Source organism: Lepisosteus platostomus, chromosome 5 (genome assembly GCF_059453375.1).
Source record: "Lepisosteus platostomus isolate fLepPlt1 chromosome 5, fLepPlt1.hap1, whole genome shotgun sequence".
NCBI lineage: Eukaryota > Metazoa > Chordata > Actinopteri > Semionotiformes > Lepisosteidae > Lepisosteus > Lepisosteus platostomus.
Window position 1 is genome coordinate 41477851 of NC_142615.1, and position 144179 is coordinate 41622029.

The following is a 144179-nucleotide window of genomic DNA, read 5'->3' on the forward strand; positions in this document are numbered from 1 at the left end:
GTATGTAAAGATTTTAAACTGAAAGATGCCCTCAAGCTTCATAGTCAGGGGAGGGCAGGCTTCACATGGTACAAGTCTAATGGGACCCAAGCCTCACGCATAGATTTTGTTTTGATACTTGATTTTACTTTCACGACCGCAGGCTTAACCCCTGACCATTGTTTCTCTCACCATTGTTTACTGTCATGTACTCTTTCTATTCCAACGGCTGTTACTGTGGGGAAGGGTGTGTGGAAGCTCGATATTTTGCTTTTGGAAGGTGAGGAAGTGACGCAGAGGTTCAGGGAAAGATATAAGGAATGGCAGTGTTTGTATGACCTGTTTGGCACAAGAGCACAGTGGCTGACCCTGCGCTCTGACCCCCAGCTTCTATCCCTGTCTGTGTGTCTCATGGAGTTAGAAAGGAGTTACAAGCTGTGCAAACTTCCAAATCTGTAACATCATTTCAAGGGTGTATGATAGATCAATCACAAGATCAAATGGCTGTTTATTTTTGTAAGATTGTAGTTCACTACTGTTCTTTTGACTCTTGAGCTTGCATTATACAGCCGTTGAGTGCATTTTGAATCTAAGAGATATCCAACTGATTCAATCTGTCTGATGAATGTTAAATGGGTTGTGACTTTTGGCAAAGTTTTTTGCAATATTATTTGTTTCATGAATACCATTCATCTCTATAACAACTTTCCTGTCCCCTGAACATATGTTTTAAATTGCTTGATCCCATTGGGTGCAACCTTTCCATTGTACTCATAATGTGTTTGCATTAGGAGTGTGTTAAATAAGCAGAAAAGAGCCCTTTTCTTCAACTGCTTCTGATCTTATACAGTGGTCAGAATCTGTCATCCAAAAGCTGATGAGTGAGGGGAAAAAAATTAGTACAGATGCACAATCCATAAAAAAACATTAAAGAGCATAAGGGTTTTCATCACATGGACTTGTTTGACTGTTGAGGATTAATGTTTTGGTAGCAGATCAATTAAAGGACAATAACCAGAAACACTGGTTCTCACACTGAACGCATTCTCCTTCAATCTTTTTTAACAACAGGTGAGTGGAGTTGCCATGGGCACCAGAATGGGACCCAGCTATGCCAATCTCTTTGTTGGCTGGGTAGAAGAGAGCTTTTTTGCTTCCTACACTGGCTATGTCCCTGACCTCTACAAGTGATATATTGATGACTGCGTCGGTGCTGCCATATGCTCCGACGATCAGCTTAAGTGCTTCCTGCACCATTTCACCAACTTCCACCCGTCCCTCAAATATACGGTTAACATATCTTCCAACACTCTTCCGTTTCTAGACATCAACTACCCCAGACTTTCCACTTCAGTTTATTACAAACCCATGGATTCACACAGCTATCTCTTGTATAACTCATTTCACCCCAAACATACTAAAAACTCTCTCCCTTTTTCACAGTTCCTTCGGCTACAATGACTATGCAGGGACGACACTGACTTTGAGAACCAAGCCCTCAAAATGTACTCCCTTTTGATCAACAGAGGATACCCCAGCAATGTTATTGACGGGGCCCTTGCCCGAGCCAAAAACACCCCTCGGACCATCAACCCAATCAGGAACTCCTGCAGTAACAACCGCATTCCTTTGGTGCTTCCCTACCACCCTAACACACTTCCTATCCCCAGGACTGTTAACGACAACTTTTCCATCCTACACGATGATCCCTCCATTGGGGCCCTCTTTTCTGACCGCCCCATCATCTCATATCGCCGATCACCTAATCTGCGCAACCTTCTTGTTCACAGCTCCCTTGACTGCCCTCAGCAACCATCCACACCAGGCACTTTCCCTTGCAACAGAGCTCACTGTATCACCTGCAAGTATACATCCAACACCACACTCATTCAAGGCCCCTCAGGACAATTCTGGATCACCCAGATGGCATCCTGTACCTCCAGCAACCTTATTTACTGTATCTCTTGTAGTAAATGCCCAGTTTCTCTCTACATTGGAGAAACATAAAGGAGACTTGGAGACCGCTTCAGAGAACATGTCAGGGCTGTGAAGATTAAAGATCTCTCCAAGCCCATTGTTTCTCATTTCACCTCTGATGGCCACGACCACTCTAATCTCTCCGTCTGTTTTCTCAAAAATGGTTTTCTAAACTCATACATTAGAAAGACTACCGAAACCAAACTTATCCTGCAGCTAGGATCACACCTCCCCCTTCTCTAAACGACAGACTGTTCTACTAAATTTTCTCCATTCATTGATAGTTTCATTTCACACCTCTCAACACCTATTCTGACTTCACATCTCTTGATCGGCCTCTCTTTCTGTCCCCTGCTCCTGCCTCTCACCCCTCCTCCCTCCCAGCCTTTGTTCTCCCACTATATTACCTTTGCCTACTGCCTTGTCTCTCTCACACCTGAAGAAGGCTCCACGGCTGAAACGTTTTCTCTCTTTTTTTCAGCATGGAATAAATCTATTACTTGATCCTTAACAACCGGAAACACTATCTTCGGTCTTTCCAGAGCTGTAAGTAGTCATTCCAAGTTTATTAACTTGTCTCTGTTTTGTATGTACTCTTCAATAGCCACTGATGTTATTTACAACAGCTATTTTTAAAAATAAATTTGCATTTTTTTGGACTTTTTAAAGAATTGGCACATTAGGTGGAGCGGTGGCTCTGTGGCTAAGGATCTGCAACTGTGCCTGGAAGGTTGCTGGTTTACATCCCACGGTCGGCAGAGGAGTCCTACTCCGTTGGGCTTCTGAACAAGGCCCTTAACCCCAACTGCTCCAGGGGTGCCGTATAAATGGCTGACCCTGCGCTCTGACCCCCAGCTTCACTCCCTGTCTGTGTGTTCATGGAGAGCAAGCTGAGGTATGCAAAATAGGAATTCCTAATGCAAGAAATTGTATATGGTCAATACAGTGATCATATCTTATTGGCAAATGGTAATCTCCAAGGAACACGTAATAGGTTTATTCCATGCTGAAAAAAGAAGAAAGAAAACACAATGTTTTGACCATGGAGCCTTCTTCAGTTATGATTTGATTTTTTACAATCATACCCACACAAACTTTGCAGTTTTTAAAAATCTTGCACACACAACCCAGAAATGTTGACTTTTTTAAAATTTTTGGTAAGTTTAAGAAACACATAGTTCTTTTCTAGTTTTGTTTACGTGGTGACTATCAGGAATCCTCAGTGAAAAGGTATGCAGATCCTGTGCAGATGCAGGAGCCAGTAGTTATTGAGACAGTCAAACAATCCAGAACGTCAGGTGAGGTCCAAGGTCGAGAGGCAAAAGGGAGTTCAGTAATCAGTAAGCGAGATTCAGAGTAAACGCGAGGTAGAGCTCTCAAAGAGAAGACTCAATACCGAGCAGCGGGAAGCGGGTTTGGATGGTTAAAAAAGTGCTGCAGAGCGTGTGCTGATGGATTAACACATGTTATTATTAACCCGCTGCTGGTACTGGTTAGTTCTTTTGTGAGTTGATCCCCGGTGGTTGTGACAGTGACAGAATGCTGTTTTGTGATTGATGCTATATCAAAATATAGGGCCCGTAAAATTAAGCACAGAAATAAAAACATTTAATGGACTTGTACATCTGTCGCACCCCTACACTATTAACATCCAGTGGGAGTTGAATTTCACTTATGTTTCCACTTCATTCAGCTGTGTTTTCTATTTTTCAGATTGTTGGCAATGCCACATGTTAAAGAAGGACAGAGGTGTAGGAGGCCAGAAGTGTGGTCAAGGGTTGGAGGAGTAGGGAATGTGATCAAAGAATTTCTGAAGTTTTCTGAGATAGAAAAAAGAAATAAGGTGGCATGACAATATGTGGTCAACACTGTCAAACAGAGTCCTTGGAGAGGATTGCTCCAGCAACAGGAAATGGTTATCAGTGATTTGGCATGAAGATAGATAAAAAGTAAGAACCCAAGTGCTTAGGGCGCAGAAGGGGGTGAGTATTGGTAGGGATTCCAAACCAGATGACAGTACACAATCTATAGTCAATATTTCAAGTCAATGTGAGGGATGTAGTTTGGAAGGCGACACAGAGCTCAGAAGTTCATTAGAAGATACAGACGATGCACAGGCAGCACAGACAGTGGTGACATGTTAGAGGGAGACAAAATCTGTGTAGAATCAGAAAAAAGCCTGAAGAACACAGTGAATATTCCCAGGGGGCAAGCTCGTCTGGGACGTCACCTCAGGATAAAAGGGGATTAAGAAAGATTATGTCTGTGCCTAAAACTTTCAAAGTATGTCTAAAGGCTGAACAATGGAGAAAATTACCACTTCTTAAAGGTACATCTAAACTAAGATAACCATGGACCCATATCTTATATAGCAAGTTCAGGAAGATAAATCCTTGCTGTCAATAGCCTTCAAATACCAATACATCAGGAAAGAGAATTCTAATGATTAAAGCAGTCTGTACTTTCAGTTCCTACCTTCAGTACCTTTTACATTACAGTTCCTGTAATGTAAAATACATAATGACAACAAGACACAAACCAATGGGCAATGATGACATCACAATTGATGTTGTAGGAGTAGGGCAAATACAACACAGTGAAAGGGAAACAAAATTTCGACAGGCACGCCAGCCTTATCGTTGAAAGATTGCCCGTGCCCTCACAAAAGGAATCAAAAATGTGTACTACAGGCAGCTGAGCAGAACTCCGCTTGCTGAAATTGCAGCAGGCAATTTATCTAGGGCTCACAAGCAAGTATTAAACACTTCAGCATTTACTATTCGAATACCACACTATGTCAAAACACTGCCGCTTCTTAAGTTAATAAGTAAGGGTTTTTGAGCACGCATTGTGTTGTTAATGCTTATATTAAAAAAGCATAAATTCACATAATGGAATTTGGACTGAACAAAGTAGTCCAGCCCCTTTACAACATTACATACCCACTGATTAAAGCTTAAAACTACAGAAGCAGGAGTAACAATAATGGCAACAACATGTTTGGAGTTCGGCATTTCATTTATTCTGCAGAAACATCGTACCGGAATGAACTGCCCGAGATAAAAGAGTAATTGCGGCTTCAGATCGTTTTTACAGAGCATTGCGTTGTTCTGTTCATGCTGACTACACGCTTTAAATTTGTCATTTACTGCAAGCGTTGCTTTTCCAGGTTTTTCTGAAATTCTTCGCATTTGAGCCAGCACTAAAATATTTCATTCCCGTCGCTGAATACATCGTGGAAACGGTATTTGCAACGGAATGCTGTCACACATGAAACCTCTTTGTTATTCGGTTCTGAAGTTTGAAAATGAAAATAAAACGGGGGTCACTTCATAGGCTTGAAAGAAGTCCAAGCAGCATAAAAACCCGCGTATTCTCACAAATTGCATTGTGCTGCACCTTTCTTCTGCTGCTTTTATAAATCAGCCTTAAACATTTGAATACATACAGGTACCTTACTGCTACTAATCACATTCACGTGTTTACAAAGCTTTTTTCTGTCCGTTATGTTCTTGCGAAGCAGTTTCTCCGTTTTCCTCGTACTGTGATTGTCAAGCGAACACAAGAAGACTGAAACAGTGTAAAGGCAGGTAAAAAAGACAGGGTAAAACGCCTAATTGTCGGGAGTGGGATTTGAACCCCTGTCTCTATTTGGAGAGCGAAACACAAAGCTTAAAAGACACGAAACTGTGAATTTGCTGTTTTAAACTGCTTGACTATCCTGAAAAAATGTGTGCTGATTGCACCAGTCGTATGCGATTTTCCGTAACTTTAGGACAATTGATACGAATGGACGAACACAATTTGTGGCGTTTAGCATGACATGGAAAACGGTACCGGAGCATTCGGGTCCGGACTACCAGACTCAGAAACAGTTTTTACCCCCGCACTATCAAACTATTAAACTCCCAGCCTCTCTCACTCTCTCCTCACCTCTCACCTATGATCTGAACCTCACAGTGCCTTCTTTCTTACCAAAAACCCAAACACACATTGAAAATCTACCTCTCCCATACATGTCAAAAGCTCACTCCCCTCATTTCTATCCCTTTATTTAATTCTTTTGATGCATGTTTTTGCACATAACCTGTTACCTTTTTATTGTTTTGCAAACTGCCTGTTGTTGTTTTATTCACATCGGCTGTTGTCTCTATCTTTCTTTTGTTATACAATTGTATTGTTGTTGTGTTTTATTTCTTTGTACTACTTATGTCCGAGAGCTAGCTAAATAGCATTTCGTTATACCATATACCTGCGTATGAGTATAATGACAATAAACTTGAACTTGAACTTGACATAGTCTTGCAGGCAGTATATTATTTTATCGTTTACTCGTTTAAAAAAACACGGTCTTCTCGTTTCTAAGTCAGATTTTTTGTGCTTTCGAACGTTACTTCCAACCTGGACTGACAGCTCACCAGATCTGTTTGTGATCAGACCATGGAGTCGGGGGCTGTACTAAGCGCACGTTCCTTCCCAATACTGAGGCGATCATTCGGAAGGTGGGTGTGAAGAGAGACAAGCTTTGTCGACTAAAAAGCAGGGCAGGATATGCACGAATACTAACCACTGGCAACAGTTATGTTCTCTTACTATTGAGACTCCTACATTGCGAGCTTTTTTGAAAACTTTGAGATAAGGACAGGTGGGGTTTGAAACCACGATCTTCAGTTTACGAGACCGACGCCTTACCACTTGGCCACTGCACCTTTGAGTAAATACGGGAATAATGTTGTTCAAATTATTTTTTTTCTGAATCTGGTTTACATTGCCTGGAGGTAGCAACAACAATAAAAGGGATACTTAACAAGGCAATACACTGTAGCAGTGCGACTCCAAAAGATGCTCCTGAAGAGGCTGGAGGTTTAAGCCAGCTCCTTAGAGCGCTTGGCCGCGTTACTCTCAACAGCGGCTCTTCAGCTCTTGTTGTTTGACCTAGTGGTTTTATAACGCGTGAAAACGACCGCAACTTCGTTTTCTGAGATGCTTTCTCTCACGTGGTGAAATCTCGACCTCTTTGGCATCTCTGGCTATAGTTCTTCTGTAGAGCAGGCTTTCACACCTATGCTTATAGTGCCCTTGAAGTCATTTTATTTTTACAGGAAGACTCATTCACTAATGATCTCTCCTGTTTTAGAAATGCTTCAAAAGGCGTGTTTGATTCAACGGACAAACAGTATACTAATTGTACAATGCAGATTTATGCGGCATTCGTACTGGATTTGAGTGGGATTCTAAAATACTTCTTGCAAAGGTATTCAGACTTTCTTGAACCTATAATAAAAACACAGACCTGAAACTCCCTAGCTTCCAATCTCTGATGTTGCTGTCCTTAAACTCGGACGTGATGTTCTGCAGACGTGTGCATAATGTCCTGTTTTCTTACAGTGTAGACATTTTGCTGTTCACGCTCCGCATTCATCTGCTTTGTGCGTTAGTCCGCACCTGTAACATGTAATGTCAGCCGTCCCCTGTTCTTCTATATCTCTAGCATGACTGCGCCCTGCTGCTCGGCTTTTGTTTGTAAAGTTTGAGCGAGCGCCCCGTTCAGTGTCACTTTGTCAAAGCATTCTTGATTCTGCTTGAGCTGCTTCATGAATTCTAGCGACTGTAAGAGCTCTTTTTAAAGTCAGCCCTTCCTCGTGCAGCAATTTATAGTCTCTTATGTGCACATTTTTCCACAAGTTGATCTCTTAACATGTCAGTTTCCAATACTCCAAAGTCACAAGATTTAGCCAGTTCTCTTAGTGCAGTCACAAAAGCATCAACAGATTCGTCCTGAGACTAACTTCTCTGCCTAAATTTATGCCGTTCCAAAACCACATTTCTCCGCGGTGTATAGTAAGCGTCTAAGGCAGCTACAGTCTGTTCATATGTACCTTTTTCTCCAGGGAGGTTGGCGAAAATCCGCTGCACGGGGACCCGATACAGTGCAGTAATGTAGCACGTCTCACGGCATCCTGAGCTTCTGTAGATCCACCGGCTCTTTAAAAAAATCTGTACGACTCCATCCATATATTGTATTCCGTATACAAATCCGGAGCTCCGAGGTTCAGTAGAAGCGGTGGAAAAAGCTGGGCCTAAGCAAAGCTTCTCGGCGCGGCGGCCATATCTTCCAATGTGCAAGCTAAACGAAAAGTCCGAAAATTCAGAAGTTCGTTTCTACCAGCAAGAGAACTAAAATCTGCAGTGTTCTGCTCGCTTTGAGTCCGTCAAGCACTCATCTCTCGTCGCCATAAATGTTGCGTATCTAAATGTAGAGACGTTTTTATATTATTTTAACTATTTTATTAACTACACAGATCACGCCCTTACACCATATATTCCCGCCTTCTACTCTCTCGTTCTGTTGTCTGGCGATGTCTACTCACTATACTACATTTAGCATGACTTCTTGTTGCAGTTGAGCTCAAAGCTGGAGATGATCTCCATATTCTACCGCACTAACTAGTCCGAAACGTAGTACACAGTACACACTTTTTAAGTGAAGTCAGGTTGTTAAAAAAATTAAACCAGCGCCCTGTCACAGAAACGTACCCCGGTCTCTCGCGCAACAAGCGGGGGTACTCAGCACTATACTAACGAGGAGCGCTTGTCTGCAGCTGAGCGTCAGCTCTGTTTACTGTCAGCAGTCATTGCCTCATTTCAAAAGACTTTCATCTGCTCTCAGCTTTTAAAGACAGTCTCAGCTCTTGATAAAGAAAAGCCATGCGTGGGAGACTCCCTCTCTGAAGAAGTTTGCCGTCACCCTGCGAGGGAGAAGAGCCATCAATCACCGAGGCAACCACTGAGACAGTTAACATTAAACACGTGAAATGCGAGATGTTGTGATTTTTTTCCCGCTTAAGGCTTCTATCGTTTCTACTCTAACGAGAAAGACCTTTATTAGAAGTGAGATTTTAACAAACGTCTCCAGGGTTAACTGCGACCTGAACGCAACGCCTAAGACCACCAGCCATCTTGCCTGTGGTACTTAGAGCAGCGCTCAATAAAAATGATCAGAACCCGAAAGCGCTTCTTATGCGGATCAGTATATTCCGATACCACTGGTTCTGCAGAAGAAATAAGAAAGGCCGAACTCAAAGCAGAAACGTGTTGCCATTACGGGTACTCTGTCTGCAGCTCCTTTAAGATCTACTCACACCGTGTTGCCATAAAGGCTACCTAGTTAAAAAAAAAAAACTTATCGTCACCTTTTTGAACGTGATTATTAGACACCCATTAAATCTCAACCGAGGTTTCTTGAGAGATCGTTCAGCGAGCGAGTAATAAAAACAACTTCGCTTCCAACCTCTGCTGTCACTGTAAACTCGGACGTGATGATGTGCAGTGTGCCTTTCCTCTTGTCGTATTCAAGAGTACTCACTGTGTGAGCTGTACTCTACTGTGATTTAATTTAGATGATTACGTGGAGTAGAGTGACAAGATCTACTTGAACACTTTCGGTTTGTGAAATGAAACACTAAATACACTACTGTAAATACAAGTAATGGACATTTAAAATAACCACAGTAAAGCTAGAAGAGTGAAAGATAAAAGACTATTTAGAATGACATTCACAATAGAATTAAAAACAGCACAGCTGCCCGAACAGGGACTTGAACCCTGGGCCCTCAGATTAAAAGTCTGATGCTCTACCGACTGAGCTATCTGGGCTCTGAAAGAAAGCCAACACTGTCGGGATCCTCGCAAGTCACATGTCTCTTGAGCCGAAGAGAAGTCATACCTGACCCGTCTGGATTGACCAGTGACAGACTTTATCCAGAAGCGACGGCACCACTCCCAGTAGAATGAGTGAGAAGTACAGCATGACATGGGTAGTTAAGGGGCTCCCACAATCCATCTTTCCTCATCTTTCTTTACTGATTTCTTTCAATAGCATTTGGACCTTTTTTCACTTTCAGATTTTTTTCTCATTTAATAAAATCTTTTAATCAACAACATTAAAAAGAAAACAAATGGAACGTTTTTTGGAACAATAATGAAAAAAATATTTCAATGCCTTGGTTGTATACATGTGCACACCCTTTATAAAGGGAGTTGCAACAGTGCTGAAATGTAAAGAGCATTTCTGTAGAGAAAACAGCATTTTTTCTGCCTTGATGTTAAGCTTAGGGAGCCTGTCTTTTAGAAATTCTATTTTATAACACCTTGCACAGCCTCCCGGCAGACTAACAAATATTTTTTTGGAGAAATTGGCTCACACACCGGAAGACACTAACGTTTATTTACGTTAGAGTATGTAAAACTCAGGCTTTAACAGATGTTCATGATGTTTCACACGGGGTGTTACCTGTTGTAGTGTTTCAAAAGATGTGTTAGCGGACCACAAATTATCTTGAAAAGATTTGGGTTTGTACTGGCTGGGATTCAAACCCGACTCAATTATTTGGAAGGCGCCTGTACCACCAACGCACTTCCGAGAAGCACCTGCAAATTATCACAATCCTCTCTCTCACCTTCAAAGTTGTGGAGACACAGACGTCCAATGAAACTAATTTTATTCACTCAAGGCTCCACTCTTTTGTTGTGATGTCATTTTAATTAATATTAGCTTTGATAAGGTGTCGTTTTTTGCCTCTTAAAGTTAAAGTCTGCTCCTTTCTTCCTGGTATAGAAATAACATGTTCCATCATTGTTTAAAAACACCACTAAAAGTAAATTATTCAGCTCTAACGCCTGTGTGCATTGACAAGACATCTCAAAAGGACTTATCAAATAAGAACACGATCCTTCCTGTTACCATTCCTGTGGTTGGGGCGTTGTTTCACCCTTTTATCACTCGAGTTGTACAGAACAAGTGTGCATCGGTCCATGAAAATAATCAGTAGTGCTGTTTTTCTATGCATAGTTTAATCAAGAGCACTTAAAAGATGCAAAAAGCTTTCAAATAAAACAGAATTGAAAGACAGTCGAGTAATGAGGCAGAAAAAAGCACTCCCCCGTCTGGGAATTAACCACCGTCGCACGTGTGACTGGATACAAAAATCATAGATTAATTTGTGCCCAGTCTCTTGAAGCTTCAATGCGATTATTTTTCCTTCCTTATTTCTTCATTCCCATGCATTTACTCTGTAGTAGAAGAAACGCGAAAGTGGGAAACTGCAGGCATTCTTCGTGAGTGGTGGATTGTGATCAGTGAGCATCTGGGTAAGTCTGTTCCCTTGCGTTTTCCATCGGGGATGTAGCTCAGCGATAGAGCGCATGCTTCGCATGTATGAGGTCCCTGGTTCAATCCCTGGCATCTCCAGGTGCTTTATATTACAGTACTCACATCGCAATCTTCTGTTGAGTGAGAACTCTTTGCTTGCGTTCAGAGAGAGCCAGGTTTACACAACTAAATGCAGGCACACTCGACGTGCTGCAGAATTGCGCTGCTGTTTTAAATGTACCTCATTTAGTTCTGTTAAATCCTAAATTATTTGAACTAATCATTTAGTTCAAATTCAGGAAATCCAGAGATTACTTCACACTTGCCGTGGCTGTTGCAGAAAACACCTCTAGGATTCAGCGAGCGAATCCTCCTTCTGAACTCCGCACTAAACTGAAAGCTTCACGAACTCCTCACTGCGTGTCCTGTACTGTTACGAGTGCTCTCGTGTAGATGTGAAGCACAGCCATAAACACACTTTGAACTTTGAACTCCGTTTGTTAATGAAAATGCAAAAGAGCATGACAAGTATTGATCGTATAAAATATCCATGGCACAACTCGAGAAAGTACTGAAGGACTACACATCGACTTTTGATGATTACAAGAGATTCAAGAAACACAACCGTCCGCACCTGGGTTTGGATCCTGAACGCTAGAGTTAAAAGAACATAAGCGACGTTTATGACCTATAAACTCTCTAAATTGTCTTATAGTTTATGAAATAAAACAATTTCTTAATAAATTCTAACTGTTGATAGACGATTTATTGAATTTTAACAAAATCACAATTACAAACTTTTTCGGTTAAACTGTTATTCACATATTCTAACGTAGATAAACGTTAGTGTCTTCCGGTGTGTGAGCCAATTTCTCCAACAAATATTTGTTAGTCTGCCGGGAGGCTGTGCAAGGTGTTATAAAATAGAATTTCCAAAAGACAGGCTCCCTAAGCTTAACATCAAGGCAGAAAAAATGCTGTTTTCTCTACAGAAATGCTCTTTACATTTCAGCACTGTTGCAACTCCCTTTATAAAGGGTGTGCACATGTATACAACCAAGGCATTGAAATATTTTTTTCATTATTGTTCCAAAAAACGTTCCATTTGTTTTCTTTTTAATGTTGTTGATTAAAAGATTTTATTAAATGAGAAAAAAATCTGAATGTGAAAAAAGGTCCAAATGCTATTGAAAGAAATCAGTAAAGAAAGATGAGGAAAGATGGATTGTGGGAGCCCCTTAACTACCCATGTCATGCTGTACTTCTCACTCATTCTACTGGGAGTGGTGCCGTCGCTTCATGATAAAGTCTGTCAGTGGTCATTCCAGACGGGTCAGGTATGACTGCTCTTCGGAACAAGAGACACGTGACTTGCGAGGATTTGAGGATCTTTTAGAGCCCGGATAGCTCAGTCGGTAGAGCATCAGACTTTTAGTCTGAGGGCCCAGGGTTCAAGTCCCTGTTTGGGTGGATGTGCTGTTCTTAAGTCTATTGTGAATGTCATTCTAAATAGTCTTTTATCTTTAACTGTTCTAGCTGTACTGTGGTTATTTTAAATGTCCATTACTTGTATTTACAATAGTGTATCTAGTGTTTCATTTCACAAACCGAAAGTGTTCAAGTAGATCTTGTCACTCTACTCCACGTAATCATCTAAATTAAATCACAGTAGAGTACAGAACACGCAGTGAGGAGCTCACACAGTGAGTACTCTTGAATACGACAAGAGGAAAGGCACACTGCAACTCTGCAGAACATCACGTCCGAGTTTACAGTGACAGCAGAGGTTGGAAGCGACGTAGTTTTCTTCGCTCGCTGAAGATCTCTCAAGAAACCTCGGTTGAGATTTAACGGGTGTCTAATAATCACGTTCAAAAAGGTGACGATAAGTTTTTTTTTTAACTAGGTAGCCTTAATGGCAACACGGTGTGAGTAGATCTTAAAGCAGCTGCAGAGTACCCGTAATGGCAACACAGTGCTTTGAGTTCGGCTTTTCTTATTTCTTCTGCAGAACCAGTGGAATCGGAATATACTGATCAGCATAAGAAGCGCTTTCAGGTTCTGATCATTTTTATTGAGCGCTGCTCTAAGTACCACAGGCAAGATGGCTGACCGGGGTAAAGTTAGCTCGAAGTTCGAAAACGATTTTGGCACGCCTGTAGCGCTTTCACGAAACCTCTTAGAATTGCGAGAATGCTTGTTTTGTGTATAAAATACATTGTGGATGCTTTCTCAGCCTTTACTTTTTCGTTTTTATGACATTTTTTTGACCAAGCACGAATATTCTTTTGTCCATATCTTCGCAATGGAAGCACAGAACGCCGTCAAACCAAATGCATTTTAAAGACCACGACTTGTGGATATTTCCACACTCTTTACATCAAACTATCAGTGAGCTAATTATCTTTTTTTAAACCTCCGGTTTTTCATCGATGCGTAATTACGCACGAACTGGAACCCGGGGGACTGCTGTGTGCACACGTTCACAACGCGAGAAATACTGTTCAAATCGCTTCGTGCGAAAAACCCGTATATGACCATAGGAAGCAGAACAGCGCAGTCTCCCATTACCCAGACTGTAAGCACGGGAATAAAGCTTTGTTTGACTTCTGAAACCCTTCCTTTACGCCCTGTTTTCATTCAGGTAAGGGTCAACTATATTGAAAATACTACTGACAGCAGGAAGATTAAAATATTCTTTACTCAGCATCTTATTAAAAACAGCTCCCATGATGTTCAAACCGATTTTTTACACAGAACACTGACACAGCTTTGCATTCTGAATCTCTTTTTCTCATGCTTTTATTTAATATGGCACAATGCACTGGGATAGGGGTATTCTGTTCACAAACCAATAGCATTTAAACCACAGCACCCACAATGCTGCAAGTGTTTTGCACACTAAGCAGGTCCTCTGACTTTTCCCAGCTTTATTTTGGGTTGTGGAACCTTTCTTTATATTTTTTAGGATTTTCTGAAGATAACACTACAGGTGGGATGGGTGGGTTGTCTTCATGGCTCAATAGCATTTCAAATACAGCACCCACACTGCTGAAACCAAGTGTTTTACACACCAGACAGGCCCCCAAACCTCATACAACCTTACTGTAGCTGTGGCCCCTTTCTTTAATTTTTTATGATTTTCTGAAGATTACACTACAGGTAATACACTGGGACGGGTGGGTCGTCTTCATGGCTCAATAGCATTTCAAATACAGCACCCACTCTGCTGAAACCAAGTGTTTTACACACCAGACAGGCCCCCAAACCTCATACAACCTTACTGTAGCTGTGGCCCCTTTCTTTAATTTTTTATGATTTTCTGAAGATTACACTACAGGTAATACACTGGGACGGGTGGGTCGTCTTCATGGCTCAATAGCATTTCAAATACAGCACCCACTCTGCTGAAACCAAGTGTTTTACACACCAGACAGGCCCCCAAACCTCATACAACCTTACTGTAGCTGTGGCCCCTTTCTTTAATTTTTTATGATTTTTTGATGATAACACTACAGGTAATACACTGGGATAGGTGGGTCGTCTTCATGGCTCAATAGCATTTCAAATACAGCACCCACACTGCTGAAACCAAGTGTTTTACACACCAGACAGGCCCCAGAACCTCGTACAACCTTGCTGTGGCTGTGGCCCCTTTCTTTATTTTTTTATGATTTTCTGAAGATAACACTACAGGTAACACAGTGCGATAGGTGGGTAGTCTTCATGGCTCAATAGCATTTCAAATACAACAACCACACTGCTGAAACCAAGTGTTTTACACACCACACAGGTCCCCTAACCTTATACAACCTTTCTGTGGTTGTGGCCCCATTATTTATTTTTTTAATAAGAATTTTAGTTTTTCAATATGGCACCATTAGACAGGCGGTACATGGGGATTGGGGGGTGCTATTCATGAGTCAATAGCTCTTCAAGCACAACAGCCACAGTGCTGCAACCAGGTGTTTTACACCAGACATTTCCCCTAACCTTATACAACCTTGTTTTGAGTTGTGGAACATTTCTTTATTTTTTAATGTTTTTTTTTACTGTAATCAAGTGTTGTGCTCACTAGGCAGGCCTCCTGACCTTTCACAGTCATGCTTTGTTGTGTGCAACTTTAATTATCTTTTTAGGATTTTTTGAACATGGCAACTTCCACCGAGACGGGTGGGGGGTGTGGGGGTGCTCTTCAATAGCTTTTTCATCTATACACACAAACGGATGTAACCAAGACACTCAGAACCTGTCACGCAGGGGCTGACTGCTGAGGATAGGGATCCAATGCGGTGCCCTTGGTAGGGTTGGCGCGAGACGCAGGCGTAGTCGGAGTAAACAGGCAGGGGCCCGAGTCCGGGAAGGCGTAGAAGTTGCGTCGGTAGGCAGAGGCGTAAATGAAGAGACAGGCTGGGGTCAGGATCCGAGAAAGCGTAAAACAGGCGAAGGTACAAAATCGAGTGGCTAAAGCAGTTGTCGGAAAAGCGGGGTCGAGGTCCAGGGGAGAAGTCATAGTAAGGCAAAGTTGAGTTAGTAGGTAAGCTCCGGGAGAGAATCTCAATCGTGAGCAATGACCGGGGGACAGATGAGGGTTTAAGTAGAGGACTGATTGACAAGTGCACGTTTGGTATGGGGAGAGCTCGAGGGAATGCGGGAGCGCTTGCCTGCGTGAGGGAGATTCATGACAGAACCTACAGAATCAACCTGAACTCATAGAAAAACAAGAATGCCCCCGAGACACCTGAATCCCCCTCCTGGACCACTCTGGTATCAACACCCCCAAACCCATCCATACCAGCTAACAAGATTCAGAATCGGTGCAACCCTCCAACCTGGACCAAGAGCAGGATGGGACAAGAACCTGCACCACACTACGTACACAGGTTTGTATTTTTGGCTGAAGATGAAAATGTCTAACATAGATTGTTTTGGTTCTAGCAAACAATAAAAATTGTTGTTAAAATCCAAACACACATAATGAGATCACTCTCTGTCAGTATGTGTAACATTCTGGGTCTGGGCTCCTCTGTATTTGGGCTAAAGAGAGTTCAACAACATTTATTAAATGCACTGACATCATAATCTGACAAGATCCATTGTTTAGGGGAGACTTGACCACCCACTGTCCCCCTGGTATCGTGAAGCTCATTGTCCTTTAGCTTTCCAAAACCAGAATCACTTGGGACTCCGGGGGGATCGGTGTATGCAAAATATGAATTCCTTATGCAAGAAATTGTATATGGTCAATATAGCGATCATATCTTATCAGCAGATGGTAATCTCCAAGGAACAAGTAATAGGTTTATTCCACGCTGAAAAATGATCAAATGATTGATGAACCCAAGTGATTTGAAAGAAATGTTAAACAACTCAAAGCGAGGTTGTATAAGGTTAGGGGAGCTGTCTGGTGTGTAAAACACCTGGTTGCAGCACTGTGGCTGTTGTGCTTGAAGAGCTATTGACTCGTGAAGAGCACGATGTACTATCCCCATGTACCGCCTGTCTAATGGTGCCATATTGAAAAACTCATAACAAAATAAAGAAAGGGGCCACAGCCACAGTAAGGTTGTATGAGGTTCGGGGGCCTGTCTGGTGTGTAAAACACTTGGTTTCAGCAGTGTGGGTGCTGTATTTGAAATGCTATTGAGCCATGAAGACGACCCACCTGTCCCAGTGTATTACCTGTAGTGTCATCTTCAGAAACTCATTACAAAATAAAGAAAGGAGCCACAGCCACAGTAAGGTTGTACGAGGTTCTGGGGCCTGTCTGGTGTGTAAAACACTTGGATTCAGCAGAGTGGGTGCTGTATTTGAAATGCTATTGAGCCATGAAGATGACCCACCTATCCCAGTGTATTACCTGTAGTGTTATCTTCAAAAAATCATAAAAAATTAAAGAAAGGGGCCACAGCCACAGCAAGGTTATATAAAGTTAGGGGGCCTGTCTGGTGTGTAAAACACTTGGTTTCAACAGTGTGGGTGCTGTATTTGAAATGCTATTGAGCCATGAAGACGACCCACCCGTCCCAGTGTATTACCTGTAGTGTTATCTTCAGAAACTCATTACAAAATAAAGAAAGGGGCCACAGCCACAGTAAGGTTGTATGAGGTTCGGGGGCCTGTCTGGTGTGTAAAACACTTGGTTTCAGCAGTGTGGGTGCTGTATTTGAAATGCTATTGAGCCATGAAGACAACCCACCCATCCCACCTGTAGTGTTATCTTCAGAAAATCATAAAAAAATAAAGGTTCCATAACCCAAAACAAAGCTGGGAATAGTCAGATGACCTGCTTAGTGTGCAAAACACTTACCTGCAGCATTGTGGGTGCTGTGGTTTAAATGCTATTGGTTTGTGAACAGAATATCCCTATCCCAGTGCATTGTGCCACATTAAATAAAAGCAAGAGAAAAAGAGATTCAGAACACAAAGCTGTGTCAGTGTTCTGTGTAAGAAATCGGTTTGAACATCATGGGAGCTGTTTTTAATAAGCTGCTGAGTAAAGAATATTTTAATCTTCCTGCTGTCAGTAGTATTGTGAATATAGTTGACCCTTACCTGAATGAAAACAGGACGTAAAGGAAGGGTTTCAGAAATCAAACAAAGCTTTCTTCCCGTGCTTACAGTCTGGGTAATTGGAGACTGCGCTGTTCTGCTTCCTATGGTCATATACGGGTTTTTCGCACGAAGCCGTATTGAACAGTATTTCTCGCTTTGTGAACGTGTGCACACAGCGGTCCCCCGGGTTCCAGTTCGTGCGTAATTACGCATCGATGAAAAACCGGAGGTTTAAAAAAAGATAATTAGCTCATCGATAGATTGATGTAAAGGCTGTGGAAATATCCACAAGTCGTGGTCTTTAAAATGCTTTTGGTTTGAAGGCGTTCTGTGCTTCCATTGCGGAGATATGGACAAAAGCATATTCGTGCTTGGTCAAAAAAATGTCATAAAAACGAAAAAGTAAAGGCTGAGAAATCATCCACAATGTATTTTATACACAAAGCAAGTGTTTTTGTAACTCTAAGAGATTTCGTGAAAGCGCTACAGGCGTGCCAAAATCGTTTTCGAACTTCAAGCTAACTTTACCCCGGTTTGGGACCGGGGTAAAGTTAGCTTGAAGTTAGAAAACGATTTTGGCACGCCTGTAGGACTTTCGCAAAATCTCTTAGAATTACAAAAACACATGCTTTGTGTATAAAATACATTGTGAGTGCTTTCTCAGCCTTCACTTCTTTCGTTTTTATGACGTTTTTTTGACCACACTCGAATATTCTTTTGTCCATATCTTCGCAATGGAAGCACAGAACGCCTTCAAACCAAATGCATTTTAAAGACCACGACTTGTGGATATTTCCACAGCCTCTACACCAAACTATCAGTGAGCTAATTATCTTTTTTTAAACGGTTTTTCATCTATGCGTAATTAGGCACAAACTGGAACCCGGGGACCGCTGTGTGCACACGTTCATAACCCGAGAAATACTGTTCAATACGGTCAATATGACCATAGGAAGCAGAAGAGCGCAGTCTCCAATTACCCAGACTGTAAGCACGGGAATAAAGCTTTGTTTGATTTCTGAAACCCCTCCTTTACGTCCTGTTTTCATTCAGGTAAGGGTCAACTATATTGACAATGCTACTGACAGCAGGAAGATTAAAATATTCTTTACTCAGCGGCTTATTAAAAACAGCTCCCATGATGTTCCAACCGATTTACACAGAACACTGACACAGCTTTGTGTTCTGAATCTCTTTTTCTCATGCTTTTATTTAATGTGGCACAATGCACTGGGGTAGGGGTATTCTGTTCACAAACCAATAGCATTTAAATCACAGCACCCACAATGCTGCATGTAAGTGTTTTGCACACTAAGCAGGTCCTCTCACTTTTCCCAGCTTTGTTTTGGGTTGTGGCCCCTTTATTTTTTTATGATTTTCTGAAGATAACACTAAAGGTAATACACTGGGATAGGTGGGTCTTTTTTATGGCTCAATAGCAATTCAAATACAACAGCCACACTGCTGAAACCAAGTGTTTTACACACCAGACAGTCCCCCGAACCTCATACAACCTTGCTGTTGCTGTGACCCCTTTATTTTTTATGATTTTCTGAAGATAACACTACAGGTAATACACTGGGATAGGTGGGGTCTTCTTCATGGCTTCATGATTTTTTGACTGTAATCAAGTGTTGTGCACACAAGGCAGGCCTCCTGACCTTTCACAGTCATGCTTTGTTGTGTGAAACTTTAATTCTCTTTTTAGGATTTTTTGAACATGGCAACTTCCACCGAGATGAATGGGGTGCTCTTCAATAGCTTTTTCATCTATACACACAAGCGTATATAACCAAGACGCTCAGAACCAACAGAATCAACCTGAAGTCATAGAAAATCAAGAATGCCCCCGAGACACCTGCACCCCCCTCCTGGACCACTCTGGTATCAACACCCCCAAACCAATCCATACCAGCTAACAAGACTCAGAATCGGTGCAACCCTCCAACTTGGACCAAGAGCAGGATGGGACAAGAACCTGCACCACACTACGCACCCCTCAGACCTCTGGTCAAGGGCTGGTGGAGTAGGGAATATGATCAACGAATTTCTGAGGTTTTCTAAACTCGAAACAAAAATTAGTTGGAATGACAATATGTGGTCAACACTGTCAAACAGAGTCCTTGGAGAGGATTCCCCCAGCAACAAGAAATGGTTATCAGTGATTTGGCATGAAGATAGAAAAAAAGTAAGAACCCAAGTGCTTAGGGTGCAGAAAGAGGAGAGTATTGGTAGGGATTCCAAACCAGATGGCAGTACACAATCTATAGTCAGTATTTCAAGTCAAAGTGAGGGACATAGTTTGGAAGGCAACACAGAGCTCAGAAGTTCATCAGAAGATACAGAAGATACATGGGCAGCACAGACAGTGGTGACATGTTAGAGGGAGAAAACAAATCTGTGTAGAATCAGAAAAAAAGCCTGAAGAGCACAGTGAATATTCCCAGGGGGCAAGCTCGTCTGGGACGTCACCTCAGGATAAAAGGGGATTAAGAAAGATTATGTCTGTGCCTAAAACTTTCAAAGTATGTCTAAAGGCTGAACAATGGAGAAAACTAGCACCTCTAAAAGGTACATCTAAACTAAGACGACCATGGACCCAGATGTTATATAGCGAGTTCAGGAAGATAAATCCTTGCTGCCCAATAGCCTTCAAATACCAATACATCAGGAAAGAGAACAGCAGAAAAAAAAAAACTTTCTGATGATAAAAGCAGTCTGTACCTTCAGGTCCTGCAATGTAAAATACATAATGACAACAAGACACAAACCAATGGGCAATGATGACATCACAATTGATGTTGTACAAGTAGGGCAAATACAGCACAGTAAAAGGGAAACAATTTCAACAAGCACATCAGCCTTATCGTAGAAAGATTGCCAGTGCCCTCACAAAAGGAATCAGCAATGTATACTACAGGAACCTGAGCAGAACTCCGCTTGCTGAAATTGCAGCAGGCAATTTATCTAAACCACTAACACAGAATGTGCTGAAAGTCATTTCATCAGAGTTCAGGAACAGTAAACGCATTCACTATGATCCAGTGATTGAATTACATATGGCACAAAAATATATGAAAGCATGCGACTTCAACACTGTCCATTTTTCAGGATATATACAGATTTTGCAATTAGACACATTTGCTGCCTATCTTTACACAGAACAGAGTATGCAAATTCTTATTGCCCATCTAAAGATGAAGGAGAAAGTCAGCCTTTACCTGGATGCGACAGGAGGGGTAGTCAGAAAAAATTCCATCGGAGAACAAAAGAATTTTGTACTACAGTCTTACGTTACCTGGAGGTGGAAAAGAAAGCCTCCATTACCAGTGTCTGAAATGTTGACAACTGACCACACCATTGTCAGTATAGAACGTTGGCTACGTAAATTCATGTTTGACATCTCAACATGTACTACCAAGAGAGTGCAGCATGTAGAAACTGACTACAGCTGGGCCCTGATTCACAGTGTTTTTTTGCCTTCAATGGGGACACCATCCATGCATACTTAAATCGTGCAATGAAAGTCTGCCAAGGCAAACTTAAGTACACAGAACTTCAGATGTTCACTGTTCTTCACCTTTCCTCTGCCCATGTCATAAAGGCTGTCTCTCAAGCAATTAGTAAAAAAACAACAGACAAAGGACTGTGAGACTTTGCAACATTTTCCTTTGCCATCCTGCAAAACAGCACAACTTTGAGTGTCGCCAGAAATGTTTTCAAACACATGTGTATTGTACTCTCAAGCAGGAGGTTCACAACTGAAGTCCAATCTAGTGTCTGCCTCCTTAACGCTTACATTACTCAAACAACCACACCAGACCAGATGGAAAAGGAAGCAGAAGTCAAAGACACAGATGAGGTACTATACCCAAAAATGAGAGGCAGACTGGGCTGCTCTCCTTTCGCTGTGGAGTTCAAAGGTATTTATGAAGCATATCAGTTCAAGGACATGATGACTATGGGACACAACACAATGTGAACCTTTATTTCTGTGAAGACATAATTAGATTTCTGTTGCAAAGATACATGGCATTATTTCCACTGTGGAGTGGAATTTTGTTGGGTGACCTGACAAGATATGCTTCAGACAGCAAAAAAAACATATCAATGTCAGAGGTAGCACAAACAAGAGCCACTAACTGTCATGTTGAGACCTGGTTTGGCATTGTCAAGCAATCAATACTTCAGCACAGGAGGAAACTGAGGCCAGCAGAGTTTATTACGATAATGAGAAAATCCCTCTAGGGTGGTACAGAGAACATATAATCCAAAATGATCTCCCCAAAAAGGTTTTGATGGCACCATTGATCACCACTAAAACACGTCATGAACATGCACTGGAACAATGGGCAAAGAGAGCACCAGGTGTAGGCAAAGAAACAAAAAATTAATTCTACAGCACACCACAGAAAATTCCAATCCCCCGAAAAATGAGAAAACAGGGAAAAAAAGTTAGCAATAGAAATATTGAAACAAGTGAAAAATCGCCAGATGACAGCAACGGCCTGCAAATTCAGCAGGGGAAAGCAGGAACCACAGAATGTAAAGAATGGCAGCACAAAGAAGAAGGGAAAGTGTCACCCAAGCAAGCTGCCGTGGGCATGGCTGAAGTGATCACACCACACTGTGATGCACGCCCCATCTCAAAACTTATAAAAGAGAAAACAGATTTCAGAAAGAAGGTAGGATTTGTATTTCAAATATTTCTCTGTGTGGAGATTCACTTCTTTTTCAGAGCTTATGAATGTCATCTTCTACTACTGTAGGTGTTCTTTGTCGTTTCTCTCCAACTTGTTATACTTGTTGACAGTGGTGTGTAATCTCAATTTTCGTTATGTTAGCTCCAGTGATCTCTTGTGTATGCTTTTGGCTTGGTAAATCTTTTTTAGGTTCACGCCCTTTGGAACATCAATCCGAGTGAATTAGTGGTTGCAGTTTTGCCATCCATGCACAGTGCAGACACATATATTCTCAGACACTCGGAGTTTGTGTCTCTGAAACCAGATGAGTGGCTCATAGGCGAGGTAAGATGAAAGTGTTTGATTGCATGCATTTGTTAAGGTTTCTGAGCTTATGTGTAATCAAACGTGTGTGAGTGCGTGAAATCACATCTTCTTCAATTGTGTTCGCTTTTTCCATAAGACCATTGAGTGTTACTTTCAAGTAGCGAAAGAATCCATGGACTTGGGGAAGAAGGTTTTCCTAATGAACAATAACACAACTGGTGTAATCATGAGTGGGAATAGAGAGCTCATGGCTAGACAACGTTTGTCACAGGTAAGGACATCAAACACAAATGTTGATGGATTACATTAGTGAGGGGCAAACATGGTTTTTCACTAACTGATGATTGTTTTATCAATAGAGAAACAAGGAGAGCTACAAGCAATCAAAACAGGTCACAACTGTGCCCATGGTGCTGCCTAAAGAAACTACCTTTATAGTCAGAAATCAAAATTCAAAGGTAGCACACCATCCCTGTGAGGCAGCCTGTTGAACTAATCTTGTCATTCTTTTCATTACAGGTCAACTTTGAAAACTATGAAGCCATTATTAGCTTTTTTAACACTGGTGTCCACTGGAAATTGTTGGTAAGTGTGGTGGAGGAAATCCAAAACAGCGTAGGTTTATAATTACACTTGGAACCATTACAGTTCAAGTGATTATCCTTGTTGCATCTAAAAAAATTACAAAGTCACAACGTATGTGTTCCTCTCCTGTTAAAAAAGGTGGACATTGAAAGTGAGTGTCCAAGGCAATGGTAACAGTGCACTTTTTCTAAATTATTATTGTGAATACTGCTGTGTAATGAACAGACAATCAAACAGGTCAAAGTGTCTTGTAGGAAAAAAAGTACTGTTAGGTCATTTCCTGACTGTCTTTGCCGAGGTTTGCAAAATATTAAATGTTAAATTACATAAATATAAATATTATATATATAAAATATTCAAATATTAAACACTTTTGTTTTCACAACATAAAACTCCTGAAACTGCCTGTGTGTCTGGCCCCACATTAAATGCAACTTCATGTCTGATGATGGGCCCTTTGTTTCTTGCAGTATCTGTGTGCTCCATCCCAGAAAGTCTTTGTGGTCGACCCTATGGGGAGTGACGAGATGGCAGACTCCACTGCAGCGGCAAAAAGGTTCAGGTAAGAAATCAAGCATTGGTTTCGTGGTGAAAATCTGCACGGGCTCACATGCATTTCACATTCAAATTCAGCATGACAAATATGTCCTCATTTATCAATAACCTATTATTTTGATTCACAGGGACTTTCAAGATGCGAAGGAACGTCCTAGGAAAAGAAGACTGGTTGAATATCATCTGGCACCCAAGCGTGATTGGTCACACCAAGCAAGCAGATGCCTCAAGCTGTGGGGTCTTTGTGATGCAGGTCAGCATAACCTTTCCATGCAGAAATTTTGGACTGTCTCAAAACTATTGTATGAGAGATTTTTAGGGAAATAATAATTGTGACAAACCTTCGTCTGTTAGATGGGCGCAGACATCGTGAACAATTTCCTGGATATTCCAACATACATCGAAATAAACAGCAGTGCCAAAGAAATAAGAAAGTTGTGGGAAGACCTGTCAATCAGAATTCTTGAAGCTTCAGGTATTGTACCATTTGATCCTCATTGCCTACGTTTATTGGTGTATATTGTTTTCCTGAAGCATGTTCTCTCTCTGTAACAAGTCTGGATAAAAAAGATTCTCAATTTATTTATATGCAGAACTCATTTGGGTATTCTTTTTGTACTACATAACACAGTGATGAAAAGTTAATTAAATCACATTTCACACAGTTAAAATTCAATGACACTTTGGCCTTTGTCGTGGTTGACACAACCATTGTCTGGGAAAAGTGTGGGTCTAAATTGCCCATAAGGCAGCAAGCTGGTTGAACATAGCTGTGTTATCATGTGCCCCCTTAAAATCATAGCAACACACGCTGACGCAAAAAAGGGTAACAGGTGTTGACAGGAGTATTCTGAGACATGACAATGTGCGGTTTAAGAAGCAGTAGAACACCTAATCAGGAAAGTGCATACGAAAAGGTCTCTATCAAACTGTCTTCAATTATGCAACAATGATCTGTAGATAACATTGGAAAAATCAGTCTATTTGGCATGTGTATTATAGCTCCTCTCCAGGACATGTGCCTGATGTGTGGAGAAACACCGGTGCGGCAGACAAACTGGGTAAGTGAACATCATCTCTATCTCTATGTGTAATGTACACACATACTAACAAAACATGCCAGTGAAATGTGATAGCTGAACTGATATAAGGTTTACTGTCCGTGTAGATTCAGTGTGACAGTTGTGAAAACTGGTTCCATGAATTGTGCATCTCAAAAGAAGAGTATGAAAGCGCAAAGAATGAAGTATCATGGATATATACATTTTGCCAACCCCAGTTTGGTGAGTATGCTCTGCATGCAAACTATCACTATGAAAGGGTTTTTTAAGCAGGACATGTAGTTTTAGATTCAGCAGAAACATAGGATGACATATTTCAGTGGACGTTATAATTGTTTGTTATTGTTAAGAAGTTTGGATTGCAGGCTTGTCTTCTGGCATTAATGGTTCTATAAATTAGGGATAACTTTTAAAAAAACACACCAAAGAAGGCACACATAAAAGATTACTGATAATCTGTGCAATTTATTACATGACACAGGCATCTCAAAGATAGAATTACTGTGTCAGATTAATGATTAGACATGGATGCATCAAATCACTTACTAGGTTTCTTTCCAATAGAATAGAAACAAAGACACGACCATGAACACCTAAAAGAGCTTGCCATTTAGCACAGAAACAATATCATGTCTTGCTGTAAAAACACAAAGTAAGAAAAAAGGAGTTTGATTAGGAGAGATCTGGCAAATTGTGCAAATACCTAGATCTTGATCTGTGACCCATTTATACTCCTTGGATCCTTTGCAGTTCATAACCCTTCTAACGGTTTTATATTTCAGGCACTGTTGATGAGTGAGCATCCACCCCCTACTCCCAAGAATTACATAATAGACATGTTGGAAACTCAACAAGACTGTCAACGTGTTCTCAGCAGAATTCACCTCCAAAAGACACATAAGTACAAGTTTCAATATCCCCCCAAAATTTATCTTGGGTAAGAGTAAACTTTCATACACTTTGCCAAAAAATAATGAAAAACACTAGAAACCATTTATTATCTATTGCCAGAAACCAAACAAAGTCTGTATGAAAACAGTAAAAAAGTTAATCATGTTAACACACTGTTAACATCACTGTAGTAGTGCAAAGAAATGTAAATCGACAGTATGTCAATATGAAATGATTTCCAGATACAATTGTATCCATCCTAGAAAGATAGATTAATCAAGAAATTCCACTCTGTTGTGAGAAAGATAAAAGAAAACTGGCTTCTATCAAATAGAAGTGTATCTAGGGTGATTTCTTATTATTAGGTTTCCAAAACAGTACCCTATCTACCTTCAGACAGGGCACAGTGCTAAAAGGATTCTAACCGGAACAATAAAACACAATCGCATCATCGAAGTCCGAACCCCACCGGCTTTCAATATCGTACCATGTACATCTCCAGGAGTGGAGACTCATCAAAAAGAACAGCCTAGACACCAAAGTGATACCAAAGTGACTTTTCTTACACTAAGTTTAAGGTAGTTGTAGGATGCTGTCTAGATCGATTAACAGATTACGTTAACAATAGCAAGCAGGTAGCAGAGCTAGCTGTTCTGCTTCCTATGGTCATATTGAGCATTTAGGCACACAGCCCCTAAATTGTGGAAATATATGTCAGACCTTTTTAAGGATGCCCCATACCTACAAGTATATTTAACAATGCTGTAGTCTTCTACATCGTCTCTGTAGTCTTCTTTATCCCAAGTGATCTAATTCTTTTGGAGGTGCAGAAACATAGATATCAAGTGGGTAAGTAGAAAACCACGTTGCAATTGTTTTTTCTGTCTAACCCATTTTTTTTTCTCCACACCATTCCTGCCACTATTCTCTCTTCGGTGCCTTTGGTTGATATTGAGCTCCGTCCCCCATGACAAGGGATCCTCCTGGATTACTGAAGCAAGGAACCCAGCCTACAAAACTCAAGATCCTGTACTGCTCAACCCAGTGGATGGGACACACTCAACATTAACATCTAGTCTCACATAATATATGAAATAGAATTCACCGTGTCAATCTGCATGGTTGTGCATGTGAACTGTTTCTACTAACTACTTGTCATACACAGCCAGGACCTGGAGGGGTGGTCAACCATCAGGCTTTGGACCCCCAGAGATTATTTTTCTCCTTTGGAGTTTTTCTCTCCTTCGTGCCTGATGGTTACACAGTCACATCATCAAGACTGCATACCACACCATCATTGTGATAACAGATATAGCTTATTTAAAATGTGAAATTAGGAAAAAACTAAAACAAAACAAGGGAAATAAAAAGAATGTAAAATCTAAAGTTTTCAGATGTTGTGATGAAGCTTTTGACTCATGAATAGCACCCCCTATCCCAGTGTATTACCTGTAGTGTAATCTTCAGAAAATCATAAAAAAATAAAGAAAGGGGCCACAGCCACAGCAAGGTTGTATGAGGTTCGGGGGGCTGTCTGGTGTGTAAAACACTTGGTTTCAGCAGTGTGGCTGTTGTATTTGAAATGCTATTGAGCCATGAAGATGACCCACCTATCGCACTGTATTACCTGTTGTGTTATCTTCAGAAAATCATAAAAAAAGAAAGAAAGGGGCCACAACCACAGCAAGGTTGTATGAGGTTCGGGGGGCTGCCTGGTGTGTAAAACACTTGGTTTCAGCAGTGTGGCTGCTGTATTTGAAATGCTATTGAGCCATGAAGACGACCCACCTGTCCCAGTGTATTACCTGTAGTGTTATCTTCAAAAAATCATTAAAAATTAAAGAAAGGGGCCACAGCCACAGTAAGGTTGTATGAGGTTTGGGGGCCTGTCTGGTGTGTAAAACGCTTATTTTCAGCAGAGTGGGTACTGTATTTGAAATGCTATTGAGCCATGAAGACGACCCACCTGTCCCAGTGTATTACCTGTAGTGTAATCTTCAGAAAATCATAAAAAATTAAAGAAAGGGGCCACAGCCACAGTAAGGTTGTATGAGGTTTGGGGACCTGTCTGGTGTGTAAAACGCTTATTTTCAGCAGAGTGGGTGCTGTATTTGAAATGCTATTGAGCCATGAAGATGACCCACCTATCCCAGTGTGTTACCTGTAGTGTTATCTTCAGAAACTCATTACAAAATAAAGAAAGGGGCCACAGCCACAGCAAGGTCGTATGAGGTTCGGGGCCTGTCTGGTGTGTAAAACACTTGGTTTCAGCAGTGTGGGTGCTGTATTTGAAATGCTATTGAGCCATGAAGACGACCCACCTGTCCCAGTGTATTACCTGTAGTGTTATCTTCAAAAAATCATAAAAAAATAAAGAAAGGGGCCACAGCCACAGCAAGGTTGTATGAGGTTCGGGGGCCTGTCTGGTGTGTAAAACACTTGGTTTCAGCAGTGTGGGTGCTGTATTTGAAATGCTATTGAGCCATGAAGACGACCCACCTATCGCACTGTGTTACCTGTAGTGTTATCTTCAGAAAATCATAAAAAAATAAAGAAAGGGGCCACAGCCACAGCAAGGTTGTACGAGGTTCTGGGGCCTGTCTGGTGTGTAAAACACTTGGTTTCAGCAGTGTGGGTGCTGTATTTGAAATGCTATTGAGCCATGAAGACGACCCACCTATCCCAGTGTATTACCTGTAGTGTTATCTTCAGAAAATCCTAAAAAAAAAAAAGGTTCCACAACCCAAAACAAAGCTGGGAAAAGTCAGAGGACCTGCTTAGTGTGCAAAACACTTACCTGCAGCATTGTGGGTGCTGTGGTTTAAATGCTATTGGTTTGTGAACAGAATACCCCTATCCCAGTGCATTGTGCCACATTAAATAAAAGCACGAGAAAAAGAGATTCAGAATGCAAAGCTGTGTCAGTGTTCTGTGTAAAACGTCGGTTTGAACATCATGGGAGCTGTTTTTAATAAGCCGCTGAGTAAAGAATATTTTAATCTTCCTGCTGTCAGTAGTATTGTGAATGTAGTTGACCCTTACCTGAATGAAAACAGGATGTAAAGGAAGGGTTTCAGAAATCAAACAAAGCTTTTTTCCCGTGCTTACAGTCTGGGTAATTGGAGACTGCGCTGTTCTGCTTCCTATGGTCATATACGGGTTTTTCGCACGAAGCCGTATTGAACAGTATTTCTCCGGTTGTGAACGTGTGCACACAGCGGCCCCCCAGGTTCCAGTTCGTGCGTAATTACGATAATTACGCATCAATGAAAAACCGGAGGTTTAAAAAAAGATAATTAGCTCACTGATAGTTTGATGTAAAGGCTGTGGAAATATCCACAAGTCGTGGTCTTTAAAATGCTTTTGGTTTGAAGGCGTTCTGTGCTTCCATTGCGGAGATATGGACAAAAGAATATTTGTGCTTGGTCAAATAAATGTCATAAAAACGAAAAAGTAAAGGCTGAGAAATCATCCACAATGTATTTTATACACAAAGCAAGTGTTTTTGTAACTCTAAGAGATTTTGTGAAAGCGCTACAGGCGTGCCAAAATCGTTTTCGAACTTCAAGCTAACTTTACCCCGGTGGTCCACCATGATCTGTCCCTCCCTGATCTCCTGCTCCCGACTCCTTCTCCCACAGCTGCAATCACACTTTAAAGGTCTCGTTTTCCTTCATTCGCGTTATTTCTGTCCCGAAACTGTCCTCCACACACTGTGTGATATTAATCACGGCCCGACTCACCAGGATCTGGGAGACGCTGCGGAATTTGTCTTGAAATGAGTCCTGGGAGTCAGACATCGTGTTTCGGAAAACTTCTGAAACTTCAGACACAAACGATTTGAGAAAAACCTCCATGAAACAGTGAAGCTCGTTTTCCTGCTTCATTTGCGCGATTTCGGCACCGAAAAAATTGTCGACAGACATGATTTTAATCAAGACCCGTCTCGCCAGAACCTGGGAGATACGGCGGAGTTTTTCTTCAATCGACTTCTCGGAATCATCTCTCCGGTTTCGGAAAACTTCCAAAACTTCATGCACGATTGATTTAAGAACAATCTCCATTAAAGAGTGCGCCCCAGTTTCCAGATTAAGCAATAGATTCTCCATTTTTTTCAGAGTCGATCTGAAAAACACAAACTATTCCTGCAGCTGCAGTGGCTGTAAACACGTGGGTTTGAACACAAAAAGCGAAACGTGGTCAAACAGAGGACTTCCGGGTTATCAAATGAACTTCCTTAGTGACCGTTGCTATAAACCACAAAAATATTAGTCTAATAATAATAATCTGAAAAAAAATAGTCCAGAATAGATGTTTGCGTTATATTATAGTGTAACGTATACGACCGACATTTTTATTTTATTTTTATTAAATGTGTAAATAATTTTCAAATACAACTACAAGAGCAGAAAAGGATACAAGAAAAAAAAAACACGAACAGAAAAAAAAAATTAACTGCCAGAGGTAACGAAGTAAATTAAATTTTTTACATATATCAAATGTTTTCCTTGCTTTATTTGATTGATTTTTATAGAATTTAAATAATATTTCAACTCCATCTGAAAAGTACTAAAAAGGGGAGTATTATTGGACCATTTTGATTTTATGAATGTGAAATGTACTAAGAATGACTAATAAATTTGCTATAAATAAATGCTTTTTAAAAAAAGTTATCTTACACAGTACAATATCAAAGTCCTTAAACCTAAAAAAACACCTTTAAATGCCTACAAACAAAATTCTGCAAGTCCGTCCAAAACAACTTCACAAACACACACCTTACAACTAAATGTACCAAAGGTTCCCTTTCAGCCCGACAAAAAATGCACAAATCATCCTGCTCATGCTTAAATAAGTACTTTAGAGAGTACTTATTTAACTGGATAAAACCTACGAACAATTTTAAATGATATCTTTTTAACTTTATTTGTAATACAATATCCAACAGGAGTTGTCCAAACTAACTTCCAATTTATATTTTCAAATGGTGCAATCCAAAAAGATCAACTTGACGCACATGCCTTTCCTGTATAAAGTAAAAATCATCTCTCATTTTTTTACAAAACAAATCGCTTTTCTTTTTGCAACATTTCGAATACCGTTAATTTAATAGAAACATCTACCTTAATTTCTTATTTATTCCGCACATCTGCAGTCACTGTTTACATGTCTGCATTGTTTACTTGTACGTTGTCTACTGTTTGTACAGTATATTGTCTTGATGCACTGTCTGTACTTTGTGTAAAGTATCTATATCTATGCTCTCGCAGTCTCCTTCCTCACCGCTCCTGCTCGCTCGACACTCAGTCTCTATGCCTGGGCTCGTTGAATCTCTGTCCAAGTCTTTTGGATCTTAATGACTATATGAACAAAAAATAATTTCAGGTTTACAAATTTGACACCTACTCAATTCAGAGTGCACATGTTTCTTGTTACAGAGGGGAAAAAATGCACATGAAATTTCTCATGCTCACCTATAAGGCTCTGCATGGCTTGGCACCTCATTACCTGTCTGAACTATTATCGCCCTACTCCCCACCTCGCAACCTTCTCTCTTCTAATTCTGCTCTCCTAACTGTTCCCCAAGCCCATCTACATTCTGTGGGTGACAGGGCTTTCTCCTGTTATGCCCCCAAGCCCTGGAACTCTCTCCCCAAGGATATCACAGAGTCACCTTCTCCAAACTACTTCAAATCCAGACTCAAAACCCTCTTCTTTAGAAAAGCCTTTACTGAACTGGTTCCATTCTTCACCCCTCTGCTTTTCTTAGTACCACGGTCTCCTCTTTATATTGTAATTGTGTTTTATCTTTTGTATTTTTATTTATTGTTGTTGTCATTCTGTAAAGAGCTTTGAGAAGCCACCTTTTAAGGCGCTATCCCCATGTACCCCATGTATTAAGAAGACCCCCCTATTCCAGTATATTACCTGTAGTGTTATATTCAAAAAATCATAAAAAAATAAAGAACACTTTCACAACCCAAAGCAAGGTTGTATGAGGTGAGGGGGGCTGTCTGGTGTGTAAAACACTTGGTTGTAGCATTGTGAATGTTGTGCTTCAAATGCTATTGAGTCATGAAGAGGACCTCCCTATCCCAGTTTATTACATGTCTAAACGGTGCCGTATTGAAAAAATCATAACAAAAACTGAAAGAGGTTTCACAACCCAAAGCAAGGCTGGGAAAGGTCAGAGGACCTGCTTAGTGTGTAAAACACTTACTTGCAGCATTGTGGATGCTGTGGTTTAAATGCTATTGGCTTGTGAACAGCATCCCCCTATTCTAGTGCACAGTGCCACATTCAATAAAACCATGAGAAGAAGAGATTCACAACCCAAAGCTCTGCCAGTCTTCTGTGTAAACAATCATGGACATCATGATTTGAACATCATGGGTGCTGTTTTTAAAAAGCTGTTGAGTAAAGAATAGGAATTTTCATGCAGAATGAAAACAGGAAATAAAGAAAGGGTTTCAGAAATAAAACAAAGCTGACAGTCTGGGTAATTGGAAACTGCTGTTCTGTTTCCTATGGTCATATATGGGTTTTTTCGCATGAAACTCTATTGAGCAGTATTTCTGCATTGTGAACGTATGTATGTATGTATACAGCGGTCCCCCAGTGTTCCAGATGGTGCGTAATTGCGCATCAATCAAAACCCCGAGTGTCAGAAAAGAATAATTAGCTCACTGTTATGTTTATGGAGGGGTTGTGAAAATTTTCTTGGTCTTGGTCTTGGTCTTTAAAATGCATTTGGTTTGAAGGCGTTCTGTGTTATATGATATGTGATATGGACACAAGAATATTCGTGCGTGGAATAAAAAGACAAACTGAAGGCTGTGAGAACATCCACAATGTACTTTGTACACAGAGCAATTGTATATACAAAGCAATTGTTTCATCAAAACACTACAGGCGTGGCAAAATCGTTTTCGAACTTCAAGCTAACTTTACCCAGGTCAAAGTGATGAAGACACAGACATTCAATGAAAACGAATTTGATTCACTCAAGGCTCCGCTCTTTTGTTGTGATGTCATTTTAATTAATGTTAGCTGTGATTAGTTGTCGTTTTTGTCTCTTTTAACTTGAGAGTTAAAGAGTTTAAGAGTCTGCTCCTTTCTTCCTGGTATAGAAATAACATGTTCCATGTTTACAGCCACCACTATAAATTATTTGTTCAGCTCTAACGCCTGTCTGTGTTGACAAGGCATACATGTTTCCATGGGATATTTACTCCTGCTCCCAAACCAATATGCTGCAGCGATATCTGATAATGGTACTGTCACTGCTTGTGAGCCATGTGTTTCAGCTGTCAGCCTACTATCAACCAACGCTAGTAATATTACTGTTGTAGTAGAGGAGCAAGAGAGGTGCAGTCGGTAGAGCTGGTTACCCTTAAGTTCAGAATTGTGGATTCTAGGTTTGTTCGTGTCCTTTCTGATCCCTCTAATCTTTTAGTAGGACAGTGCAAGCAAGATGTCATAGCGTACATGTCACGCCCTCTGCAGCCAGAGGGCGCTCCTTCTCTGTCCTGTCCCTAGTTTCCGGTCTGCTGTCCTTCCTGTCCCTCTCTTTCCCTTGGGCTATATATTTCCGGCTCTTGCACTCTGTCCTCGCTCAGCATTGACGTTCGGATGTCCTGAGACCCGCCTAGCACCAGGGCGCCCCACGTCCGCTCCCTGAGGGCATAGGTTTCTATACGGCATTCCTGAACTCTTTGCACTAATGAGCCCGGGCCTTTTTCCCGTCTCGCCGCTACGCATATGGGTCTTTTTCTGCTCTCCTGCTCCCCACGGTTAGTCCCTTTTGGACGTCCGTGACAGTACAGTGACAACCCAATGTCTTTGTGTAATTCAGCTTTCTTACCACTTTGGGGCTCGATTCAGATATCGTTGTTAATGCAAGGGGCGAGCAAAGGCTTTTCTAAATCAAGGTTGGTCTGCTCACAAGTAAATATAAACACTTGAGCGTTTGCTGTTTGAAGACCGCACTTTGTCAAAAATACTGCGGATTCTTAATTTCACATAATGGTATTTAGACGGGGCAAAGTAGTGTAGCCCTTGTGCAACTTTGATTAGCGTTTGTTATTCGGTTTTGAGGTTTGAGGAGCGTAATGCAAATCGAGCTGGTGAATAGAAAATGAAACAGGAATCATTTCTTGGGCTAAGAAATCCAAGAAGCATGGAAACCCGTGGATTTTAACAGTACAGAACACTCAAAAATCGCAGTGTTGCTGCTTTTATATTTCGGTCTTTGACTTTTGAATGCATACCTAACCGGAAATCTTTCTTCACTTACAGACAGCTCAAAAAGTTCTTAAGGCAGAAATCGGAGCCCATCTAAAAGTTCCTTTCTGCTAATCACATTTATCACAAGGAAATCACATTTTCCTGCCCATCATGTTCTTGAAAAGCGGTTTCTCTGTTTTCCTCCTATTGTCATTGTCAGCACAATAAGACAGGAACAATGCACAAAAAATAAAAAAAGTAGCTATCAGAAGTGGGATTTAATCCCATATTTCCATTTGGAGACCAGAACACCCAACCAAGATGAAAGACATCAGTTCTCAAGTCTGACACCTTAGACCACTCAGCCATCCTGACAAGCAATGACAAAAGCTGTGCTGAATTCACCAGTAGTTCACTAAACTGAGTTTCTTCCTTGAACAGATTTGCTTGTCTACAGAGTAAATTGCAACATCCACGTGTGCAAAGCTCATGGAGACTTATTCACAAACACTTACTGCTGTAATAAATGCAAAAGGATCTTCCACAAAGTATTAGTTGGAGGGGTTCACACTTATGCAACCAGGGTGTTTATTAGTTTCAATTATTTTTCCAAAATTTTTCTCTTGAATTTTGTTGGTTGCAAGGTCACATTAAGGATGGAAAGACATCTGACATGATTTATCTTGATTTCTGGGTTAACATCACAAAAACCTGCAATTTCAATAAGGGTGTGTAGACTTTTTTATATCCACTGTACAGTCACTTCCTTTGTTAAGCTCCATGGGGCAACCTAGTTATTGTGAAAGGCTATATAAAAATTAATTTAATTTAATTTAATTTAATTTAATTAATCCAGAGCATCAAGGCACTTTACAAAACATGCATAGAAAAGTAGAGTATAAATGTGTAAAACCGTAGTTTCTGAAGTAACTGCTTGGATAATCCAACTGTCACTGTTGTTACTGCTTCTGCTGCTAATACTACTACTGTTACTACTACTACCACCATGACATCAGATTCTAATACTAATTCTGATACTAATACTCCTGCTACTACTACTGCTGTCATTACTAGTAATAGTGATAAAAACAGGGCACTCACAGATCTGTGGATGTGGGTCTGGACTCTAGAAAGTGATTCCATTCGCAAACAGCTCAGGACCTCAACACCTGTTGATGGATCACTTCTGTCAGACACACCAGTGGAGCCCAAGCCCACCTAAACACACACTCACACACACTGACAGATATACACCCACACACTCACACACATTATCACACACTGACAGACACACATCCAAACACTCACACACAGACACTACACAGACTCACAGACACACACATAGACACTACGAATACTTATAGACACACATCCACACACTCACAAACACAAATTCACACACTGACAGACACCACACACTCACAAACACATACGCTCATAACTACAAATACACTAGAAATAACACTAATACAAATACCAATTATATCGCAACAGTAACACTATCACTAAGACTTACACTATCATCATCACTAACACTGACACAAAATACTACTACACTTATAATACTAATAATAACAGTAATGCTATCAATAAAACTAACATGACTACTAGTGTAAATAATCTAACCTTATCTATATAATTATCATTAATATTAACAGGAATACTAGCATTAAAACAATCAGTAGCACTATCATCATTAATACTCACATGAACAGTAGCATTAATGTTAAAACTACCGATTGTACTCACACTAATATTAACATGAAGACAATATTAGTATTAGTTGCTGTCCGTGACGTCACACCGCTCTTTGTGACGAAGGCGAGACACCTAGCAGTGCACAGTGACGTGACGTCTGTCGCCGTGGTTACCATACGTATTATTTGTAAACAGTGGAAAAATGCATTTAAGCTTTTACTTACACAAATTTATCAACTTGGAATATAGTTTTTAAGAATTTATCAACTTGGAATATAATTTTTAAGCTCTAGCATACAATTCCTAAACAATCATTTGAATAATAATTATTTAATTTCGGATTGAACATTATTAACACTAAGGCGCTATTGAAATTGATCGATACAGGCTGTATTGACTGTTTTCTAGATATTTAAAATAGGGTCAAAACGGGAAAATAATTAGTACTCACCAATCATTGAAGTTAATCGATTAATCTACGGTTCTTCAGTTGAATTAATTGGTTGACGATAGATAAGTGATCAATAACTCTCTGCAGTGCGCTCCGCGCGCCTCCCGCGGTCTCGCTCTCTGATCCCGTCGCTCTGGCTGGTGTCTGTGACGTCACAGGGCTCTTTCTGACAGAGCAGAGCGCGTCTCCGCTGGAGGAGACTCCTGTCCGGAGGCCGGGGGGCTTTTCTTACACATATAACATCTCCAAAAATAAAGGCGATTCATAACAGCTGGAAATGGAGAGCGACAAACCGAGGAATACAATTTATGAAACAAAAAAAATAGTTTACTTCGCAGACTAATGCGTTGTATAGCATACTCCCGTAGAGCAGAAGAGAAAGGGCACAAGTCCCTGTAATAAGCGAAATTCGTTTTACACGAATCTCCACAGAACAGAAGCCAGGAGGATCAGACTCCTGATCCTGGATGTTGAAGAGCATCTCCTGGTTTTATTTCCACTCGAGCTCTCAGTTCCTCAGCCAGTTTGATGATTTAATTAACTGTATAACTGTTATCAGACTCTGTTTAACTGTATATTTAGAAGACTCCGTGAGAGACGTGTGGGAGACGCTGTATCCCAGGGCTGGTGTGGAATCACACACAGACAGGTCTTCTGTGTGATCTGAGTCCCACTGCTCAGAGGTACAGACTGGTCAACTGGTCACTATTGTAGACAAGACCATCATTCTGCTGCTGCTGATAATCATATTACACTTATAAGAGTAGCAATACTGCTGTTCATTAAATCAGTAAAAAATAATAATAAGAGATAATCACATATTGCTCAATTTTCAGTAAAACACTTCTGACACTAAGAGAAGGATGGAGATGAGTTTCTGTCTGTTCATGAGGGAGGAGTTTGGGTAAAGTACTGAGGGACTCAGAGCTCTGTGTGTGAGTCTGAGCTGTGAATCTGACTGAGAGGAGATACTTTTTTTTATTCTGATTCTGAGAAGTCTTTTCCTTTGCCAAGCAATGTTACATCCCCTTCAGATACTCTGCACAGACTGTCACAGTGAGAGAAGAGGAGAGAGAGATGGACAGATAAGAGCACACACTGCGAGAGAGACAGAAAGGGGGAGAGAGAGGAGAAGGAGCAGGAAGACAGTGCAGGTGCTCAACCACACTGTGACCACAGGAGACAGGAGGCTTTTCTCAGCTGCTGAGGAGCTCAGTGCTCATGGCCACTCAGGCTCAGAGGCTCTGGCAGCAGTCAGGTCTGAGAGCTTCTCCTCATACTGACACTGGAGCTCTGAGAGTCAGCCTCCATTCGGACAGGAACAGCCCCTCCTGTTCAGCCCTGAGAGTCACCATGAGAGAGCTGTGTGGGGAGAGGACCTGTCACCCTGTAGAGCTCTGAACACTGGACTCTCCTGTGTCTCCCTGTGCAGCACTAGAGCTCTGAACACTGGGCTCTCCTGTGTCTCCCTGTGCAGCACTGGAGCTCTGAATATTGGGCTCCCTGTGTGTCTCTCTGTACAGCTCAGCTCTCAGCTGCCTCATTACACTGACACCCACAGCCTCACAATAGAACCTGGCTTCCTGTGCTGGAAGAGCTTGGAGGAGCACAAACCACAGACTCACTGCAGAGTCTGACCTGTAGCTCCAGTGAAGCTCTGCCTTAAATCACCATTGTATTAACAAGGACTAAACTTTGTTTTTCATAATTTTGTTGCTTTTTCAAATTTGAAACTGACTCCTGCTCTGTGGCTCCTGCTGCTGCAGCTATTATGGTGAAGCTGTAACACAAGAACTCTGCTATATTGAACAGGAGAGTTTAAATACAGCCTAACTGCTAATACTACTACTGCTATCACAACTGCTGCTGCCACTGATACTACTGCTACTACTAATATTTTACTGCTGCTCCTACTGCTGCTCCTACTACCTATAATAATAAGGAAGAGGATGTGAGCTGTAACCTCACACTGTTCAGACTGGTGGTGTATCAGTGTATCAGTATCAGTTCAGCTCCACTGTGCTGTTAGAGAGTCTCAGTCATGCAGTTGGCTCCACACAGAGAGACACTGGGGTCACAACTGGAGGGGTTGGAACATCTGTGTGGATTGGAGCTGCACAGAGACAGGCTCAGGGTCTGAGGGAATCAACTGGAAGAGCTGCTGTCCACCAGGCTCAGTACAGAGGGGACAATCACTGCTGAGCTTTTCTTTCTTTTTCATTTAAATTATTGATCACAGTCACAGGACAGCCAGTTCTTATTCAGTCCACCTTGTCTCTGTATTCCTGTGCTGACCTGAATGACCTCACTGCCACCTTGAGCACAAGCTCTCCTCACACTGCCCTTGACCAGGACCAGAAGACATTACTGTCTGGAGACACAACAACTCTGTGAGTCACTGCAGGACACCAGTCATTGGACACTGCCTGACACAGACAGCAAGACACACAGGACCATATTCAGGACACCAGTCACTGGACACTGCCTGACACAGACAGGAAGGCACACAGGACCACATTCTGGACACCAGTCACTAGACACTTCCTGATACAGACAGCAAGAATTACAGGGCCATATATACATAATTGATTATCTTGATACTGATTTAAAAATATAATACTTGTCTACAATTTTTTTAGTTTAATATCTGATCTCTTCCTGCCCCTGCAGCACCTGCAGCCCTGCTGTCTGTATCTGTATCTGTGTTTCCTCCAGTGAGACACAGAGCTGCTCCTGTCTCTCCTCTCCTCCGCACTGCTGGGAGTGTCTTCAGGGAGAGGAAACAGTGATGTGTCTCTGATATATATGGAGAAGACTGAAAGGGCCCTGTGTGATTGGCCGTCCCGCCTGTGTGAGAGGTTCCTGCTGTCAGTCTGAAAAGGCAGTGCTGTGTGTGATTGGCGGGGCGGAGGGCTGTGTTGTTACTGGGGGTCCAGGGTGCGGAGCAGTAGCTCAGTTGCCCTGTGGGCTCAGGGGTGAAGACAGGGGTCTCAGCTGCGCTCTGTCCTGATGACAATGGAGAGCTGCCTGTCCATCTTCTCTCTCGCTGTCCTGGTGCTGCACAGCTCAGCCAGTAAGTGACCAGTCTTCTCCTGTCCAGACAGACAGACAACAACTGGAATTAAATTAATTAGATTTTTTATGGAAATGGAGCAATAAGTGGGTTGAACAATTTTTGAATTTTTATTTAACATTCAGCTTTGTGGGTATTCATCAAAAATATTATAACCATATTTTATCTTGTTCTGTAAGTAAGGAAATATAATTAGTTGTGTCTAAATATAATTAGTTGCTTTTAATTTTTATTGGATTTTCTAAAAATATTCTTAAGATTTCTAAACATTATATAATAATAATGTTATAGATGGATAGAGCAGAAGCTGGCCATTATCACCCTCTATTGATAATTTGTGAAAACATGGAGTGTATAAAATCTTTAAAAAGTTATTTAACTTAATCGTTACTGTAATAATAAACTTTATATATAAGTGATAATTTGAGTGATATGTTGTGACGTGAAAAAGTCTTCATTTACTCGAAAACAAAAAAAGTGTGAGCAATAAAAAATGTTTCTAGAATAATATCATATTATACAGGATGATTCAGAAATACCCTGGGTTGTTTATTGTTTTATTGTGTTCAATTCTGACTCCTCTGTATTGTCTTATTACAGACTGGTGCATTAATAGAGATACACGTGTTTTTAAATAGTGAATTATTATTGTGACTCATATTAAATTATTACAGACTGATGAATTAATAGATATACAGTAAATGTGTTATTACCACCTAAAGTGTTTATGCTAGAGAAATAAGACTGGAGTTTTAATGCTGCCATTATATCTTTGGTGTATTCAGACAGTCCAGGTTTCTATCGTTAGGCTGTGTGATATTCAGTTGCTGTGAAAACAAGTAGTTCCTCTAGGTGTTATAAGAATATGTGTTCCAATATGATAGGAAGTTATGAGTGTGAATTCTTCATTTTAAAGACTTACAATTACATTTTGAAAATGTAAAACATTTTCAGTCATAGGACAATTAGCTCTTGTATTTTTATAGTATTAAAATAAAACTGATATATGTATTACCTGGTTCATAAAGACCAGGTTTGCTTGTTTTCACATTGAAAAGGACAGGCTGATAAAAGTTACATTCTTTATTGCTTTATAAGTTATAAAATGAAAAATATTAACACAATTGTGGAAATTCTTAGTATTGTAGGTGTATTATTATTAACTGGGGTCTCATCAGAAACTGAGGTGTAACATTAATAATTTAACAACTACAAGACATTGTGGCATTACAGCAAGAATTAAAAAATGGTAGTTGTGTTTTGTGTTTATACAGGATTTGTCTATTATTTAACAGCTAAATAACTTATTTTGTGTTTTTAGGTTAGTTATCTAATGACAGGTTTTTTTTTGTAAATTGTGAAGTTTTAATAAGAATGCTTTATTGTTTTTGACTACATTCGAAATCTGAAATTATTATCAAATGCAATTATATAAGTATGAGTTATACAAATTAAATATTTAATTACATGTTATCATACAAATGCAATATTTAAAAATTAATTCGTAATCACAGGACTCAAGTTTAGATTTTTGAGCAGTTGCTCAGGACAACATCATAATACATGTATCTGTGCCTATATGTTAAACCTGTCTGGTATTTTTGAAAAATGTTGTTCTTTAATATAATTTAATCTGATGATCATGTGTTAAGTTTAGATGTTGGCAGGTAAAGGCTAGAAAATCATTGTCAACAATTCATATACAGACAATGGGAATATACACCTCACACACATTTCAGCACAACATGTGAAGTACCTGTCAGCCTCTGACCACTTTTGTGACCACAGGTCCCAGTAACACAGAAACACTGGTCCCAGGACTTGGAAGCCACAGAGTTAGTACAGTGTCCAGTACAGTGACCACAGTCTCCTGGAACCCAGGACCAGCCATCTGAGGTTCTACAGTTATTACAGCCACTGCCCGCCGTAGTGACCACAGCATGCAGAAGTGCTTTTCTGTTTAATTTAAAACTCAGCTTTATGGATATTCCTTAAAATTATAATTGATTTTATTCTGGTGCTATAAATAAGGAAAAATAATAAACAATTTGCAGTATTAACAAGAATTTCACCTCTACAATTAATCATAATATTAATTCAGCTTATATGTTTTTTAAACTATTTTCTATTAATGCTGTATTAATAGTTTTATATGCAGTTATACACTATTACACACAACACAGACTAAGGATAATGTTTTTTAAGTACTAACATATAATTATTATAGCTATTAATATTGTAGATATTTAGCAACCTTATCACAAATGTTGTACAACTTGACAATCCCTTATCTATTACCACAATAATAAAATACACAATTTTGGTTGTAATTTGGGTCATGTGCTAGGACTTGTGGAAATTTTCCCATTTGCAAAGAAAATGGAATATAAATGTTTTAACAATAATACAACATCTTCAAAATATTTACCAGGGGTTGTTTATTTCATTGTGCTCAATTCTGCCCTCTCTAACAGGTATAATAACAGACTAGTGTATTAACAGAGATCAGTGTGTTTTTAAACACTGTTGTATTGATCGGACTGATATTTTATTTTACACACTGATGAATTAATATGTTTAATATGTAATAAGTAATTAACTGATGTGTTATTAAACACTGGAGTATTTTAGACTAATATTTTAACTGAGATAAGTGTTATTAAATACTAGAGTATTATTGAGACTCTAGTATTATTACTATTGATACATTTTATATTTACTGTATTATTAAAGTAACATTAATAATAATAAAATTATAACATTATGGAAATGTTATTAAAAATAGAGTATTTTGAGAGAAGGTGACAATTTTAGTGCAAAGAACTATTACAGACAGGTGATCAGAGATAAAAGTATATTTAAGGCACGTTTCCGATTAACAAATAATATTAGTAACTCGGGCCCTATTGCAGGTGAATGTGCTAATACAAATAAGAGTACTGAAGGTAAATGTATTAAAATATTTTTGATCCATGGTTATTTTTGAGAATGATTACAGTAGTTTTAGATACTATGGTAATTATATTGCAGAAGGATCTAACATTGTAACATGATTGAGGACAAGACATATAGTTGTGTTTATTTGTTATAACAGTCACATTCAGGTGGTAGGTATTTGTATTGCAGTGTGTTGTAGTTTTCTGACCTGAATCCATACTGGGTGCTTTTAGACAACAGTGTCCAGTTTCAGTAACAACACAGGAGTCCTGAGGCAAATCTTGTAGTTTTTTCAACTTTAAACAAAAGTTTGGGATCTGTTCAGACTGGAGTTTTATTTGAGAAATGTGTCTATTATGTTGGAAGAAATGTGTATTTGACCCGGAAGTCCTTCATTTTGAAGAGAGAAAGGTTTAATTATTTTTTCCATGTTTATTCTGCATTTGACTGATACTTCACAGCTAAATGAATTATTGTTTGTTACTCTTAGATCACTAATGATAGGGATAATTTTTCTTACATTATGGAATTAAAAAAAAAAGATTAATAAAAACAACTGGTGCACTGTGATTCTAGAATATATTATTAAGTGCAACTATAATTCAATCTGTGAATTATGTACTAAGAGGTAAAAGCTAAAACACATTGTTCACATATTTATCATGTAAGCATAGCAAAAAATATATGAATAAAAAATAGTATTTAAATGAATTGTAGCATATAGTGTGTAATGGAAAAAAATATTTCACACTCCAAACTGAAGGTGATTGAAAATGTAATCAAAAAGAACAAATCTAGTTACTGTAAATGTGCCCTGGACAGTAAGTATACACACTTCACGTACAGTCTGGGCTGGGACTGACTTGCGTCAACAGCAACATTCCCTCGAGCACTCACCCTGTCATTCAGACTGGGTCAGGATGTCTTTCAATTAAACCTTCAGTCTTTCATTCAGGCTCCCAGTCACACTAATCACCTCTTTATTTGAAACTGTTCAGAACACCGAATCTCCATCATTAGAGCTAAACCTTGTGAACCTAGCGATCGCATTCCTCTCATAGTCAAGTTTATCACTTGGTTATTTTAATTTCTCACTACTCCTGCTCTTCGATCCTGAAATATTTTCTGTTTTTTAATTCTTTCCTTTTCCTCGCTGACTCTCCAGCCTTTCTTTTCTTTATTTCAGCTGGGAGACAGGTGTCCCTCTTTATTTTTTCTTTCTGTTCACCTTTTTCATTCAGCCCAGCAGCCTGCATGTGATCTGTTACTCCCTGATCATTCAAACTCTGAAAGAGCTCAAAGTCCTGCGCCTGGGTTTCAATTATATCTCCTGCTGCAGATTTTCCATCTTTCTGCAGCATTACACTTCACATATTTCAGCACAAGTTGTGAAGCATCCATCTATTAAGAAAATATTTTTATTGATTCTGTTTTGGATTTTATAACTTATTTTCAAAGTAGACCATTAAAAAGATCAATGTTTAAATCTCTTACTTGATACAGACATGCAGGCAGTGTGCACTGTTAAGTACATGTGGGGCCTGAGACCCAGATACACCAGATACACCAAACCTGGTTTCAGTCATTCAGCCTTCTGACACCACAGCCACTGTCCACTGTACTGACCACAGCTCCCAGAAACACAGGAACATCGTCATTACAGCTACTGACCACTATACTGACCACAGCTCCCAGAAACACAGGAACACACTCATTACACCCACTGTCCACTGTACTGACCACAGCTTCTAGAAACACAGCAACACAGTCATTGCAACCACTGACCACTTTACTGACCACAGCTTCTAGAAATTCAGGAAGACCGTTATTACAGCCACTAACCACTTTACTGACCACAGCTTCTAGAAACACAGGAACAGCGTCATTACAGCAACTGACCAATATACTGACCACAGCTTCTAGAAACACAGGAACAGCGTCATTACAGCTACTGACCACTATACTGACCACAGCTCCCAGAAACACAGGAACACACTCATTACACCCACTGTCCACTGTACTGACCACAGCTTCTAGAAACACAGCAACACAGTCATTGCAACCACTGACCACTTTACTGACCACAGCTTCTAGAAATTCAGGAAGACCGTTATTACAGCCACTAACCACTTTACTGACCACAGCTTCTAGAAACACAGGAACAGCGTCATTACAGCAACTGACCACTATACTGACCACAGCTTCCAGAAACACAGGAACTGTCACGCCCTTTACAGCCAGAGGGCGCTCCTTCTCTGTCCTGTCCCTAGTTACCGGTCTGCTGTCCTTCCTGTCCCTCTCTTTCCCTTGGGCTATATATTTCCGGGTCTTGCACTCTGTCCTCGCTCAGCATTGACGTTCGGATGTCCTGACCCGCCTAGCACCAGGGCGCCCCACGTCCGCTCCCTGAGGGCATAGGTTTCTATACGGCATTCCTGAACTCTTTGCACTAATGAGCCCAGGCCTTTTTCCCATCTCGCTGCTACGCATATGGGTCTTTTTCCGCTCCCCTGCTCCCCACGGTTAGTCCCTTTGGATGTCTGTGACAGGAACACCATCATTACAGCCACTGACCACTGTACTGACCACAGCTCCCAGAAACCAAGGAACACAGTCATTACAGCCACTGTCCACTTTACTGACCACAGATTCCAGAAACACAGGAAGACCATCATTACAGCCACTGACCACTCTACTGACCACAGCTCCCAGAAACACAGGATCACAGTCATTACAGCCACTGACCACTATACTGACCACAGCTTTTAGAAACACATGAGCACAGTCTTTACAGCCACTGTCCACTGTAGTAACCATAGCAGAACAGCCCTCTGCAGTCACACAGTGATATGGACAGAGAGATATATAACAGGATCTGGACACAGGTGTGTGGAGGGAGAGGTAAGATGGCTGCTGGTGGACTTCCTGTCGCTCCACTGTCTCTTGTTCCCCATGGGAGAGACTAGCAATCCAATCAAACAGGTAAAACAAAATAAAAATTCTAGGTGTATATCTAAAATGTCTTAATATACAAATATCCTGTAGACATGGTGATAGGGATTGTTTCTCTCTCTCTGCAGGCAGTGCTGATGTGAGGCTGGTGAATGGTGCCAGTCCCTGTGAGGGGACAGTGGAGGTGTATCATGGTGGAGAGTGGGGGACAGTAACTCACTATGACTGGGATCTCAATGATGCTACAGTGGTGTGCAGACAGCTGGGCTGTGGATCTGCTGTATCAGCAAAAAAGAGCGCTCACTTCGGGCCAGGGTCTGGATCAGTCCTGCTAGATGAAGTTTCCTGCAGCGGCTCAGAGTCTGCACTGAGGGACTGTGTAAAAGATGAAGTGAAACAGAAAGGCTATCCTCACATCTGGGACTCTGGGGTGATCTGTTCAGGTAGGAGACACAGACTCTCTCCAGTCTCCAGCACTGAGGAGAATTAAAACTCCTCGATTTATCTAGAGTCCATCATCAGGATCCATCTGTCCATCCTCTCATTCCCACTGCTACTGTCCTGCTGAGAGCTGTGACAGCACCCCTCAAAGTCACTGTGTCTTTTCTCCTTCTGGATTGTTTTTCCTGCAGTGTGTAGAAAAGATATTGAAAACTGTCTGAAACCCCCAACCCCACCTGTATGCTTTCTGTTAGGTTTTACAATTGATCAATAAAGAGGCCAAAGGACAGAGTTTGATCATAATGCTATAAATCTACAAATACATTTACAGTATGTGACCGATAAATCTGTATAAACAAATTTATTCTTGGTCTTGATTTGAAAACTCCAGTTTGTCCTCCTTGTAATTCATCAGGATCATTTTCACTTACAGTTCTGCTATGTCTCTCTTACTTCTCCCTTTTCTCTATTTAAATTCAGATTCAAAGAGCTGTATTGATCAAAGAATTACAGCATTGACATTGAACATCAGTTGCTTTTCTCTGATATATTTACAAACATAACAACAATGACCGCATTCTGTGAGATTGAGTGAAACAAATTAGTTACAACAATATCTAAAAACTATAGAAATAAAAACTATAGAATAAAAACAATATGACTGATATGTATTCTCAAAATGTAATCTATTACAAAGTAGAGGAGATCTCTCAGCTTCCTGGTCCATTTGGTAGTCAGTATTGATCCAAGGATCTCATCCACTGTTTCTTCAAGAAAGCTGGGATATCTGGTAACCTGTTCCATATTCCTACAATCCTTTAGCAAATGTGCCCTCAGTTCTCAGTGTACATATGTAACCTTTTTTAAATACATCATGAATACATTCACGTTCTTAAAAAATAACTAAAAAATCTGATATAACATCTGTTTCTCTAGGGAAAAATGTCCCTCTCCCTCTGTTTTATGTTTTCCAGGGTTGAGGTTTCAGAAAATAAAAACGCTTTGTAAGTTAGTGTCAAACCCAGAAGCCAGCTGCTGTATACAGGCAGCTATTTGGATGAACACAAATAAAGCCTTCATTTCCAAGGTAGTGTTTAATTATTTACAGAACAATAAAAACAACCCAAAAACAAAAAAACTAAAGCTAAACATTTGAATGAGCATCTTCACATGAAGGAATACAACAGGCAGTTAAGCTGTTTACCAGCTCTTTAATAACTTTCTCAAAAGTGATCAGTCCCTTCCTTCTGCTCCCATCTCATCTGGGTGAACTGCTTCCTGCTTTTAAATGTCAGCTTACAGGTGACTGAGGATGGCAGATCAATCTTCATGGGTTTGACAGAAATCACAATCTTGTCTTGTGTCCACATACTCATCGCTTTACAAATTAGAAAATAATATGTAGGCACTGTACCTGAAATAAGTTTACATATGCACACCTCCATAGCCAATATATACTGTAAATACATGAAGAATAATACTGCTTCTATTAATCTTAATAGAAGTGAGCTTCGGTAATTGAGCCTATACTTCCTCAGGGTCTGTTTCTCTTTACTCTGTCTTACCCTCAGCTAGTTTGTGTTGTCATATTGTCCAGAGTGTCTGTCAGTGCCCAGGTCAGTCAGTCCTGCTCCAGCAGTGCCAGGATGTGACAGTCCTGGTCTTGTCCAGAGTGGGTGTCAGTGCCCAGGTCTGACTGTCCTGCTCCTGCAGTGCCAGGCTGTGACAGTCCTGGTCTTGTCCAGAGTGTCTGTCTTTGTAGAAATAAAGGCAATTTATTTCAAGTTCCAGGTCAGACAGATGTCCCAGCAATGCCAGTCTGTGACAACTCACAGTGCCTGTCTGTGGTCTTGTCCAGAGTGTGTACCAGTGCCCAGGTCAGACAGTCCTGCCCCAGTAGTGCCAGGTTGTGACAGTCCTGTTCACAGTTTTTGTCAGGGGGCAGGTCAGGCAGTCCAGCTGCAACAGTAGCTGGACTGGGTGTGATAGGCTTGGTTTTCTATAACCTCTGCACCACTTTGGACGTGACGTCTAAAACAACTTTATTTTTTATGTAAGTGTTCATTTCTGCTTTATATTGAAGGACATTGTTTAGTTCCCAGGTTTTCTCCAGGTTTATCAGGAAGCTTTGGGGTAGAATGTGTTCTTCATCTTGGTTCAGGGTCTCAGATATCTGCAGGTCAATTACTTGTGTTTCACAACCAAATTCCCACTTTGAAGCCCAGAGTTCTAGGATGTCAGCTCCTATGACACAGTGGGGTGCGCAGAGGTTCTGGTCATTTTACTTATTTTTCATTGATCTCTCAGTGTTTCTGTGGAAGTGACTTGATCTGCAGTGAATGTGTGCTTGATAATTTACAGATTAATTTTTGGCTGAGCAATTTCCCAAAATTCCAAAACAGTGCATAGTTTTAGTATTCTTTAGAATTCATCACAATTTTGTTAAAATAATGAATACTCACTCTCTATTCCTGCTCTCTCTTCCTATCTTTTCTTATATTCAAGCATATCGAGTGGTCAGGGACAGTGATCTCTGTTATTGTTCTGATATTCCAGCTCATTGAGGGGTCAGAAAGGTCAGGGACAGTGATCTCTGTTATTGTTCTGAAATTCCAGCTCATCGAGGGGTCAGAGTGGTTGGAGGCAGTGATCTCTGCTCTGGGAGACTGGAAGTGCAGCACGGAGAGACCTGGGGCTCAGTGTGTGACTCTGACTTTGACTGGCAGGATGCAGAAGTTGTCTGTCGAGAGCTGGACTGTGGGGTTCCCTCACAGGTGCTAAAGGGGGCTCATTTTGGGAAGGGGGAAGGACAGGTCTGGACAGAGGAGCTCCAGTGCCAGGGAAGTGAATCGCACCTGTTCTTCTGTCCAAAGTCCTCCACAAAGACACAGAGCTGCACCCATGAGAACGATGTGGGACTGGAGTGTTTTGGTAAGAGGAGGATAATTTATTTCATTCTGTCTTTAATGGAGCTCAAAACTGAAGTTTAAAAGAGAAACTGATGATTGCTACAATAACTGTGTCAGCACTGGGGGTTGGTGTTTAACCATGAAGATTAACTACACCAATCTTCTTATTAACAGTAAATTAATTCAACTTTAAATTGCCACCTTTGCTAATGAATAAAGCATTCAAATTCAATTGGAATTCAACACGTTCAGGTACTTGTAGGACAGTATTGGTTTGTGTAAGTGTGAAGGGTGTGTGTAAGTACTGCACAATTCCTAACTATAATCCCTGTCCTGTGTGCAGGATACACAGGGTTCAGGCTGGCAAACGGCTCAGACTCCTGCTCTGGCCGAGTGGAGTTGCAGTACGACAGTAAATGGGGGACAGTGTGTGACCTGTACTGGGACCTGAGAGACGCCAGTGTTCTCTGCCAGCAGCTGGGCTGTGGGGAGGCTGTAGCAGCACCTGGACAGGCCTGGTTTGGACAGGGCAGTGGACCAGTATGGGCTGATGTGTTTGAGTGCCGGGGTAATGAAAGCCATCTCTCACACTGCGCTGTTTCCTCATGGGGGAGAGCAGGGTGCTCTCATGGACAGGACGCAGGAGTCATCTGCTCTGGTGAGAACCAATACCCATTTACATCTTGAATATTAAACATTGTAATTATGATGGAGCAATGATTGGCAGACATGAGATAGTTTTGCATGCCTTTATTACGTGCAAAATGAGAGACAATCTTGACACACTTTAGATGTTTTATGTGCAATCACCTTGAGTCAGTCTGTTGTCTCCTAACTCATGAATTAACTTCTACACTTATATAGCACTTTTCTGGACACTCATCTGAAAGTGCTTTACAGGTAGTGGTGACTCCCTTCCACTTCCACCAATGTGCAGCCCCACTTGGATGATGTGACGGCAGCTAGAGTGCGCCAGTTCACTCACCATACAAAAGCTCTCAGTGGAGAGGAGAACAATTCATAGATGGGGATTATTCTGAGGCCATGATTGGCCAGGGAGGGAAATTTGGCCAGGACACCAGGGTGACACCTCTAAGAAACACCCTGGGATATTTAATGACCCCAGAGAGTCAGGACCTCAGTTTTATATCTCATCCGAACGACGGCACCGTTTTACAGTATAGTGTCCCCATTGCTATACTGGCACATAAGAACCCATACAGGCCGAAGGGTGTGCATCCCCTGCTGGCACCTCTAACACCTTTTCCAGCAGCAAGCTTAGTTTTTCCCAGGAGGTCTCCCATCCAGGTATTGACCAGGCTCACACCTGCTAGCTGTAATGGGTTACCAGTTGTGAGTTGCAGGGCGATATATCTGCTGGTTGAAGGGAAATCCTTCAAATTATTAATTTGTATTTTTGAATTAAATGAAATTTGGAAGGGGTTATAAAACAAATGTTTAAAACCATTCACACATGGTTGACTGGTCTTATTCGCTGGCTTCACCCAGACTTTTCATGAGTAAAATACATTGATTGGAGTAACTAGCTGTATCCATTTTTCCTTCAGTTGACCCATGATGTTCAAATGTGCAGGACTTTCATTGAAAACGAGTCTGTGATGATGGGTAACACACAGTTTTCCATGAAGGTAGTTGTTACGACCCCAAGTCTAGGGGTAAAGGGGTGTAGCATTTAGGATAATTCTTTTGGAAGCAGGTGGGTTTAGTGAGGGACTAGGAAGCGTGATAACAAGGGTAAGGAACTAGAGTGGTGCCAAAGGAAAGAAAATAACAAACAAAATGGAGCTGGCTACGACAGTGAGGGAAAGCTAACCTAACTACAAAAGAAAACCCGAAACACAAGGTCTTCGGCGTCTTCAACACCCTAGCTAACCTGCACTGACTAACCAAAACCATACAGGACAAATGGCACTCACCCGTACTAAACTAGTGTACTAATACAAAATCAACTAAGTGTGTAAGTGTACCCAACAACCTAAACTAACCTTCTATACAAAAGTTCACACAAAAACACAAGTGAACCAGGAATACAAATAAGGGAAAACAAGAGTAATCAACAGGAGCAGGGTACAAAAGAACACAAAAGTTGAACATGTAACACTGGGGCAAGGTAATGGCAAAACAAGGATGAACACACAAACAAACCAAAGTACAAAGAAACTAACGTAAAACCAACAAAACAACAAAGCCGAAGCTATACGAAAATACACACACACACACAAAGCAAAACAAACCAACAAACGAAACCGAAGCAATAACCAGAAGCGAAACGAAATGAACCGATAATCAAAACCAAATGGGACCGAAGTCAAATGAAAGGCCTTTTCTTCCTGAAAGCCTCCATGTTACATAGTGAATAAAATGAGTTCTGATTGGCTGAGAGCTAATTCATCATCACGACATCATACGGACATTGTGGTGTAATGGTGGGCCAATGGGGAAGGGAGAACAATCAAGGGTCAGCAGTGTGGACATAACAGAAAAAAACACACACAGATCATACACTGGGACATAACAGTAGTCAATCAATGTAATAAACACACACCTAAATAATAACATGATGTACCAACAACATTTGGTTGTACATTAGATAATGGATATTTTCTGATAGAGAAAACAGGGACAGTTCATGTTAAATTTTCCCAAAGGTTGTGATTGTGCATTTGACAGACAAATAAAACAAGTGAAATCAGTCAGATGTTACTGTAACCTGGAGAGGATGAAGCCTCTCATTCTAAATGCAGGTCAGGAGGCAATGCCTCTGTGAGCTTGGATTACAGAGTTGATGTGTGATGATGAAACCTGATGATTATTGATTTTTACAGGTTCCTCCCTGTCAGCTCTAGACGGTGGAGTCCGGCTGTCAGGAGGAGAGAGTCACTGTGATGGCCAAGTGGAGGTTCACTACAACAGCACCTGGGGGAGACTCCTCCAGCACTCCTGGAGCTACAGAGAGGCCTCTGTGGTCTGCAGACAGCTGGGCTGTGGCTCTGTGGTGCAAATATACCACTCCCCTGTGTTTGAGACAGGCGACAGTGCACTGTGTCTGACAGGTATTCAGTGCTCTGTAGTACAAGTCTATACCTCCTCTGTGTATGGGACAGTGCTGTGTGTCTGACAGGTATTCAGTGCTCTGTAGTACAAGTCTATAACTCCTCTGTGTATGGGACAGTGACAGTGCTGTGTGTCTGACAGGTATTCAGTGCTCCGGGGACGAGTCTCACCTGGTGAACTGCAGTTCTCCACAGACAGTTAGCTGCAACACTGGACAGGATGCTGCCCTGCTCTGCTCAGGTAGGAGCCATTCAAAGTATTTTTTCAAAGTAATTTTTTTTTAGATGCACATTGATATGTAGGACAAACACAAACCTAAAAATATTTGTCACAAAATATAACAACTGGACCTGTCAGCAGCAGTTAATATATTGTATGAAGTGATATTTGTTTTTATTTTAAGTCCATTAATATGGACTGGCAATAAACCAGTGATAAATGTATGAAATTTGAGTATGATTGTAGAAGAGATTCCATATATTGTTCAATACAGTCATCCCATACTGTAGAGATGCAGTGTTTAGTCATCAGGTTAATCCACTGCAGATCACAGATGTGAGGCCTGTGCTTCTAATTAATGAAGATCTCCTTTGTTGCAGTTGTAAGCAACAGAGATAAAAAATGAGAATATTTGCATGATAAGTCAATAGATTAATTAAGACAGCTGGGAACGATGAAAGCCTACAGCCTAAGGAAAGAAACATTTTATCTATTTCTTTTTTGAAAAGAATGATTGGTGGGCATTACCGGAAAGTATGGATGTAGATGCACTTACTACTTCATAAGCATTGAAAGTACTGGTACATAAAAATAATCTTTTTAGTTGTATTAATGATATATAATATATAATGATATGTAATATGACATATAATTATATATAATATATATGTTTTATAATGAATGAGCTGGATTTCCATTGATATAACAAGAAAAAAATATTAAAACATTCAGAATTTTAACAAATCCATTGGAAATGGAGTCTCAGGTTGTCACAGAATCCAGGGAAAATTTCCGCCTGGAAGAAAGTGCCCTTAAACATTTTGGGGTGCAATGTCTTGTGAAGTATAGACAGTAGAGGCCTGGACCAGGGCTTGAATTGAAGCTAAATCCTTGGATATTAAACCTGAATCATCAAATTTCTCGTATGTCCTACTGTGTGCTCTCACTCAAAAGAAATATGGAATGTTTTTTCATTTTCACCAACAAATAAAAAAATATCAAAAGCACTGAACTAGGCAGTGCTAAAGAGGCTATATATAGGAGTTAAGCAGTAAAAAAGAAGACGTCTTACTAACTGATTGCTAGCAAATAAGAATCTGATGAAATTGACATGCAGACAATGAAGATTAAACAAAAACTTGGTTTTTGCTCAGCATTGCCCCAAACAGCAATGATATCTCTCTAAGCCTCCGAATGGTCAGAATTCACTGACTAATAGCTATTTCTATTTGGATTTTCTACAGACAGTTAATTTGAAGACAGGCTAAAAATCCATAGTTTACCCCTTGTTATATAAAACTTTTTTCCCTTATAACTCTATAATCTGAAATCCTCTATGATGCGTAAACAGGCTGACCAGAGAATTACCACACCACCTATAATGATATATGTCTCTATATCACTGTCTCTCCTAGCCCAGCGCTCCCTCAGGCTGGTTGGGGCAGGTAGTGACTGTGCTGGGAGGCTGGAGGTTTATCACAGTGGCTCCTGGGGGACAGTCTGCGATGACTCCTGGGACCTGGCAGACTCTGAGGTGGTGTGCAGGCAGCTCCAGTGTGGGACGGCCCTCAGTGCCCCAGTGCCAGCCTCCTTCAGCCAGGGAACTGGACCCATCTGGCTGGACGAGGTGGGCTGTATGGGGAACGACTCGTCTCTGTGGGAGTGTCCCTCAGCAGGGTGGGGACAGCATGACTGTGGACACAAGGAGGATGTGAGAATCCTGTGCTCAGGTAAGCGAGCTAAAAAAAATAATCCATATTCTCGAATTCCACATTGTGGATATGGTTTGCATTTAGAGTGTTTAAATATATCTTATTGAGAAAAATTCAATTCAGTACAATTCAGTTTTATTTGTATTTTTACAACGGACATTGTCACAATGCAGCTTTACAGATTTACGGGCCTGAACCCCCAGTGAGCAAGCCTAAGGCGACAGTGGCAAGGAAAAACTCCCCTAGACTAAAGTAGGAAGAAACCTTGAGAGGAACCAAGGCTCGAAAGGGGGAGCCTATCTGTCACACCCAGTACACCTAGAGGGCACTCCACTTCTGTCCTGTTCCTAGTTCCCTGTGAATATTCATGTCTTTCTGGTGTGTCTTGTTGTGTAGCCTGTTTACTTCCTGCTTCTGCTCTGCTCCTCACTCAGCATTGAGGTTCGGATGTCCTGAGACCCACCTAGCTCCAGGTCACTCCTGTCCATGGCCTGAGGGCGTAGGTTTCTATACAGCATTTCCTGAACAGCTGAGCCCGTCCTGCTGCTACGCATAGGGTCTATTTTCGCTCTCCTGCCATTCCACGGTTCGTCCCTTCCAACATCCGTGACACTATCCTCCTCTGGCCGGCACCGAGTTAATTAAAATGAACAGATATGAAAGTCATCTATATTATATTACATGGTGGAAAAGCAGACTGGTATTTTTAGTTCAGTAATGTATGGTAAAGTCCAGCAATGTCCGGAATGTTCAGTAGTTTCCTCTAGTTGAAATTTCTCTGGGAAGTTGAGTTCGACAGGTAGAAGGAGCTGGATTCTGGGCCTGGGCTTCCAAACAGTCCACCTCAGATTGGATGGATAGAAAAGAAATAAAGTGAATGACAATGAAAGCAGAAATTGGTAGGTTGCATGGCTTGCTTTTCCTAAATATATATCGGAAGGCTAGACTAAACAAATATGTTTTTAACTCAGATTTGAACATTGGGAGTGCTTCTTCATTCCACACATCTGCGGGGAGGCTATTCCATAATTGGGGAGCTCTATAAGAAATTGCTCTGTTGCCAGCTGTGACTTTTTTAATTCCAGGAACAACTAGGTAACCTGCTCCTTGTGATTGAAGTGTACGAGAGGGATTATAAAGGACTAAAAGATCACTCAAATATTTTGGGCCAAGATCACGCAAAGCTTTGTAAAAAGAGACTAAGATATAGTTATGATACAGCTGGGAATGCACATATTCACATCCCAGTAAAAATAAAAATAAAGAAAGAAAGAAACTCTGGCACTGAATGTGAATTCCCCTCCACTATTGAATGGGGATATATTTATCTCAGTCCTCCAGTAAGATCTAGGATCCAATCTTCAAACTTCTCACATCAATTGTCTTTCATGATTTTCTGCCTCAAATGTTTCATTTTGATTTGTTCCAAGAATGGCTTCCGGGCAGATCCTGATGACCCACACGGTGTTAAATGTCACCCTGAGCCTCGTTTTCTCCATTCATAGTGCAGCGCCACTCACCCTGAGCCACACATTCTACTTTCATGCCTCAGTCTTTTAGTTGCGCTGCTGCAAAATAGCCAAGCTGATCAGAATGACGTTTAGGATCAGAACCTGATCATGTAATGGGATTTTAAAGCTCTGTGTGATGCACTGTCCAGATTCTGAATGAACAGAACCACACACTCCTGTCACCTTCATGTCAGCTGTGTCATTGTACAGCTGTCCTTGTTTCATTACGTGAGTCAGTTATAACTGGATTAGTACAGGAAATGAGACTGGTTGTTGTTCACATTGTTTGCTTGTTGTTTCTTTCCAGTTCAGAACTAAACGTTGGGCTGTCTTGTCAGGGTTTGTTTCCTTTGACTTTCCCTGCTGTCTTGGCAGATCACACTCTCCTGAGGCTATCTGCAGGCTGTTCAGGACAGGCAGAGGTTTACTACAATGGCACCTGGGGCAGCATCTGTGCCAACAGCATGACAGACATCACAGTTGCAGTGATCTGTAAACAGCTTGGCTGTGGAGACAAGGGCACCGTCAGAGAGACAAACTCCAGGCTGAGCCCTGATCCCAAATGGCTGGACTTTGTCTCCTGTCACAAACACGACTCCACCCTGTGGCAGTGTCCCTCCTCCCCCTGGGGTCAGAATGACTGCATAGATCGGGAAGTGGCTGAGATCACCTGCTCAGGTACAGAGGGAAGAGTAATGCTCTGTGAATTAGTGTTTTGCCATTTTTAGAACAGACAAAAGCTTTAAACTGAATTCTTATTAATTTATCTCCAAACATGTATAAAATGAAATAATTATTATTAATCTTTGAAGGTCCTAGAAAAGAAGCTGACAGAAGCACTCCAGCCCTTCAGGAAGAGCAGCCTCAGCGGTACTGCCCAGGTGAGTTCAGTGTGTAAAACAGTCAGAGACACTGCAGCCTTGAGCTGAGGAACAGTAACCATACAGCTCTCTTCTAGAGCCACTCAATACCTCACTAACCTCTACTAACGTCACTGAGCTGAAGACACTCAGTAAGCTCTCTGCTCTCGTCTACAGTCACAGATCTAATGACACTGAATAACCTTTCTGTTGACTTTCAGTCCCATTGGCTCTGCGCCTGGTTGGAGGCACTAACTGCTCTGGCCGGGTGGAGCTAAGGTATGAGGGCTCCTGGGGGACAGTCTGTGACGACTCCTGGGACCTGCAGGATGCCCAGGTGGTCTGCAGACAGCTGGGCTGTGGTGATGCAGTGAATGCAGCAATAGAGGCCTCATTCGGACCAGGGAGTGGTGCCATCTGGCTGGACGAGGTGAACTGCACAGGCAGTGAACTTCACCTGTGGGACTGCTGTCACTCTGGACTGAATCAGAGCGACTGTCGACACAAGGAGGATGCAGGGGTTACCTGTACAGGTGAGGAGAGTCTTAGAACTGTAGATGAACACGGTAGCAGATCAATGGAGAAGTTAGACTGATGTCACCCATACTCTATCACTGCTTAATATCTAACTGAACCAACTAAGATCATCAGTCACAAGATTGGGATGTTTTGTAGCCCTGTGTATGAACAACAATAGGCTTTAATTCCGAACAAGATACCATTCATCCAGCAATCCTAGATTTGACCTCAAGGAACAAATGTAAAGATTTTCTTTTTAAGACCACTGTGGATTCAACCTGCTGTAAAACCAAAGGCAAAATAATGACAGTTCTCCTATCTCTTTTACAGGTTTGTCAGAGACAACAGCCAGTCCAGCAACAGCTACAGGTGAACAGAAATCTTCCTTGTCATTGATAACTCCTGTCTTTCTGTCTCTTCAGATTTCCAGTGTAGCTGTAGTGTCTCCTCTCCTCCTTAAGTGTGAAGATCAGTGTCTCTTCAGATTCCCAGTGTTGTTGTAGTGTCTCCTCTCCTCTCTCAGAGTGAAGATCAGTGTTTTCAGATTTCCAGTGTAGATCTTGTGCTAGTGTCCTCTCTTTCCTCACTGATTTAATGTCAGTCCTGATGGGTTAGATTGGGAATCCTTAACTATTCTTCATTGATCTTGGGTTCACCCTGAAGCCATGATAGCCACATATCGGAACAGGAGGAGAACAGGACATGTGTCGACGTGTATATGAGCCCAAGAGCACCTCTCCTGATCCCTGTTCATCCATTGTCTCCCCCTCTCTCAGGCAGAACCAGGACAACACCCCAGACACAGCCACTGGGAGGCCTGTCTGCCTCGCCCCTGGTCCTCCTGCTGCTGGGGGCTCTGCTCTTTGTGGTGCTGGCCCTGTTAGTGGGGCAGCTGATCCAGAACAGGAATCTGAGGAAAGGTAGGGAGGGAACTCTCCATCCACATAGTGACCTCTAGTGGTCAGTTCTGTCACTCACATGGAACTTATATTTACATAATTACCTTGAGAAATAAACCTGGTAGAGAAAACCATTTAAAGTATAAAAAAGATTATCAACAATTACAGATGGGGATATCAGGAAATTTGCAAATCCAGAAGCATAACATTTATGTGCTGTAATGTCCAAAGAAGGTTTAGTAGTCAATGTTTGATCTTGTACTCCTCTCCCTGCATGTTAACCCTGAGTGTGTTTTCTCACACAGCCCTATCTAAGGGAGCACTCGCCCCCTATCATGATGCCGTTTACGAGGAAATAGAATACAAACTGGCCAGAGAGGGAACCTACAGCGCCCCCAGGAGAGGTGAGTGGAGAGAGTCTTCAGGAGTGATTAGTCTCCATCTTCTGAGGAAGATCTGAGGACTTAACACTTGTAGAAAATCTCACCATACTGGTTTTAAATCTGTAGAGTTTTCTTTCTCAACTGCTGTCAAAGTAAGTGAAGAAAAGCATCATAAACTCTGTGTTTCTGTTGACAACCTGGCTTCTCTCCCAGTAAGAGACAGTGCTGACTGACTGTAGGATTTTTTTTCTCAACTGGTGTCAAAGTAACTGACACCACAGTTCACAGTTCCTGATCTGCCTTATACACACAACTTCTGAGATACTGTTCACACCCTGGCTTCTTCCACAGCCAGTGGAAGACAATGAGTCTGCTGTCTGACTGCAGGTAATACTGATCTGTCCTCCTGTTCACAGGGAGATTCCTCTCTGACGAGCTGCCCTCTGGGTACGATGATGTGGAGGACAGTGAGGGAGACCCAGTACCAGGTGAGGGGAGGTGGAGTCAGGGGGCTCAGTGTGGGAGTGAGGAGGTCTTCAGTCCAGTACTCACTCTCACCTCAAACCACGCTGACATTTAGAGAACTTATGTAGAAAATCCTGAATTATATAAATATAACCACACGTGTTTCTTCAGTGTTGCCTCACACTAGCCTTATCTCAGCAAAACTAGACCTGGTCAATTCTGGGGTGGTAAACAGGGTGCTGCTCTAATTGGTTTTGATAGAAAAGGAGACTGCGGAAAAGCATGCTGTAAAAACTGCCTTTCAGATCAGATAAATCAGCGACCCTAGAGTTTTGGCTTAACTATACACCACAAAACATTTAAAATCACACTTTCCAATTACTTTGCAGCTCTATGGTCAAAGTAAGTCTGAGTCCTGAAGTGTAAATTCTCTGTCTCTCTGTGTGGTTCAGGAGACTCGATAACCTCTCTGAAAGAAGAGATCCCAGAGTACTATGATGTTGCTGTAACTGTACCTCAGAGTCCAGATGGCTTGTCAGGTGGGTTATTTCAGTCCAATCACATGGGGAAACTCTGCACCAATCCCACAGAGTCTGAATCTCTCTACTCTTTCTTGGATCTCAGCCTCTGAATACGGAGTCTGTACTACTCTGCACCAGTTACATGAATCTGACTCTCTCCCTGTGATCTCAGCCCTGCACACTCAGTCTGGTTCACTGCTGCCAGTGTCCGGCTCCTCTTCAGTATCTCATAGGGTTCACATTACCACCCTCTCTGTCCAAATACAGCCAAACTTTCTCTGCCTTGTTTTCCTTCAACATCTTATTTGAAAATCTAGGAATTGTTTTACATTTATTACAGTTGTGAATAGGACTGGAAATCAGGTTCCCCCTGATCTCCTGTACTTTGAGCCTGGAGTTTTAGATCCTGTGTGATGTTCAGTTAATCAGTGTGTTCTGATGAGCTCCAGCAGTCCTGTGCTCTAGATAACTCAGTGTGCTGATGTGTGACAGTGAAGCTGTGCTCTGTGTGCTTTAGGAAAGCTGATGTCCTCTGTGAAAGAAGAGGCCCCTGAGTACTATGATGATGCCATCACTGTGCCCCAGAGTCCAGACACTGTGTCAGGTGAGTTATTATAAATAAGACTAAGGAGTACCCCCTGTACCAGCCCACAGTAGCCTTTGCCATTAGAAATTAGTCTCAACCTAATTTCATATCTGCAAATAAACACTACCTAGAAGAGAAGAGGTCTCTTACAGGCCAGTCTGTGTCAGAATGACAGAGCCATTACTGACCTTCTCTTCTGTTCACAGGGAGACTCCTCTCTGATGAGACACCCTCTGGATACAGTGATGTGGACGACGGTGAGGGAGACCCCACTTCAGGTAAAAGGGGCTACAGCCAGGGGGCTCAGTGTGGGTTAGGTAGTTCAGGGATGGGAAAGATAACCTCCAGTAATCCATCTCTGTTGCACTGTCATCCAAGACAGGGGGGAATCAGGCATTTTGCAGTAGCGGTAGCTTCACTCTGTCATGTCCTACAAGGATCAATAACAGCCAATAAAAACTGAGTGACCTGAATTGTACAAAGTTAGATCACAAAGATCACAGTGTCACTGAAACCCACCTACTGACACACCTAGCCAATCAGATTTAAATTGATTTCAATTGATCAGCAGCTGATTAATGATGAGTGAATGAGGTCTGGGCAGAACAAAGCTTTAGATTCCGCAAGACCAGGAATTCTGTTCTCTGACTGCAGAGAGAATTACTAGGCTCGGAAATTACTAGGTCTTCCTCACTGTGGTTTTAGAGCATTGATACTTCATAAGTATAAGTGAATTCTACACTGAATCATCAATTCTTCCAAAAAGATACAATTGAATTAAAAAAACCTATTAAATGCTTTTGAGTACAATATTGTAACATCTATTCTGTATACTATAACTGTTAGCCCACTAATAGCCATTGATATCAAAGCAGAGTACTTCTCAGATACAGTATGTTCTATTATGCTTATTGTTTGTTATGCAAATTATGATTTTATCAATAAATTGTATACTGTCTGGTTAGAATATATGTGTGAGACTATAGATTATTATGTTTGATTAGTTCCTAAAAGTCTACAAGTACTCTCAAAATATACTGCTATAATTTCTGATTGTTACAGAAAATTAAAATCCCCATTAACTACACTATTGTGACTACGTAAGTGTTTTAAAAAATCTAGGTACATGTGGCTAATGTCAAATCAATTCCAATTCCAATTCCAATTACAGTACACGGTTAAGGGCTGCAAAGCAAGGAGATGTTTGCTGAGATGTTGAGGTGTGAGATTCAGTGATCAAAGCAACCATAAAGTTTAGTTAAGTTCTGGATAAATGATTGTCAATCAACCGTCCAGGAATGATAGAAGGTGAGAGCTACTTCTTGCTTCTACTACTTGTCCAGATCAACTGGAAAGACCAGACTGGAGTTTAGTCTTTGACCCTCATAAAGAGAGCTTGCCTTTCGTTTGTTTTTAGAAACTTTTATTTCTTCTTTAGAGAATCCCTTAGTTAAAGAGTGCCTCTCCTGGCTAGTGGGAGCATCTTTAGAACAGGGAGATAGGCTCCCATTCATTTTGTAACAATTGGGTTCACAAAGAGAGATTTAACTGTAGGTTGTAATATCTTAGGTTTAGAAGGTTTGGTTTCTCTTTCTTTCATATAGGTGTTCTGTAAAAGCTGAATACTTGGTAGCAGTTTGAGGATTTTCTGGGTGGTTAGGATGTAGGTGTCTAAAACACCTTGTTAGCAAATTTGTAATTGCGTGCTGTATATTTATGTTGTGTGTAATTTCGTGTGTGTAGTGTTGTTAATAACAAATATTTAATTAATTGTACTTTTTTCAATAAAGCTGTTCCAAAGAACAAATCTCTTATGTGCCTTTAACTATACCAAATGCTTGGGTATATTCTTGGCAAAATCTTTAAAAGTAGGGGGTTATGATTAATTTATTTTTTAATTTATCTACTCAGTCATTTTTGATATTCACAATTTTCATAATCCTAATATGTAACAATATTATTTCAATAACTGGCTCATTTGACAAATCATGAGTCTGTCTCTCTGTCAGGTGTCCTCCAGCCTGGCCCTGGAGTGGACAGGGTCCTGCCCACACTGCCCTCTGAAGAAGGAGCCCCTGCCCCTGATAGGACTGACTACGATGATGTTGGGGACGAGTCTCAGGGAGAGGATGGGTGCTGTGAGACTGACAGAGCTGTCTGGGAGAACCTCCTCCAGCAGGTCTAGACACAGAAGAGCTTCACCAACAGAGTCACACAGTCTTACAACAGTTCTGAGCACTGAGACTGTATGTGACCTGAGTCCACTTCACTCCACTGCTTCCACACTGACACTCTCTGTCACCTGAGAGCTCTGACCAGTGAGTCACTGTCCTTTGTCTACAGGACCTGCAGTTTGTGTTTTAAAACAGGGAGACCTTAAAGTTCCCTATTCCACTCAGTCTTTTTTCTTGTACAATATGTTTCTGAAATAAAACTATTAATTGATATAGAATTCTGAATGTAACATTTCTGATGTGCAGAAATGTATAGACATTTTCTTAATGTTTCCTTTTTAAAAATAAACTTTTTAAAACCATTTTGTCATTCATTTGTAATTTCTTAATTTTGTACAATTAAAGACTTTTAATTAAATATATAAGGAACCTTTGGCCACTCACAATGATAAAATCAATCCCAGAAGGAGAGAATGCCTAAATGTTTGTGATCAATTCATAAGTATGACTTAATCCACACAAGGAGCAAAAGGCACTGTTGACAGAGCCAGATACAACACTACCAAAGAGACAACCTGGCTGTTATTTACATTCCCTTCAAATCAAAAGGTTAAGATAGATAGATACTTTATTGATCCCATGAGAAGAAATTGCATCTATCTATCTAAGACTCCTTGTCCTGCCTTCAGGAGCTGCTCAATTTAAAACGCAGCATCCCACAGCACTAGAGACACCCCAATATTTACTTTATACTGCACCTCAAACCATAGGTATTTTATAGCACCCAGATTGACCAGTACAGAGCACTAGATACAGTAAAACATCTTCATATTTGAAAGAAATGTGAGTGTTTTGCACATTTGCACAAGCTACAACAAGTAAACATTTGATATCACCTGGAATGATAAATAATGACCAACATCGGCAACTTCCAAGAAAATCATTTTCACTCATTGAATTTGATCTTCATACTCACCTTGCATTCTCAGCTATAATACTTCAAAATTACACTGCAGATTTGGTGGAAAACTTCACAAATCTGTACAATTGTATTTTAATATCTTGGTATGTACTTTCATTTTAACCATAAATGCTGTTCAGTATATTGTACTTTTGTTGTACTTTTTAAAACATTTTACCTGAGGACGCAAGGGGACTGTTATATCTTGTGATACATGCAAGACATCAGTAAAAGAAGGTGAAATTTTAATAAAATTGGTGATTAAAAGAAAACCACAACTTGTATGATATTATCCCTCGATATCGAAGACCAGTTGAAGGATTTGAAGAAACTATCAAAGAAACAGCAGCAATAGCAGATGATTTGGGTTTTGAACCAATGATTACACCTCAATAATCAATTCGTCCTCAAAAAATGAAGAGACAGGCATGTTTTGAGCCTCATAATGATCCTCTTCTGGATCCACAAGAAACGTGTTTTAGATGTACTTATAACTTCCATCGAAGAGAGATCTCATCAGTTGCATACAATTGAAACTTGACTTTTTGGATGGTATTGAAAATATTTTAAAAAAATAAAATAAACAATTTTCCAACGAAGATCTTGTATTGCCAGGATCTATTCTTAGCGTTTGGTAGTGATAACACTCCTGATATTGATGGAGTAGAAACGTACGATGCGTTGACAGGATTTCTGAAGCGAGAAGTCCTAGAATGCCGCCTATAAATGAGCTAGGATTCATACCAAGAAATACTTTTTGTTTTCCACCCAGAAGGCTGCTATTGCATTACCAGTTTTGGTAGCTTCTGGGCGCGATTTTCCCAAAACCGAAACTAATAACAAAGTTATTTAAGATGCACAAGTTATTTGGACATTTACCATGTCCAAAAATTGTAAATCGAGACTAGTATTACTACAGAAGAAAATATTTAACTGAAATATTAATAAGACTATGTAAGTATAAAAAGTAGAACAATTCAATTTATATAACTTATTTTTTATTCTTATTAGAAATGGGCTCACACACCGGAAGACACTAACGTTTATCTTCGTTAGAGTGTGTGAATAACAGTTTAACCCAAAATGTTTGTAATTGTGATTTTGTTAAAATGCAATAAATCGTCTATCAGCAGTAAGAAATTATTAAGAAAGTAAGAAATTGTTTTATTTCACAAACGGTAAGACGTGAAGAGAGTTTACAGTTCGTATCCTTCGCTTGGTCTTAACTTAAGCGTTCAGGATCCAAGCCCGTGTGCGGACGGTTGTGTTTCTTGAATCTCTTGTAATCATCAAAAGTTGTTGTTTAGTCCTTCAGTACTTTCTCGAGTTGTACCATGGATATTTTATACGATTAATACTATTCATGCTCTTTTGCCTTTTCCTTCACATATGGAAAAAGTTCAAAGTGTCCTTATGGCTGTGCTCCACATCTACACGAGAGCACCTAACAGTACAGGACACGCAGTGAGGAATTCGCGCAGCTTTCAGTTTAGTGCGGAGTCCAGAGGGAGGACTCACTCGCTGAATGATTTCTCAAGAAATCCCGGGTGAGATTTAACAGGTGATTTCTTCAACAGCCACGACAAGTGTGGAGACGTTCTCTGGATTTCCTGAATATGACGTTAAATTAGTTCAAATCATTTGGTAGTTAACAGAACTAAATGCTTTGGAGGTACATTTAAAACAGCAGAGCAACACTGTAGCACTTTGTGTGTGACTGAACTTAATTGTGTAAACCTGGCTCTCTATGAACACCGACAAAGAGTTCTCACTCAACAGAAGATTGCGATGTGAGCACAATAATATAAAGCACATGGAGATGCCAGGGATTGAACCCGGGACCTCATACATGCGAAGCATGCACTCTACCACTGAGCTACATCCCCAGTAGTGTGTGCTAAGGGAGAATGCCTGCAATTTCCCACTTTCGTGTTTCCTCTACTACAGAGTAAATTCATGGGAATGAAGAAATAAGGAAGGAAAAATAATCGCATTGAAGCTTCCAGAGACTGGGCAAAAACGAATCAGTTATTTTTATATCCAGTCACACGGGCGACAGTGGTTAATTCCTCGACGGGGGAGTGCTTTTTTACCGCCTTACTCTGCTGTCTTTTAATTCTGTTTTCTTTGAAAGCTTTTTGCATCTTTTAAGTGCTCTCGGTTAAACTATGCATAGGACAACAGCAGTACTGATGATTTTCATGGACCGATGCACACTTCTTCTGTACAACTCCAGTGATAAAGCCCTGTCTGTAAATATTGTAGAAGAACGAAAAAGGGTGAAACAACGCTCCAACCACAGGAATGGTAACCGGAAGGATCGTGTTCTAATTTAATATGTCATTTTGAGATGCCTTGTCAACGCAGACAGGTGTTAGAGCTGAACAAATAATTTATAGTGGTGGTTGTAAACATGGAACATGTTGTTTCTATACCAGGAAGAAAGGAGCAGACTCTTAAACTCTTTAACTCTTAAGTTAAAAGAGACAAAAACGACACCTAATCACAGCTAACATTAATTAAAATGACATCACAACAAAAGAGCAGAGCCTTAAGTGAATCAAATTCGTTTTCATTAAATGTCTGTGTCTTCATCACTTTGACCGGGGTAAAGTTAGCTTGAAGTTCGAAAACGATTTTGGCATGCCTGTAGCGTTTTTATGAAACAATTGCTTTGTATATACAATTGTTTTGTGTATAAAGTACATTGTGAATGTTCTCACAGCCTTCAGTTTGTCTTTTTATTCCACACACGAATATTCTTGTGCCATATCACATATCATATAACACAGAACGCCTTCAAACCAAATGCATTTTAAAGACCACGACTTTGAAAATTTTCACAACCCCTCCATAAACATATCAGTGAGCTAATTATCCTTTTCTGACAGTCGGGGTTTTGATTGATGCGCAATTACGCACCATCTGGAACACTGGGGGACCGCTGTATACATACATACGTTCACAACGCAGAAATACTGCTCAATAGAGTTTCATGCGAAAAACCCATATATGACCATAGGAAGCAGAACAGCAGTTTCCAATTACCCAGACTGTCAGCACGGGAATAAAGCTTTGTTTTATTTCTGAAACCCTTTATTTCCTGTTTTCATTCTGCATGAAAATTCCTATTCTTAACTCAACAGCTTTTTAAAAACAGCACCCATGATGTTCAAATCATGATGTCCATGATTGTTTACACAGAAGACTGGGAGAGCTTTGGGTTGTGAATCTCTTTTTCTCATGGTTTTATTGAATGTGGCACTGTGCACTAGGATAGGGGGATGCTGTTCACAAGCCAATAGCATTTAAACCACAGCACCCACAATGCTGCAAGTAAGTGTTTTACACACTAAGCAGGTCCTCTGACCTTTCCCAGCCTTGCTTTGGGTTGTGAAACCTCTTTCAGTTTTTTTATGATTTTTTCAATACGGCACCATTTAGACATGCAATACACTGGGATAGGGAGGTCCTCTTCATGACTCAATAGCATTTGAAGCACAACATTCACAATGCTACAACCAAGTGTTTTACACACCAGACAGCCCCCCTCACCTTATACAACCTTGTGTTGGGTTGTGAAAGTGTTCTTTCTTTTTTATGATTTTTTTTTAATATGGGGGTCTTCTTAATACATGGGGTACATGCGGATAGAGCCTTAAATGGTGGCTTCTCAAAGCTCTTTACAGAATGACAACAACAATAAATAAAAATACACAAGATAAAACACAATTACAATATATAGAGGAGACCGTGGATGGTGGTACTAAGAAAAGCAGAGGGGTGAAGAATAGAACCAGTTCAGTAAAGGCTTTTCTAAAGAAGAGGGTTTTGAGTCTGGATTTGAAGTAGTTTAGAGAAGGTGACTCTGTGATATCCTTGGGGAGAGAGTTCCAGGGCTTGGGGCATAACAGGAGAAGGCCCTGTCACCCACAGAATGTAGATGGGCTTGGGGAACAGTTAGGAGAGCAGAATTAGAAGAGAGAAGGTTGCGAGGTGGGGAGTAGGGCGATAATAGTTCAGACAGGTAATGAGGTGCCAAGCCATGCAGAGCCTTATAGGTGAGCATGAGAAATTTCATGTGCATTTTTTCCCCTCTGTAACAAGAAACATGTGCACTCTGAATTGAGTAGGTGTCAAATTTGTAAACCTGAAATTATTTTTTGGTCATATAGTCATTAAGATCCAAAAGACTTGGACAGAGATTCAACGAGCCCAGGCATAGAGACTGAGTGTCAAGCGAGCAGGAGCGGTGAGGAAGGAGACTGCGAGAGCATAGATATAGATATATCTAGATATACAGTACATTTAGGACTCAGTACCGATAACACTGCTGCTATTGATGGAGTAGAAATAAGTGTATTGGTAGTTTTATCTGAGGCAAGAAGTACTAGAACACCTCCTATACAAATGTTAGGATTCAGAGCAAGAAATATTTTTCCACCTCACCCAATGGTATTGCATTAACGAAGCTGAATCTGGCTTCTTATTCGCCAGCTTCTTCTGCCTTAAATGCTGCTGCTGTGATGTTATGCCGCCTTTCACCTGTAGATGGCTCTTTACAGTAATTTTTAAAAGTACTAATCGGGATGGATTACTGTATTTATCCTCAGCAAAGGGGAATATGTAAGTAGTGAATATCCAAATAGAATTTTTGTGTGAAACACATTTCAGAAAATTGTAAACCAATTTTCAAAACTCACAATAACACAAACACAATAAGTAAATAAGACAAAGGCAAAACATAAGTTCACAGGCACTTTCTGCTTCTTGCTATAAACCTACCCCCTGGTTATAAAAATATCTAAAAAGTCTGACATTGAGGTGTGAGAGACAATTGAACAGACTATCAAAATTCTGAGCTTTAGGAAATTTTACTGTGCCATTTTTTTTAAATATGACCCTGTGAACATGGCATGTCCCTCCTTCCTCATTACCAAAACATCTCAATGTTCCAACACTATGTACATTACAACACTTCACTGTTGCATTTCAGTTGTGACATTGTGAACATGGCATGTTAAAGTATATAGAAAATCTAGATCAGTACAGGCTAAATGCAATTCATAGTGATTTATCATTTTCTTACTTTCTAAATAAAAAAAAAATTCAGTGATTATGACACTTCGGTATGACATAAAATATGCTTCAATGACAGAATAAATAATAATGGAAAAAATACCCACAGTGGACATTCATATTTGTGATTATAGGAATGTTAAATATCAGGTGAGTAGCTGCGTCAGCATGCGTAGGCTGCAAAGGAACAAGTAAAGGGTTATTCCATGCTGAAAAGAGAAGAAAGGAAACAACGTGTTGGCCGTGGAGCCTTCTTCAGGTGTTAGAAAGACAGGGCAGTATGCAAAGATACATTTCTTTTTAGCTTTGCTGACTGCAGTTTATCTTTGATGACAACATCAAAGACATTAAGGAATTCTTACAGCTAACAGCTCCACATCAACTTCCTTTTATAACTAACCTCATCAGATCTCTCAACTCCCAACTCTTCCAGTTTCTCACTTCAGAGAAGGATAAAAAACTCAATCATCCTCTACAGAGAAAAACCATCAACACCTCCACCAATCCTAACCTTGTTGTTACTGTACCCTCTGGCCTTTCCCTTTCACCCCTTTGCATCCTCAGCTAACATTTTAATATTACAACACAATTACAATAGATTGTACAGTATTTACAGTTTAAAATTAAGGTAAATGTCAAAATATTAAAATCCAACTGCACAGTGCTAACAAAACAATGCTTGTCAAGTTCTCAAACAAATCTGCATTGTATTTTTAAAATATTTCAGCAGAGGATGCGACGGGAGTATAAATGACGATTCAACGATCATTTTTCTTGGGTGAATATGGTTTTCTGGGGAGTTGCGATGTTGGGCATTATTGGACATTTTTGACACATGTTGAACAGTCGCATTTCCTACAAATATTAAAATAGCTATGGTTTAGCTCAAAAATCCAATCGACCTATGCGAAAACAATGTTTACATCACAAAAGAAACCCGTCCCTGGTTGGACTTGAACCACCAACCTTTTGGATAACAACCAAATGCACTAACCGATCGGGCCACAGACACTTACTGGTGGAGAATTTTCTCGAATCCCCAAAAAAAAAAATCTCTTACTGTTCTTTTTGCCGGCCGGTAATATTTCTTCTGCACTGATAACCAAGAACTGAATTTCATGTTTCGCAAGCTGTGTGAATTTAATCAAAAACAAGTTTTCCAGAAAGGAAATGAACACATGCATTTAACGAAATCAAGCCCTTTGTGAGTGCCCAAAATGGTACGTTCTGTACTACAAGATAGGAAGAAATACACAGCTGGGATTCAAACCGCAGTTCTTTTGTTTAATAAAGAGGCACTTTAACCAACTTGTTAGGAATCCCTGGTGAGAAGATACACGGATCCTGTGCAGACGCAGGCACGGGTGATAGATGAGGCAGGCGAACAAACCAGAACGAGAGGCAAGGTCGTAGTCAAAAGGCGAAAGGCAAGTCGTAATCCAGGAAGTTTACCGGTAGCAGACAGTCCGAGTCGAGAGGCGAGGTGCAAAGTCGAAAAGGCAGAAGGGGAATCCAAAATCCAGAATAAATGAGGTACGGGGAAAACCGCCAGGTAGAGCTCTCAAGGAGTAGACTCAATACCGAGCAGTGGGAAGCAGGTGAAGATGGTTTAAATAGCAGTGCGCACCGCAATGAGTGTGCGCAGGTGGTTTAACTTGTGCGGCGGCGTTTGTTAATAATCACCCGCTGCTGGGTCTGATTAGCTCGCTTACGCTTTGGTCTTGACTGCCTGGTGGTCGTGACACAACTAAGCTACGGTGACATGACATGCAACCCCTTTTACAGCCACTTGGACACATCGCTCTGAGACATCTGCATTCAGAAAGCGCTGAACCTGCTCTCAGAGCAAATGGCCTCTTTTACATACAGTAGCAGCCCCGACAACGAGAAACTAAGAGAATTGGCTTTTATCTGGCATTTTTCATGTCCAATGCGTTTGACATCTCCCAAGGGCAACAGAGTTCTTTTGCAACACTATTTCTTCTTCTTTTTTATTTCTGTACGTTTTGATAAAAAATGAGAAATCGTGCAAGGGAAAAATGTCTTTTTTTCATAGAGAAAACGTGGACCGGGAAATGTTGTGTTGAGAAGAAGTGATTTAACATGATACGTGACCTGATTTATAGGAGCAAATGCTCACCCAGCAAGGTCTGGAGAAGTTGAAGAGTCTGGTGGATGTGATAAATATACGGTGTTGTGGAAGAAAACAGTCTTTCTTTGAATTCTCAATCAATTGGAATTTCAGTGCGAAACATAAACCCTTTGTCTGATTTAAAGAGATTATATTTTAAAACTCATAAAAAATCAGAAAACACATGTTTCTCACTTTGAAATTTTAGACAGGGCGTTATATTACTAGTAGCGACGCTGAGCACACTATGGGGGAATTCAGGTTATGTGAAATACCAGCAGTTTAATAAATAACACATCTGATTTAAGATCATAAGATTGTAGGTTCGACTTCTACCTTGCTTGTGTAAATTTTATTCAAGCTCCTCAGTAATAGATGTCTATTATGTAATGAACCGCACCTGAAAGCAAACATTGGGTCTGTTTCCTCTGTTTTCCAGCATGAAATAGCAAATCGTTACAAAAAGTACCTGCTAATGTCCAATAGCGTTTTTTTTTTCAAATTACATTTTCAGGCTTCAGACACTTTTTAATAAAACAAAAGTGTCCAGAAACTCCCTAACTTTCAGGTTTGCTTGAACCTGTATTAAAAGAAGTTATTTGAAACTTCCGGGATTCCATTCTCTGATGTAGCTGTCTCTAAAGACGGATGTGATGTTTCGCAGATGTGAACTGTGCCTTCTCTCTTGTGTTCAAGGGTATTCGCTGAGTGAGATCCTAACTGTATGTCCAGTAGGGCTCTATTTTGTTTAGATTATCTATGTGGTGTACAGATAGAACTCAACTACATGGTGTGAATTCCGTGTTCAGGACGAGCAGAACCTGAAAAACTAAAAGCAGACCTCGACATAATTTGAACACACAGCCTTCTGATGTGGAGTCAGGCATGCTACATTTGCGCCACAAGGTCACAGCTATAACCACAGAAACCAAAATAGTTAGAAATATGGAACACAACTGTTGTTCCCCAAGAAGGAAAGCTGTTTTGTACTGACGTCACTCCTGTTTATGTAACCCAGATTGTGAAGACGACTCTGCCCTATCAAAGACAAATGTCAAACAAAAGTTGGAAAGCACACTCTGAACCCATCTGTATATTTGATTCCCGCGATCCTTTCAAAGCTGCTCAGTACTTTGCAAGCAAATCAAATCATTTCAGGGAAGAAACTCAGTTTAATGAACTACTTTCGTATTTTCACTCGTTGATTTTGATCTTTGTATTCTCTTTCCATTCTCAGCAATATTTCAAAATTACAGTTCAGATTTATTGGAAAACTTCACAAGCATTATGAGATTAGGACTGTACAATTGTTTTTTAATATCTTGGTATATTTACCTTCATTTTAATATAGATATAACCATAAATGTTGTTAAGCATATTGTACTTTTGTTGTACTTTTTAAAACATTTTAGCTGAGGACACACGGCGACTATTATACCTTGTGATACATGCAAGACATCTGTAAACGAAGATGTAATTACAATAAAATTGGCAATTAACAGAAAACCACAATTTGTATAATATTATTCCTCAATATCAATGATCAAAATGTATAAATTGATTGCTTCCTTAGTATTGCCAGGATCTATATTTAGCGTTCGGTAGCGATAACACTGCTGATATTGATTGAGTAAAAATCTATGATGTAGTGACAGCTTTATCTGAAGCGAGAAATCCTCGAACACCGCTTATGAAGTGTTAGGATTAATACCAAGAAATACCTTTTGTTTTCCCACCCAAAATGCTACTATTGCATTACACATTATGCAAACATTACCAGTTTTAGTAGCTTCTGGGCACGATTTTCCAAAACTGAAACTAAATACAAATGATTTAAGATTAACCATGTCCAAAAATTGTAAATCAGGACTAATACAATATCAAATGAAATTACTACAGAAGAAAAGGTTTAACTGAAATATGAATAAGACTATGCAAGCCTACAAAATAGAATAATTCAATTTATATAACTTATTTTTTTCTTATTTGAGAAATGGGCTCACACACCGGAAGACACTAACGTTTCTCTTCGTTAGAATATGTGAATAACAGATTAACCCCAAATTTCTGTAATTGTGATTCTGTTCAAATTAAAAAAAAGCATCTATCAATAGTAAGAAATTATCAAGAAAGTAAGAAATTGTGTTATTTCATAAACTGTAAGACATGAAGACATTTACAGGTTATATCCTTTGCTTTGTCTTTTAACACAAGCGTTCAGGATCCAAGCCCATATTCGGACGGTTGTGTTTCTCTTGTAATCATCAAATGGCATTGTTTTGTCCGTCAGTTCTTTCTCGAGTTGTACCATGGATATTTTATTCCATCAATACTTTTCATGCTCTTTTGCATTTTCCTTCACATACGGAAAAGAACTCAAGGCATTCTTGTCACTGTGCTACACAGTACAGGACACGCAGTGAGGAATTCGCGCAGCTTTCAGCTCAGTGCGGAATCCAGAGGGAGGACTCGCTCGGTGAATGATCTCTCAGGAAATCCCGGGTGAGGTTTTTCTGCAACAGCCACGACAAGTGTGAAGACGTTCTCTGGATTTCCTGAATGTGACTTTAAATTAGTTCACATTCTTTGGTAGTTAACAGAACTAAATGCTTTGGAGGTACATCTAAAACTGCAGAGAACACTGTAGCACTTCGAGTTTAATTGTGTAAACCTGGCTCTCTATGAACACGAGCAAAAAGTTCTCACTTGACAGAAGACTGCGATGTGAGCACAGTAACATAAAGCACTTGAAGATGCTAGGGATTGAACCTGGGACCTCATACATGTAAGACAAGCACTCTACCACTAAGCTACACCCCCGACATAGAAACTTCCGAAGATGTGCAGGTGCTCACAGACCACAATCCATCTTTTGCATCTTTTAAGTGCTCTTGATTAAACTATGCATAGAAAAACAGCAGTACTGATGATTTTCATGGACTGATGCACACTTGTTCTGTACAACTCCAGTGATAAAACCTTGTCTGTAAATATTGTAGAACGTAAAAGGGTGAAACAACGCTCCAACCACAGGAATGGTAACAGAAAGGATCATTTTCTTATTTAATACCTCCTTTTGAGATGCCTTGTCAACGCACACAGACGTTAGAGCTGAACAAATATTTTGTACACAAGACGGCAGTGCGATATTAAAATTCCTGTCTTCTTGATGGATTCAGACTGGTAGCCAGAGGACGCCGGGACAATGCCCATTGGACAACTGCTGGAACAGAGGCTGCAACAGAGCTTGTCAGCTGGTTTGGTGTTCGTGCCGGGAGATTCCAAATCCATACACAGTGGATAAGTAAACCCCATGTTCTACATTGTGTCTCGAGAATTCAATTGTACCTCAACACAAGTTGTTATCAATTTAATTCATGAGTAATGTATTTACTTCCGAGTTTAGAGTAACAGTGGGTAATAACACTGATTAGCGATTTGGTAACCGAACGATATATATTGACATATATTCTCTGTTGTGTATCTCTTTGTGTTGGCATCTCTTCGAGATTATATACCTTGTATATTGATAACCCTCACAGTAAGGTCTGCCGCTCGTATCCAGGCAGACAAGTATATGTTTGGTGCACAATTTATGTTAATAAATGTATCTCGTGTATTGAACCCGTGTGTGTGCGTTGTTAGTTGTTCTGACGATTGATTTTCTAAAAGCCACAACGAACAACCTCGTGATTTCTGCTACAATTAATAATTGTCTCAGTAAACCCATCAAACCTCTACAACCACGATACACCACCATAAACTATATTAATTTAGGAACATAAACATATAGTGTAAACTGTATATGGCTGGTATTGGTAGTTTAAAGAAAAAATACACACCAGTATTCCACTTTCTTCCTAAACATTTTAAGCATCAAAGTCTTACATGTAGTAAGATTTTACAACGTTTCGGAAACGTTTTTACATGCTCCTTCTGACCATCTTAACTTTATATACTTTGTGAAAAGTCATAAGATATTCACATTTTCTGTGAATGTGCTCGTTATCGGAGTAAACAAAAGCATACTTTTAGAATTTGATTAATAGGGAATATAATATGGAATCACGTACCTAAAGAAATTAATAACGATATAATTATTTTTATGTACTGTAGCTCAAATAGTAGTATAATACACTTTCTATGGATACATGTGCTTCTACGCAACGCAGAAGCACATCCACAAGTAACATTACCTAGCTAAGAGAGGACATTGGCTAGCCATTATGATAAATACAGTGGAAAAAAGCAATTGGGAAAATAAGACCTGCTGATCTGTTATACATACCAGGAAGAGAACAGAATATGATTTTTTTCTGTTCAAAACGTGTGTTGTCTTTATGAAATTCATGTATTTTAAACGTTTAATTAAGAAGAAAAATACTTACAGAAAGATACTAAGCTGATCACGAGATAGAAAGATCACCCGTTTTTCGCGCATAAAAAGTGGCTATTAACTGGGTGAACTGTTATTAACTGGAGTCAACTGGGTGAAAACACATAATATGAACATGAAACAAAACAAAAAATAAAAATAAGATACAATCTACAGACATTAAAACCGGTGTCATGGAAATATAACTATCAAGGAAGCCACAAGAGAGAGTTCTCACCTGAGTAAGGTCTTTATTTCAATATTGGGAGCAACCAGAGACTCAATTTGTTACAAGCAGTACAGGGTTTTCATAAGACGTTGCGCTGTAAAAAAGCTCAGCGCTTTGTCCATTCTAAAACTTCCACTTTCCCTAAGAGAAAACAGATTACATCAAAAAGCGAAAGAAGAAGCACTAGATATGTTATTCAAAGCTTATCAGTTACTTTCAGCTAATTCTAACGACCCAGACAGCATATATTGTTTTGGTACATTGTCTTCTAAAGTAACCTAAACAGTGTACTTTGTTGACGCACTGTTTTCTAAAATTCTGCACGTACTGTAGCACAGCAATTACATCCTTGAAATATATTATCTAAAAGCCCCAATATATTTCTTTGCAAAGCTCTCTACATTTTAAGAATCAATTTACTTATTAGATTTCCACTTAAAGACTTGTTCGGCTGGCGTTCGGGGAGTCGCGTTTTTCAGAATTGTATTGAGATCGTTTTCCACAGAGCTCAGATGTCAAAGCACAGCAGCAGCTCTCCACAGCGATCCTCTATAGCGCCCTTTCTCCCGCAGCTCCGTCCTCATTGGAAAGAAGCAAGAGTGAAAGGCTGAAGTGAAATAGAGCGGGGACGAAGGCAGTGAAGAGAGAGAACGTGGGAAGAAGAGAAAAACGCAAGGGAAAAAAAGCAGCGTCGTAAAAGAGGTGACGGAGCTGTCCTCTCAATAAGAAGGGTGCCAGCGAGCCTTGCTCTTGCTTATGGCCACACCCCCTTGAGCACGCCTGATCTCGTCTGATCTCGGAAGCTAAACAGGGATGGGCCTGGTTAGTACTTGGATGGGAGACCGCCTGGGAATACCAGGTGCTGTAAGCTTTTAAGCGCAGGAGGCGCCCTATCCCCGCTCGCTCGCTCATTCCCCTGTTCACACGTGCAGTGCGGCTTGTCCGTCTGTTTATTTGTCAGCTTTGGCGAGACACGGGTGCTTGTGTATTAGCGTGAGCGTTTTTTATTCTGATCATGAACAGTTTTACAAGCCCGCAAAGGATCGAGGAAAGGTTTATCGCCAGCTGAAAAGAGACACAGCGCTTCGGCTGTGGAGACTTGTTCGGCTGGCGTTCGGAGAGTCGCGTTTTTCAGAATTGTATTGAGATCGTTTTCCACAGAGCTCAGATGTCAAAGCACAGCAGCAGCTCTCCACAGCAATCCTCTATAGCGCCCTTTCTCCCGCAGCTCCGTCCTCATTGGAAGGAAGCAAGAGTGAAAGGCTGAAGTGAAATAGAGCGGGGACGAAGGCAGTGAAGAGAGAGAACGTGGGAAGAAGAGAAAAACGCAAGGGAAAAAAAGCAGCGTCGTAAAAGAGGTGACGGAGCTGTCCTCTCAATAAGAAGGGTGCCAGCGAGCCTTGCCCTCGCTTACGGCCACACCCCCTTGAGCACGCCTGATCTTGTCTGATCTCGGAAGCTAAACAGGGATGGGCCTGGTTAGTACTTGGATGGGAAACCGCCTGGGAATACCAGGTGCTGTAAGCTTTTAAGCGCAGGAGGCGCCCTATCCCCGCTCGCTCGCTCATTCCCCTGTTCACACGTGCAGTGCGGCTTGTCCGTCTGTTTGTCAGCTTTGGCGAGACACGGGTGCTTGTGTATTAGCGTGAGCGTTTTTTATTCTGATCAGGAACAGTTTTACAAGTCCGCAAAGGATCGAGGAAAGGTTTATCGCCAGCTGAAAAGAGACACAGCGCTTCGGCTGTGGAGACAAGCCGCCCAGCCCTGTGGTTGAAGCCGATACCCCGGCTTCTCTCCAGACACAGCTGGGTGAGCTCCTCCAGTCAGTACAGGGGGCTCTACTGTACACAGAGGGTGGCGGGGGTGTGGAACAACTCCTTTGTTCGGGGCCTTGGGGCATTCTTGTTGTGAAAGGCGCTATATAAAAAAAACTGAATTGAAATTGAATCTTACAGGTTTGGGTTTTTCAGAGATCTTGTCAGAGATCTTGTCTGACGTGCCCGTTTCAAAAACGTAACGACACTCCTCACGTCCGAGCGCCGCCGGTCTGTGACGTAACGTATCCTTACACAACCATGACGGTTTCATCATGGACAGCACGAAAGCCCGAAAAGTGGTTGACGTTTTAATTTGGCAACGCCACGATGGATCCCAGTTTTTTTTTTATTTTGGAGGCCAAAAAGGACAAAAAAGGAAACGTCCGGAGTGGATCGATGGTCATCTCTGCGGTTGTTCTGATGTTCTGAAAAAACAAAACAAAAAAAAAAACGGCTCGTTTGCCCGGTCGTGTCGTGTTTCCACACCCCACGCAAATCAACTTCTCTTCGCCCCCGGGGGCTCGTCGCCCGCCGCACCCCTCTCACGTGATAGGGGCTTCCCCCGGCTGTGACGTACTTACCCTACCCCCTTCCGCCAACGTCATACCGAAGGTCGCGCTTCGGGCCGCGGCGATGTTGATGGACTGTCTTGTAGCGTGAGAAGGGTTTAAATTTCGACTTAAGGAGTTGGCCATCGTTATATTTCGCGAGGTATCATACGGGGGGAAAAAGAACATTTATATTTATCAACCTACTAGTAATACTGGGTGGATGTCACGTTCCCCAAAGTTCAGTGCCTCTCTCTAATAAAGTAGAAACGCGACATTAAACTCCGTTCGAAAAGGGAGAAATCACCAGGACACGATACAACTGACGTCCGGAAAAGAAAAAAAGAACTCCTATTCCCATTTGTAATGACCCCGTCGTGTTTTTCCCGGTGTGCGCTCATCTTTCGGAGACCCGTTTCTCTCTGGTGTTTTGCTGTTGGAATAAATGCCGAGGTGACCCTTCTGTGTGGAGTCTGCGTGTTCTCTCCAGCGGGTCGTTTCCTACACCGCAGGGGCTGATCGAACCGGGGTCTCCCAATCGTCACAGAAGTGTGTGTCGTTTTGGGTGGTGGTGGGGGGGTGCATCGGGGATACTGCGCCCCGAGGGGGTGACCTCTCACCTTACTCCGGACGAAGGGAGAAGACCTGTACCTTCACGAGTCCGGGTTGTGAAAACTTCTTCTGGCAGTTCAAAACGTTTCGAAGAGACTACAGCGCTACCCTGTTTTCCATTTCTATCGTGTATTATTATACAGTCATAAGTATCTGTACTGATCACAGATCCCCCTCTCACTACCAGGACTGAAGCCCAGTGCAGCACGAATAATAATAATAATTAATAAGTCTGGACTCTCCACTCAGAGCTCTTCCCAGGTCAGGGGGATCCCCTCCAGCCCCCCCAGTGTGCAGCCCCTACCTGGATGATGCTCCAGTCCGCTCAGCACACAGCAGCTCTCAGTGGGGAGGAGAGCAGAGGGATGGAGCCAGTTCAGAGAGGGGGGGTGATAAGGAGGCCATGATGGGTCAAGACCAGGGGGGGAATCAGGCCAGGACACTGGGGTAACACCCCTACTCCTCTCCAGAAACACCCCGGGATTGTTAATGAGCACAGAGAGTCAGGACCTCGGTTTGACGTCTTATCCGAAGGACGGCGCCTGTTTACAGTCCAGTGTCCCCCGTCACTATACTGGGGCATTAGGACCCACATGGACCACAGGGTGAGAGTTCCCCCTGCTGGCCCCACTCACACCTCTCCCAGCAGCAACCTCAGTTTTTCCCAGGAGTCTCCCCTCCAGGTACTGACCAGGCTTCTACCTGCTGGGCTCCAGTGGGGAGGGGGCTGCTAGCTGGGAGCTGCAGGGTGAGATGGCTGCTGGGCAAACGATGGCTAAAGAGCTTCCTAGGACACCCTGGAGTTCGTGGTCAACTTCCTTCTCTTCAGACGGAGGTGGCTTGAAATCTGTCTCGTTTCAAGGAGTATTGGACACGATGCCCCCCCTGCTTTAGCCCCGCTAACTGGTGGCACGCCGACAACGAGGGCTCTCAGCCTCAATCCATCAACCACAAACTCTCCGGGATGAAAGAGAAAGACAGACCCTGTTCGTTCGTTTCGGGGGGGGGAGGGAAAAAACCAAAAGCTTTTTTTAAAAAACATTTTAATGATGCTTAACAAAAGAACAAAAATTACAATACAGATTAATGTCAAGGGACACCCCCCCCCATCTTACGATCATCACAGGACCTTAAAATAATACTTAATAATACAAGGTCATGCAGACGATCTGAGGACTCAGGTGGAGATAATGTGAAAGTTTTCCACAGTCCAGTCTGGGGTCCCTCAGCTTCAGTCCAGACTGGGGTCCCTCAGCTTCAGTCCAGACTGGGATCTGGGGTCCCTCAGCTCCGGTCCAGTCCAGTCTGGGGTCCCTCAGCTCCGGTCCAGTCCAGTCTGGGGCCCCTCAGCTCTGGTCCAGTCCAGTATGGGGCCCCTCAGCTCCAGTGCAGTCCAGTCCAGTCTGGTGTCCCTCAGCTCCAGTGCAGCCCAGTCTGGGGTCCCTCAGCTTCGGTCCAGCACAGTCTGGGGTCCCTCAGCTTCGGCCCAGCACAGACTGGGGTCCCTCAGCTTCGGTCCAGCACAGTCTGGGGTCCCTCAGCTTCAGTCCAGACTGGTGTCCCTCAGCTTCGGCCCAGCACAGACTGGGGTCCCTCAGCTTCATTCCAGACTGGGGTCCCTCAGCTCCAGTGCAGTCCAGACTGGGGTCCCTCAGCTTCGGTCCAGCACAGACTGGGGTCCCTTAGCTTTGGTCCAGTCCAGTCTGGGGTCCCTCAGCTTCGGTCCAGCACAGCCTGGGGCCCCTCAGCTCCAGTCCAGTCCAGTCTGGGGCCCCTCAGCTTTGGTCCAGCACAGTCTGGAGTCCCTCAGCTTCGGTCCAGCACAGACTGGGGTCCCTCAGCTTTGGCCCAGCACAGACTGGGGTCCCTCAGCTTCGGTCCAGCACAGACTGGGGTCCCTCAGCTTCGGTCCAGCACAGTCTGGGGTTCCTCAGCTCCGGTCCAGTGCAGTCTGGGGTCCCTCAGCTTCGGTCCAGCACAGTCTGGGGTCCCTTGGCTCCAGTCCAGTCCAGTCTGGTGTCCCTCAGCTCCAGTCCAGACTGGTGTCCCTCAGCTTCGGCCCAGCACAGACTGGGGTCCCTCAGCTTCGGTCCAGACTGGGGTCCCTCAGCTCCAGTCCAGTCCAGTCTGGTGTCCCTCAGCTCCAGTGCAGCCCAGACTGGGGTCCCTCAGCTTCAGTCCAGCACAGTCTGGGGTCCCTTAGCTTTGGTCCAGTCCAGTCTGGGGTCCCTCAGCTTCGGTCCAGCACAGCCTGGGGCCCCTCAGCTCCAGTCCAGTCCAGTCTGGGGCCCCTCAGCTTTGGTCCAGCACAGTCTGGAGTCCCTCAGCTTCGGTCCAGCACAGACTGGGGTCCCTCAGCTTTGGCCCAGCACAGACTGGGGTCCCTCAGCTTCGGTCCAGCACAGACTGGGGTCCCTCAGCTTCGGTCCAGCACAGTCTGGGGTCCCTCAGCTCCAGTCCAGTCCAGTCTGGTGTCTCTCAGCTCCGGTCCAGTGCAGTCTGGGGTCCCTCAGCTTCGGTCCAGCACAGTCTGGGGTCCCTTGGCTTCAGTCCAGTCCAGTCTGGTGTCCCTCAGCTCCAGTCCAGTCCAGTCCAGTCCAGTCCTTGGTGGGGAAGGCGACTCCGATCTTAGCTGGCACAGAACCAGGAAAGGAACCTGGAAAGAATATTGTTATTGCAGGTGTGAGGGACACAGACACGGACATCACCATGACATCAAACAGCAAGAGAAGACTCCTCCTTGAATCACAGACACGACCGGGCGGCGTCCCCCTGTCTGCTCACCTGCACCTCCTCTTCTTCTTCTTGTCCTTCCCGGCAGCCTGCTCCTCCTCTCCCTCGCTCTTCCTCTCCTGACACACGGTCTCCGCCGCCTCCATCGGCTCGTCCTGATCTTCTGTCTCCACCGACATGCAGCTCAGGGACTTTAAAAAGACGCACCAGCACTTCTGAAGCAGAGACAGGAGAGTCACGTTAAGAGTCGGACTGGACACTCCAGGACATGAACACTGCACTGAGAGAGAGAGGGGTTCATACACACACACTGACTGGACACTCCAGTACATGAACACTGCACTGAGAGAGAGAGGGGTTCATACACACACACTGACTGGACACTGGACAGGAGTAAAGAGAGGATCAGAGCATTACCCACCTTCTTTTTCTTCTGTCTCACAGGAGGTGGTGATTGGACCTCCTCCAGCTGGAGTCCGAGGAGGGAGAGAGGGGGCAGGAGAGGGACAGCACAGGGAGAGAAAGAGAGAGACAGGTGAGTCAAGTGTCCCAAGAGTACAGAGACTCTGCTGAGATCACACTCGCAGTGAGTGAGCCTGGGTGTAGCCCACTAATACTGACCCACTGTACACCATAGGACAGAGAAGAGGAGGAGGAGAGAGACACACTGCCTGGACACCACAGGACAGAGAGGAGGAGGAGAGAGACACACTGACTGGACACCACAGCACAGAGAGGAGGAGGAGAGAGACACTGACAGACAGGGCTGACAAGACAGACAAGATGGCGAAACTCCACCACAGACAGGACAGGAGGCAGGGTGGGACCAGCACTGACCTTCTTCCTCTCTCCTGCCGGAGGAGCTGTCTCCACCTCCTCTTCCTCCTGCAAGTCAAGAGACAGGCTGAGAGAGAGACGGGCTGGTGGGACATCGGCGAACAGAGTTGAAGGCAGAGAGCCGGGGAGACAGGCCCAGCTGGGACAACGCAGGACAGACAGAGAGACAGACAGAAAGGAAGGAGAGAGAGACACAAAGATGAAGGCACAGAAAGACAGCAGGCAAAGAGAAAGATTGAGATTGAGGGACAAACAAACCGAGAGAGAGAGCGGAAGGAGAGAGAGAGAGGAAGGAGAGAGAAGGACAGACAGACTGACAGACGGGGCTGAAAGAGAGAGAGACAGAGAGGCAGGGACAATAATTTGGTTTCGAAATTTATTCTGAAAATATACAATCATTCACTCCTGAAAAATATCGAGTTCAAATTATACATTATGTACAATATTGTAATCAACATATGGCTAATCATCAAAAAAAAAAAAAAAAAAACTGTACTGGGGGACACAGCTGGCTGTGCTGTTCTGGACAGAACACACTGAGGTCCAGTTTCCACCTCCTGCAGGATCAAACAGCACCTCCACTGGCTCTCCAGTGAACAGAGGGACAGACAGAGAGGCTTCAGGCTGCAGGGTGACATTGTCTCTGTGAGCTGAAAGACAATCAGGACAGAGGATGATATAAGAACACACTCTGTCAAGAATATAGAGCCCTCTAGTGATCCTACTGTAGACCTGCTCACCACCCACAGTGACGATCACAGTGCTGATACTGCTTCCATTAAGGTCCCTCACTGTGTAGTTGCCCTGATCAGCTGGAGTGAGGGAGCGGAGTGTCAGAGAGCTGTTCTGCACTGACACTCACTGTTCGTACCTGGGGCCAGGGAGCCCTGCGCTGCTCAGTAAGACTATACGATTCTGGACAGATCGTGCAGGATCAAACAGCACCTCCACTGGACCAGCAGTGTGGAGGGGGGAGACAGAGAGGCACCAGGCTGCAGGCTGTGGACTTCTGAGTGAGCTGAAAAGGGACAGGTAGAAACATGTTGAATATTTAGTTTTACAACAATACCTTGAGTTTGGACTGCGATCAGCTTCATTTTGTATTTCAGCTGTGAAAATGCAATTTCAAAAATGCACGCCACAGTCATGTTAGGTTCAAGTTACAGTTGCATCACAACTCAATACATTTGCAATTCACTTCTGAGATAATTGTTCCTGGTGTTTGTGTTGTGTATGCCTTGCAATGGAGGGGTGAGAAATAATGGACTTATTACATTATAATGAATAATAATTGCTTTCTGGACACTCCACTCAAAGCGCTTTGCAGGACATGGGGACTCCCCTCCACCACCACCAATGTGCAGCATCCACCTGGATGATGGGACGGCAGCCATAGTGCACCAGAACGCTCCCCACACACCAGCTATGAGTGGGGAGGAGAGCAGAGTAATGAAGCCAATTCATAAATGGGGGTTATTAGGAGGCCATGATTGGTAAGGGTCAATGGGAAATTTGGCCAGGACACTGGGGTAAAACCCCTACTCTTTTCGAGAAACACCCCGGGATTTTTAATGACCACAGAGAGTCAGGACCTCGGTTTTACGTCTCATCTGAAGGACGGCACCTGTTTACAGTTTTTCCAGTGTCCCCGTCACTATACTGGGGCATTAGGACCCACATGGACCACAGGGTGAGAGTTCCCCCTGCTGGCCCCACTAACACCTCTTCCAGCAGCAACCTTAGTTATTATTGTGAAGAATGAAAGAATATTAGGAACATGAAAAGGTTGAATGTTTTAAATGCGTTTTTTTACTGAAACATCCGCTACAGAGATGCGCACACACGTCATTACAAACGCACACCCGCACAGAGACGTCCTCAAGCGCCTTGTTCAAAATTATGGGCTCCAATAGGAACAAAAAACGCCAGCCTGACAACTCGAGCATTCAAACCAAGAACCCAACACGTACTTACGTTGGCAGCCTGTGCAGAAAAGCAGAAAGAACCACAAGCCTTCTCTATTGGGAGGAAAAACACACACTCCCTCTCTCACACTCCTGATTTCCTTAAATAGCTCATTCTTCATCTCTGGCTCCTACATACAGTATAGCAGCGCTCAGTCTGCTTTGAATAAGCCATAAATCTAAGATTTGTTTTATCTGTTCCTCTTGTCTAGGCCTAGAGCTGCTTTTCATAAAAGAGCTGTTTGCATAAATAGCTAGGGTTACAGCTGAAGACACCAGCTTCATCCCCCAGTGTGTTATACGTCGGGAGCAAGAGAAGAGGGCCAGGCCGTGCCTTTTCATAGATTTTTCTTCTGAAAAGTCAGTTTCTCAGAGGCAGATTTAGCCCCTCATGCAGTGTAGAGAGATAGACACGCCCGCGCGCGCACAGTTAGAGCTGCACCCTCACACAGAGTCAGACCCGCACAGACACGTCCTCTTGTTTAAACAAATACACAAACCTGACGGCGCTCACAATGATCCAGACACACACACACACACACACACACACACGACATCAGTAGTCACTCTTGCACACTGGACCCCAGCTCAGTCCTCACCTCCAGCTCCTGCAAACCGCTTCGAACAAACTGCATTAAGAAAATTAGGTTGCGTTCCGATAGCAGGCCATCCTGGGCACCAGTGTGAGTTACACACTCATTTGTAAAAGCCCTTCCGCATCGTCGGGCATGCTTCACAGTGCTGGACCTGGGGTGTGGGTGCTGTCTGTGTGGAGTTTGCATGTTCTCTCCCTGGTCTGTGGGGGTTTCCTCCAGGTGCTCCAGTTTCCACCCACAGTCCAGGGACAGGCTGCCACTTTCACTGGGCAGTGCACCGTCGCCGTGGCAGCATGGCGGGTCGGATCTGATTTCAGTCTATTTCCTTTTTTAGAGATCCTGTAACCAGGACCTGTTCACTGCCACGACGGACAGGGAAGCACGTCATCACTGGACATCCTCTTACCTCCTGTGGCAAAGGGCAGCTGATGAAGCTTTGTGCTCGCCAGATCATGGCAATCGCCACTCCACCCTGATCCTGGCTCAGCACAGGGCACCTGGGTTCACTCCCTTCAGACTAAAGGTCTTTTTAAAAAAAAGAGGAGTCCTTACCTCTTAGTAATGTGAGCGCTGACCGTCTCTCCTACCGATGGGAAGTTCTGCGCCTTCTGGAGCATCCGCCGACTAAGCCAAATTCGTTGTAACAGAAAGAATAAGGTTCTGGATCCCGAGATGACGTAAAACAGATGAGTGTATTGCATGCAAGGAACAATAAAGCCGAAGTCTTGTTTCCCGCAAGAAACAACAAAACCGAAGTATTGTTCGATGTGCCGGTACAAACTTTTAGGTTATATAGTCCTTCCTTGCTGCTTCAGACGTCATTCGGTGTTATGGTAAGGGGGGGGTCGTGGTATTTGGCCAGTTAAGAGACCCTGGCCAAATGGTCAGTTTAAGATTATGCCCCCTCGCATCTGGAATCCTTATCAGTTAACCCCCTTTCCTGCCATAAACCCCTGTTGCTTAGAAGTCTAATTTTCAGGCAGAACTGACTTAAGTTAACCCTATTTACATCTTGTCTCTTACTTCAGCCCTCTTCCATTTGCTAGTTAAAAGTTGTTCAACCCATTTGTATGCGACAAAACAAGCCGGTCTGTTTCCGCCCGGTTTCGAACCGAGGGCCTTTCGCATGCGAGGCGAACATGATAACCACTACACTACAGAAACGGTGGTAAGACGTGCCCAGCGGCCCAGTGCTGAGCTTCGCCAATGCGTTTCAGCTGCTTCCAGTGCCTTTATTGGAGTGCGCTGATGGACCGTGCTCTCTCTCCAGAGACCAGCACGCCTGTCATGGATGGAGCAGGAAAGGCGGCGCCACATTCTACAGCCCTTTCCACGCAATCGACGAAATCGGGCTACTGAAGTGGAGAAAATCGCCTCTCCAGAAAGTGCAAATATCATCTTGGAGAGTATAAATCCTATTGCCGAAGGTCAGCCCTGTCTACCAGAGTAACCCTCCCACCTCCTGCAGCGATGATCAGCTCGTCTCACACGCGAGAAGTCTTCTGTTGGAAACAAGCGCCTCCTCTTCTCGCGCGTTTTGCACGTTCGAGTGGTTTTAATGCGGCTCCTTCGTACACGGTGCTGATCTTTTGGAAAGCAGGAGGCAAAACTGACACATTCCCATACCGGGAGTATGGAGTTTTCAACCCGGGGCGCCTGGGAGAAAACCAGGAATCCTAACCGCTAGACCATATGGGAGCACACAACCCCGCTGTTCCGGGCATCATGCAAGCAAACTACATAAATATGAGAAAACACGCAAGAGAGTTGTCACTCAGAGTGTCGAAGGGTCGATGTATACTGGGGCTCAGTTGAAATGCAACGTCAGGACTTTTCCGAATTATGTCACACGAAGAGAGCACAGCCTTTTCCGCCCTGCCACGTGTGTATCGGTAACTTGCCGTGATCGTATAGAGGTCAGTACTTTGCGTTGTGGCCGTCCTGATGTACCCTGGTCTCCCGCGTGACAGGTGGGGATACTCGCCACTATACTAACGAGGAAGACATCGCTCTCTGCTTAGTGTGCAAAACACTTACTTGCAGCATTGTGGGTGCTGTGGTTTAAATGCTCTTGGTTTGTGAACAGAATACCCCTATCCCAGTGCATTGTGCCACATTAAATAAAAGCACGAGAAAAAGAGATTCAGAATGCAAAGCTGTGTCAGTGTTCTGTGTAAAAAATCGGTTTGAACATCATGGGAGCTGTTTTTAATAAGCTGCTGAGTAAAGAATATTTTAATATTCCTGCTGTCAGTAGTATTGTGAATATAGTTGACTCTTACCTGAATGAAAACAGGACATAAAGGAAGGGTTTCAGAATTCAGACAAAGCTTTATTCCCCTGCTTACAGTCTGAGTAATTGGAGACTGCGCTATTCTTTTGCCTATGGTCATATACGAGTTTTTCGCATGAAGCCGTATTGAACAGTATTTGTCGCGTTGTGAACTTGTGTATACAGCGGTCCCCCGGGTTCCAGTTAGTGCGTAATTACGCATCGATGAAAAACCGGAGGTTTAAAAAAAGATCATTAGCTCACTGATACTTTGATGTAGAGGCTGTGGAAATATCCACATGTCGTGGTCTTTAAAATGCATTTGGTTTGAAGGCGTTCTGTGCTTCCGTTGCGAAGATATGGACAAAAGAATATTCGCAATCGGGCTACTGAAGTGGAGAAAATCGCCTCTCCAGAAAGTGCAAATATCATAGAGGTAGAGGTAGGGAGAGAGGAGGAGTACAAATTCAAGCAGAGGCCTGAGTGGAGCACTGTCGTATGGCCCTGACATCAATCCCTCAACTCTCTGCATAAAGCAGTGTCTTATGGCCATGACATCCCACCCCCACCACTCTCAATGGAAAGCACTGTCGTATAACCATGACATCCCACCTCCACCGCTCTCTGCGAAAAGCAGTATCGTCAGGCCCTGACATCCCACCCCCACCACTCTCTGCATAAAGAAGTGTCGTATGGCCCTGACGCCCACCCCTCCACTCTCTGCGTTAAGCTGTGTTGTCAGGCCCTGACATCCCACCTCCTCCATTCTCTGTGTAAAGCAGTGTCATATGGCCCTGACATCCCGACCCCGCCACTCTCTGTGTAAAGCAGTGTCATATGGCCCTGACATCCCACCCCCACCACTCTCTGCGGAAAGCACTGTCATATAGCCCTGACACCCACCCCTCCACTCTTTGAATAAAGCAGTGTCGTCAAGCCCTGACATCCCACCCCCGCCATTCTCTACGTAAAGAAGTGTCATATGGCCCTGACACCCACCCCTCCACTCTCTGCGTTAAGCTGTGTTGTCAGGCCCTGACATCCCACCCCCGCCACTCTCTGTGTAAAGCAGTGTCATATGGCCCTGACACCAATCCCTCCACTCTCTACGTAAAGAAGTGTTGTATGGCCCTGACACCCACCCATCCACTCTCTGCGTTAAGCTGTGTTGTCAGGCCCTGACATCCCACCTCCGCCACTCTCTGTGTAAAGCACTGTCGTATGGCCCTGACATCACACCCCCACCACTCTCTGCGTTAACCCCTGTTAACTCGCTTGCTGAATGATCTCTCAAGAAATCCCTGGTGAGATTCAACAGGTGTTTTCTTCAACAGCCACTAAAAGTCTGATGACCTTCTCTGGATTTCCTGAATATGATGTAAAATTAGTTCAAATCATTTGGTAGTTAACAGAACAAAATGCTTTGGAGGTACATTTAAAACAGCAGAGCAACACTGTAGCACTTCGTGTGTGACTGAATTTAATTGTGTAAACCTGGCTCTCTATGAACACGAGCAAAGAGTTCTCACTCAACAGAAGATTGCGATGTGAGCACAATAATATAAGACATCTGGTGATGCCAGGGATTGAACTCAGAACTTCATACATGAAAAGCATGCACTTTACCACTGAACTACATCCCCTATGGCACAGATGGTGGAACTGACTTAAAGATGTGCATATGTTCACTGACCACAATCCACCCTTCATGAATAATTGAAATGAATAATTTATTTTTATATCCAGTCACAGCGACGGTGGTTGATTCTTCAACGGGGGAGAGCGTTTTTCTACCTCCTTACTCGACTGTCTTTCAATTATGTTTTCTTTGAAATCTTTTTGCATCTTTTAAGTGCTTGCGATTAAATTACGCATAGAAAAACAGCAGTACAGTTGATGTTCATGGACCGATGCACACAACTCCAGTGATAAAGCCCTGTCTGTAAATATTGTAGAAGAACGTTAAAGGGCGAAACAACGCTCCAACCACGGGAATGGTAACAAGAAGGATCGTGTTCTTATTTAATATGTGCTTTTGAATTGCCTTGTCAATACACACAGGCTTTAGAGATGGACAAATAATTTACAGTGGTGTTTGTAAACAAAGATGGAACATGTTTTTTTCTATACCAGGAAGAAAGGAGCAGACTCTTAAACTTTAAGAGACAGAAACAACACCTCATCACAGCTAACACTAATTAAAACAACATCACAACAGAAGAGTGAAGCCTTGAGTGAATCAAATTAGTTTTCATTGGTCGTCTGTGTCTTCATAACTTTGTAGGTGAGAGAGAGGATTGCGAAAATGTGCGGGTGCTTCTTAGAAGTGTGTTGGTAGTACAGGTGACTTCCAAATAATTGAGCCGGGTTTTAATCCCGGCCAGTGCATCCCCAAAACTTTTCAAGATAATCTGTTATCCGGTAGCACATCTCCTGAAACTAACATTCGAGGTAGGAAGCGTGCTCTTAAACACCAAAACACTCAAAAAGGAAGAAGCAGATCTCTGTACACAAGACAGTAGTGCGATATTAGAATTTCTGAGTTCTTGATGGATTCAGGCTCCTTCTCAGAGGTCCTTGCTCGCCAAATAACTTTACATCTGAGGAAGAGCACCACGGAAAAAAAACCCAACTCAACAAGCGAGCGTGTTGGTTGCTCTTGCTCTTAATGCAAGGAGCTGTTTTTTTTTCCTCGCAATAATCATTATTAACCAAAAACAGCAGCACAGGTAAGTCGCATTTGTGATTATGTCACTTCTCTGCTTCAGCAAGGTCAATAAAAGACTCTGAAAGTAGTAAAGCAAAACTGAACTCAAAATCATATTAGGAATTCTGAGCGATATCTCCATACAGGTAATCCAATAAGAACGTTGAAATATTTGAATATAATCTCTCTATATATTTCGCTGCTTTTTACCCGGAGTAAAACTATTGGATTGAAGGAATGCTAACCGCTGGGTTAAAATGTATAGTTGTTATTTGGAGAAATCTGTAAACTCGTGATCTTATATGTTTTAAAAGACAGCACAGGGAAAAACGACAGTGCTGATTATTTTCCAGAGACAGAGCACTGATGACCTCTCCGAGCTGATTGATAAAGCCCACCCAGTGGATAGTCTAGCAGAACGTCAAAGAACATTCACCTTTGTATCCAAAGAAACGACAGGAACAACATCAGGAAGCACAATCAATTCCCCTTTTAAATCTTTCCTGTAAGGTATGCTATGTGAATCCATGAAGTTAATCCTCTGATCTCTTTTGATCACGAACAAAGTATTTCTGATGGAGCGCTATGTTCAAAGATTTAATAAGCTTTACCCCTGCCAACGATTCGGCGTGAAGAATTAAAAGTTTCACAGACAAAAGCAGCTCACCACCACAGCCAATATTAAATGTACTTGCCGGTACACTATCATGTGCACTGCCTCAAAAGTGATCTCGGCAGATGTTGTTCCCTACATAAAGCTGAACGTGCCATAGAGAATTTCTGTTGAGAAAACAAAATATTTTTTCTGCCTTGATGTTAAGCCTGTCTTTTAGAAAGTCTATCTCTAAACACCTCCCGCAGCCTAACAAAAAGCGCTTTTACTGATTGTATTGCAGGTCTTAAAACATTAACATTTGGCAGCAGTGGAATTCAAACCCACGCCCCCAGAGAGACTGGAGCCTAAATCCAGTACCTTAGACCACTCAGCCACGCTACCTTCCTCCATACCCATCTTCCTCACATTGCCGGCTTGGACTAGGGGGGGCTTCAGCTCTTGTCGTCAGATCTAATGATATCATGACATGTGGAAGTGACTGCACCTTCATCTTCCGAGATGCTTTCAATAACACAAACGCTACTTTCACTGGCACAAACACAGCAATAATGAAGGTGGTGGGATTCATCCTTTGTGCTGTTTGTAGGGGTGCAACTCTACGGTGATCTGCTGACTTGAAGAGCAAAAATCAAAATCCTCTGCTATTACTGTTGCTTTTTTCATAGTTTCTTCAAATCCTTCATTTGAACGTAGATTTTGAAGGATATTGATGATAATACCACATAAATTGTGGTTTTCTTGTGATCGCCAATTTTATTCAAATAACAGCCTTTTTTACAGTTCCTTGCGTGTTTCACAAGGTATAATAGCCCCCTTCGCATCCTCAGCTAACATATTTTAAAATTACAATAGCTTATACAGCATGCATGTTTACATTTATATTAAAATTAAAGTAAATATACAAGAATACATACAGTGCTAACCCAATAATTCTTGTCAGGTTCTCCAACAAATCTGCGTTGTTATTTTAACATGTTTCAGCTGAGGGTGCAACAGGAGTAAAAATGAATTTTCCCGCCAGCCATTCAAAGACCAAATTCCATGAGTGAACATTATTTTCTCAGATGTTGCCAGAATTGGACTTTGCCGGTGGTATTGAATTATGTCCACAACTGTTGTAGTAGTTCCTTCTTGAAATTCGACACGTGCAAAGCACTCGTAATATCATAGATGTTAAAGTTCGCTGAGTCTATTCGAGTCATGGTGTGTATCCCTGCCTATCATTGGGAGACGGGTAGCTTTTTTACACTCAGATTCCAATCTTCAATGCTTTGTGTGAGAGCTTACATAACTTTCATTTTCTCACAATTTCTGACGATTGTTCCAAAGGGGCACCCTGTCAATTCCGAATACTTTTCAAAAATCTGCCTGCATGTTTGATTATTGTCATTTCATTTAGAAAAAGTTCAATATTGATCATAACTAAAGAAAATAATGATCACGAACAAAAAAGGGATAAAGATGCAAGTCGATCTTGAATCAGAGCTGGGTGACACGGGCTTCTGTTCTGATATGGTTGTATGAGAAACAGGAGGAATCGCCAATCTCCTATAGAACATGAGTTGAATCAGGAGTGAGACATTTAGTATACTCGTGCATATGTCAACGCCTGACCTACATCGTAAAACTAACATTAAGTTGTCAGAGACATTCATTTATATACAAACAAGAGACAGACCAAGTAATAATTCTACATTAGTTCAGGTGGGTAAACCTGAACTAACTAACTAATAAACCTTTTAATAACTCTACATTAACGTGTCCTACATTGATCAGACTAATTGACATGGTCGGATTCAGAGCCTGTGCAGTTCGTGCTAATTACAACAAGGACAGTTCTGATCCCTCATCACCGAACTGAACACAAGTTCAGCTGTTCTCCAGTTTTGTTACGCATGGTTTTTCATTGCAATTGAGTTCAGAGCTGGAGCTGATCTCCAGACAGTACAGTGTTTTGGGTAAGTTGTCGAAATTCGCATGAGGCTGCAGACAACTTACCCAAAGTGTTTTCTATAGCTTTCAGGTGGAGTTCATTTATATAAAAGAACGTAAGTGGTATAAACGCAACAAGCCAGACGGCAGTCCAACTTATAATTTTCTGACGCGAGGCCTGACGCGTTATTCATTATGCCACTGACCCTGCTATTGTAGTGCTAAAAAAACACGTTTTCTACATTTATGTCTGTTCACTCTAAAAACTCTAAAAAAGACAAAGGGTTTGTGTGTCGCGCTAAAATTCCGCTTCATTTCGAATGCAAATAAAAACCGTTTTGTTCCAAGAAATCATAGATTTGTCACATCCTTCATACTATACTTCTCTCTTGTATTAGTAAAGCATTTTGATTTAAACTGAACAATATATGAAAGGTTTCATCTATACACTTACACATAATAAGTATACGAATAAATACTCGGAAGAAGCCGCAGCTCAGGTATTAGAGAGATTTAAAATCGGATCGGAGGATTTAGAGTCCAGACTGCAAACCAACAGCTTACACAGGTCTTTTATAGAACCGTTTTGATTCCCTTTGCTTTGTCCCTGTGATGTCATTGTCCTGCTCGCAGCCGAGCCCGACACACGTCTGTTTTTTTGTCGCTGGGCGCACACCCTGCGGTCCATGCGGGTCCTAATACCCCAGTACAATGAAGGGGACCCTAAACGGTAAACAGGTGCCGTCCTTCGGCTGAGACGTAAAACCGAGGTCCTGACTCTCTGTGATCATTCAGGAGAATGGTGGTGGTGGAGGGGAGTCCCCATTACCTGTAAAGCGCATTGAGTGGAGTATCCAGAACAGCGCTATATAAGTGTGCGCAATAATAATAATAATAATAATAATTATTATTATTATTATTATTATTGTAATGTAAAATGCAATAAAAAATAAAAAAATATCAAACTTTGATTCAAAATAGATTAATATAAAAACTGATAAAGCTATTGCTTTTTTCAGGGCTATAGCTGTAGCTGCGAGAAGGTTAAAAGCGCACAAGTGATCTGTCTTTCGTCAAAGTAATTGCCGGAGCAGTAAGACGCAGAGCACCATCCAGCAGCTGTAGAGGATGTTCGGGGAAGAGCTAATTCTGTTTTTAGCACAGGGAGTGAGAATGAGCTCAGTCCGGCTCCGAGCAGAATCCATCCTGGTTTGGTTACAGTGCGCCTGAGGATCTTTGGATCGCAACGTAAAAAAACAATTGCTCACATCGTGTGACTTCCACGACAGGAAGGAAAGATATCACTTAAAAAAATCAGAACTGAAGATTTGGATCCTGGGCCTCAATTTGATCAAATTATTAAAATAATAATTATTAAAATATCAGATTGTGTTTCTGCAACATTTCGTGCACAGTACGCCATTTTAATCTAAAACAGTCACAACGAGGGCTTTACACGCAGTCTGGGGTATTTTCCCCTTTTATATTTTTGCCACTTTATATCGAACCTGTTATACTCCCAGAAGTGCACAGTAGCTTGTACAAATGTACAATTCACCACTGGTATAAACAGATGTGTGCCGTGTTTGCCTTTGTAAGCATTTGTTTAAAAAATAAGTTCACAATACGATAAAAACACAGAAAGCACAAACTTCATAATACAACGATACAAAATCAATACCAAATCATTATGCCAATTAAGTACCTATCCTTTGAAAACAGAGAACACCTTTATATCTACAAAAAACTTGACATTTGTATGTATTTTTGAATTACAAAGCAGACAGAGTAGTCCCTTAATTCAAAGATCGGATCTTGGCCAAAACAAGACAATCAGACGTGGGCTGAATTCGGAACAGGAACCTCTACTTCGTCGTTTATTGAACTTTTGATAAATGTCTGAATGAAACAGATTCGCTTTTTTAACTCTTTGATTAAAGTACACAAAAAGCACCTTCCTTCGAGCTGGAATCGAACCAGCGACCTAAGGATTCCCTGCTAATTCCACTACAGTCCTCCGCTCGACCAACTGAACTATCGAAGGGATGGCGGTAGGCTCTCTGGCACATACTGTCCAATGGAGTGAAATGTTCCGGGTGATTTAAATCCCACTTCGACATCAAGTTTCCAACTCGTTTCCTTAGTCTTGTTTACCTTGAATTTAAGCCACGAACCAGGATTCTACTGTATAAACTTCCAGGGATATTACAAAATGTTTGATGGGGCATCAATCATTCCAGGCGGAAATTGACTCCTTTTTTTTCTCGAGGGATCATATTAAACATTTCATTAGTATCGAGAGGAGGATCACCATGAGACACAAAACAAACAGTTTCTTTCTGTCTTTATTAGAAAGTAGCGTTTGTGCTACATTAATAATATTTTCGTGGAAATAAAGAAGTTTCGAAATGTGGTTTTGAGTTAAATATTAGCGTGTTCATGTAATTAGTTTGTGTTTGTCATTACTATATATATATATTGCCATGTTACTAGAATTTGTAACTGAAGTTTACTAGTTGTGTTTTTTTATGATGGTTAGACATTTGTTGATTACAATATTGTATATAATGTATAATTTGAGCTACATATTTTTCAGGTGTGAATAATTGTATATTTTAAGAATAAATTTCTAAAATAAATCATTGGCTTTATTTACTAGTTTCTACACCTATAAAAATCTTTCTTTGATGTATAATAGACCTTTAACTATATATGTATAGTAGTCTTCTAAATTTATCCGTATAATAGAACTACAACCATTTATGTATAATAAACATATAATCATAGATGTCTAATTGACGTATAACGATATACGTATATTAGAATTTCATTCTAGACCAGTTACGGAGCACAGTTACACGTCTGGTATGCGTTTAATAGTCGTATATTCTACATCTTTTGCCCACTGGGATGTGCCGATTTTAACTTGGCAAACCAAGATACACATTTTCTAATGAAACCTTAATTAAAAGACAGTTTGTTTCTCGAAAGCGTGTTATGTAAAAAAAGAGAAAAACGAAAATATATGGATGGTAATCTTTCAAAGCTGAAGATTTTACTTTTGAAAAATTGACATTTTATGTACTGTATGCAGATGCATTCGCTGGTTTTAGAACTTTGCTGTACTTCCTGAATCATTTTCAGTATTATAAAGTGGGTGTAGATTTTTCTTTCAGGTTAGGACGCGAGTGTGTACATGTGTTTGATTTTCGTTTCACTGATTCTCATTGAAGATTTGGGAATTAACGACGAAAGAATCAGTTGCCTCGGAAAGCAGAAGGTTTGGTTCTCAACGATATTGAAGACACGCCCATGTAGAGCAGCGGGTGATGATTTGTGCTATAAAAGACCAAGTGCTCAAAGTGACGTCTGCGTTTACCGTTTAGACTTTTCATCTCGGGCGCACTTTTAGAAAGCAAAGATAGAGCAGTTGTGTTGAATCACATTATAACAGCTGTCAGCAGAGTGGCGCAGCGGAAGCGTGCTGGGCCCATAACCCAGAGGTCGATGGATCGAAACCATCCTCTGCTATGTACACTTTATGCACGATTGATAAGCATACCATCAGTTTAATGAAGTGCATTAAAACTGTTTTTTTCTCTCGTGTGTATGAAAGCTTCACACTTAAGGTACTCTTTCATCTTTACCAATAGCAGATGCCCAAATGTATCTTTGGTTGTTCTGCGATCCTTCATAGTTTCCTCAATTCCTTCAAATGAACATCCATATCAAAGCAATTATGTATATATATTACAATTAAGGTACATATTAAAAATATCAACGCACATTTGTATAATGCTCATTTAATAATGATTGTCAAGGATTGTCAAGTTCTCCAACAAATCTGTGTTCTAATTTTAAAATATTTTTGCTAAGGATACAACTGGTGTATAAATGAATTCTCCCAACAGCCAGTTAAAGAAAAATTCCACACGTGAAGATGGTTTTCTTGGACATTGACTTAGGTACTTATTTGTTTACTTGTTGTAGTTGCACACGAGTAAAACACGAAGATTTCCTGCCACATTCAAGAGGGTTTGCGAAGAAATCCCTTCAATTTTTAGCGGAGATTTTGTTTACATCATCACAATCTGAAGCACGTCCCTGAGTACGTTTGACCCACCAGCCCTTTGTTTAACAGCTGCACAGGGACACATTCCCGTTGCTTTTCACAACTCACATGTTTGTAGTTAAAGAAAATAAAATACTGTCATTTTCCTGCCAGCTGGCAGTATTTCTTCTGCACTGACCAAGAGTAACCAAGAACTTCATTTCATCTTTCGCAGGCTGTAATCTACAGAAAAGGAAGTGAATACTTGTATTAAGCTAAATCAAGCCGACGGAGTTGCACTGCTGTTGTTTTTCTCCACTTTTCGTTAAAAGGAGAAAAAAATCACTGGCATTTTTTGGAAGCATTTCTTCTGTCCTGAGAAGCAAGATTTGTATTTTATCTTTCAGAAGTTGTATGAATTTCTTGAAGTTCAGAAACAACTTGTTCCAGAAAAGAAATTAACACTTGCTTCAAAGTAAACCAAGATGTCGGTGTCTCTTGCTGTGTGTGCTCTTATCTGTCCATCTCTCTCTCCTCTTCTCTCTGGCAGTCTGTGCAGAGTATCTGAAGGGGATGTAACACCACTTGGAAAAGAAAAAAATTCTCAGGAAAATTCTCAGGCAGAATAAAAAATCATTATTCTCTTCTCAGTCAGATTCACAGCTCAGACTCACACTCAGACAGGATCTCAACTCCGTACTGCTCTCTATCCTCACAATCCAGAACCAGAAGATATTCAGACAATCAGTGCTGCTACATGAACAATATCAGACATTTCCCCCTTTTATCTTTCCTCCCAGCCCTCTTAGAGACATAGAAGAGCTCCTGGTTCTCCTCTCTGTGAACTGGGCTCAGGGGTCACTGATCTGGCAGTTGTGGGCTCTGTTCCAGGTCGGAAGCAAGAAGGATCTATTAACGCTTTCCAGGACTTCCAGCCCTTCAGTATTACTTTCTTTACTGTATGTCAGCCTCCCAAAATGTTTATAAATGTTTTATGAGTGTGGAATTATCTTATTATTTATATACAGTATTTATGTAATAAACACCAGTAGTGACACTATGATCGGTATATTGATTATTTGTAGCCGATGGTCCGATGGTCGTGTCTACAATAGTGACCATTTGACCAGTCTGTAGCTCTGAGCAGTGGGACTCAGATCACACAGAAGACCTGTCTGTGTGATTCCATACCAGCCCTGGGATTCAGCTACTCTCACAAATGTCTCACAGACCGTCTTATAAATTTACAATTAGATGAAGTCATGTAACAGTTTTACAGATAATTTAAATAATCAGACAGCAGTTTTGGCAGTGGATACATCTCCACATGGGGGAAAGAAACTGAAATATATGTGCTCACTGTAAAGTAGGAAGAGGTGGTCAGACAAGCAAAACAACTTTGCAGATAATGTGAAGTGACATTGTTTTGTGTCAATCAGCTCACAGATTTCGCTTCATGTGCCTTAAGCTGTGCAATTTGTATGGTTGTTGAATGAGATTGATTTCTTCACAAGCCCAGTCAATTGCCAGGTGGAGAGCTTGCCGACACACACCTTCATGAAGACTCTCTTTAAGATTTCATTGTCAAGTCGCCTCCTTTGCATACAATAGTAGCACCGACACTAAGAGAAAGGATGAGAAATAGCGTTTATCAAGCGACTGCAGTGTTTGTTTGACTGAGGATCCTTGTGTGCTGAACTGGCCTCTGGAGAAGTGTAGTGCAGTAAAACAGAAGGTTTGTGTCACTCAAGATTGTTACAGAACAGAACAATACAATTACAATACTTTTATGAGAGTAAATATTACTGGTGCATCACAGTTCTTATAATGGTGAAAACAGGAGCACCTTCTCTACATTTTTGACTGAAGTATTTAAATGGAAAGAAATACTATCACTATGCAATTCATAAATGCAATTGACCTCCTCTAAATGTTCTAGTTTGATGAAACAATGTATGGAATTAGGTGACAATATCGGAATTCATTCAAATGCACAGGATTAATTTTCAGCAACAAAAAAAGTGCTCGGAAATATTTTACAAGAATGAAACCTTACATTCACCTAAATAAACATTCACCATCTACATTAGCAGAGAACAGTAGGACAGAAGGTTAGTGTCACTGGACACTGCGTCAGAGAGGCCGATTTCTTCTCCCTCATTATGCAGGCTTACCCACTCATGATGAACTGTCCTCCAGCGATACTCAGCTGCCATCATCGACTCAGACATGACGTTCATGTACATATTATACCTTAATATGGTACTGCGTTACAATAATTTGATCAAAACAACTGGTGAAAAAAAAGATAAAGACTTTGTCCAAAAAAGAAGCATTTATACCTTTCCTCTCCTACCAGCCATTACAAGTCACCTAGTTTTTAATTTAGAGGTGGATTAAAGCTCTAGTCTCTTTGGGGGTGTGAGTTGGAATCCCACTGCTGCCAAATATCTCCAACTATCTCAGTGTTAAGAAGCAAAAAACACACATTTGCTGCAGAAGTAACAGGAGAATTTGTGCCATTCAGCCTCATAGCGTGATGTCATTTTCTCAGGCTCATTTTTAGATGCTTGTGATCGAATCTATGATTCTTATGAGTGTGCCCTCCATAAAGGTAGCACAGATATAACGTGCCAAGTTTTCAGAGAATCGCATTAAATACAGGTCAGAAGAAGGCGACAAAGTGTCCGCTAGGCAGTTCAGCTTTTTCAACGGTGTTCTCTGTTGTTTAGGTCCAGAATGACACCCGTTACAACCAGGAAACACACAGTGTCAGGCATCAAAAAGACTTCCCAAAACCCTGATCCTCTCCTTGATCCGGTGATGGCATCCAGACATTTCCTGCAACAAAGCCAGGATACGGTCTTCAACAACACGAGTGAAAGGCTAATTCCCAACCTTTGCAATCCTTTTGGACCGCATGTGCTCAGTGTTAAATGCGCTGTTCATTATTATTATTAATAATAATAATCTATACATTATATAGTGCCTTTAAAGGTGGCTTTTCAAAGTGCTTTACAGAATGAAACCAATAAAGTTAAAAAATACACAAGATAAGCAGGATGAGAATACACAGTTAGAGGAGACAATAGATGGTGGTATTAAATACAGTAGGAACAGAGGGGTAAAGAATAGTTCATTAAAGGCTCTTCTAAAGAAGAGGGTTTTGAGTCTGGATTTGAAGGAGTTTAGAGAAGGTGACTCTCTGATATCCTTGGGAATAAAGATCCAGAGCTTTGGTGCAAAACAGGAGAAGGCCCTGTCACCCATAGAGTGTAGATGGACTGGGGGACAGATAGGAGACCAGAATTAGAAGAGCAAGGTTGTGAGGTGGGGAGTAGGGCGATAACCCAGACAGGTACTGTGGTGTCAAGCCATGGAGAGCCTTATAGGTGAGCATGAGGATTTTGAAGTTGACAGGAAGCCAGTGCAAGGAGTCCAGGACAGGAGTAATGTGATCACAGTCCAGTGCTAATTTCTTTCTTGTGGCTGCTCGTTCATTTTCAACTGTGGACTCTTAAGAAGTCCTTTATTTGACTTGATCAACACTAATCCCTAGAGGATTTTGAAAGGTTGAATCAAAATGATACATGACTCTGGTGGGACTCAAACCCACAATCTTTGAATGACTTCATTCTATCAAAGCCTAGAAGTCCAATGCGCTCTCCATTGCGCCACAGAGCCAACCAATACATCGCTATATAAAACAGCTACAGAAAGCTGTAACTCATGCTTCTCCCGTTGTCTTTAAATTAAGCTCCATAAATATTGACAATGAGTGGCCTGTTGTCTACGAATAGATACCACTGGGATTCACACCCAGGGTCTCCTGGTTTTTAGTGAGGTGGCTTAACCAGCTAAGCCATGGTGCCAAACCTGCTAAATGTTATCCACAACTTCAAACACCTGTGAGAAACGGGCAACTGCAGTGTTACGCCTGCTGGCTCAACAGATAATCCTTTTCGAAGTTTAAGGAGAGGATTTCTTTGTCAATTCAATTAAACATTTTAGAAATGCTGAACGATTGATGTGTTTCACGCGCAGAAATATTTTATCGTTACGTACTTTTTCTGTGCAGTTAGTTCTCCTTCAACTCCGCCCAACAACAGAGGTCGTTTTTAATACAGGAGTAAAGGCACATTGCACATCAGCAAAACATCCCGTACAGGTTTAGGGAGAGCGACATCAGTGATTGGAAGGTTGGAAGTTTCGGGTCACTTTTTTATAATAGATTCAAGCAACCCTAAATACCTTTTCAAGAAACATTTCAGAATCCCAGTCACATCCAGTACGATTGCTACACAGGTCTACAGTATACAATCAGAATACTGTTTGTGCATTATATAAAACACACCGCCCAAAGCATTTCTAAAACAGGAATTACATGTTTCTGAATGGCCCTCCTTTATAAATAAAATAAAAGGTCTGAAGCCTGCTCCAAAGAAGCACTATATTCAGAGCTGACAAAGATGTGATAGGAAACATCTCGGAAAACGAAGATGCAGTCATTTCCACGCGTCGCACAACAAGAGCTGAACCCACCCGACTTTCTCCAAAAGAGTAAGGTGTAAGGAGTGTGGCTGGGTGGTCTAAGTGCTGGGTTTGTGCTCCATTTTCTTCAATGGGTTAGGTTTGAATCTTGCCGCTGCTAAGTGTTGGTGGGTTAAGACCTTCCTTCTATTGCGACGTCAATGGGTAAAAGCTTTGCTTGGCAGTCTGTCGAGAGACTGAACTAGGTGTTTCAAGATAGTCTTTGTCAGCTTAACATCAAGGCATAAAAAAGCCTCATTTTGTGTTCCCAACAGCAATGCTCTTTGGTCGCTTCAGCATTATGCAGGGAACAACATCTGCCGTGATCACTTTTGAGTCAGTGTGAATCGTAGTGTGCCGCAATTGTTTTTAAAATTGGTTCTGTAGTGTAAGAAAAACCGGCCGTTCAGGGACGCCAAATATGTAACTGTAGTGGCTCTCTGAAGGCACCAGTTCTGTAGGGTTTGGGCATTTACTGAGACAATTATTAATTGTAGCAGTAAATCACAAAGTTGATTCTTTTGATGGCTTTAGAGTCCAACCATGCGACATAACTCAAACAACGCACACACACAGGTGCTAATACACGAGGATACATTTATTAATACATAGAATATGCATGTAAACCTAACAGATCTTATCGAGAGGGTTATCAGAATACAAAAGATATATATTCAATCAGTTACAAAGTGTTACACATATCAAGAGGACATACGTTCAGTATATCATTCATTAAGACCGTTTCGTAAAGTGAACTTGGTTACAACTTCTACATTAGATACTCAAAACAAGTACATAACTCTTAGGAATTAAATTGATATCAACTGGTTTGGATAACAATTGAATTCTCGAGCTGTAATGCAGTGAAGTTGAATACTCATCCAATTTCTGGGGATTCAGATCTCCTGCGGGCACAAAGAAACAGTTGCAGGCTGTTGCTGTCCAATCCGCGCTCTCTGGCTCGCTGCCAGGCTGTGCTGTGCGGCTTGTGACGGTGCCCTGCTGATGCTCACTGTTGGCTTTAACTAGCAAAGTTTGTGCACAGGAGAAAAGACGACTGTGGGTCCCAGCAAGTCAGGAAGAGGACCGGTTCGTTCCTGATGAAGAGCTAGTTCTGAATAGTGATTCAGCTGTCCACAGTTCCGACCTGTTCACGAGGCCTGCTGCTGGTTACTCTCTGGCAACCTCCACTCTAGACTCTTAGAACAAAGGAAAGTTCTGGCACTCGGACACACTGGCCGTTCCGTGGTTGTCCGGGCTGAGTCTCAGGATGGTCAGGAGGCACGCTGCGAGAATGTCCTGCCCTTGGGAGCCTTCTGCTCCTGGGCCGTCCTGCCCTGGAATTCTCCTTTGAATTCCCTTTAGAACAGTCCACAGAATCCTCTCCAGAATCTTACTGAATCTCACTGAATCTCCCTAAATCTCTGTGTTGCCTGTTTTTACCTGGAGGAACTTGGAGGAGCTTGTTGATTTGCTGAAAGTTCCATGGGCATCAGAGTCCCACGTGGGTTACTCGGCCCTACCAGCCCCTGATTGGTTGATCAAGGTGATATATGAGTCACTTACTCCTGACACTTAGGAATGCAGTCCAGATGTCCAACTGGCACTCCCTAGACAGATAGGCACCAATGGATGACCATTGATCATGATAGCCAGGCTTAGCTAAGTGCATCCCCCTTTGGGAGCTGTCCTTATCAGGAACCTTAAATCAGCCTGCATGAATAGTTTCTCTGTGGCTGCACCACAGAGATGAACAGAGAAATGGGGCCTCATTTGGGAAGGCTCAGAACACTTAATTCTTTCTTATTAATAAGCCTTGCCGCTACAGTAGGCATGGTGCATTTGTCTGTGAAACTTGAATGCTGTGCTTTTTCACGCAGAATCATCGGCAGGAGCAAAGCTTATTCAATCTTTGCGCACAGCTCTCCATCAGAAATACTTTGTCCAAGTTTTGAAGAGATTGTGGGATTCTCTGCACACGTTCACATCGCGTACCTCAGACAACACCACCATTCGATGGGAAATTGATTCTACTTCTTGCAGTTGTTCCTGTGGTTGCGATAGTTACAAAGTTGCACTTTCCTCCACCTTCTGCTATAGTATTCATTGGGTGAGCTTCATCAATTGGCTCAGAAAGGTCAACTGTGCTTCGGAAAAAATCAGCAGCAGTGTCTTTATTTTGTCGGTGAGTATGGCTGTCTTTTAAAGCACATGAAAAACACGAGTTTGTGGATTTCTCCAAATAGCAACGAATTCAGTTGTGCAGAGCTTTACTGCTTTCAGAGGGTCTTTTACCGACGCTGCTGTAGTAGAGAAGTGACATAATCACAAACGCAACCATTTGTGCTGGCTGTTTAACTAAGTATTAAGCTTTTTTAACTATCACATGATTTTAACTAATTTAACATCATCTCCAGAAGAGCACCTCGCACTGCTCACTGAGCTGATGTATGTGCCCATTTCTCAAAAAATTAAATATCATCTGAACTGATTTTTTTCTACTTTAAATGCTTTCCTACTCTTTTAATATTTCAGTTAAATCTTTTATTTTGAAGTACTTTCCATTGATATTAATCCTAGTCCCGATGAATGATTCGGGGACATGGTGCGTCTTGAATAATGTTCTTATAGGTTTCAGTTTGGAAAAGTGCGCTCTCCAGAAGCTATCGAAACCTCTAATGGTCACACAAAGCTTAATGCAATAGCAACGTTTGGGGTTGAAAAAGAATATAACTTGCTATGAATACGAACACTGTTCCAGGAGGCGTGTAAGGACTATTTTGGCTCAGATCACCAATTTACCTTACATTTCTACTCCATTAATATCGCTATTGAGTGCTAAAGGTAGGTCCTGGCAATACTTCTTGAGATCTTCTTTAGAAAAATTTTAAAAAAATATATTTCCAGTACTAAACAAAAAGTAAAAAATACTGATTACGTGCAACTGATAAAATCTCTCGTTGTAGCTACATGCAAATTACAATGGAAAACTTTATCAGCTTTAAAAGTTTCTTTTGCATTTATAAGACGATCAGCATGACACTCAAAACATACCTGTATTCAGTAAGCGGTGAGTCTGCTGGCTGAGCAAGTTGCCTCCTCTACACACAATAGCAGCCCCGACGCTAAGATAAATGAAAAGAAATTGCTTTTAGTGGGCACTTTTCATATCCGATGAGCTTGGCATCTCCCAAGGGCGATGGAGTTTTTTTGCGACACTGCTTTTCCCTTTTTTCTTCTTTCTGTACTCTGATGGAAAAAAAAAAAGAAATCATGTAAGGGAAAAATGTATTTTTTTCATGGAGAAAACGTGCACCAGGAAATGTTTTGTTTTGAAGAAGTGATTTAACATGATATATGACCTAATTTACTAGAGTAAATGCTCACACTGCAAGGTCTGCTTTACTACAAGAGAGAAGTAGAGTGAAAGATGTCATAATTTCACTGCGTTGTTGAAGAAAACATCTTTTTCTTTGAATTCTAAATCAATCAGAATTTCAAAGTGACACACAAACCCTTTGTCTGTATTAAAGAGATGATATTTTAAAACTGATAAAAATGTAGAAAACACGTTTCTCACTTAGAAATTTAGGATGGGATTATTACTATTACTAGTAATTACTAGTTGCAGTACTGAACTCACCATGGTGCAATTCAGTTACATGATTGGCCAGTGGTTTCATGGATAACGCGTCTGATTTTGCATCATGAGATTGTAGGTTCGACTTCTACTGGGTTCGTGTGTTTTTAAATCAGGCTACTCAGAAATAGATGTCCATTATGTGAATGAACCGCACCTGAAAGCAAACGTTGGTTGGGTTTCCTTCTTTCCAGCATGAAATAGCAAATCGTTACAAAAAGCACCAGCTAATGTCCAATAGCATTAGTCATTTTAATTAACATGAATATACTGTAAGGTCTTGGTACATGGGATTGGATTTCATCCACAATTTAAAAAAGGGCAAATTATATTTATAGGCTTCAGACACTTTTTAATACAAAAGTGACCTAAAACTCTGTAACTTTCAGGTTAGTTTGAACCTGTAATGAAAAAGGGGCCTGAAACTTCCATTCTGTGATGTAACTGTCTCTAAAGTCGGATGTGATGTTTCACGGATGTGCGGTGTGCCTTTTCTCTTGTCATGTTCAAAATGACTTGCTGTGTAATTTCCTGAATGCGTGTCCTGTACTGCTCTGTTATTTCATTTAGATTATCTATGTGGTGTACAGATAAAACCAAACTGCATGGTCTAATTCCTAGGTTCGGCACCAGCTGAACCTGAACATACATCATCCGATCTCAACATGATTTGAACACACAACCTTTTGATGTGGTATCAGATGCACTACCATCACACCACTCCCCATAAGTGCTTTTAATTCCCCCAAGGAGAAAAATATTTTTTTTCATTCTCTCCTGTGAGAAGCGCCGCTCTTCCAACGAGGGTCTCTTCTTCCCAGACCACAGATTATTTTTCCTGTCCGGCTCTCACACAGAGAGCAGACACACTGTCTCCACTAATGTGTTTACTACATCTATAGATCTGACCCCCTTACAGCCCTGATATTCCTGGACAGGATCCCATATTGAGCAGTATTTCTCGCGTTCTGAACTTACAGTGTGTACACAATGTACTTTATACACAAAGTAAGTGTTTTCGTAACTCTTGGACGTTTTGTCAAAATGTTACTGGCATGCCAAAATCGCCCCCTCAACTGAACAGTCCCACCCCCCTCAGTTTTGGATAAAAGGTTTGGATAAAAAGTTTTTGAACACTTTCACTTACTTAACTTGAGCCGTAAAAAATAGTTGTACTTTGTCAATGGTCAGATAACTACACTAACCCCGAATTCACAGTTACTACATCAGACTGTTTGATGTGCAGGAGGGCTATCTGTCCAGGAACAGCACGTTACATAGTGTCTATGTTTTGGGGTGTCAACATTATTATGACCTTATTTGCTCAGGTGGACCAATGCCTTGCAGTAGTTTATCCTTATACTTACAATCGTTATATAACTAGGACTGTAGTTATAGAAGTTTGTACTTTCTGTTGGTTTTACAATGATTTCTTAATGATTCAGAACCTCGTTACCGTTGATGTTGTTGCAAAAATGAACACATATGGTTGATGCTCCAGGCAAAAATAATCACGTGATTATTTGTGGAACTGTTCTTCATCACTAAATACCAGATTGCTTGTCGTTATCTTCTAACATGAAATACTAATCAGTGGCATGCTTGCGAGAATTCACTTGGATGGTTGCAATGGCTCCGTTTAAACCGAAATATCACTACCCCCCTCAGGATTTCAGACCCCCCCCCCCCTACAGATCATTCCCCTGGCGCCAGTCCTGGGTATAATGATGAACATAGCTGCCTTGCAAGCAGTGAATCTGGGTGTGATTCCCACCTGACCCATCGACAAACCTTTTCCAATGAATCTTTGATCAATTTAAAAAAGTCTTGAAGCTGGTAGGCTAGGGAAGAAGCACAGTTTGAGTTTGAGTTTGAGTGCACTGAGGAAAATGTGCTACTGTGCTGTGCTGCTCCAGTAGCGCAATTGGTCAGGTTGTAGTGCTTTTATAGTGGAGTTATACCGAGGTTGTGAGCTCAATCATCACGTGGAGTAGGTTCCGTTTTCAGCTGCAGAAACGTGCTGTTGAATTTAAGTTGGTTCTTGTGTTACTTTTTCCTCTCGATGGAGCTGTATTAATGCAGGCACACCTGCTTCCATGTCAAGTTATTTTATCGTTGCTTACAAACCAACACACTGCAGACACATCTGATATTGTCACTGCTTGTGGGCCACGTGTTCCTGCTGTCAGCCTACCATGATCATACACCTATAGAAATATTACTGCTGTAGTACAGGAGCGAAGAAACAAAACGAAAGCACACCAAGTTTAAAAAGGTCAAAATGTGTCAAAGCCCTTCCTCGAGGAGAATGGGGTTCAAACCTACTTGTGCAGAGTATCATGTATTAAGAAGAGATTGCCTTAACCACTAGGCCACCTCCATACACACTTCAGCCCCCTCCGGACATGAGTTGGCTCCTTTCCCCATACTCAAGGGTAATTTTCCTCTTCCACCTACAATTTCAACATTTACCTTGGGAGATGTCAAACCACAGAGCCTGTGCTGCGCTTCAGTGTTAGCTGTAGTGGACACCCCGTTGAACATAAAAAGCATATTGAGCTCCTTGGACATAAGCCATTTCTCGTCACTTGCTCAGCGAGCAGGCTCAGCGCACACTGAATACAGGTGTCTCAGAGCAATTGAGATGTGTCCAAGTGGCTGTAAAAGGGATATTTGATGCCAGTGCCATGGCTTAGTTCTCCGACGGCAGGCGTAGCGGCGCGCCGGTTGGAGTATTCTCGGTCGCATTTAATGGCAACGTCATGGCAACATCAGCTCAAACCACCAAATGGAGATGGGCGTGCCGACAAGCTGACCCTGCTGATGCGGGATTAACACTAGGCTAAGAGAATGCTGTGGTGTAGTTGGTTAAGGTGCCTGTTTATTAAACAGGAGATCCTGGGGTTGAGTGCCTGTCTTGCCACACAGTTTATCATTATGGACAGCAACATGCTTCTACATTAAATTTAATGGAAGTGTTCATTTAATTTTTGGAACAACTTGTTTTTTAAAAAATTAATACAAATTGCGAAAGATAAAATTCTCATCTGTTTTGTCAGTGCAGAGGAATTACTGCCAGCTGGCAAAGAAACTAAAAAGATTTTTTGTCTTTAGCCAAAAACCTGTGAATGTAGAAGAAAGGTGATGTGCGTTAGTTTCTATGGCACAGTCAGTCAGCGTATCCTTCAGTTAAACATAACGTTGGTAAATCAAAAGTCCCCAGAGACGCATTTCAAATTAATCCGACCTCAACACCGTCTCCCCTAAATGTGATGGGGTTTCTTTGTCCTTAAGCATCCTGATAGTTGCAGAGATTTCAAACTTTTGGCTAAAGTCAAACTACAAGAAGTTAATAGTTGAGCAATATCAATATCACCGGGAATGTGACTATGTAAACTTAAATAGTATTCAAAATATTGCAATTTTGTTGTAGTTTAAAAAGATATTTTAGCTGGGGATCCTCAAATGATGAGGGTAGAAAAGAGAACTATTCGACACCATCAGGAGTGCTTAACATGTGATAAAAGTGTTTTTTAATCACAAAGTGAAAATAGTGAATTTGTCTTTCACTTAGATGTTTATCAAAAGCTTATTAAACAATGAAGGAGAGGCTCGTGTTCCGAATTCACTTCGTGTCTCATTGTCTTGCTTTGATTTTTAAAATGTACACTGTTGACTATACACTCTTCCTAACACGATTAAAGAGCCGAGTTTAGTTCAGAGGTAAAGCATCTCATGCATCATATGAAGCTCTGTTTTTTATCACCAGCGTCTCCACTCTGGATTTCTTTTTAAGCGCGAAATCTTTTCTGCGATTTCTTTCATTTGAATTCCCTCGTGTGAATTTCAGTGCGACATAAACTCGTTTGTCTGTTTTAAAGAGATGCAATTTTTAAAACAGACAAAATGAAAGACTTATTAACTAAATACACGTAGAAAACGTGCACCTAATTGAGAAAATTTGGACTGGGGCGATTTATTATTGTAGCGGCACAAGCTCACAGTGGTGCACTTGAGGAATGCGGTACAAGGGCCAGTGGTGCATTGGATAACGCATCTGATTACGGATCAGGAGACTGTAGGATCGTAATGCTCTTAAACCCAATACCATAACCATAGTGTGTTCAGTCCTACACAACCTTTCTATCGACTGAATAAGCCTCCTGTTCCATCTCCATCTTCTTCCCACACATTCCGGCTATTTCAGCACTGTTATTGTTGGACTACAGTCACAGATACAGTGCCTTGCGAAAGTATTCGGCCCCCTTGAACTTTTCAACCTTTTGCCACATTTCAGGCTTCAAACATAAAGATATAATTTTTTTATTTTATGTGAAGAATCACCAACAAGTGGGACACAATTGTGAAGTGGAACGAAATCTATTGGATTTTTGAAACTTTTTTAACTAATAAAAAAATGAAAAGTGGGGCGTGCAAAATTATTCGGCCCCCTTGCGTTAATACTTTGTAGAGCCACCTTTTGCTGCGATTACAGCTGCAAGTCGCTTGGGGTATGTCTCTATAGTTTTGCACATCGAGAGACTGAAATTCTTGCCCATTCTTCCTTGCAAAACAGCTCGAGCTCAGTGAGGTTGGATGGAGAGCGTTTGTGAACAGCAGTTTTCAGCTCTTTCCACAGATTCTCGATTGGATTCAGGTCTGGACTTTGACTTGGCCATTCAAACACCTGGATACGTTTATTTGTGAACCATTCCTTTGTAGATTTTGCTGTATGTTTGGGATCATTGTCTTGTTGGAAGATAAATCTCCGTCCCAGTTTCAGGTCTTTTGCAGACTCCAACAGGTTTTCATCCAGAATGGTCCTGTATTTGGCTGCATCCATCTTCCCCTCAATTTTAACCATCTTCCCTGTCCCTGCTGAAGAAAAGCAGGCCCAAACCATGATGCTGCCACCACCATGTTTGACAGTGGGGATGGTGTGTTGAGGGTGATGAGCTGTGTTGCTTTTACGCCAAACATATCGTTTTGCATTGTGGCCAAAAAGTTCGATTTTGGTTTCATCTGACCAGAGCACCTTCTTCCACATGTTTGGGGTGTCTCCCAGGTGGCTTGTGGCAAACTTTAGACGAGACTTTTTATGGATATCTTTGAGAAATGGCTTTCTTCTTGCCACTCTTCCATAAAGGCCAGATTTGTGCAGTGTAAGACTGATTGTTGTCCTATGGACAGACTCTCCCACCTCAGCTGTAGTTCTCTGCAGTTCATCCAGAGTGATCATGGGCCTCTTGGCTGCATCTCTGATCAGTCTTCTCCTTGTCTGAGCTGAAAGTTTAGAGGGACGGCCAGGTCTTGGTAGATTTGCAGTGGTCTGATACTCCTTCCATTTCAAGATGATCGCTTGCACAGTGCTCCTTGGGATGTTTGAAGCTTGGGAAATCTTTTTGTATCCAAATCCGGCTTTAAACTTCTCCACAACAGTATTACGGACCTGCCTGGTGTGTTCCTTGGTCTTCATGATGCTCTCTGCGCTTTCAACAGAACCTTGAGACTATCACAGAGCAGGTGCATTTATACAGAGACTTGATTACACACAGGTGGATTCTATTTATCACCATCAGTCATTTAGGACAACATTGGATCATTCAGAGATCCTCGCTGAACTTCTGGAGTGAGTTTGCTGCACTGAAAGTAAAGGGGCCGAATAATTTTGCACGCCCCACTTTTCATTTTTTTATTAGTTAAAAAAGTTTCAAAAATCCAATAGATTTCGTTCCACTTCACAATTGTGTCCCACTTGTTGGTGATTCTTCACATAAAATAAAAAATTTATATCTTTATGTTTGAAGCCTGAAATGTGGCAAAAGGTTGAAAAGTTCAAGGGGGCCGAATACTTTCGCAAGGCACTGTACATACATTTATCAACTTGGAATATATTTTTTTAGCTCTAGGATACAGTTACCTAAATAATAATAAGAATAATCATTGTTTAATTTCGGTTTGAACATTTTTTACACTAAACGCACTGTGGTAATTGATCGATACAGTCTTTATTGACTGTTTTCTAGATATTTAAAACAGGATCAAAAACAGAAAAAGAACCAGTACTCACCAATCGGTGAAGTTAATCGTTTATTCTACGGTTTTTCAATTGAATTAATTGGTTTTCGATAGATAAATGATCAATAACTCTCCTCCGTGCGCACCCTCCCGCGGTCTTGCTCTCTGATCCAGGTGCTCAGGCTGGTGTCTGTGACATTACAGCGCTCTTTCTAACAGAGCAGAGCGCGTCTCCGCTGGAGGAGACTCCTGTCCGGAGCCTGGGGGGCTTTTCTTACAGATATAACATCCCCCCCAAAAAAGAATACACAGGGCTGTGAAGAGAAGCAAATCATAACAATTGTAAAAGGAGAGTGACAAACCAAGGAATGAAATTCATTAAACAGGAAAAAAAATAGTTTACTTCGCAGATGAATGTGTTACAAGGCGTACCTGTGTGGAGCAGTAGAGAACGAGTACAAGTCCCTGTAATAAGTGCATTTAAATGTTTTAAACGAATCATCAGAGTATAGAAGCCAGGAGGATCAGGAACCTGATCCTGGAGGTTAAAATGTGTATCCTGGTTTTATTTCCAGCCTGCTCTCAGTTCCATAGGTAGTCTGATTATTTAAATTAAATGTATAACTGTTACAATAATTCATCTAATTGTAAATTTATAAGACTGTGAGACACCTGTGAGAGACATATGAGAGCTGGTGATTCCCTGGGCTGGTGTGGAATCACACACAGACAGGTCTTCTTCTGTGTGATCTGAGTCCCACTGCTGAGAGCTACAGACTGGTCAACTGGTCACTACTGTAGACACGGTCATTGGCCCATCGGCTACTAATAATCAATATACAGTGTACTGACCAGAGTGTCACTACTTGTGTTTATTACATTAAAAGATAATTCCACACTCACGTGTGTTAGAAAACATTTATAAAACATGTTTGGAGATTGACATACAGTAAAGAAAGTAATACTGAAGGGCTGGAGGTCCTGGAAAGGGTTAATAGAAGCTTCTTGCTTCTGACCTGGAACAGAGTCCACAGCTGACAGATCAGTGAGTCTTGAGCCCAGTTCACAGAGAGGAGAACCAGGAGCTCTTCTCTGTCTCTAAGTGGCTGTGAGGAAGGAGAAAATGGGGAGATGTGACCTGAGTCCAGGCTGTTCCAGGATTGTCTGAACGTCCTCTGGTTCTGGATTGACGGATAAAAAGAAGTATGGAGCTTCTGTCCGATTGTCTCTGAGCTGTGAATCAGACTGAGAAGAGAATAATGATTTATTATTCTGCCTCTGATAATTTTTCTCTTTGCCAAGTGGTGTTACATCCCCTTCAGAAACTCTGCACAGACTGTCAGAGTGAGAGAAAAGTAGAGAGATGGACAGATAAGAGCACACGCGGTGAGAGATACATATGTCTTGATTTACTTTGAACCAAGTGTTCATTTCCTTTGTGGAACAAGTTGTTTCTGAACTTCAAGAAATTCATACAACTTCTGAAAGATAAAATATAAGTCTTGCTAATCAGGACAGAAGAAATACCGCAAGAAAATATCAGTGATTTTTCTCCTTTTAACGAAAAGTGGAGAAAAACAACGGCAGTGCATCTCCGTCATCTTAATTTAGCTTAATACAAGTATTCACTTCCTTTTCTGTGGATTACAGACTGCGAAAGATGAAATAAAGTTATTGGTTATTCATGGTCAGTGCAGAAGATATACTGCCGGCTGGCAGGAAAATGTCAGTATTTTATAATTCTTTAATTACAAACGTGTGACTGGCAAAAAGCAACGGGAGTGTGTCTCTCTGCAGCTATTAAATGAAGGGCTGGTGGTTCAAACCCACTAAGGGACGAGCTTCAGACTGTTCCGCTGTAACCATAACCTCTGCTAAAACTTGATGGGATTTCTTCGCAAGCCCTCCTGAAATTTGCAGGAAATATGGATTTTACTCGTGTGGAACTACAAGTAAACAATTAAGTACCTGTCAATGTCCAAGAAAACCATTTTCACATGTGGAATTTTATCTTCAACTGGCTGTCAGGAGAATTCATTTATACACCCGTTGTATCCTTAGCAAAAATATTTTAAAATTAGAACACAGATTTGTTGGAGAACTTGACAATCCTTGACAATCATTATTAAATGAGCATTATACAATTGTGTGTTGATATTTTGTATATGTACCTTAATTGTAATAAAATTAAACATAATTGCTTTGATATGGATGTTCATTTGAAGGATTTGAGGAAACTATCAAGGATCTCAGAACAACCAAAGATACATTTGGGCATCTGCTATTGGTAAAGATTAAAGAGTACTGTAAGTGTGAAGCTTGCACACACACGAGAGAAAAATCAGTTTTAATGTACTTCATTAAACTGATGGTGTGCTTATCAATCGTGCATAAAATGTACATAGCTGAGGATGGTTTCAATCAGTCGATTTCTGGATTAAGGGCCCAGCACGGTTCCGCTGCACCACTCTGCTAACAGATGTCTTAGTGTGATTCAACACAACTACTCTATCTTTGCTTTCTAAAAGTGTGCCCGAGATGGAAAAGTCTAAATGGTAAACGCAGACGTCACTTTGAGCACTTGGTCTTTTATAGTACAAATCATCACACGCTGCCTTACATGGCGTGTCTTCAAGATCCTTGTGAACCAAACCTTCTGCCAAACTGAATCTTTCGTCGTTAATTCCCAAATCTTCAATGAGAATCAGTGAAACGAAAACCAAGCCCATGTACACACTCGCGTCATAGCGTGAAAGAAAAATGATGTAAGCATTTGAGAAATAACGAGAGTAGTCTGAACATCTCCAGCCTGTCAACTGCTCTACAAAGAGATCGCTCCCTCTACACCCACTTTATAACGCTGAAAATGATTCAGGAAGCACAGCAAAGTTCTAGAACCAGCGAATGCATCTGCATACATAAAATGTCAATTTTTCAAAAGTAAAATCTTCAGCTTTGAAAGATTGTCATCTAAATATTTTCGTTTTTCTCTTTTTTACATAACACGCTTTCGAGAAACAAACTGTCTTGTAATGAAGGCTGCATTAGAAAATGTGTATCTAGCTTTGTTAAATTAAAATCGGCACATCCCAGTGGACAAAAGATGTAGAATATATGGCTATTAAACGCATACTTTAGACATATAAATGTGCTCTGTAACTGGTCTAGAATGAAATTCAAATATACATATATCATTATACGTCAATTAGACATCTATGATTATATGTTTATTATACATAAATGGCTGGAGTTATATTATACGGATAAATTTAGAGGACTAATATACATATATAGTTAAAGGCCTATTATACATCAAATAAATATTTTATAGGTGTAGAAACTAGTAAATAAAGCCAATGATTTGTTTTAGAAATGTATTCTTAAAATATACAATTATTCACACCTGAAAAATATGTAGTTCAAATTATACATTATATACAATATTGTAATCAACAAATGGCTAATCATCATAAAAACACAACTAGTAAACTTCAGTTACAAATTCTAGTAACATGGCAATATATATAGTAATGACAAACAAACTAATCACATGATCCCGCTAAAATTTAACTCAAAACCACATTTCGATTCAAATATAAATTTTAACATTTACAACTTCTATATTTCCACGAAAATATAATTAATGCAGCACAAACGCTACTTTCTAAAAAAGACAGAATGAAACTGTTTGTTTTTGTGTTTCATGGTGATCCTCCTCTCGATACTAATGAAATGTTTAATATGATCCCTCGAGAAACAAAAAGGAGTCCATTTCCGCCTGGAATGATTGATGCCCCGTGGTACACTACGAGTTGCGTAAGGCTCTGTAACGCACAGATGAGAAACTAACCTCTGCTTCTTCATTATATACACAGAGAGCTATATATGCGAGCTTACTGCCTCCTACGGGCTCTGTATTTGTTAGCGGTACAAGACCGGACGTGGAGAAATGAAGTGAGGAGGGTGTGTACATTAAAAGGCTCATATCGTCCCTGGAAGGGCTCAAACCACCACCCTTTTGGTTAACAACCAAACCACAAAGACGCATGTACAGCTTAACACTTCTCGGTCTCAGTGAAAGTGATACTCCGTAAAATTTCCAGAGATTCATTTATTTTTAAAGGAAAATCACCAACAGCGGCCGAGATCTACTGGAGTTTTTTCATTCTATACTGCGATTTATGAAGGGTACCCTGTGAAAATACGAGTTTTGACGAGACGGGATGGACATATAAGGTCAAAAAGCTTGGGGAATTGAACTTTAAGGTGAAGACTGCGGGTTCAGTAGCAGCAGAACCTGATCAGTATCAGTTGACTCCGATATACTTTGAAAATGAACTTGGGGATTTAGAGTCAGACGTGCTACCGTTGCACCTTGGGGTACTTAATTTAAAAAAATAGAAAAAACAATCAGTGTTCCTGGATCTGTAATTGAGAACAACACCTGCACAAGAGCTGCGCAGGAAGAATAAAATGTGGTCTGGGAAGAAGAGACTCTCTTTGGAAGAGCTGCGCTCTTCATAGGAGATTTTTTTTTTTTGTGAAGCTGATTTCCTTTGGGGAATTCAAAGGTATGGACAGCCGTGACTTCGTGGCGCAACGGTAGCGCGTCTGACTCCAGATCAGAAGGCTGCGTGTTCAAATCACGTCGAGGTCAGCTGTTACTTTTTCAGGTTCTGCTGGTCCTGAACACGGAATTCACACAATGCAGTTGAGTTCTATCTGTACACCACATAGATAATCTAAACAAAATAGAGCAGTACAGGACACGCAGTGTGGAGCTCACACAGGCTTACAGTCCCCAGCATTGGAGTGAGGAGGAAAAAAAGAACTTTGTTTTTTTTTTAAGAGAAAAGGCACAGTTCACATCTGCTTAACATCACGTCCAACTTTAGAGACAGCTACATCAGATAATGGAATCACAGAAGTTTCAGATAACTTTTTTTTTTAATACAGGTTCAAGCAAACCTGAAAGTTAATGAGTTTCCGGACACTTTTGTTTTATTAAAAAGTGTCTGAAGCCTGAAAATGTAATTTGAAAAAAAAAAACCGCTGTTGGACATTAGCAGGTGCTTTTTGTAACGATTTGCTATTTCATGCTGGAAAACAAAGGAAACAGACCCAACGTTTGCTTTCAGGTGCGGTTGATTACATAATATACATCTATTACTGAGGCGCTATAATAAAATTTACACGAGCCAAGTAGAAGTCGAACCTATAATCTTATGATCCGAAATCAGACGCGTTGTTTATTAAACCGCTGGCATTTCACATGACTTGAATTTCCCCATAGTGTGCTCAGCGCCTCTACTAGTAATGCACCGCTCCGTCTAAAATTTCAAAGTGAGAAACATGTGTTTTCTGATTTTTTATGAGTTTTAAAATATAATCTCTTTAAATCAGACAAGGGGTTTATGTTTCGCACTGAAATTCCGATTGACTGAGAATTCAAAGAAAGACTGTTTTCTTCCACAACACCGTATAATTATCACATCCACCAGACTCCCCAACCTCTCCAGACCTTGCTGGGTGAGCAATTGCTCTGATAAATTAGGTCACGTATCATGTTAAATCATTTCTTCTCAACACAACATTTCCTGGTGCACGTTTTCTCTATGAAAAAAAAAAGACATTTTTCCCTTGCACGATTTCTCGTTTTTTATCAAAGCGTACAGAAATAAAAAAGAAGAAGAAATAGTGTCGCAAAAGAACTCTGTCGCCCTTGGGAGATGTCAAACGCATTGGACATGAAAATGCCAGATAAAAGCCAGTTCTCTTCGTTTCTCAGTGTCGGGGCTGCTATGTAAAAGAGGCAATTTGCTCTGAGCGCAGGTTCAGCGCTTACTGAACGCAGATGTCTCAGAGCGGTGTGTCCAAGTGGCTGTAAAAGGTGATGGTTGTCCTGTCACCGTAGCCTAGTTGGATAAAGCGCTTCTCTATTAACCAAAAGAACCGAGATTCAAATCCCAGCCGTGTCTTTCTTCCTATCTTGTAGTACAGAACGTATCATTTCGGGCAATCACAAAGGGCTTAATTTCGTTAAATGCAGGTGTTCATTTTCTTTCTGGAAAACTTTTTTTCCGTTTTTGATGAAATTCACACAGCTTGCGAAAAATGAAATTCAATTCTTGGTTATCAGTGCAGAAGAAATATTACCGGCTGGCAAAATAAACGGTAAGATTATTATTTTTTAACCGAAAACTTGTGATTCGATAGAAGAATCCGCCAGTCAGTCTCTGTGGCGCAATCGGTTAGCGCGTTCGGCTGTTAACTGTAAGGTTGGTGGTTCGAGTCCACCCAGCGATGGGATTCTTCTGCAATGTAAATGTTGTCTGAAATCAATTGGATTTCTCGGCGAAACCATAACCATTTTAATATTTGCAGGAAATGCGAGTGTTTAACACGTGTCAGGGTCACCGGGAAATGTCCAATAATGCCCAACATTGCAACTCCCCAGAAAACCATATTCACTCAAAAAAAATTATCGTTGAATCTTCATTTATACTCCAGTTGAATCCTCTGCTGAAATATTTTAAAAATACAATGCAGGTTTGTTTGAGAACTTGACAAGCATTGTTACGATAGCACTGTGCAGTTGGATTTTGATATTTTGACATATTTACCTTAATTTTAAACATAAATACTATACAGTCTATTGTAATTTTAAAATAAGTTAGCCGAGGATGCAAAGGGGTGAAAGGGAAAGGTCAGAAGGTATAGTAAAAACAAGGTTAGGATTGGTGGAGGTGGTAGGGGTGTTGATGGTTTTTCTCTGTAGAGGATGATTGAGTTTTTTATCCTTCTCTGAAGTGAGAAATTGGAAGAGTTGGGAGTTGAGGGATCTGATGAGGTTAGTTATAAAAGGAAGTTGATGTGGAGCTGTTAGCCGTAAAACTTCCTAACGTCTTTAAACTGCAGTAAGCAAAGATAAAGGAAATTATCTTTGCTTACTGCCCTGTCTTTCTCACACCTGAAGAAGGCTCTACGGCCAACACGTTATGTTTCCTTTCTTCTCTTTTCAGCATGGAATAATCCTTTACTTTTTCCTTTGCAGCCTACGCATGCTGACACAGCTACCCACCTGATATATAACATTCCTATAATCACAACTATGAATGTCCAATGTGGGTATTTTTTCCATTATTATTTATTTTGGCATTGAAGCATATTTTATGTAATACAGAAGTGTCATAATCACTGAAAAACATATTTTTTCATTTAGAAAGAATTAAAAAAATATAAATCACTATGAATTACATTTAGCCTGTTCTGATCTAGGTTTTCTATATACTTTAACATGCCATGTTCAGAATGTCACAACGCAGAAATGCAACAGTGAAGTTTTGTCATTACAAATGTTCGTGGTGAGTGATTTTGTCTCTCTTACCTTAGTGTCAGTGTTTTGGTAATGAGGAAGGAGGGAAAAAGTAATTCAGCAGAAGGGGTGCTATTTTGTTGACAATAAATCCTCACATGCCATGTTCAGAGGGTCATATTAAAAAAAGGTACAGTAAATTTTCTTATAGTTCATGATTTTCATAATTTGTTACATTGTGTCTCACACCTTTGTGTCAGAATTCTGAGATGTTTTTTTTTTAAACAGGGGCCATCGCAATACAACAGAAAGAGCAATTAGCTTTTCCCTATGAATTCTCTCATGCCATATTCAGAAGGTCATATCTTAAAAATGGTACAGCAACATTTCCTGAAGTTCAGGATTTTGAGAGTCTGTTACATTGTGTCTCACACCTCATTGGCAGAATTGTGAGACAATTTTATAATCAGGAGGGAGGGTCATAGCAATACGCAGAAAGTGTCATCACCCTTTGCTCATCCTCCGTTAACCATATATTCTCATATGCCATGTTCTAAATGTCCCATTGTAAACTGCTATAATAACATTTCTTGCAAAATGCAAGATTTTAAGACTTTGAGAATTCACGTTTTGCCTTTGTCTTATTTACTTGTTGTCTAACATGCCAGTTTGTGTTATTGTGAGTTTTGAAAATTGGTTTTCGATTTTCTGAAATGTGTTTCATACAAAAATGCAATTTGGATAATCATTACTTACATATTCCCCTTTACTGAGGATATGTGCAGTAATCCACTCGGATTAGTATTTTTAAAAATGACTATAGAGAGCCATCTAAAGGCGAAAGGCGGCATAACATCACAGCAGCAGCACTGGAACGAAAAACGCGAATAAGAAGCTGGCGAATAAGCAGCCAACTTCAGCCTCGTTAATACAATAGGATTGGGTGAGGTAGAAAAATATTTCTTCCTCTGAATCCTAACATTTTTGTAGGTGTTCTAGGACTTCTCGTTTCAGATAAAGCTGCCAATACATCACTTATTTCTACTCCATCAATATCAGCAGTGTTATCAGTACTGAGCCCTAAGTGTGGGTCCTGTCATCATAGAAAAACTTGAACGTATCAACTGCATTCACCTGAAAAAATCTGATAAAATTGAAAAATACATCGGAAACAAATTTACACTGTTTTTTTCAGATCCAGAAGAGACTCATCATGAGACTCAAAACAGACCTGTTTTTAATTCTTTCCAGGAGGAAAGATTATTCAGATGCAAACATGGGTCCAAAATCAATGTACTCACCTATCTGTGTTGCTTCTTCAAATCCTTCAACTGAACGTCGGTATTAAGGGATGATATCATACAAATTTTAGTTTTCTTTTAAAGCACTTTTTTAAAAAAATATGAGCCTCTATTATAGTTGTCTTGGATGTTTCGCAAGGTATAATAGACCCCCTTGTGTCCTCTGCTAAAATATTATAAAATACAACAATCTTTATATATATATAGAACAGCATTTATGGTTACATCTATATTAAAATTAAGATAAATATACAAAAGTATTGAAATACAAATGTACAGTCCTAACATAATCATGCTGTCCAACTGTCTTTTTTGCTTTTCAAGTTCTCCAACAAATCTGTATTGTAATTTTAAATATTTTAACTAAGGGTGCAACGAGAGTATAAATGAATTCTCCCGCCAGCCATTTGAAGGTCAAAGTCCATGGCTGAATATGTTTCCCTTGAATGCTGGCCATGACTGGTCATTCCCAGTGATAATGACTAATGTACTCACTTGTTTACTTGTTGTAGTTTGACACACAAAACAACTGCATTTCCTGCAAATATCAAGTGGGTTAAGGTTTTACTAAGGAATCCAATTAAGTAGAATAATGAGAAATGGGCTCGAACCACTAACCTTTCAATTAACAGCTCCCAGAGACTCACGTGCAACCCTTTTCTCCATTTGCAAGCTTTTGGTAAAAAAAAAAGACTTTATTCTTGCCGGCCTGTAATATTTGTTTTGCACTGATAAGCAAGATCTGTGTTTCATTTTTCGCAAGCTGTATGAATTTCATGAAAAGCAAGTTGTTCTAGAAAGAAAATGAAAACTTGCATTTAACAAAATCAAGCCGCACGTGATCATCCATAGTGATACATTCTATAAGACAAGACAGGAAGAGAGGCACCACTGGGATTTGAACTCAAGATCTCCTGTTTAATAGGAAAACGCATTAACTAAATCAGCCAAAGTGCTGTCAGAGTATTAACATCATGTCTGATGTCAGTGATTGCAGCTGACGAGGAGGATCGCTGGAGGACAGTTCACTGTGAACAAGTCAGCCTGCATAATGAGGGGAAGAGACCAGCCTCTGTGATGCACTATAGAGTTACACTAACCTTCTGCCCTACTGTTCTCTGCTGCATTCTACCCTAGCAGATAAATATTGGTTTCCATGCGTGTAAGGTTTCTTTTTTTTGTCAAATATTTTCAAGCATATTTTTGCTGTTGAAAATAAGTTGTTTGTGGTTTTGAGTGTTGTGTTCCTCTTCCTTTAGTGTCACCCAAAGTGATACATTGTGCTTCGGCAATTCTTCGGGCTATAGTGTTTAGAGGAGTTCAGTTGAATTAGTTTGCATAGATAAAGTATTTATTTTCCTTTTAATCCTTTAAAGCATATTACATTGTCAATACATTGTATCTTTCTTCCTACTAATTGTCATCATTTTTTTTCTGGCTTGATCTCGTAATCAGATATTTCAGAATCTTCCTTAAAAACTAGTAAAAGAAGTGGGACACATTCATGCACACTAAAAAATATGAAAGGGTAGCAGGACACAGTAACCACAAAACATCTTGTAGATTATGAATGTGCCTAAAATATTTCAGTACTTTAGAGGGTTCTGCCATTTTAGATGTTGTACTGTGCCTGTCTGATTTATCAAACGTGTCATTTAAATCTCACATCATTTCTATATCAGTCTCAGGGCCTTGCAGTAAAGATTGCAATTCATCCCAAAATGCCAAGTTTCCCACTGTTGATACGTACAAAGAAATTAATGTACATTTTCCCCCAAAATCAACCAATTTAAAAATCAAATGCATCCCTCCTCATCTGCAGTTGGAGAGAATAATGTCAGAATAAATACAGGTTTAAAAGTCAGGAGCATTGATAGTCCTATTTAAAAATTTTGCTAAAATGCTCACAATATATTAAAAAGTTCTATAAAATGCAAAAATAATTAAAACATATTAAAACAAGGTAAAAAGAAATGATACAGTTATAAAGATCAGGAATTATCAATTTGAAGTTACAAACCACTTACAATATGCCAAAAATGGCAAGAATATGTAAAACAGGTGTATATTTTTTAAAAAAACAAGTTAAAATAAATACTAAATACTTTTAAAATTCAGGAATGTGATTGGTCAGATGCTTACGATGAGTGTTGTTGGTGTTTCGTGTGATTTAGCGAATTGAAAAAATATTCCATTTAAAAACGGCAGTAGCTCGTATGAAAAAAATAGTTCGTAAGTATCTTTGTTGTAACAGCTGCGCCAGAACTAGTGTATTCATATTCAGCAGAAAAATACCTGAACTTGACTGGTTTATATTCAGTTATGTGCGTTGGGAACAAAAGGGAGACTTACTGTACGTGGATTTTATTAGGTTTTAGGAATCAGAAAATGTATTTTTACACGTTTATGCCTACGAGCAAAAATAACTTCCTGCTTTCAGCACTTTTATTGTTTCTGCTTGTAACCTCGAACAGAGAAACCCAGTACTGACTCTGGGATTTAAGAGGCATGTATGAAGACAGTAAAGGTGAGTTTGTTGTTTTTTTTCCCCTGCTGAAGAGTATGAAGGCGGTGTGACGAGTCTGGAGGGAGGAGACGCGCATTCCGCACGGGGAGCGCAGAGCAATGAGTTTCACCTGCAGCTCGCCGAGTCCTGTCCTATATAACCGCTGAGCCCGGACACACAGAGTCTCCAGCCAGTGTTGGAGACGCACTATGTTAATAGTTTTTTTTAAGAAGAAGTCGGTGTTCTTTCGCTATTATTAGTATTATAATTGTTATTATTATTATTGAATTATTTGAGTTAGTGGTTACTGTGCTAGACCGGCGCGAATACCGCTTCTGTTTCTTTTCTCTGCTCAAACACTGCTGGGCAAAGCTTAAATTAAAACCCTTTTTCTGAAACATTGAGTGTGAGGGGTAACAGGTGGAGGTAGTCTGTATCGAGGTCACCGGGGGAGGTACTCCTGTCTCCCCAGGTGACACTTTTTATATTTGAGATAACGTTTGTTTGAAACCGCTCTACAAATTTTCTCACATGCACGTATTCTCCAATATCACCACAACAAAACCATAAAGTTTGTTTCCACAGACATGACACTACTATGCAATAAACCAATAAATTAATGAACTAGCAGAATCCCAATAAAAACACCTGGCCAGCCCAGCGTGTCAGTATCAGTTTCTTATCAGTGCTCCTTTTTTTCCACACCAGAAGTTAACTGAGGTTTTGTTTTCATTGCATAACAGCAGATAAAGGCTCTCTAGCAGTGTCTAAAGGTTTTTATAGCAATTGCAATGGTTTTTATTCTTATTTTCATGATTTTGTATTAATTTATTAATGTCATTCCAGGTCCAGTCTTCACAAAACATGATGTAGAATTTTTTCTAATTGATCAATTTGTCCCAGATTTTTATCCAATCTAGTAGTTACCTAGAACAAGGTTTTCAAATCATTCCCAGGCCCTTGACATGCATATAGTTGAAAAATATGACCTCTGAAGACCAAAAAAACATGTTCACCAGCTGTTTTTTTTTCATATGTTTGTCTGCTGAGTGGGCACATTAAGAAATTTGACTATTCACACTCAAAGCCAAGGGGGCTAGCTTCAATTTAAGACCTGAACCAGGCTCCTGCTATGTTCTGCTGCAGAGATATAACAAATGTTTAAGGGGGAGGAAATTCCAGGCAGACATTGTCTAAATATGTCAATGTTGTTAAGTGTTTGAAGCCCAAATAAAGGGCTGTTTTGGATGAAAGCAGTAGATTGGGTCTGATCAAGCTCGTTACTGACCTCACTCACGCAAACTCCATACACGGTATTCGGGACTACGTGCGGTAAAGAGAAGAGTGCCCCCTTCTGATATATCAAGAATACACATAACTATGGAAGCCCGTCTCACCAGGGAGTGAAAAAAACCGTGCTATGGTATCTCATATTTGCAACTTCGAAATTATCCCCATTTAACTGTCTGCCCTTCTCTTATTGTAAGGGATTTGGTTTCTAGGGCTTGTACCCCTGCCACTCCCACCCTAGTTCATGCCTCACTGTATAGGCTCGAACCCAGGTCTTGCCCACTAAGCTAAAGACCTTCGAGTAAAAAAAGAATTGTACCAGAATTGTTTTGGATAGATTTGTGAAATGTTATTGTTAAATACATAACTCACCAGAGCTGTTTTTTAAACAAAATAAATAAAAAAGCAATAGGGCTGGAGTTTATAGACTGTGATTCAAATACGAGAGTAGGAGAGGAGGGGACTAGTTCAGGAGCACAACCGGCCCTCCCCTGCCCAATTCCACAGCAGGCTCTGTTGTACCCCAATGTGGAGTTCAGCTATTGATCACTCAGCTGAGAGATGAGCCCTGGGAATATGGGGCAAATACAGGAGATACACATGACTCGAGAGAGAGTTTTTATCCCTAAGGGATAACTTGTTTTACAATGGCAGACAATATAATGAAACAAAACCTCTGTTCTGCTGCTCCAGGCTGGTTCCACTGGGAACAAGTGGATCTAGGAGCTCATGAACAGCAATTGGCCCAGAGGGCAAAAGATGTAGAATATAAGTCTATTAAACGAATACCTTAGACGTATAAATGTGGTCCGTAATTTGTCTAGAATGAAATTCTAATATACGTATATTGTTATACGTCAATTATACATCTATGATTATATGTTCATTATATATAAATGGTTGGAGTTCTATTATACAGATAACTTTAGAGGACTATTATACATCAAAGAGATTTTAAATCAAGGCATAAATCAAGCCAATGACTTAGTGTAGGAATTTGTTAATTTTCAGAATAATCAAACACCTGAAAAATATGTAGTTCAAATTATACATGATATACAATATTGTAATCAACAAAGGCTAATTATAAAAAGACACAACTAGTGAACTTTAGCTACAAATTCTTGTAACATGGCAATATAAATAGTAAAGACAAACACAAACTAATTACCTGAACATGCTAATATTTAAGTCAAAAACACATTTCAATTCAGATGTAAATTTTGAAACGTATAACTTCTATATTTCCAAGAAAATATGATTACAATGTGAAGTTAAGACCAATTTTTACTGTTCACCATTTGCAAAGCCCTCTCTTATTGTCCTAACAGTTAGAACCAGCAACTTATCATTTTCAGTGTCCATACTTCCAGGCCCCCTGCCTTGCGTACGCAATCTTCAAACAAAGCATTTTGTGCTCCTTTATTTCATTTTCTGTTGTTGTTGGGTGGGACTTCAGCACTGCAGCTAGGAGAAAATTTTATAATATTAGTACTCAAATAAATTGATTAATCTCAAGAAAGAACCATTAAGGTTTACTAAGCTCAAAGCTTAATCAGTGTATTAAGTTTAGCTTGCATCATAATAATGGACCAATAGTCTGTCCTAATTAAAGAGTACCCAAAGTTTGAAAGTACAACATAAAATAAGAGTACCTTTAATTACTCTATAAAGATTTGTCTCTCCCAGGCCCCTCTTTTGTCGTTGATCTTTCCAGTTTATGCCAGCGAAGTTGAATTCCATCATCAGTTCATTTGTCATTTGTCTGAAAAACAAATTCTCACTGAGCTTAGATGTTTTTCAAGTGAGTTTCCAGTCAATGTTTTTTTACTCAAATATTTAGGATCAAATGTACTACTGTAATCCTTATACTTTAAAAGACAGTTTTGCAGCTTTACACCTTGCAAATTCAGTGCTTAGCACATAGGTATCTATAAACTAAATTTTGTGCATATTTTAACTTGATCAAAGTAAAAATGTAATGTAAAAACATCTTAAAAATCAATAAGCAATACCTTGACAACACTGTGAACACACTCCCTCTGACATCACTGCCACCTACTCTCCAAAGTTGGTTTATTTGGAAATAATATATTTGAAATAATATTAGAAGTTTTTTTACTACTGGATCTTCATCAATCAACTAATCAGACATACACATTACCCATGACTACTCAATGGAACTAACACATTTTTACATATTAACTGCACTTTTCTGCAGTATTTGCTCAGTCTTAGAATACAAAGTCACCATATTTCAAAGTTAAATTGTAGTAACGTTTTAGAACATAGAACATTATGTAAAACACTTTATTTTGGCATTAAAAGATAAGTAATATTATACATTATAAACTAAAAATAAGAAAGTATGCCAGAGATGGATCCTATTAATCAAATGTAGGCTGTCAAATTATGACCCATCTGTAACCTAGAATACTAGTGAATATTTTCTACACCAGAGAGAATATACAGTAATATCATACCAGCAGCAAGGACTCACTCGTGTGTACAGAACTCATCCATTGTGCTCAGCCTCTTGATGTGGAACTGGGAGTCTAACGGTTCTGTACACCTTCCCACACATCTCAGTTCATCTCTGATCTCCATCAGGAGACCCAATACCCACTTCTGAAGTCATTCACATTTTGTATCAACATTTGAAAGGAATTGGATCAGGATTTTCTTATACTATTGTTATATTAGCATTACTGTAGTGTTGCTAATGTGCTACATGCAATTTATAATCTTACAAGTTCCCACATTTGTAGTTGATTTTATGTGGTCTTCTCTTTCAAACTATTTTATGTGCCATTTATTGCTTATTAAAATACTATTTTTAATCAAAATAATATTAAGTAAGACCTGTAAGTAGTATAAAGCGATGCCTTTCGTCAAACTTTTTGACAGATACCATGCCCCCTTTTTCAGCCAATGGGAGGCTGTGGTGGGCGGATGTCCAGCCCCCTTTTCAACCAATGGTGTGTTGTTATGGTCAGCTGTCCCTCCCTCCACCCGAGCCAATGGTGTGTCATTGTGGAGCGGATGTCCCGCCTTCCCCCACTGAGCAGTCCTGAGCCTCAAGGTCCAAATACCCGCCACCGCATTCCCCTCGAAAAAGCACATATTAGTGACGAGGGTTGGAAGGCGATCATGTCTGCCACGGGGTTGAGCGCGCTCTATTATAACCCTAAGGAAGCGGGGAGTTACGGCAGCGTGGGGAGTCTGTTGAGGGCCATGACTTCCACAGGTGTGAGCGCCACGTGTGGCGGCGTGTGAGCTTTAAGAGAAACAGGACGCTGGTACCTGAAATGGACTGGCAGTGGCAGGCCGACTTGGTGAACATGAGAGACTACAGTGAGTTCAACGATGGTTTGGCGACGTATATATACGTATAGACGTAATTTCGCCGTAAATATACGTATATTCGACGAATCAATGCCCACTGGGAAGACCCTTTTGACAGTCTTTAAAAGCTTATGCTTTCTCTTCAGGGTCCCAAACTGCTAAGCAGATAACGGTATGTTCCCTTTCAAGGTGTTCAAGGTGATTTTAGCTATTGCCTGTACAAGATCACCTGAAGCCCCACAGAGAATAGGTTTCCGCTGACTGGGGCTGGCTTTCACCAGAAAATGTAAGAGTCAGGTTTCACTGAACTCGTGAAGACATGTCGACGGACCGAATGTGTTTTTTTTTTACTGAGTCTATGGTTGCAAGATCACTGACTTTAATTTTTTTTTTTAAATACATAAGACGTGGGTACATCTGGGGGGGAAAGACTTGTTCGCAAGCGATAGTCTTCTGGGGTGTCGGCATTTAAATCCACCAACAAGTAACCGAAAGGTTTTTTAGTAGCGTCATTGAACGCTTCCAAATAAAATTTGGCTTTACCAGGGTACATCTGCCGGGACAGGGTTATAATCTGTAGTTTATCTCTAGGGTTTTTAAACAGCACCATGGAATTTGTATCTAACGCTACGGTTCTACTTTTCCGGCTTTGACAAAACACATTTTGGATGATATACATGATCATATACATGATGCTGAGGTTTCGGTGGTGTACGTATTTGGTTAAAGCTTTTTCTATCTCATTATTTTCACACGCAGACTCCATCAAATCATCAACTATAATCAAATTTACTCTACCCGGTGGCAGTAGCTGGTCGTCGGAAAACGACGTCGGTAGTCCTTCTATAAACTGAATGTATGGAAATTTCACAAGCAACTCAGCGGATAGAGGTTGCCAGCAGCTGTAACACCAGACTATGTTTTCGGGTTTACGAGTCATAACGGTATCACCGTTCTCCAAGAGCTGTTTTATAAAATAACTTTTACCGCAATTCGAGGGTCTGGACAAAATGCTTGAAAAAGGGTGTTTTAACCTGACATCCATCGTGTTAATATCCGTAGGGCAATGATGTCAAATTTTCTTGCAGCACCCGCTTGTCGTACACCACCTTTTGGGTTTTCTTTAAGGTCCGGCTCTCAATGTGCCAATCCTTTTTAACACGCACGATCATCGGCTGTTGAATAGAAATGTTTAAATTCCCGGCACTCAGCATAAGGGTTAACGCCATAGTCAAAAACCAAGTCCCGCAGACTCTCAAAGTTAACTTTTTCACCATTATTACGCTCAATGTGAACAGGCTTTCCCACCAGACAGCTTGTACCCATACGACTTGGGCCCTGTTGATACAAACTTGATGTGTTGTCCAGCATCGATTTCGCTGGTCAGCTCATGATATGGCGTAAATAAGTACCTGAACAATTAATCGGGGTTTCTCACAATGGTGGTCTGTGGTAAATTGTCTCTTTGTCTGTACTTCCCCCCACAAACTGTTCAAGGCAATTTTTGAAAGCTGTCTTTTGGCCGGATTCTTTTTAATGTTGCCGGGGTCCAGCCGGACACCCTCTTTTTCATAATATTCGCTGATATATCTTTGTTGTTTCGCAACATCCGTACACCACTCTGGAAACCCCGAAGCTCCCTGTTTCCCTTTCAGATGCAGTTTGATATAGTCGGTAAAAAGATCGTGTGAGGCCTTTTCGAAATGCCTAATTTCGTACATTTTACACACTCTATACCCCAGATCTAAGGCCATCTGTAATTCCGGGGTGCACCAGACACCAGTCAAGGCGCGATCTTCATCACTGTGCTCACAGGGGGTGGTCTGTTTTGTTTCACCACATGTACGACAGTGTTGACAGTTTTTTGTCAATTTTGGTTGGAAGAACTGGAAAGTACAAACGTCTGGGTGGGTAAACTTTCACCTTCACTAAACCGAAATACCGTTTTAAATTTCCAAAGTTGTTATATATTATTCGGGGGTGCCCCAGTGGGTATTTTTTTATTTTTTAGTTTTGTTCACAAACGGATACAGACTGGTGAAATCATAGTAATGAATTTTTTCACCGGGCTGCGCTGTGTAATACAAACAAATCGCATTTGTTCTCCCCCCAAAAAGCGACTCATGCGGTTGCAGAGGCTCTGGTAACTGCGCAGCTGTTAGAAATTTACCCAAGTCTCCATTTTCAACAAGCATGTCTCTGAACTCTTGCTCCCACGAAACACGCACGTTAAAACCTCATTTTGAGAAAATTAATTTTAACCATCGTCTTTCTGTACAACCAACCAAAAGTAGTGTTTGTCAGCGGATTAAAATCGTTTTCACAATAACAAACGCTACAACCGTGAAAAAAACAACCGTTGAACTCAAAGGCTGTCGGCACTCCGTCAATTACAGCATAACCATCCACAAAATATGGGCCAACCTTGAACTCACCGGCCGTGGTTAACGCGTGTTGGATTTTAATGGGCTCTGTGTGTTCGATGTACATAAGCCATTGAATGCTGGGTGTAGAAAATCATTTTTGCTGCCGGTGGTAATTTTCATGGGGTAGCAACGCAATCGTCTCTTCCTGTAAAAACATAAGTCTGAACATAGCCATGCAGACACTAGCGATGGTCACAAACTGAAAGGGGTCGATGCACACAACGCAGGCGGCCCCTGACTCAGTCACGCGTGTCTGTCTGGTCATATTCATGACCTCGTCCCGAAACCTGATACAGCCTTCTCTTAGAATTGCCACATCCAACTGGCAGTAACGTTTCAACTCTCTGTAAGTTAAACACACTTACCCTGCATTGTTCTTACCAAACCAAAAACTCGGCTTTCTCGCTCGGCAGCATGTAGTTAATGCCGTAAAGTTCTGGCATAATTTTGGTTTTCTGAAGTGTTCATCAAGTGTGGAAAATTCCCCTTAGCCCCAGGGAACCCCATGGCGGCCGGCAGTTTGCTTAATTTCATAGGTAGAACGTTTAAAGAATCGACAAATCTGATGTTCAGAGCTTTTTACAGTCATACACATTATCTTGCCACCCTGATTAATTAGTTCAACATCCATTTTTTCAGCTAACAACTGTCTGATTACTAGGTAATTGTCATATCCCTTGCCATTGTGCGATATGAACGTATGGTTTTCAAAACGTCTATCAATAAATTTACACACAAAATCCTTTAGACAAGTTTCACCATAAAATTCCCAGCTTCGTTTATTGTCAATATGAAGGGCGTGGACGTAATTTGGTATGTGTGTCCCCGTTTCTTGCTTGCATTCAAAGTTGAAAAAAATGTACTTGTTTGAAATTTAGGGGTTGTCCAAAGGCGGTATGTAGCACAAATGTGTGTCTAGGGTGTCGATCACGTTGTTACAACGCGAGCAGTTTCTCTTTACATTTGGGACTTGCGAGGTTATAAACCCCACATTTCTCACAAAAGACCCTGCGCTCACACTTACTCACACCCGTCGCCGCATTCCGCAAGTGTCTCGCCAAACACTGAGAGCTACGACAAAAGACCTTACAGGCCGGGCAATTCTGAATTTTGGCATCAATTTTGCAACAGTGGGGATCTAAACAGGTTTTACAAGCTTTAACACAGGCATGTGCGTTCTTGTGGCTATACGCCGCATGGCAGTTAGTGCAAAAATACGCCGCCCCCACAAAAGCTTTAATATTTAAAACCCCATAAAAATGCTCTTCATGCAGTAGAACAAAAAGTATTTTAGAAATTTGGTGGTGTGGGCCCCGTTGTAAAATATTTCCAATCACCCTGGTCGTGGTACAAAATTTTAATGACCACCTTTAAATGTTTTTCAAAAGCGGTAATGTCTGACAAACTAATTTTCCGATTCTCTGGAAAACCCAACTCTTTGTGCATTCGTTTAGCGCCCTGTAACATTTCCCCATCGGTACAACCCTCATTCAACAAACCGTACACACACCCGGCGAAACACAGATTACCGTCCGTGTAATGTAAGTCGATAAGGTGCGCTTTTTTCTGAGCAATTACCCGGCTGTACAGAACGGATTTAAATCTTCGGCGGGCACCCCCCTGCATATTCCTAACTATCGTCACCACTAAGCGGTGGCTGTCATCGGTGAGAACCTCTGTGTGGCTCTGTAAGAGGTCCGATGTGGCTTAAAAAATCGGCAGCATTTAATTCTCCGGGATGTCTCCTGCGTGAGAACAAGGGCTTGTTAAAACCACCCGCAGTCAAACGCAGCTATACAAAATCATTTGCCCCGATGTTTGGAGAAAGTTCATCCAATATTCTCTGGACTGCACCATGCACAGCGTCTATAGCCTGTACATACGAGGTTATTCTGTCGAGATTAACAAAACGAAATTCTTCATGGTGCTCTGTTGCTCTAAAATTATTATAAGACCTGTTATAACTATGTATACGCTCCAGGAAAACTAAGGGGTCTCTATTCGCCCCTGCACCGCCACTAACCTGATTCAGATCGTTCAGTACAACCGGTTCTCGGTTACCGACATCCTGTTCTGCTACAACAACCTCGGGCCTTAAGTTATTTTCTACCACGGCATTCTCATTGTGTGGTTTGGGCGGCCCTTGGGAAATCTGATGCCTCTCTCTGAATCTTTGACGACGCAACAAACATGCTTTTGCCAGTTTAATTCTTTTATTTATGTACAAACGCTTGCTGTTGGCAAGTGCTCGGTCTTTTAAACACTTTTTAGACCGCATGTTTAGTCATTTATCACCGGGGTTTTGCACCAATGAAGCATGAAATATCATCATCATGGTCTGAAATCCTGAGCTTAGAGCGACATCTTCTGTAGAAATTATATCTAAGAGGTTAGCGATGAAAACCTGGATCTGTTTTGGAAACAAGGTCTGTACACCGGCTAAAACCGCTCTTAGATGCTCTAAAGCTCGTTTTTTGGCCACCTCATTACTGATCGCCGTTGATAGTGACTGTGTAATACCGCGCACTGAATCTAGCACATCACCCAACACCAAGTCTTTAGGCGCGTTATGATTTTTCTCCGCAGGTTTGACACGTCTGGCTTTGGTCAGGGTCTTAACAGCCGTCTCCGATGCAGTCACCACCTTAGGGTCCAACGTTTCCGCCACATTTGTTTCGCCGCTCGTCGATACAGCGGCTGTGTGAAAAAATAAAAGATTTTTTATTACCACGCCAATAATCCACATCTCAAAATCAGAAAACTACACGGTGTTAAAAATAAAAGACTTTTCAACACAACAATCAATGAAATCTAAACTGTTAAAATCAGAAAACTACGATAACTATGATAAAAACGCCACACATGTGGTGCATCCTTACACACAGGGCTGCAGGTGAACGGAACAAGTTACACGGACATGTTGTTACACCGGTTTCCTTTACGGCTGTGGTGGCGCTACTGGGTCAAGCGGCGTGGTTAACGGCCTATAGACCCGCGCACAGACCAGTCGCTTTTAACTTTAAAAGCTAAGCAGTTTTAAAATAAGGTTTTTTAACACTCCCAAACAGAAAACAACACTGGGGGGTTCTACAGTGTGTATTCCAAAATACAGCGTCTTTTGCACAGAACCTGTGGTAACACCATCCCGCTGATTACGCAGGCAAATTTTTTTGCCCTGCTAGATCAGATCGCCCAGTGTGGTTCGCATGGCTTTAGACACGGGGAGCGGAAGGGGTTTATGAATGCTTTTTCAGATGCCGCAAAGTTTCTCAGCAATGTTGGGGTGGTGGTTACGTGTACCGAACTAATTTTCCGCACCAACATTTAATTGTTGAATGCAAACAGGAGCCAGTAACGCGTGTGTGCTGCGTTGTTTCAGTGTTTGAAAACCCCCACTTGAAATAAAGCGGTTCACATTTCACATACTTGCAAACTGGAGTCTGTAACTTGTGTAAAAAGTGCTGCTGCGCTGTTTCGGTGTTTGAAAACCCCTGTTGAAATAAAGCGGTTCACATTTCACATGGTGTTTGTCCTGCGAATTCTTTCCGTGAGACTTTACGCAGTCAGTGTGTGTGTGTGTGCTTGCACCCCTGCTGCTTTTGAGACTCAGCTTGTGCAGCGTATAAGCAGCCTGGCCGGACAACCACTCGGCCACCCGGCCACGGCTAGCTAGCGCCGCTCACACCCCGGGATCTCGCGGCCCGCACCAGACTCCCTGCGCCGCCGTAACTACCCGATTTCCTAGGGTTATAATAGAGCGCACTCAACCCCACGGCAGACATGGTCCCCTTACAAACCAATACACACTTTCACACACCTAAAGCGAGGGATGCACTGCCTTGGGGCTTTGGGACCCTGAGGCTCCGGACCGACCGGCTGGGGGGGAGGCGGGAGTTCCAACAACGACACACCATTGGCTCCTGAGGGGGTGGGACATGCACAAATAACAACACGCCATTGGCTGGCAAGGGGGCGGGACAGCCAACCACCGCAGACTACCATTGGCTGGAAAAGGGGGCGTGGTACCTGTCAAAAGTTTGACGAAAGGTGTCGCTTTATACTACTAACAGGTCTGTTTTGAGTCTCATGATGATTCTCTTCTGGATCTGAAAAAAAACAAGCAAATTTGTTTCCGATGTATTTTTCAATTTTATCAGATTTTTTCAGGTGAATGCAGTCGATACATTCAAGTTTTTATATGATGACAGGACCTACACTTAGGGCTCAGTACTGATAACACTGCTGATATTGATAGAGTCAAAATAAGTGATGTATTGGCAGCTTTATCTGAGGCGAGAAGTCCTAGAACACCTACAAAAATGTTTGGATTCAGAGGAAGAAATATTTTTCTACCTCACCCAATCCTATTGCATTACCGAGGCTGAAGTTGGCTGCTTATTCGCCAGTTTCTTATTCGCGTTTTTTGTTCCACCTTAAATGCTGCTGCTGTGATGTTATGCCGCCTTTCGCCTGTAGATGGCTCTCTATAGTAATTTTTAAAAATACTAATCCGAGTGGATTACTGCACATATCCTCAGTAAAGGGGAATATGTAAGTAATGATTATCCAAATTGCATTTTTATATGAAACACATTTCAGAAAATCGAAAACCAATTTTCAAAACTCACAATAACACAAACTGGCATGTTAGACAACAAGTAAATAAGACAAAGGCAAAACGTGAAGTCTCAAAATCTTGCATTTTGCAAGAAATGTTATTATAGCAGTTTACAATGGGACATTTAGAACATGGCATATGAGAATATATGGTTAACGGAGGATGAGCAAAGGGTGATGACACTTTCTGCTTATTGCTATGACCCTCCCTCCTGATTATAAAATCGTCTCACAGTTCTGCCACTGAGGTGTGAGACACAATGTAACAGACTCTCAAAATCCTGAACTTCAGGAAATGTTGCTGTACCATTTTTAAGATATGACCCTCTGAATATGGTATGAGAGAATTCATAGGGAAAAGCTAATTGCTCTTTCTGTTGTATTGCGATGGCCCCCGTTTAGAAAAAAACATCTCAGAATTCTGACACAAAGGTGTGAGACACAATGTAACAAATTATGAAAATCATGAAGTATAAGAAAATTTACTGTACCTTTTTTTAATATGACCCTCTGAACATGGCATGTGAGGATTTATAGTCAACAAAATAGCACCCCTTCTGCTGAATTACTTTTTCCCTCCTTACTCGTTACCAAAACATCTTAGTATTCTGACACTAAGGTAAGAGAAGATTTGTAATTACAAAACTTCTGTTGCATTTCTGCGTTGTGACATTCTGAACATGGCATGGTAAAGTATATAGAAAACCTAGATCAGAACAGGTTAAATGTAATTCATAGTGATTTATATTTTTTTAATTCTTTCTAAATGAAAAAATGTTTTTCAGTGATTATGACACTTCGGTATTACATAAAATATGCTTCAATGCCAAAATAAATAATAATGGAAAAAATACCCACAGTGGACATTCATAGTTGCGATTATAGGAATGTTATATATCAGGTGAGTAGCTGTGTCAGCATGCGTAGGCTGCAAATGAACAAGTAAAAGGTTATTCCATGCTGAAAAGAGAAGAAAGGAAACATAACATGTTGGCCGTGGAGCCTTCTTCAGGTGTGAGAAAGACAGGTCAGTAAACAAAGATAATTTTCTTTATCTTTGCTTACTGCAGTTTATCTTTGATGACAACATCAAAGATGTTAGGAAGTTTTACAGCTAACAGCTCCACATCAACTTCCTTTTATAACTAACCTCATCAGATCCTTCAACTCCCAACTCTTCCAATTTCTCACTTCAGAGAAGGATAAAAAACTCAATCATCCTCTACAGAGAAAAACCATCAACACCCCTACCACCTCCACCAATCCTAACCTCGTTTTTACTATACCCTCTGACCTTTCCCTTTCACCCTTTTGCATCCTCGGCTCACATATTTTAAAATTACAATAGACTGTATAGTATTTGTTTTAAATTAAGGTAAATATGTCAAAATATCAAAATCCAACTGCACAGTGCTATCTTAACAATGCTTGTCAAGTCTCAAACAAACCTGCATTGTATTTTTAAAATATTTCAGCAGAGGATTCAACTGGAGTATAAATGAAGATTCGACGATAATTTGTTTTGGGTGAATATGGTTTTCTGGGGAGTTGCAATGTTGGGCATTATTGGACATTTCTCGGTGACCCTGACACGTGTTAAACACTCGCATTTCCTGCAAATATTAAAATGGTTATGGTTTCGCTGAAAAATCCAATCGACTAAAGACAACGTTTACATCGCAAAAGAACCCCGTCCCTGGGTGGACTCGAACCACCAACCTTTCGGTTAACAGCCGAACGCGCTAACCGATTGCGCCACAGAGACTGACTGGTGTGGTCTTTTCTCGAATCAGAAGTTTTCGGTTACAAAAAATCTCTTACCTTTTATTTTTCCAGATGGTAATATTTCTTCTGCACTGTTAACCAAGAATTGAATTTCATTTATCGCAAGCTGTGTGAATTTAAAAAAAAAAAAGTTTTCCAGAAAGGAAATGAACACATGCATTTAACGAAATCAAGCCCTTTGTGATTGCCCGAAATGGTACGTTCTGTACTGCAAGATAGGAAGAAAGACACGGCTGGGATTTGAATCTCGGTTCTTTTGTTTAATAGAGAAGCGCTTTAACCAACTAGGCTACGGTGACAGGACACCCATCACCTTTTACAGCCACTTGGACACACCGCTCTGAGACATCTGCGTTCAGTAAGCGCTGAGCCTGCTCTCAGACCAAATTGCCTCTTTTACATAGCAGCCCCGACACTGAGAAACGAAGAGAACTGGCTTTTATCCGGCATTTTTCATGTCCAATGCGTTTGACATCTCCCAAGGGCGACAGAGTTCTTTTGCGACACTATTTCTTCTTCTTTTTTATTTCTGTACGCTTTGATAAAAAACGAGAAATCGTGCAAGGGAAAAATGTCTTTTTTTTCATGGAGAAAACGTGCACCAGGAAATGTTCTGTTGAGAAGAAATGATTTAACATGATACGTGACCTAATTTATCGGAGCAATTGCTCAACCAGCAAGGTCTGGAGAGTTTGGAGAGTTTGGTGGATGTGATAATTATACGGTGTTGTGGAAGAAAACAGTCTTTCTTTGAATTCTCAGTCAATCGGAAAAATCAGAAAACACATGTTTCTCACTTTGAAATTTTAGACGGAGCGGTGCATAACTAGTAGCGACGCTGAGCACCCTATGGGGGAATTCAGGTCATGTGTAATGCCAGCGGTTTAATAAACAACGCGTCTGGTTTCGGATCATAAGATTGTAGGTTCGACTTCTACCTGGCTCGTGTAAATTTTATTCAAGCTCCTCAGTAATAATGTATATTATGTAATGAACCGCACCTGAAAGCAAACGTTGGGTCTGTTTCCTTTGTTTTCCAGCATGAAATAGCAAATCGTTACTAAAAGCAGCTGCTAATGTCCAATAGCGGTTTTTTTTTTCAAATTACATTTTCAGGCTTCAGACACTTTTTAATAAAACAAAGGTGTCCGGAAACACATTAACTTTCAGGTTTGCTTGAACCTGTATTAAAAAAAGTTATCTGAAACTTCCGGGATTCCATTATCTGATGTAGCTGTCTCTAAAGTTGGACGTGATGTTAAGCAGATGTGAACTGTGCCTTTTCACTTAAAAAAAAAACAAACAAAGTTCTTTTTTTCCCCCTTCACTCCAATGCTGGAGACTGTAAGCCTGTGTGAGCTCCACACTGCGTGTCCTGTACTGCTCTATTTTGTTTAGATTATCTATGTGGTGTACAGATAGAACTCAACTGCATGGTGTGAATTCCGTGTTCAGGACCAGCAGAACCTGAAAAAGTAACAGCTGACCTCGACAGGATTTGAACACACAGCCTCCTGATCTGGCGTCAGACACGCTACCATTGGGCCATGAAGTCACGGCTGTCTGTGCCTTTGAATTCCCCAAAGGAGACAAATCAGCTTCACAAAGAAAAATCTGTGAAGAGCGCAGCTCTTCCAAAGAGTCTTTTCTTCCCAGACCACATTTTATTCTTCATGCGCAGCTCTTGTGTAGGTGTTGTTCTCAATTACAGATCCAGGAACACTGATTGTTTTTTCTATTTTTTTAAATTAAGTACCCCATGGTGCAACGGTAGCACGTCTGACTCTAAATCCCCAAGTTCATTTTCAAAGTATATCGGAGTCAATTGATACTGATCAGGTTCTGCTGCTACTGAACCCGCAGTCTTCACCTTAAAGTTCAATTCCCCAAGCCTTTTGACCTTATATGTCCATCCCTTCTCGTCAAAACTCGTATTTTCACAGGGTACCCTTCAGAAATCGCAGTATAGAATGAAAAAAACTCCAGTAGATCTCGGCCGCTGTTAGTGATTTTCCTTTTAAAATAAATGAATCTCTGGAAATTTTACGGAGTGTATCACTTTCACTGAGACCGGGAAGTGTTAAGCTGTACATGCGTCTTTGTGGCTCAGTTGTTAACAAAAAGGGTGGTGGTTTGAGCCCTTCCAGGGACGCTATGAGCCTTTTAATGTACACACCCTCCTCACTTCATTTCTCCACGGCCGGTCTTGTATCGCTAACAAATACAGAGCCCGTAGGAGGCAGTAAGCTCGCATATTTTTTTTCTTATAAAATATACTTTATTCTGAAAAAAACACATCTCAAAAAGAAAACATCTCACACATCATCACTTCACATAATTAAAACAACGGCGGAACGGCGGTGATTGTCCGTTATCAATCTTTGCAAGGGTGGGCGGATTTGCGCTATTATGAGAGTCCCTCCAAACCCTACCGTTTGCTGTAAACCATTAATCCCTGTACAGGGTCCATAGGCCTTTCCAGCGCTCCTTTGCCGTGGGGAAACCCCATTTAGCAACGTCGCGCTTCATCCTTCTCCTGAGGTCCGCCAGGATCCTCTCCTCCAGCTCTCTCGCTCCCCACTCGATGTTGTGCCGGATGAGATTGTTCCTTGCGTCCCACAGGCCTTTTTTTGTGAGGGTCAGCAGAAGCCATATCAGGAACTGCGTCCCTCTGTCCAGTCCGGTAGGTGCCAGCCCCAGCAGAATATACTGGTAACTGAGCACCGCAACCCGTCCCCAGGAGTTGCATGGTGCTGTCCATTCTGCCCCACACCGCCTTGGCGAAGGGGCAGCTCCAGAACACGTGCTCCTGAGTCTCCTCGACGAAACACGTGTCCCGGGGGCAATGCGGGTTCCTGGTAAGCAAGTGTCTGTAGAGGACCTCTCTGGTAGCCAGTCTCTTGTGTACGGCCATCCAGTTGAGGTCCTTCAGTTCGTTGTCCAGTTCTTTAGGCTGCATCCTTTCCCAGACTTGTCTGGGAACTTGCAGCCTTTCGTCAGTGACCAGATGCCCCCTCACCTCTTTGTACAGAGCTCCACTTGACAGCGTGGGTGTAGAACTTTGGTAGCCTCTCTGCCTTGGGCCCAGTGTTTGACCACTGGACCAAGTGCCTCATCGGGATGGAGAGCCACAGCCTGACAAAGTACTGGTACTTGTGGCCGATGGGCTCCCGCAGCGCCCGGCAGAGGTTGCAGTAAAAGATGCAGTCGAGTTTCAGGGGGAAATGTGGGACATCTCGACCCCCTTCCTCGACCGGCTGACACATCCGGTTTCTCGTGATGAACTCGTACCTGCCGCCCCAGACGAAGCCACCCTGGCGATCCTCTCGGTCCAGTTGTTGGTCTCGTTGTCCCGGCTCTGGAAGGAAACCCCCAGTATTCTGAGGGGCTCCATGCAGAGCTCGAGACCGTCCGGTGCCGTCGTCCTGTGCTTCCAGGGCCCGAAGAACTTCAGTTTGCTCTTTCGGCGGTTGAGCTTCGACCCCGAGGCTCTGGAGTATTGCTCCATGACCTGCAGGGCCCTCCTCAACCCCCTGTCCGACCTCAGGAACAGCGTCGTGTCGTCGGCGTACTGGTAGATCTTCAGGGTTTCCCCCGTGCCTCCCGGTATCTCCAGGCCGTCGATGACGGGGTCCCGTTTCACCGCCTCTGCTAAGGGCTCTGTGAAGAGAACATAGAGAAGGGGTGAAAGGGGGCAGCCCTGTCGTACTCTGGATTCCTGGGGAATGAAATCCCCCAGGTTTCCGTTCACGTTCACTCTGCTGCCCACGTCAGAGTACAGAATCTGAATCCGGCGGCTGAAACTCTCTCTGAAACCGAAGCGTTCCAGCACCCTGAACAGATAGCTGTGGTTCACTCTGTCGAAGGCTTTCTCCTGGTCCAGGCTGACCACCATCATGGGCACGTTCCGGTCCTCGGCCCAGGCGATGGCGTCTCTGGTCAGCTGGAGGTTCCAGCTGACGGATCGCCCCTCCACCCCACACGTCTGGTCGCTGTGGATGATGTGGGGGAGGGCGGTTCTCAGTCTGCCGGTCAGGAGCTTGGACAGGATCTTTACGTCCACGCAGAGCATCGTGATCGGCCTCCAGTTTTTGAGGTCGGCGGCGTCTCCTCCCTTGAAGAGCAGGGAGATGACGCCCTCCCTCATGGTGTCTCCGAGTTTCCCCCGGCGGAAGATCTCCTGCGCCACTTCCACCAGATCTGCCGCCAGGGTGTCCCAGAAGCAGGTGTAGAATTCCTTGGGGAGTCCGTCCGGCCCCGGCACCTTGCACCTTGCCATTCTCCATGGACAAGAACGCCTGACAGAATTGCTGTTTTTTATGCATGCTAAGTTTCTGATTCCTCACTCTGTTTCATGTGTAGAGATGGATAAGACTTTATTGATCCCAAAGGGAAATGGACGTACATTTTCATGAACATGTTTGCATGTTCTTTTGTAATATACACTTTTTGTGATTTTTTTGTATATCTAAGCAAGTGTTCCTGCATCCCTCTTCTGCACTATGTATAGTCATGGCTTTTTTCTGTTTGCTTATTTCAAAGTAACACCTGCTCCATTTCTAAAACTTTTTGCTCTTGTGCATTTTTGTATTTTTTACACCTCTAGCACTTTAACGTCCTGAATTTATATTTGCCTTAATTTGTAGGACGAATTTTAGTTTTAGCCTTAAAAAGCTTCAGTTTTCACTATCTTTTGTTTCTTGTCCTTCAACTGTTATTATTGATCACCGAAGTATTGTACTTGACATGACTTCATTCACCCTTTCCTGAACGTCTGTGAGTGGCAGAGATAGTGCTGTCTCTGGTGCGATCTTTTGCAGCTGACATTTCACTGTTTTAAACGAATAAGAAATTAGATTGCTCATAAATCACTTATTCTAAATAAACATAGCGTAATTGCTCTCTGAAAATGTTTTCTTGTTCATTTTGGAGACCTTGATCGAAACTGATTTTAGATGTCAGAAAGGATTTATTTTCTCTGTGTGTTTCTGTGTGCGTATTTCCTACATTGCTTTGTCGAGATTTTAACTTAATATTTAGGCTCAGATTTCAACTATAAATCTCACACTAATTACTAGCGGTAAATACTGATGTTTTGCTCCCTCTTACCACAAAAATCTATATGTATTGTATCTGGGATGACCTAATTTTTGTACGTGTACCTACTGTGATTCGGAAACGGAACGGTTAAAGATGGCGACAAGTCAGGCACTCAGAGGGAGGGGGAGGGGGGGTGCGTCTTCCTGTCTCCATAACTAAAATGCCAAATAGGAGTGGCTTAAGCGATGTACACAGTCATGTAACTGACAGTTTGAGGTAGCCTATCGTATAGATTTCGCTTTGTTGCTGATAGATTAAGCTTTCGAAACTCAGCCCCAAAGTCATGTGACTGATTTTTCACCCTTCATTGGTTAAACGCAATGATCACATGCACCACCATGGTAACTGGGATGTGTAGTTTTTAATTCAGTTTGAATTATAACTGTACGTACTGTCTTCATATTTGGCAAGGGCTTTAAAGAGAGGGCGCTCCAAAAATTTTAGATGCCGTCGTCCTGGAAGAATTTGACCTCAGAACGTTTGACTAGCCTACTGTATGCTCCTAAATTAATATCATTTATGACCTTCTATCTATCTATATACCTTCTTCTGCTCCTCTTCTTTTTATGCTCAGCTACTAAAATTTCCCTTTAGCGGTAAAATTTCCTATAAATATTCAATACTAAGCGGATTAAAATGTGCACAGTAAAGAGATTAAATTATTAAATCTTTTCACTACCGACTAATGCACCATGAGTGCCCGTCGGTACCGTGCATTTTGAATGGCTGCATCTGTATAATAAAGTTTATTATTATTATTATTATTATTATAATAAAGGGCTTGTCTTCTTGTCCTGTGTTTTCAGGCTCAGAGGCCAGTGTTCTCCCTGATGCTGGGGAAAGGGCACCTCTTGAACAGCAGCACAGTGAGGAGGAGGAGTGGAGCTCCAGTCTGATGCAGGAGACAGAGATCACTGCTGCAGAAGGGAAAGAGACACTCAGTGAGCAGCACACAGAGACCAGACAGAGTGTGGAGGATCTGGACTCTGTGCCCATGATGAAGACGGAGCCTGAGAGTGGGACACCTGGACTCTTAGTATGTGATGCTTTTACAGAGAAGATTAATAATCAGGACACGAACAATATGTCACAAGGTTGTAATGAACTTTACTGTGTCTCTGTACAAGAGCTCAAAGAAGAACTGAGTGAGTTTAATCTTACAGATAAGGACATGGAGCCCCAGTTGATTGACCCCGCAGAGCTGAAGAAGGAGCCCCAGGTGATTCAGACTGCTGAGCTGCACACTGAAGGACACGATGGAGAAAACAAATCTCAGTTTCAGAACAGAGAGCAAAATCATTCCATGAAGGATTTGCAGAATAAGAAACCCCAGCATGATCAGACAATGAGGAAGAATCACTCAAAACCTTGCTCAGATGGAGTGGACAAACTGCCATTACAACACAGGGATGAGCAGCGTTTTTGTCAGTCTAGCATTTCAAAAAACCTTCGCACAGGAGAGAAATCTTTCACTTGCCGTCAGTGTGGGAAGAGTTTTAGTCAGTCACACAACTTAAAAAGACACCAGGGTATTCACACAGGAGAGAGACCATTCAGCTGCAATCAGTGTGGGAAGAGTTTTAGAGACTCAAGTGCCTTAATAGTCCACCAGCGCATTCACACAGGAGAGAGACCATTCAGCTGCAGTCAGTGTGGGAAGAGTTTTAGTCAGTCAAGAACCTTAATAGTCCACCAGGGCATTCACACAGGAGAGAAATTATTCAGCTGCTGTCAGTGTGGGAAGCATTTTAGTCAGTCACACTACTTAAAAAGACACCAGCGTATTCACACAGGAGAGAGACCATTCAGTTGCAGTCAGTGTGGGAAGAGTTTTAGAGTCTCAACTGCCTTATTAGCCCACAATCGCACTCACACTGGAGAGAGACTGTTCAGCTGCAGTCAGTGTGGGAATAGTTTTAGTAAATCAAGTAACTTAAGAGCCCACCAGAGCACTCACACAGGAGAGAAACCATTCAGCTGCAGTCAGTGTGGGAAGAGTTTTAGTCAATCACATGACTTAAAAAGGCACCAGCTTGTTCACACAGGAGAGAGACCGTTCAGCTGCAGTCAGTGTGGGAAATGTTTTAGTCTTTCAAGTAACTTAAGAGCCCATCAGCGCATTCACACAGGAGAGAGACAATAGAAAACACTAGGGAGGAGATCACACACCTATCTACATCAGTGGAACTGCAGTGGAGAGGGTCAGCAGTTTCAAGATCCTGGGAGTTAACATCTCAGAGGACTTAACCTGGACCCACCACACTAAAACCATGGTCAAAACAGCACGGCAGCGCCTATTCTTTCTCCGTAGGCTAAAGAGGTTTGGCATGCCATCACATATCCAGGCCAACGTCTACAGGTGCACTGTTGAGAGCATCCTGACTGGTTGCATCACTGCCTGGTATGGGAACTGCTCTGCCCGGGATCGCAAAGTACTGCAGAGGGTGGTGAAGTCAGCACAGCTCATCACCGGCTGTGAGCTACAAAACATCCAGGATATCTACTCAGCTAGATGTCTGAAGAAGGCCAGGTCCGTTCTCAAGGACCGCAGTCATCGCAGTCACAAACTATTTTCCCTCCTACCATCTGGTTAACGGTACCAAAGTATTCGGTCCAAGTCCAACAGACTACGGAACAGCTTCTACCTCCAGGCAATCAGACTGCTAAATAGCCAACCTCCAGCTCCTTTAGCAAATCACCTGTAATGGCTACATGGACACACAGTTTTCACTGTATTCGGCATAACCGCACTACTTGTATATATTGCATATACCATGGACACATAGCAGCTCTACTCATATTGAGTTTTATTCAATTTCTATTACATCTGTTATTATGTAACCTTATTTTCATAATCTCAATTTTGTGATTTTTGTGTTTTTGTGATTTCTGTGATTCTTGTGATTTTTGTGAGCTTGCAGAAAAGACATTTCATTGCCAGCAACTACTGCTGCATGCTCTGTTGTTGTGCATTTGATAAATAAACTTTGAAAATAAATTGTTGCAGTCAGCGTGGGAAGAGTTTTAGTGACTGAATCACCTTAAGACACCACCAGCGCATAAGATAAGATCACTTTCTCACATTAGGATTTTGTCTTCTCACAACACTCTCACTATGAGGCCCACAGATAGGAAGAGAAGCTAGGGGTCAGCATCTCTGGTGTAGTTGTGGTTAAGGGCCTTGCTCAGGGGCCCACCAGCATAGGATTTCTCTGCCAGCTGTGGGATTTGAACCAGCAACTTTCCACCCACAGATATACATCCTTAGCTACAGAGCCACTGCACCTAATCACACCAGAGAGGGACCTTCCAGCTGCAGTCAGTGTGGAAAGGGTTTTATCCAGTCAGGTGACTTAAAAATACACCGCTTTAGTCACCACTTTAGTTTTTGATTTAATCATAGTCTTAGTCAAGTCAACTGAAATGTCTATTAGTTGAAGTAGGTAACTGCGTCAGCATGTGACATCTGTTAAAGGTTCCTCAGCTGACACTTTGCGTTTTCTTCTCTTTTCAGCATGGAACAAACCTGTACTTGTTCCTAAAATGTCTATTAGTTACTTTGTAGTCACCCACTTTTGATTTAGTCTAGTCAACTAAATGTTGACTATAATTACTCTTACTTATGGTAGATTAGAACAGAATTGGTTCTAGTCATGCAGTTTACTTTATGTGTATAATAACATGTATAAAGATTTACATGTTAGGATGAGCGATTATATGAGCGATTACATTAGGATGAGCGATCCCTCCTCAGCAAAGGGCTCAGTTTTGTACCAGTTCCAAGGAAGCTGGACATCCCCCAGACCAATGTCGACCTTAACCACTTTTACCGCAGGATCCGTCTCAGAGCACATTTTGCCGACAATTCCTCTTCACAGGCAGCTGATAACAACCCGGTTATTGATGTCATTAACAACATTAATCCCAAACAGAGCTGTTGGACTCCCTCCTCTGGCCGTTTTCCACCAGTTGATTATTTCATCAACCAATGCACTAATCAAGCTCCCAAGGCACTCTCTATACCCAGTAAACATAGGTCTAACCTCACCCAAGGAGAAAATCAGGCGCTCCAGTCTCTCCGCAACAGGGATGATATCGTCATCAAACCAGCGGACAAAGGAGGTGCTGTTGTGGTGTGGCATAAGGATCTATATGTCTTTGAAGCCTCTAGACAACTAACTGACACTTCTGCCTACCTCCGTCTCCAACAGGACCCTACCACTGACTACCAAAAGGAAGTGGTATCCACCATTTCCCTTCTTATCAGCGGTAACGAGCTCCCCCAGGAGGCGAACCGGCTCATCATGGAACATCCACAGGTATCTCAATTTTACCTCCTCCCCAAAATCCACAAACCGGACACCCCTGGACGGCCCATCGTATCAGCATGTAACTGTCCAACTACTTACATCTCAGCCTTTCTCGACAGCCTCATGAGACCGCTGGTTGAAGATCTTCCCTCATACATCAAAGACACCAACCACGCGCTCCAACTTTTCAATGGTTTCCAATTTCAGGGTACCGAATGCCACATTTTTACCATGGATATCACATCTCTGTACACCGTCATTCCCCATAATGACGGCCTTACAGCCCTCAAGCACACGCTGGACAAACGCACAGTGCTTGATCCACCCACCCACACCATGGTACGCCTTGCAGAATTGGTCCTCACACTGAACGCATTCTCTTTCAATAATCTTTTTTACCAAAAGGTCAGTGGAGTTGCCATGGGCACCAGAATGGGACCCAGCTATGCCAACATTTTTGTCGGCTGGGTAGAAGAACGCTTCTTCGCTTCCTACACTGGCTATGTCCCTGACTTCTACAAACAATATATTGATGACTGCGTTGGTGCCGCCACATGCTCCAACGATCAGCTTGAGTTCTTCCTGCACCATTTCACCAACTTCCACCCGTCCCTCAAATATACGGTTAACATATCTTCCACCACTCTTCCGTTTCTAGACATCCACTTGTCTATCAACTACCCCCGTAGACATCCACTTGTCTACCAACTGTCCACTCAAAGCCCTCGAAATGTACTCATTTTTTATCAACAGAGGATACCCCAGCAGTGTGATTGACAGGGCCCTTGCCCGAGCCAAAAACACCCCCAGACCATCAACCTGATCAGGAACTCTCGCCGTAACAACCGCATTCCTCTGGTGCTTCCTTACCACCCTAACACACTTCCTATCCCCAGGACCATTAACCACAACTTTTCCATCCTACAGGATGATCCCTCCATTGGGGCCCTCTTTTCTGATCGCCCTATCATCTCATATCCGCTGACCACCTAATCTGCGTAACCTCCTTGTTCACAGCTCCCTTGACCGCCCTCAACAACCATCCACACCAGGCACTTTCCGTTGCAACAGAGCTCGCTGTATTAGTTGCAAGTACACAGCCACCACCACACTCATTCAAGGCCCTTCAGGACAATTCCGGATCACCCAGACAGCATCTTGT

The 144179-nt window shown here is 41.5% G+C and overlaps 3 protein-coding genes, 10 non-coding genes and 1 pseudogene across 13 annotated transcripts; 8 read left to right on the top strand and 6 right to left on the bottom strand.

Annotated features, from left to right (window-relative positions):
• Positions 1-9539: 9539 nt before the first annotated feature.
• On the bottom strand, positions 9540-9612 carry trnak-uuu (transfer RNA lysine (anticodon UUU)). The gene has a single exon. It is a non-coding gene; the product is annotated as a tRNA-Lys (tRNA).
• Positions 9613-11134: 1522 nt separating this feature from the next.
• On the top strand, positions 11135-11206 carry trnaa-cgc (transfer RNA alanine (anticodon CGC)). Its single transcript has one exon. It is a non-coding gene; the product is annotated as a tRNA-Ala (tRNA).
• Positions 11207-19374: 8168 nt separating this feature from the next.
• LOC148666609 (uncharacterized) lies at positions 19375-26627 on the top strand. Its single transcript, XM_088632558.1, has 10 exons — positions 19375-22347; positions 22555-22689; positions 22808-22942; positions 23191-23256; positions 23727-23818; positions 23940-24064; positions 24166-24286; positions 24814-24872; positions 24980-25094; positions 25655-26627. The coding sequence occupies exons 1-7, from the start codon at positions 22096-22098 to the stop codon at positions 24276-24278; spliced, it is 918 nt and encodes a 305-aa protein (XP_088488684.1). The 5' UTR covers positions 19375-22095; the 3' UTR covers positions 24279-24286; positions 24814-24872; positions 24980-25094; positions 25655-26627.
• A 12476-nt stretch (positions 26628-39103) lies between these two features.
• On the top strand, positions 39104-61385 carry LOC148666610 (antigen WC1.1-like). Its single transcript, XM_088632922.1, has 16 exons — positions 39104-39211; positions 45229-45543; positions 48158-48472; positions 48794-49108; positions 51297-51524; positions 51667-51765; positions 53160-53474; positions 55343-55645; positions 55780-55848; positions 56049-56360; positions 56677-56697; positions 57123-57266; positions 57551-57649; positions 58045-58116; positions 59407-59512; positions 61289-61385. The coding sequence occupies exons 1-16, from the start codon at positions 39148-39150 to the stop codon at positions 61383-61385; spliced, it is 2874 nt and encodes a 957-aa protein (XP_088489048.1). The 5' UTR covers positions 39104-39147.
• A 2764-nt stretch (positions 61386-64149) lies between these two features.
• Positions 64150-64221, bottom strand: trnaa-cgc (transfer RNA alanine (anticodon CGC)). Its single transcript has one exon. It is a non-coding gene; the product is annotated as a tRNA-Ala (tRNA).
• A 10680-nt stretch (positions 64222-74901) lies between these two features.
• LOC148666612 (5S ribosomal RNA) lies at positions 74902-75020 on the top strand. The gene has a single exon (XR_015938184.1). It is a non-coding gene; the product is annotated as a 5S ribosomal RNA (ribosomal RNA).
• Positions 75021-75557: 537 nt separating this feature from the next.
• Positions 75558-75676, top strand: LOC148666613 (5S ribosomal RNA; annotated as a pseudogene).
• Positions 75677-84347: 8671 nt separating this feature from the next.
• Positions 84348-84420, bottom strand: trnaa-cgc (transfer RNA alanine (anticodon CGC)). Its single transcript has one exon. It is a non-coding gene; the product is annotated as a tRNA-Ala (tRNA).
• An 8319-nt stretch (positions 84421-92739) lies between these two features.
• trnay-gua (transfer RNA tyrosine (anticodon GUA)) lies at positions 92740-92827 on the bottom strand. Its single transcript is given in 2 exon segments — positions 92740-92775; positions 92791-92827. It is a non-coding gene; the product is annotated as a tRNA-Tyr (tRNA).
• A 1415-nt stretch (positions 92828-94242) lies between these two features.
• trnam-cau (transfer RNA methionine (anticodon CAU)) lies at positions 94243-94314 on the top strand. The gene has a single exon. It is a non-coding gene; the product is annotated as a tRNA-Met (tRNA).
• Positions 94315-98425: 4111 nt separating this feature from the next.
• Positions 98426-98518, bottom strand: trnar-ucu (transfer RNA arginine (anticodon UCU)). Its single transcript has 2 exons — positions 98482-98518; positions 98426-98461 (listed from the first exon to the last, which is right to left on the bottom strand). It is a non-coding gene; the product is annotated as a tRNA-Arg (tRNA).
• A 15089-nt stretch (positions 98519-113607) lies between these two features.
• trnaw-cca (transfer RNA tryptophan (anticodon CCA)) lies at positions 113608-113679 on the top strand. The gene has a single exon. It is a non-coding gene; the product is annotated as a tRNA-Trp (tRNA).
• A 19834-nt stretch (positions 113680-133513) lies between these two features.
• Positions 133514-133587, bottom strand: trnan-guu (transfer RNA asparagine (anticodon GUU)). The gene has a single exon. It is a non-coding gene; the product is annotated as a tRNA-Asn (tRNA).
• Positions 133588-139638: 6051 nt separating this feature from the next.
• Positions 139639-141710, top strand: LOC148666620 (uncharacterized). The gene is made up of 2 exons (XM_088632518.1): positions 139639-139743; positions 139871-141710. Exon 2 carries the CDS (start codon positions 139879-139881, stop codon positions 140848-140850), a length of 972 nt encoding a protein of 323 aa, XP_088488644.1. The 5' UTR covers positions 139639-139743; positions 139871-139878; the 3' UTR covers positions 140851-141710.
• The last annotated feature ends 2469 nt before the right edge of the window (positions 141711-144179 follow it).

What these genes read in the sequence shown, in the direction of transcription:
- LOC148666620 (XM_088632518.1), top strand. Translation starts at nt 139,879, where the DNA reads ATGGAGCCCCAGTTGATTGACCCCGCAGAGCTGAAGAAGGAGCCCCAG.
- LOC148666609 (XM_088632558.1), top strand. Translation starts at nt 22,096, where the DNA reads ATGAGAAAACAGGGAAAAAAAGTTAGCAATAGAAATATTGAAACAAGT. An exon ending in GTGTCCACTGGAAATTGTTG is followed by an intron (nt 23,257 to 23,726) that starts GTAAGTGTGGTG and finishes TGTTTCTTGCAG; the next exon opens with TATCTGTGTGCTCCATCCCA. An exon ending in GCAGCGGCAAAAAGGTTCAG is followed by an intron (nt 23,819 to 23,939) that starts GTAAGAAATCAA and finishes TTTGATTCACAG; the next exon opens with GGACTTTCAAGATGCGAAGG.
- LOC148666610 (XM_088632922.1), top strand. Translation starts at nt 39,148, where the DNA reads ATGACAATGGAGAGCTGCCTGTCCATCTTCTCTCTCGCTGTCCTGGTG. An exon ending in TGCAGGGGTTACCTGTACAG is followed by an intron (nt 56,361 to 56,676) that starts GTGAGGAGAGTC and finishes TCTCTTTTACAG; the next exon opens with GTTTGTCAGAGACAACAGCC. An exon ending in AGCCAGGGGGCTCAGTGTGG is followed by an intron (nt 59,513 to 61,288) that starts GTTAGGTAGTTC and finishes TGCCCCTGATAG; the next exon opens with GACTGACTACGATGATGTTG.